Genomic DNA, 113462 nt, shown 5'->3' on the forward strand with positions numbered 1-113462 from the left:
GGTAGAGCAACGGTGTCTGACTGAATCAAAATCTGAAAGAGGAATGCAGCTTGTTATGCCGCGGAGTGGGCTTAGAGGAATATTCCGCGGAACTGCCCCAGTTCGGTGATTCACTAAACCCGCATCCTGCAGCGTGCCGAGTCCTCAAAAATGGCACGTACATAATTAAAACAAAATTGAGATGCCACTCAAGCTTCTCCTCGTAGTAGACGTGAACAGCTTTTAACACCACCTTTTCATTCCGCGAATGCTTTTACTTTTTTTTTTATTGCCCAAGTTCGCCCTTCGGCATAAGGGTTTAAATATATTGTTACGAAGGGGGTAAGACGTCGGAGCGCTGAACAACAAGACGATAGGGTCGGGGGCTCAGCTGGTCAACGGCCGCGCGTCCGGCACGAGAGTCCTTTTTCAACGTCTTTCTCCTTCACTTGTCTTCTAAACTTCATCTTCTTCCGTACTGTTACATTTTCCCCCTTTGCAGACGAAGCCCCCCGGGCGAGGTAGTTATTCGTTTCCACGAGAGTGACACGGCTTCATCCGGGCGACATGGGCAACTTCGGTTCTGACTGAACGACGACCACTTGCTGTCATACGTGCTATTTGGTAGTTCACTTCACTGACGCGTTCAAGCACAACGTAAGGGCCAGCGTAATGCGCCAACATTTTCTGCGCTAAACCACGCTTTCGGAGAGGTCGCCAAAGCCACACTAAATCTCCAGGGGCGTAAGACACATGGCTATGCCGACTGTCGTACCGAGCTTTTGAACGCTCTTGAGAAGCGAGAATTCGCAAACGGGCGAGACGGCGAGCTTCTTCGGCTCGACAAAGAGTTTCCGCAATGCACGGTTCATCATGGACGGAGTAAGGAAGAATGGTATCTAGACAATACCGAGGAGGACGGGCATATAGCAGGAAGAACGGGCTGTAGCCTGTAGTCTCATGGGTTGCGGTGTTGAATGCAAACGTTATAAATGGCAGTATAGTATCCCAATTCTTGTGGTCAGATGCGATGTACATAGATAGCATGTTTGTGAGTGTGCGGTTTGTGCGCTCCGTCAAGCCGTTGGTTTGAGGGTGATATGGTGTGGAATGCCTAAAATGCGACGCACACAAACGAAGAAGCTCTTCCACAACATCTGCCATAAACTGGCGACCTCGGTCACTGATGATCACTCGCGGAGGTCCATGGCGGAGGATCACAGAACGGAGCAAGAACAGGGACACGTGGTGAGCGGTGGCTGAAGGAAGAGCTGCCGTTTCGCAGTAGCGGGTGAGGTAGTCGGCACAAACCACGATCCAACGATTTCCGTCGGATGACTTCGGGAAGGGACCCATAAGGTCGATTCCGATTTTCTCAAATGCGCCACGTGGTGGAGTCACAGGATGCAGCAGGCCCTGTGGCGTGGACGTAGGGCGTTTGTGTCGTTGGCACTCAGTGCAGCTCGCCACATATCGCTCAGTCGTCTGGCGCATCTTTGGCCAATAAAACCGGTCGCGGGCACGATGGAGCGTTCTTGCAGAGCCCAGGTGACCGGAAGTGGGGTCGTCGTGCATGGCGCGTAAGATGCACGAGCGGTAGCTCTCGGGAACCACAAGCAGAAAATTCGTACCGGTGCTTGAGTAAGCCTTTTTGTACAAAAGGCCATCACGGAGACAAAATGGGCTGGAAGCAGTGGAATCCCGCGCCTCCGCAAGCAGGGGCTCGAGGCTTATGTCGGTCTCTTGCGCAGTCCGCAAAGCCGAGGCGTCGGGAAACTCGGGCACGACGGAGGCGATGTAATGATCGAAATCACCAGAGTCACATTCGGTCGTAGGGAGAGGAAGGCGTGAAAGACAGTCTGCATCGGCATGTTTGCGGCCACTCTTGTACGAAACAGTGAAGTCGTACTCTTGCAGACGAAGGGCCCAGCGTGCCAGACGACCAGATGGATCACGAAGGTTGACAAGCCAACACAGGGCATGATGGTCCGTCACAACCGTGAAATGGCGTCCATATAGGTAGCACCGAAACCGCTGAACAGCGAAAACTACAGCGAGACACTCCTGCTCCGTAACAGTGTAGTTACGCTCAGGTTTGCTGAGGGAACGGCTTGCATACGCAATTACATGCTCGCCTGTTGTCGAACGTTGCACAAGCACAGCGCCAACACCAATCCCACTTGCATCAGTGTGGACTTCAGTCGGAGCGGAGGGGTTGAAGTGCCGTAGTATGGGATGTGACGTTAGCAGAAACTTTAGTTGGCGGAAAGACGCGTCGCAATCTGAGGTCCAGTCGAAAGGGACGTCCTTTTGTAGAAGGGATGTCAGAGGGTAGGCGACGTCGGCAAACCTTGGAATGAATCGTCGAAAGTAGGAACACAGGCCCAGAAAACTGCGGAGCTCCTTTTGAGTCTGTGGTCGTTGGAATGCTGCAACTGCTGCAGTCTTCTGTGGATCTGGCCGAACTCCATCGCGGTCGACGAGATGACCGAGTACCAGCGCTTCACGTTCACCAAAACGGCACTTTTTAGAATTCAGGACAAGGCCAGCCTTCTGTAGGCAATCTAACACAACAGCGAGTCGCGTGTTATGTTCAGTAAAAGTCCGGCCAAAAATAACAACATCGTCTAAATAGCACATGCAGATTTCCCACTTGAGGCCACGAAGTATTGTGTCCATAAATCTTTCAAATGTGGCCGGCGCATTACATAGGCCGAAGGGCATCACGTTAAATTCAAATAGGCCGTCCGGGGTAACAAATGCAGTTTTTTCCTTGTCAGCAGGATCCATCGGAATCTGCCAATAACCCGATCGCAAATCAACTGAAGAGAAATAAGACGCGGAAAAAAGGCAATCTATGGCATCGTCGATGCGTGGTAGAGGATACACATCATTTTTAGTGATGGAGTTGAGGCGACGATAGTCAATGCAGAACCTCCATGTTCCGTCTTTTTTCTTCACCAATATCACGGGAGCAGCCCAAGGACTTGAGGATTCCTGTATTACGCCCCTGTTCAACATGTCTTGGACTTGCTCGGTGATGATCTTACGCTCTGATGGTGACACACGGTACGGCTTTTGACGGATCGGATGGGCAGATCCCGTGTCAATCCTGTGGCGTGCGCGCGACAGGGGAAAACGTTGCGAGCCGTCGGACTGCGTGAAATCAAAGACGGATAGGTGCTGGGACAAGAGGTTCTTCAATATCTGTCGTTGTGATGTGTTCAACGATGCACTGATCATCGGAAGAAGCTTTTCGTCAGCAGGTGAGTTAGTAGCGGGGTTGTCTAGGGCAGGAGTAACGACAGCTACACAATTCGGGAGAGTTGCGCTACATGAAGCTAGTTTGGAACCCGCTGGAAAAACAACTGGTTCCGAAGAGCAATTTATAGTCCACAGTCCGGTACGGCCCTCTTTCACGCGAACCAAACAATGAGGCACTAACGCATTTTTCTTTACGCACTGTAAATTAAGAGGCGCCACAGTAGCCTCAAAAGAGTCGTTAATAGGACGGGAGCAGGACACCTGGACACACACTGCTGAATGTGGCGGTATGACGACTTCATCACACACACACAAAACGTCTTCATAATTTGATGTCTCTTCCAAAAGTTCACGAGGAAGAGAACCACTAACACTTAGCTCTCCCGTTCGACAGTCAACTGTAGCGCCGCACATACGCAGGAAGTCAATTCCCAAGATTACGTCGTGCGTAGATCGGGGCAGTACTGCAAACTCCGCCGGAAATACCGTGCCCCCCAAGGAAACTTTAACGCTGCATACCCCAACCGATACAATAACTCTCCACTTACTCCATAAAAATTTGCAGTTTTGTCCCAAACAAACATAACTTTGTTCTTCAAAAGGTTCTTAAAATTTAAACTCATCACTGAAACTGTAGCACCAGTGTCTACCAACGCCATCGTTGGCAAACCATCAACAATCACATTGACCTTGTTCTTTAACATGAACACAGACGGAGGAATAATAGGTAGCAGCGCACATTGTCCAGCGACCTCACCTCCATTGGCCGCGCTGGCTAGTTTTCCTGCGTTGGTGGTGGAGATCGGCGCCGTGGAGACGGGGAGCGGCGCACACGAAATGACGGAGGTGGTGTGACACTACGGTCAGACGCTGGCGAATGGCTGCGGTGCCCTTCGTTTTGAAAACGGCCCCTCCGGGAAGGATGTTCTGGCCGATAGTTGTCGATGTAGGGCTGGACGATGCGTCGGTTCGGTGCCGTCGGGGGATTCCGGAACGATGTGCGCCGATTGCAGTAGCGGGAAATGTGACCCGCGGCCCCACACCGGTAGCACACCGGAAGAGGTCGCTCAAAAAGTGGCGTGTCAGCTGGTTCCTGCATGGTAGGCCGCGACGAATATCCGGATGGTGGTTCCGGGACGATGTAGTTGTCCGGCGGTCGGCGCGATGTGCGACTGGAGTAAGAGCGAGGATCTCTACGCTGATGGCAAGAGAATTGTTGGAAATTGTCTTCAGGCCTTGGTCGCGGAGGGTATAGGTCTTCGCGGCAGACAAAGTCGGTGACATTCGTGGACATCGGCGGGCACGCACCCCCATAAGTTGGACGAGCATATACGTCCCCTCCGAAGCCATTTGGCCGGACAAGCTGCTCACGTCGTGACATCTCATCTCGAACAATCTCACGGATCGCGCACAGGAGGCTTGGAGATGGCGATTCTTCAATGCTAGCCACTGTAGTCACATTTGCGAGCCGTCCAAATTTCGGTGTAATACGGCGAGTCTTTAGGGCCTCGAATGTTCGGCAGTGCCGGATAACGTCAGATACCGAACTCAAGTTTTCCTTGGCAATGAGGAAGTGGTAGACATCTTCCGCAATGCCCTTGAGCAGATGGCCTACCTTATCATCTTCAGTCATCCTGCTGTCGACGGTCTTGCACAACTTGAGTATGGCCTCTATGTAGGTGGTGCAAGTTTCGCCGGCTGCCTGGGCCCTCTGAGCAAGTGTCTGCTCTGCCTGTTTCTTCTTTGCAGCTAGGTCGCCGAAACATTCCTTGATAGCTTCGACAAAACTTTCCCAAGTTGTCAGGGAGTCCTCGTGGTTCTCATACCACATCAAGGCGGTTTGCGTCAAAAAAAAGACTACATTGGCTAGTTTAGCCACTGAATCCCAGTGGTTATAGCGGCTCACACGTTCATAATGAGTGAGCCAGTCATCAACATCTTCCCCTGCTTGGCCGGCAAAGGAACGAGGCTCGCGAAACGGTAGCGTCGCATTCGTGGTGGTCGGCGGCGCATCGCGAGACGGGGGTAGAGGATCCCGTGTTGATGTTCGGGGCTGCTCGGTAGTCTGCTGCATTCTTGTTGGAAAGGGCGCGAGACCAGCGAGGCGACGGCTCCGACGAAGCTCCAGCGATTGAGGATGCGTCTTGAGGGTAGTCGTACCCAGCACCTGACCACCAATTTGTTACGAAGGGGGTAAAACGTCGGAGCGCTGAACAACAAGACGATAGGGTCGGGGGCTCAGCTGGTCAACGGCCGCGCGTCCGGCACGAGAGTCCTTTTTCAACGTCTTTCTCCTTCACTTGTCTTCTAAACTTCATCTTCTTCCGTACTGTTACAATATTGATACAGGCCTGTGGCAGCAATGAATGCCAACAGCTCTCGGTGGTGTGGGCCATGTGTCCATACCCCTGTGTCGGGCGGTTTGGCAGGGTGGTAAGAGTGGCTTCTAAGGTGTGCCTTGCGGGCCACGCTAAGACCAGGACAAGTTTATAGGAAGTGGTCCCGTGTGGCCTCCGTAGCAGGGGCTGGGCAGAAAGGGCAGTTCATGAGAGCAGAATGCTTTTACATTTTTTTTGTGCTTGTAAGTTGTTAGTTATAGGGAAAGGAGGACGCAGTGTCTGTGTCGGCACCTTTATCACCTCCTTTTTATCCTGCGGATAGATTTATTTTTTTCGCTTAACTTGGTCTTTATGATAGCGAAGGCACAATATCTCCCTTCTCAGTAGACACCTACACATGTCATATATGCATAAGTCGTCGCATGGAATCCTTATCGCAAACAACGCTCCAACTTGCCGAGGCGATTGATGCTAGACGGGAAGTGAAATGATATGATACCACAGTTGCACTGCAGTGAGGGCGGTAGCGTTGAAAGTTTAATATAAAACCACGTGCAGATTTCCTCGTCACATTTTTCTCAATGAGGTTATGGCGAGAGCGACGGCTTTTCGACCGAACCAGCTCTATACGCTTGCTGTAATATATCCGAGAGTTGTTTTAGAGCGCAGCTCCTTGGCGCCCGTTCCCAGGTTTCGCGTCGGTGTCGGTGTCGGCTTCGTAACCAGCTCCGCCCCACTTTCAGCCCCCCAGCTCAGCCCCCTCTTTCTGCGTGGCGCCGACCGCTCGTGTTATCTGATTGCTGCGCGCGTTCCCCCGTTCGCCACTGATTATACCCCCTCCCCCTCTTTCTGCCTGGCGGCGAGGGGGCTTTCCGGTTGCAGAAAAGCGGCTCGCTATCAGCGGATCACGATGCGTGCATCCCAAGCCGAAACGCAGAGGCGGGTAATTAGACTTATTACAGAGCACTTACTGTCGATGTCTGATTCGAAAACAATCTGCTTCTTTAATGTGATATGCTAGGCATTTAAGCGCAGATATTAGGCAAACTGAGCCTAACAAGCTCGACTAGGCTTAGGAAGAGGCTTAATTTTGGCACTGTGTGTGCAGGCACGTTCAGACTACATTTCTTGATCTGTGCTTCAGCCATGTTCAACTAGGTATAGTAAGGCCTAATTAGCTTTTGCCTTGACCTTGAGTTTAGTCAAAGTCATGGACACTCAAAGCAACTGGTAGTAGGTACTATGTATAGCAAAGCTAGGCTCGGCCGTTGCTGTAAATATTGAATAAGCCGGACGGACTTGGGACCTTGATAGGCAAAACCCATCTAGCCACTCTATAGATGTGTTCTTGAACTAACCGCCTCGAGCTATAAAGAGACACTGTATTGACGGAATAATGTTATGACACACATCGTTTTTGTGCACAGAAGGCACACAGGCTGTTCAGTACGTGTTTTGCAGGGCAAGAGAAAGGTGCCGTTTTGAGTAACAAACCGTTGCTTTGTCGTGCCTAGGAAGGTAGGGGAGATTGGGAGAAAAAGTAATAAGTAAATGGCAGGGTGTACATATCAGCTCATATTTTTAATAAACTTAGATCTTTAACTGAAACTATATCACGCTATAAAAAGATAATTGAAACTGGTTTGCGAAAAATTTACCGATTTCGCGGATAGAAATGTATGCAGAGCAGTTGATTTTACGCGCTTCTGTTTGGACGGTGTTTTTTTTTTTTTTCAATCATATACTGAAAAATAGAAACGCCTCACCAAACAGTAGGGTCTTATTTTCAAGTGCACCAAGTTGGAAGCGAAATGCAATGTAACAAACTTGAAGCTGGGCTCTCATGAACAAGAAACTTGCTACAAAGTAAGAACAGTTTTTTCATTTGTGAAAGCCTTAGCGCATTGAAATCGGTGCTTTATAATGTCGTTATTGCTCTATCGGACTACCGCCTTATGGCATTTGTCCATAAGTACATAACTTGCATTATGCAGGGGAAGATTGCTGCGAAAGTATTAAACGAAACGTTTTGACGTCGTGCGCTTCAAAGTCGGCCTTTCTACGTGTGTGCAGAGGCCTGGCGTTGTTGTGGTGTGTAATGGTTTATGTTTGCTTCTATAGCACATGATATGTCCCAATACCACAACTGATGCAGATTTGTGACAAGACAAGCCAAGGAAGATTTCGAGTACAATGGCATTAAATTCAAAGCCGGAACCAACTTCATGGTGTCGCAGTACCACCTTCAAAGGGACCCACGCTACTGGCATGACGCCAATGAGTTCATTCCGGAAAGGTGCGTCGCCGAAGAAAATCAGTGTTTGTCTTTTTTGTTCTTTTTGCTACAAACGCGCACTGGCAGCAGTGCACCGCCGCTAGCTTGTGCATTTAGTTAGGGTTGTTTTCACTCGCGAAAACACTTCCCTTTTTATCGACAAATCACTTCAGGCGTATGACTGAGACAGTAACTAAACTTGTAGCCTCAGTTTAAACGCTCAAGGAATCCGTTTTTCAATCGGCAATGCAGCTGCTGTGAACACTTCTCATCAACTAATCGAATTCTAATAAGAAATGTTTTGCGTTGACACCACTGACAAGATATATAAAAAAAAGAATATTTCAAGAAATCGCATTGTCCTTGCCACTTCCTCATTTATTTTTTCATCCATTTCACAATAATCTCAGATTTATTCCAGTCAAGAGGTTGTAATGTTTTCTTTGTAACTAAGAAGCATCTGAATAGCAGTATAACTCATGTGTCCCGTGTATAAAAGAGCAACGTGATTTTCTTGGCTTATATCAATGAAACACAAAGGAATATATTACAGCACCAACTAGCAAACTACAGTTCATTGTCATGTGTTTTTATAGAAAGTAGTGGCAGTGCTAAAAATTCGTTTCCTGTTTGCAGGTTTGCAGCGGAAAATGAAGCCTCGCTGAAAAAGACTGCCAATGCAGCATTCGGAATAGGACCACGGAACTGTGTGGGAATGAGGCTCGGGTTACTGAACCTGAAGTACACGATTGCCAGATTATTACAGAAGTACCGCCTAGAGCTGGGAAAATCACAAATGGTGAGTGATATTGCAGCAGATAGGAAAGAAAAAACATGTGGCAAACATGTGGTCAGCAAGGCCAGCTGCGGACTAAAGGGCATGACGTTGAGTGAAATGTAAGCTTCAACAAAGGTTTTTTGACTTCGATAGAATTAACCAGCCATAAGGAGAACGAGGGTTAAGAAAGTAAACTGAATACGTGAAGCAGGCGTAAGTCTGTATACTCTACTTATATGGGGAAGGGCTAAAGGAAACTTGAGAAAGAGAAAAAAGAAAGAAAAAAAGAAACGAAAGGAAGTGAGAGACCAGTTGTTAATATCAGTCCTCTGAAATATCGCGAAGCTTTTTACTAGCTTTTAAAGGCTGACTGAATATGAAACGTGAGACTTGAAACCTTCGTTTCCATGAAGGCAAAAATGCATAGGTTCAATACTGCGACACCTAGGAGAGCTCGGTTTGCATTTTATCTTCAATTGCTTTCGCTGCGTGTGAGAGGTTATCGTATATAGTACTAACTAGCGCTATAAGAGCGGCCAAATGAAATGTTTCATTTTCTGCTAGACGATGAAATAAAAAATAATTGTTCATTTTTTAATTTTACCCAGCCCCCAGTAAAACCAATGAATTACGTCATTCCAAGACAACCAGATAAAAGGATATGTGTTGTTATTGTTCCAATTTAGTGCGTAAATACCTCTTCAAATTTTTAAGTTATTCCAAAATCTACATTTCTTAAAATGCGTGCTGCATGTCGAAATTTATTGGCCCGCAGGCCAAGGCGCGCCATTAGCTTCAGTTAATTATTTCTCTCTGCAATATGACTAAATACATTACCGTATTTATTGGAGGCATTTAAAGACACATGCACTGGCGTCTTTTGACCTGCAGTAATATTACACTCTGTCGGAGAAGCATCAAAAGCAGGGTATATTGGAAGGTTTGTCAATACTCGGCTGAATTGCGTGCTTGAGGAAAGGAAAAAAATGGGTGGAATCGCCCTCTAACATGAATCAAGTGCAATTAAAGTTTCATTGCCTTATCGGATGCTAGATCGGGCTTTACGAGAGGAACACAATTTAGTTCCAGGGGCCATGACTGCAATGTCATAACAATCAATATTTGGCTGAAAACATGGTATTTTGCGGCGCTGAACATCTTAAAATGCATTTTTGGTGTGGTTGAAATTTCTTCAATCATTCCCACACCGACAAATCAGTTTTCATTTCAGAGATCAGGCTTTTACAGCCATCATGCTGCAATAGAAATTTCTTGGCAGGCACCCCATGTGTGCTTTTTAACCTGCCTCTGCTTTCGCTCAGGTGTTCCGTTATGAAATGAATAAACAACGGCAGCTTTCGGCCTCCAAAAAAATTTCATATATAATAAAACGATCGAAAAAAAAAAAAGTTCTCAAACGGTAATTGAGATCCATGCAGCATAAAAGCGTCAGCATGCTAGAGGATTAGGTTGTCACTATGTATAGAAATGGGATAGATTTCTTTTTTATCCTTTATTGGGTTGGGCAATTCCACGCGACGGAAAGTTGCATCTCAATAATATAGTGCCCCTGCCATGCCACCTATGAACTTTTACTGCTAGAGGCGTGCTCGGGAGGTTCCGAGGCTGCGAGGCCTGAAACGCCCGGTGCAAGGGTCCTGGTGTGTGTTCAAGTTTTCCTTCACTCTTCCAAATGAAAAGTGCTGCTCGACCTAGAAGCTTTTTCTGGAAGCTTCTCCCTACTCTTCCATGTCATCTTGCTCGTCACGTCACGCAGCCCGTCGACCTGTCAGTGCCCTGCCGTGCCACCTTCTAACTGCCACTTGCCAGATATATTTTCGGGATTTTTCGTAGCTGCAAAGCTTCAAATGAGAGTTCAAAAGTTTCAGCGCTTTTTTTTTTCCAATTGCCTACTACTAGCGCCTATGACAAGGATGCTAGAGATTACATACGTCCTCGAACAAATTCCCTCAAGCGATAGTCTGCCAGAGCGTGGCGATGTTTAGAGGGGGCGAGGCTCTAAACGGTCGATGGCGAAGCCGCCTAAGGCAACGGCGGACAGTTTTTCGGACATGGATGAACTAATCGCGTTAAATAGATGGAACTTTCGCGTTAATGCAAAATGTGTCTGTGAGCAGCACAATCTGTTATGTTTGCGTTTGATTAGTTATTCTTCACAGCTGAAGAAGCAGCATTGTTGATTTCATTCAAGTCAAATGGGTTTATTTGTTTCAGGGCTCTATGGAAATCACCGCATATGGTATGGTTTCAGCTCCTGGAAGAGGTCCCTGGGTGACACTGCATCGGGTATGAAGAACCCTGTATGCGTAGACAAGGAGAAAATGCAAAAATGTGCTAACTGCGATGCCCAGTAGAGCGACAAAGATTTTTTGAACTGAAGTCTCGACTGGCACCCCTTACTTTATGCTCCGAACTTGGCCTGTAAGGTATTTTGAATAGAAAATGACACATTAACAACAACGCTACCTTCCAATAAATGTTTTCATCTGTTTTTAGCAAGGGTTTGTTTCACTTCGTAACCAGCGACTACTAACTGATACTCTAGATCGGGCTACCACACACAGCTGCGTCTGACGTCTGTTTATGACTAATATATAAGGATGGAACTCGCTGCCTTGAGAACAGCAGATGAAAACATCAGAAGGAAAAAATAGACTTTCGACCAAATTTCCACGTAAGCAACTATTAGCCTTCATTCTAGAACCTCCACTCTTCCAAAGGGCACACTCTTCGGACCAATTGACAAAGGCAAGTATGAAGAACGTCTGAACGTTTTATTCAGCAGCAGCAGCAGCAGCAGCAGCATTGCTATCGCTGCATGTGCTCAGTGCTCGACCTGACTGACCACAGGTCGCTGCTCTTTTTGTCCTAGTACGTTTGAATGATCCTACGTACAGTAAGATTCATTTACTGGTTCATCAGCATGTCAGCAGAAAGGCTGATGTATGCGCATGATCGACAACGCCTCACTTCCGTCACTCATCTTGTTATTACGGGTACGTAAAGCGGTGCCTTATTTGCATTTTCCGCTAATGGGTGCCACTATTATAATGCTACTATCAATACAACGAAGGCGAAGCTCTAAACTTAACAAACCTGCTCACTAAAGCGAGAAATGTTTAAAAAATAAGAGTAGAGCCAGACTGCGTAGACAAGCCAACTGTAAGGCCACTATGACGTACTAGAGGGAGTCAGAAAAGCCCCCTAGTTGTTTAGTTGTATGTCGACAAACCTGACTGACCACAGGTCGCTGCTGTTTTTGTCCTAGTACGTTTGTATGAACCCGCGTACAGTAATATTCATTTGCGTATTCCTCAGCGTGTCAGCAGAATGGCTGATGTGTGCGCAAGATCGACAATGCCTCTCTGTGCAACTGTTTTCTGTACAGGCGGAATTCAGAGACCGACAAAATCAATGGACAAGAAATCAGGTTGGAAATAGATGGTACACCCCCTAAATAACTACATAAGGTTCAACTTATCTTTGCCCGGCTCGGCAGAAATATCTGCTCAGACTCCGCTGCATTCCTTGGAATATCCCCCACAGGAGGTAGAGGAGAAACATGTTCACGAAGATTTTTCGCCCAATCCTTCCTCCTCTCTAAATAAATACTTTTTGTCATCAGAACCGTTATAAGAAAGGTGCGACGCAGTTAACGGGCGTGAACTCTCTTTTTTTTTTTTTTTAGAGAATGAGAGAAAGAGAAAGAAAAAGCGGATAGGTTGACCGGCGGTAAGAAGACCCTGTCCCGCTGCTCGACACTAGGAAGCGTAAAAAATATAAAATAGGATGGGAATGAGAGTTGACGATGTCTTAGTACAGTGAAATTCCTTGTGGTGGTCAGATTTGAAAGGGAGTGTTGCGCACATTTGATGACAATCGTCTCGCCTAACAAGCAGCACATGTCTTCTACACGCAACAGTTGTCACTCCTAACACACACCGGCGCAGTTGCAGAAAAGAACTGTGCACTCTCCTGTGGCGCCACAAACCCGTAAACACACGCACCACGCACAGCACCGGTAAAAGCTCAAAATACACAGACACATGTTCCGGCTGAAACATGTATTCACGTATGGTACGCACTGTAAACGATGTACTCTCGTACAGCTGAGCACACGCAACTGTCAAATGCGGGAATCAAGGCTTGTATGCAGCTAAGAGCTCGCAGAAAAAGTTCGTCGCACCTCAGTTAAGTTAGCTTCGTCCTTTCACTTAGAGATGCTTTTTCATAGAGAGGGAGACTCTCCAATTACTCGAGAGTTGTTTCCAAGGCCCTTCTCGCGTCATTGTAATGGAGGCGCCGTTAAATAACAAGATAAATTGTCTCTTGAATTCGCAGTTATAGTTATAGCAGTTTGGGCTGGATTCACTTCTGATTTTGGGGAATAGCATTTGGTGTACGCGACGCCAAACTGGAACCCATGCAACCGAGTTCCCTGAGTTTGTGAAATATTTATATGGTAGGTGAAGGCTGAACCTGGATCATACCAATAGATACAGCCCTAATGATGGCTCACACCGTTTCAGTGAACTGCATGGCATCATGGATTGAACGAACCAGTAAACACGCAATGCAACTTCTCAAAAAACAGATTTCTGTGGCAGCATGAATGGCATAATCCAGCTTAATTGGTGCTATAAATGCTGTTGAAGAGGCTGTCGTCACTGACAAATATAGAAAAATTATCACTGCGTCACGCATGATAGTGCCAACTACTTCAATAGCACCGCTGCCATGCGCAACCGGTTTGGCATACCAGCAATATTTTCCCATATGCTTGGTTTTGGAATTATCTATAATGGCGCATCCACAATTTGGTGGGGTATGCAATTTGAAGGTATCACATTGAGCTGTGGCGGGATGGCGCTAAAACAGGCTGCGTCTAGACTCTAGAGGCGCACTACTAATATTGACCATAGGATGGTGGTGATACCTGGTTAAGTGTCGCAAGCGCACCAGTAAAGGCACCTGCTGGAATCAGTGCGAGGTGGACAGAAGTGGTTCTCACAAAATATGTCCAGCATCGAAGACTTGCAGAGTGAGCCCAAGCGCGCTTTTAAAGCACTAGCCTGATCACCTTGCAGGGTTCGCAGGATAGGCAGTGATATCCCAGAAAAGACCACCACACTGAATCAGAGACAACCTACAACCAACGTATGGTGCAACTGAAGCCAGCTATATACCTAAAATTTGTTACCTTACAACTGCACAGCTTTTGCCTTCTCATAAAGACATGCTTTGTGCAGAGCAGGTTGTGGTATATAGTGGCCGCTAAGAATTTATAGCACTATTTATTGAAGGCATTGACCCAGAATTACGAAAGGTTATCGCGCCATCAACCTGTGTGTAAAAACTAAAATGACGTATTTGGCGCGTGATAGTTCAAGCAGCTGACGACGCAAGTACGCAGATGCAGTAAGCACCCAACTTTGAATTTTCGCTTGAACTTAGGGGACGTGTGACACTTCATGTTCATATGCCTATATTATCTACGTACACGGATACCGAAAGTGCATACGGTAGTTCTTTGAATAGACCGATGAGCACAAATTTAATAACGTTGGACTAAGCACTCTTTCCTGAGGGACGCCACGTGGAACAGGAAGATCTTTTGTGTAACATTTGTCATTTACCATGTACAGAGCCCGGTTCCTCAAATAACCTGCAATCCATTCTTTCATATGTCCACCAATTCCAAATGCCTCGTAGGTGTCTAAGACTGCATTGTGCGAGCATTGTCAAATGAGATGAGGTGCTAGCAGAGACACTCTGGAGTGGGCTTAGGAACACGAGCGTGGCGAGCATGCCTTTTGCAGTACAGGAGACAAACCACTTCAGCATGTAATGAAGAAATGCACTGCGATTCATTTTCAAGACGTCATCATATCTATACGTGCTGCTTTTAGTTTTAGAAACATTTTTAACCAACATACGTTGGAAGCGACAAATCACCGCCAGGAACAAAGGTGGTGTGTTGGAGGAACGAGGAGGTTCTCGTCTCTTTGCAAGCAAGAGTTCATAAGGTACCATTAGTAAGATAAACGTAATTTTATGAAACATCGTAGACAACCTTGTATTACTTTTTGTTTTGACCATGCCGTTAAACCTGAGGTGCACCGGTTACAAATGGTTCAACCACTGTCAACACTGTCAGTATAGACAGAAGAGCCAAGGACGTTCTGACTGACTTTCAGTTAGTCCTATCTCTGCGGTATTTACCCCCCTGTTGCTTTTGTGCCGTTAAGTATCAAGCCTCGTAACAAACGCTGCTTCCAGCCGTTGCTATAAGACGCCCTTTCTTTACCTTTCAGTCCGGCGCTCTGCTCTACTCTAAGCTCTTTTATGTTATCCATTTGCATCACTTGACACAAGTTCATCTGCGGTTCTACAAATTTCTTTATGTAGTGAAAGAGGCATTGCTCACCAAAGGGCAAATGACTGTCATGCTTACATTTAACTATCAAGTTTGAAATTATGACGATGCTAGAGGGAAAAAATTTCGAAAATGCTTTTTTTTTTTTTGTAATGATTTGAACTAATTTACGGTCGCATGACGTACGTGTCCTCTGTTCTTCACTGTTGGGCACAAAATATGTATAGCGCATGCACGTTCCAGTGTTCGAAATAGCTGCGGCAGATCACTCTTTGATTTGACAGCGAATTCCAGGCATTTGGTGCAGGTGTATGCCTGCAGGCGTCGGCTGCAAAACGACACACGTTTAGCGGAACATGCCGGGAACGTGTTTTTAACTTATGCTAAAGTGTTGTGGAGGCAGTAAAATTGCCAGGAGATTTTGAGGCAAGTTGCGCAGCACGTACAGCCTTTATCATAAATTTACAGCCCAGGGGTCTACTTTTGAGCGATACTATGTGGCTCGTAATACATTCCCAGGTTTCCATACTTGCTGAAGGCAAGAAGATTTTTTGACCTACCCTCTTCAAGGGCTAGGACTTCAACGATTATTACAGAAGTCATATTATAAGGCTTAAAAGCAAACCCTCTGGGCTGTAAACTTTTGATAAAGGCTGTACATGTGCAAGTGTGCAGGAGGAAAAAAGCATCACATTAACACTGTAACAAAGCTCTCACAAATATCACAGCTATATATCTCGATCTTCAGCAAGGCTTTGAAGACATTGTTGACATATATTAAGATAAATAATTATAGACTGGCCATGATATATTTACACGGCTGCCGTTTTAGATTTAAACATCTAATACGGGTTTTATGAACCTTAGGGTCCCAGAGACTGTGAATATCAGAGCTTTAGATAACTTAAATCTCTTGATGAAATTCATTAACTTGATCTGACGTCGCAAACTAAACAGGCGCTTTCCGTTTCGCTTCCATCATAGTAGTCAAGCGCCGTAACTAGTAAGCAACCCCAGCGAGGTGCATAAATACCTATCATATCGCCGAGTCAAAGCTCAAGAACTTACATTTAACATTGGGTACTGAAAAGTAAGACTCCGCCATCCCACGCTTTGCAGACGTTACTACGCGGCAACCTTTCTTTTCCCCTTCTTGAGGTTATCAACCCTCAAAATACCTTTCATGGCAACCTCCAGCTTTTCCGCCGAATACTACTAACATTGCGGCGAGACCCAGGAACGGGCACTTAACTGACGGTCGGTGAAAAATACTTTTACTTGCTGATGCCAGAATGCGCGTCATCAATTTGAGCTTGGCTGGCCTAATGTTTTCGCCTATAGTTCAGATTATCAACATCAATAATAGCCTAGTAATACACTCTGCGGGGCTAGTAGGTGCATGGTCTCAAAACAAAGACGCGCAAAGCAGACAACAACAGAAGGAAGGACAAAGGACGGTAGTCGCCATCGTTCTACTTCCTTCTGTGTTGTCTGTTTTGTGCTTCTTCTTTTTTTAAACATCAACATTGTCGGTTTAAAACTACATCCGCTCTAGAACAAGAAGCCTCCAGCACTATCTTGCCATCGATCTTGCCTTGTGCCTGGTGTGACCACCTTATTCCCCTAGTCTTCCCAGTTTTCTCCGCCCACATAACTTTCCACCGCTTCCTGCTACCTTTCGTTCAATGCTTACTGTTACCTACAGCTACTATAGCTCACCTTACCATTGCGCTCATTGCCATGGCCATGCCCATTTCTTCCTTATTTCGGCTACAAAGTAGTGCACCCGCGATTCCTCCTCAATCCGCTCAGCTCTCTTCCTGCCAGTAATGCTACACCACTTATTCTTCTAGCTCGCTCCGTTGTCCACAATCAGATCACTGCGTTGTAAGAGAACGCGCAATGAAAATCAAACGTCGCACGTTTTAGCCACACAAACTCAAACACGCCATACGCAAGGAAACTACGAACTGACCAGTGTGCAACAGAGGCGGCGTATGCGATACGCTTTTCGAGCGGAAACTCTACTTCTCTCGTGCCAAACCTGAGGGTCACGTTGTTTCAAGAAATGCATCAGGTGCAGCAAGAGGAGCTGTAGCCGCTCTCTTCTCTTTCGTCTTCACACGTTCAGCGCGCAGAGCCGGCGGTATACTCGCTTCTTCTTCTACTTCGCGCACCTGCTTCTTCTTCACACACATAGCCAAACATCATTCTCACCGGTACATATCTCCGCAAATATACAACATTGGCTGCCCCAATACCATGCAGCCTTCCTGCCCCTGCATACCGTTTCCCTCCACCGTCGCCGTTGCTTATTTGGCTCGCCTCCTGGGACCTCGCCCTTCAAAGTGGTCTCAACCTTTTCGTCTCGTCTGAACCCGGCTGCGTTTCCTTGAGGTTCAGAGACCGCCCTGGAGGAGGTAAACCACAGCAAACTGTGTCTGACTATGCTTAATTGAGCTTCCACTCTGTAAGTTAGGTTCAACTGTATTGAACCCCAGCCATATTTTTTTTTAGTTTCTTATGACGCCTTTCTTTCACATTTTCATACTTGCGTGTTGGTCTTAAGCGCCAAAATATTTCTAAGGAGCCACTATAGGGCGCTATCAGCACTATAGAATAAGCTTGAATGAAACACTAAACCAAGACAAATGACCTGAAGCCGCAAGTGTAGCTTGTATACACCGGCTGTAAACAACAAAATGCCTCTTTGGACGTTTTGCTGATGCTTTTGAGAAATTTATGGCAGTGTAAGCTCTGTAAGACGAGAGAAAAAATACATAAATTGATTAAAACATAAATCCAAAAATGTGCGGTTTGCTTTTTGCCAAGCCTAGATTTTTCCACTCTAGGAATATATGAATGTAGTGCTATTTTATCTTTATGTGCCACACTAGTCATGGAACAAATATTTTTTAGCTTGCTTCGTTACGTCAGCAGTCGATATATCTCCACGTATCATCAGCGGAGACGAAGAGTCTAACTCCTGTCTATGTAGACCGATCGCTTAGTCTTCTGATGCGAGAATGTGTTTTCCTCTGGCTTTCTTTTTTTTTTTACGTGGAAAAATTATTTCCAATATATAAAAGCCGGCTGCGTTGCGCACACGAGGTGGACAGCAAAATGGATGACTCCATGAGGCAGTACACAGGTAGACAAAGACCTGCGAGCCATATGTTGCGTAAGAAGAAATATGATACGTCACCGCAGCGAAGTCAAGACACTGGGTGATGTCATTGAGCAGCCATATGACGCCGCCAGCAAGCCGAGCAACCACGGTTCAGCAATGAATGCATTTAAACCTATGCACGTCAGAGGTCACTGCATTTCAGACAATCCTATACAAGTTGATCGTTCACATATTCGCCACTGGCAACCCTCTATGTGGCGTCATTAATCCCTTCATTCGTATCATAACACGTACTGACGTAATTTTTCGTCGTACAGTATACTTTTACTGCATGAACGAGCACTGAGCAAGGGTTGACGGAAAGCATCAGTTCGCAGGCAGAGCCTTTGTTTCGACACCCCTTCAATCCTTGCTCACAGCTTTTCCTTACTGCGCAGCCATACTTTCACTCGTTCTACACTGTTTTGACTGCTGTCATTCGATTCTTCGTTTCAAGTATAATACATGAGCTAATCAACTGGAAATCTAGTTCACGACAGAGATCCAAATTTACGGCGTATGAGCCTTCGCTACATGCTTTCAAAATAGGGTTTCGGCGAATACGGCCTTCAGGCGCCGCGTGAAGCATGGCATTCTACATGGAGTACGGAAACACACAAATAGAATACCGGCAGAAATGTCCTAAATACGTGCCGGAATTATTACTCGAAACATTTCATCCGTTGGGCAGGAATGATTTCGCACTATTACTCGCAAGCAGTCTCCTGTTTTTTTTGAGTCCAGCGTTTCAAGTGAGGCCACTAGCCGGATAGAGGAAATAGGGCTCCATCGTATAAATGAGCGCAGACGCCTAATGTGGGCTACGAGACTTTCGAACACACAGACAATCCCTAACAGAGTGAATGAATGCGGCACTAAATACATGTGTGGGCGCTAAAGAGCACGTGCGAGGGAGACTGTAAGCTATGTGGTGTTATCAGCTATAATATATGGTACATTCTGCTATATCTGCTATATATCTGCTATATCTGTCTGTTATGTTATCTGTGGTATGCTGGGATATTATCTGCTATAACACTACAGACCACGCATAATTAACTAAGGAATACTCCGCACGTTACCTAACAAAGTTTAATATACAGGCTAAATATTTGGTATCTGACCTCCAAGTTGGTAAAAACAAATGATTGATTGTCACGCTACCTAACACGCTTCGAATACATGCTCGCCTCGTGCCGTCAATTGTCCAATAGTTGGTGTGCGTCAAGAGGGAGAGTGATCGATACAAAGATACTTTGTTGGGCGAGTTGGTACTTATTCATTAATAATATAAACATCGTTTATCTTGTCCTTTGTCTTCGTGTTTGCACTGTTTATATTAATAATGATCGATACAAACTGTTTGGCTTAAGATCTTCCCGCATAAAGGCTGCACGGTGATGGTGGCTCGGGCCCTGACATCTCCCTTCTAACCGTTAATCCCCTGTCTAAAAATATGCATCTCGAACACCACCCCTCCCGCCCGAAGGCCACCCGCAGCACTGCTATATAATATCGTTTATTTTTGTCCTTTATAATCAAAGCTTTTTGCCACGGCCACTTGTGGTGGACACGATTTATTTCTTTTCAATAAATTCATGAGGTGACGCTAAGGTGACACCCTGTGTACACAGCTTCTAGCGGCAGGCACTACACTCGCTTCACAAATGAAGCAAGAAAGGCTTTCGCCTTAAAAAGAGTGCGAGCAACTGTTTGGCGGGGCTTATTCAATTTTCCACATCTGGCTGTCCACGGGATGTCCGCCGGATCACCAGAGCATGGAGCCAGCTGTTATTTTTGTTCTCAGGTCGCTCCGGCTACTTCCAGTTGCTACTAGAACGCGTTCCTTTTTCTCTGGCTGGGCTATGCTGCCCGCTGGCTGCCAGACTCGCAAGGACGATTTTGTGCTGGCAGGCTCAGCACTGCACTGCGCTCGGACAGCTAGACGGCGATGGAGAGGTGTGTGATACGGAAGTGGGGAGAGTGTGCCGCCATCTTTATATGTGGGCCAGAAAGACCACGGTGCTTTATGCGACGTTTTGTTCAATCTCGAAGGCAGCGAAGATGTTCGTTTCTGCTGGTCCGCGGTACCCATAATCTCCGACGTCTTTTTAACAGTCATCATCATCATCATAATTCATTTACCCTTGAAGAGCCTTAGTTTAGGCTGTTGTATAACGGCTGCGAGCGGCAAGCAGACGCTACATGATACAACTGTCAGCAATATCAAGCAGAAATGAAATTGCGGTGCGGGACTCATGTTAAAATAATAAATAAAAAATGTCAAATCAATTTACCGACATTACGAAAGGAAGAGTGGCTCAAGAACAACTTGGAAAGAAGAAAAAAAAAACAAGACAACACACATACACACTTCAGAAACGCGGCAAATGAGTCAGCACTTTAAACAAATCCCCCATGCGTGTATAAAAGAGAAAATCATTACAGTGTGAACCATATCGTGCATGCGCGCCAACACGCAAAGCTGGATTCTTGCCGCACTTGTTCGTGCGGCAGGTGGTAAATAGGTTCACGTTTCTCCATAACATCAAAGATCCTTTTTGTCACGCTTCGGGGTGCTTGCCCGATTTTGTTATCGCGATGGTGTAAATTACAGGAATCATTTACGGTTTTTTTTAAGTAGTGGTTTTCGGTGTCAGATTTCTGATTCCCAGGCATTCAATGGAAAACGTAAGCAATGTTAAGCGACAAACATTGTACAGAGAATTATGTGACATTCTGCTTCTGGAGCTCATGTACAGGGCCTTATATTCTGGAGGCTCAGGCAGCAATGTTTTAAAGAGGGTTAGAAAGATGCAGGATCCACTGGGAACAAAATATTTCTTTTTCAAACTGCATACTGGAACATTGTCTGTAAAGTGTTTCTAAGAACAAAATGGTTTTTTCGTACCATGGGATCTAACTGCCTCATCTCTAGAAACTCAAAACAATAGGTCAAGTATTTTTGCACTGTTGGAAGGGGGTTTATTTCTTGGACGTGCTACAAAGGGCTATTAAAAAAGAATTACCGCTCATCTCGTATGGAATTAGATTTTTATCTACAGGTAATAAAGATAGTTGTCCCCTTGATTTAGTTATGTTCGTGGGCCTTAATGTACATGGCACTCCAGAATGGCCGAGTATCAGTATGATATTGATGCCCTGCCAGCACGCATGTACTTTCGTGAAGTTATGCACAAGTTTATTGATGTTTTGAAATCAAAAACATGTGCTCCGAACTGATTACTAAGACTAGGGCCCTTGGTTGCGCTTAGAAAATGTTAGTGTGTCAAATCCATACTCGTAGTAGTTGGCGGAGTTTTTCTTCTGCAATGTATTGACGTATATGTTAAAGCCTAGCAGCAAATAAGAAAATGCCGCGGTGGCTATTAGAAAAAAATTCATATTTCTATGAAAAGCTTAGCAGTCACTTTGCAACTAAATATATAGTCACAAAGCCACTGAGCCTACATATTGGCTTATACGCTCGCAATAACGAAATACGAAATTGCAGTACACACTTTGAGCATAAAAAGGTGCACAGAACGCTAACCACACGCTACCAGGAGCTTTTGCACAACGGGCCTCACCAACAATGCCTTCTCTATTAGCATTGCTTTTGACTTCCGCTTTGCTTTTTCAATCCTCAAGCTTCTTTAAGGGGAAGTTCGTGTGCTCTAATTACTCCGCACTCTTACCTCTCTGTCATAATTAACAGAAATTGCAGATTTAACTTGAGCTGAGTATGGCTGCTGTGGCTCTTCACCCTTGGGTGACATGGCGATGAGGGTCCTAAGAAACAGGAAGTTGGACACGCCACATTGTTCCATGCCGGCCGCTGACGTGGATGTTCATTTCCTGCTGTGAGCGGGTCTCCGCAAAAATTACAATACTGCACATAGCTTCGCTTAGGATTTTAATGAAGAAAGCATTTCCTTCTCCTTCCTCTCTTCTACCTCTTCTGTCTACCTCTTTTCTTCTACCTCTACCTTGCGTGTTTAAATACTTGTTATAATTACATTTCACGTATTTCTTTTGTTTGGCATCGTCGCCAGCGACATCGGTCTATTAGGACCCCTCTCCTCGAAATGCGAGAATGAAGGCTTCACTACAGTAAAGGCTAAATTATGTCGACGTCCCAGCCTATAGTGATGTCCTGACCGGGGAAATAGTATCGATGTCGGAACCTACTGTAATATCTCGGATGCACATGTCGCGGAATATCGCGAACGCATCTCGACAAAGCAAGATTTTCACCGGGAGCCTCGAAAGACGTTGAAAAAAAAAAAGAAAGTCTGTAGAAATAACTTCTTGGGAAGAAGGCTTCACAGTATGGCTAACGGAAAAAACTATAAGCATGAGCTTGCACAAGGGACTTGGAAAAATAGCGTCTACGTCCACATACGTGTTTCGTACGACTCTTGTATTAAAGAAACGACTTTCACTACCAGGTAGTATATTTCAAATACTAAGCTTTTCACTGTGATGTATAAAGTGTTCCTTCGATTATCTGTCTCCAGTAGTAGTAGGAGTATAACAAATACGTATGTGCATACAGCGCCCCTCCGCGGTGGCTCAGTGTTACTGGGCTCAACTGCTCAACCCAAAGGACGCGCTATCGAAGCAAGACAGCAAAGAGCAAGACGGCCGTGTGCTGTCTAATGTCAGTACATGTTCAAGAATCTCAGGTGCCCAAAATTCCCAGAGTACCACAACAACGGCGTCTCTCATAGCCTGAGTGGCTTTAAGATGTTAAACCCGATAAAGCAAACCAGACAGAATCGAGTGGCTTAGAGGATCCGCCATTTGCCGGGCACCACTTAAAGCCCACATGCCCGATTTCGTTTCGTCGATAATGTTCTATATTCACTCATGTGCATTGTAGCTGTCCACCGCCCCTAACAGTGACAGCTTGTTCAATAAAATCGGAGCATTTCGTTTGTCTGTTTATGTTACATGGAAAGCCGGGAAATATTTATTAGCAACGTGTTTCAACAGGCGATGATTAAAAAAGAAATGACCATTTGCAACACATCTTCTTCCGATTGTTTTTTAAATTGCAGACAGGATGAGACAATGGGCGATATGAGCATGTAAAGCTGTAACAGACACTGTCATCAGTGTGTCAGTAGAAGCAGCGGGTAGTATTCTTCTCAAGCTTCTACCAACTCATGCTCAGTTTAGACTGGAGAATATTTTCTGTTTGGGCAAAAGCATTCATTTATCTTCTGTTGTGGAGCAGGTGCGCCGAACCGAGTTGAATATCACCGGGATAGGTATAACATAAACAGCGACGTCACACGTCACATCTGACATCCGTAGGAACGCTGGATGTAATTACTCCCGGTCCGTTCACCTGAATATAATCCTGAGACCAGCTGCAGTCTAGATATAGCTCGCTACGAAGCTACATCCGATATCCCAGACTACTACGCTGCCCTGAAGCAGCCATGTCGGCCACGGTGGTTTTGCTCTTTCTCATCGTTCTGCTCCTGGCGGTGTTGTTTATGTAAGTAGCGATTTTGTAACAGCCTTCAAATTCAATTTATGTGGTGCCTGAGATTCATACATTTCTGGCTTGGCTTCCTTTTTAGCGTTCAGTGGAGGCGTAAGAAATGATTACCGCTGCCCGTTGTTAACTTTGTAATATCTGCAGCGTTACTATCAGCGTTCTACAGAGGTGCGAAATGCAAAACGGTGCCTCAAATAGCAAGAAATACAAGCACGAAAGGGTGAAGGTTTAGGGAAAGGGGTAATGTACTTGATATTACATAGCCCAGCATACAAAGGGACAAGGCTCAAAGGCTAACTTCCACTAATGGTTTTATTTGGCGTTCACAGGGTGAGAAGTATAAGCATATAAAGTGATAACACAATGGTCTATGAAGTGTAACATCAAATGCCACAATCTAAAGATAAAATAAAGAAAACGCAAAACACCTAAAAATTTGAGCTTGTGTATGCCTTAGAAAAAGGCGTCTGTTTAATGCAACCTTAAATAGGAATATTTTGATGCAGTGCCAGGAAGTCTATATCAATTTCCGAAGCCATCTTAGCATCACTCAATGTTAGCATGAAATTTCGAGCAGCTAGACAAGGAGGCTATAATGACCACGAAAAAAAAAGGAAAGCTCATTAACTTCAGAGGGCTTTATCATTCGGCCTTATATCGCCCAGAGTAGCTAAATTTATAACTAAATAGCTAAATGCTATAATCAGAGATCTTCGCGTTTTAGCGGTCGGGATTCTCCTTCCGTAACGCTATGGGTGAACTTCATATGCCGCGTTGTGGAGCCACTGCACTGAGCACTAAACTTCATCATTCGATGAGAGGGCGCTGTCGCGTGCAGGCAGGCTACTGCTCCATTGCACCCATTTCGAGGTGCCACCGACTGCACCGAGCGCTGATTTCGGCACGTCTCTGATCATCTTCATAGTGCAATAAGGACAACAACAGAAAAGGCGTTAGCGATGTGTCTGCTAAAAATATCGGCTGACGGTAATCAGTGGCCACGCCTCTAACATGTCGATGATGTGCTTGGTGTTGAACGAAGACTGCGGTAACATTTTCGATTGTGTGCTATACATTCTGGGGTCGAAGACAGTAGAGTGTAACCACGAGACAAACATACGGTGTTGCTACTCTTCTAATGGGTGCTAATTGTGCCCTTTCAACGGTGTAAGCTTCAATCCAAGCAGGTTTTACTAATCAAAATGCTGCATAGCTAGTTTCATGCTTAAATCTTCTGCAGTGAGGCATTCGGCCAACATAGTTTTGTCCTAGTCTCTAATGCAGTTTTCTAATAGAGGGCACTTCCTAACGCCACAAAATATGAGATTCGCAAGAGATTCTGAAAGTTCAGATGCAAATGCAGTTTGGAAAACGTCTAGGAGCCACTTATAAGACCCCCAGTCCTGTATTACTGTTAACTTTTGTATTTTAAACTATGTACCATTGTTCCTTTTGATACACTGTAACCCCTCCCCCTCACACAATGTTCCATGTTTGGAACCTGTGAGGTATTTGTATAAATAAATAAATAAATAAAAACAACATCTGTTTCGAAAGCCTTTTAGGCTAGTTCTACGGTAGTGGTGTAATATTATTACTGTAGTGGTTATTGGGCTAGCTCTACAGTAATACAGGGCAGGAGAGCGGCTTCTTCTCTGCTGGATTAGAGGTCACTAGCTCCATTTTGCGGCGATGGCGGGTGCTCGTTGCGCCGTTTGGTCTTTATTACTGCAGGCAGATGGCGTGTGGCGGTGTTCAACGCACGGCTATGGTCAGCCACGTTCCTTCCTGGGGATGGCGATGAAGTCATTGTCATCAGGCACCACGTTGCCATAGAGCGGCAGGAAAGCTAGACAAAGAGAAATAATTTGCGCTTCTCACTTGCCCGGGTTACCGCAGCCTCGATCGGCTGGTCTCAGAGGGGTAGGAGTTCATTCCCAATAAAAAAAAACATTCATTTTCTTAAAGCCTAATGAATTTACTGGATTAGCTTCGGATTGGATAATGGACTCTTTTCTGGACTGGGTAAAGTCCTAATAAATTGGATTGTGGACTGCTTGGTTGTTCGCTGGATTCTGGTCTGGCTTGTTATATGCATGTGAATTTTGTTGATTCGGTTTTACAGCTACCTCGTCAAACGCATATCACTAATAAGCTAGGCTTTCGCCGTAATTTGAAGACGGCCGAGTGCTCCTACGGGGCTCGATGCTTTCAGCAAAGTTACGGGAACATTACCCTTTACTACACACCTGCGCCTGTAGCGTCCAGCGCTGACCCAATATATGAAACTCCCGAGGGAGTTTCGGGCCCAGAGAAAGCTTAGAAGGATTTTACTAGAACAAGAGAAACGGTACATCAGCTGCGTGATAAAGTAGCGCTGTTTAACTGATTCACTGCGTCAATATTTTCGCTCTGTAAAAGGACTTTTCTTGCAAGTTTCATTTCCAGTTCTTGTAAAAGGATTTCATGTTTATTATGCACAGTGAACTGCTGCTTCACAATTCGCGCAGTGCAAGAATGCGTTTGTGAGTTTCGCTGAATGCTTGAAGATCTGCACAGATAGTGGTGAACAAGGGACCAACTGGTCATATCCAATTGGGTCTAAATAATTACTCACTGCGACCGGACAATACCAAGAATAATCGGGAGAAGATGTTTTCTACATCTAAAATTAATTAATCTGTTTCCTCCTGATACCTAAAAAACAACCTTATCCGAATGCTTTCTTTTGAAATAAGCCGCGAATAATTCAACATTATTAAAAAATTTATTGCCGCCATGTACGAAGTTGACTGTGCATAACATTCTTGTGATGAAGAAAAAACGTTGCATTAGGCAGATGCGCTCGCGAATCCAAAAGCGGTAAATTCAGAGCTTTTTAAAAAAGAGAACATATTTATTTATTTATTTCTCAAAGGTCTCTGATGAGACATTACATGAGGGAGTGGGCGTTACAGAGCAAATAAGTATAACAAAAATCATAATGAGATGTTTTCGATGAGCCGCTTGAAAATTTTGGGGTCGATGATCAAAATGAGATGTTTTCGACGAGCCTCTTGAATATTTTGGGGTCGATGATTGTAGCGACTTCGGTGGGCAGGCCATTCCAGTCCTGTGCGGTGCGCAGGAAAAATGACTGCTGAAAAGTAGTAGTGTGCGCCTGAGGGGACGCACTTATTAGGGCACATTATTATTAGGACATTATTATTAGGACATATTGAGCAACCGTTATCTAGGCGTCACAGCTGCTCCTTAATTTCAAAAATATTAGAAACAATTTGAGACAACCGTTCATTTGGGGTAGTGATTGACATTTAGTCTCTAATTTACAATCCAAGGCCTAACTCTTCACCTTCTAAAATGTATTTGCTCGACAGGGTTGGAGTGAGGGTTGCTAGTTCTGATATTCTCTTGTCATAATAAAGAGCAAAGTAATTGACCCTCGCCCTTTTCTACTTTTCCACCAGCGCAACGGGGACGAGTGTTATAATTAGCAGCTGCAAGGCCTTAGAATATCGTTCCACTAGATTTATAGTGGCTGATACTTTAAAATAATAAAACATAATGCACGTGGTTAAAGAACAAGAAAGACGAAAAGAAATGAATGCAAACAGCAAATGTGATGCAGCACACTACAGGAGGTAGGAACTGCTCTTAGGTAATTTATCACGAACAACTCAAAACACATAGAGCATTCGGCAGTTCGTCACTGTTGCTTTCAGCAAAATTAGGCGTAAACAAATAAAAAAAAGCAAATAAAATCTCAGGTATTCTTATCACAAACCCACAAGAAAAGTTTACTGATCAAAGAAGCAAAAAGAAAACAGAGGATACTTAAGCAGCACCTTAACCTGTACGACGCGACGTCTTTAAGAAAGCCCTTTAGCCGTTCCCCTTCATTTTTGGCTTTTTTATTGCTGTCTAAAAGCAGCCCAGGCTCAGGCTTAGAGGCGCCGTAGTGAGGCGCTCCTGAAATTTTGGCCACACAAGTTTTTTTTTTTAAAGTACGCTGACATAGCAATATACACGGGCACCTTGCTTTTCATTTCCATCGAAAACCAGCCGCCACGGCTGTGATCGAACCCGCATCCTTGGGCACAGCAGTCGAGTGCCATAACCACGGAGCTACGTACTACAGCAGGGCGGCTTCATTTGTGTATCATCATTCGCATAGTTCCATTTTGCTACTCGCCAATCAGTAATCCCTTATAATGTATGCCACCATAACCACACGTACACGTAATTGCACACATTCGTGCACTACCACGTTACGTGAAAGACCACCCCACATAACAATAAAGTACCCATTTACCCAGCTTCGCTAACGGTGAATGTGGGTCCTAGAAATGGCGTGCCCGAGTGTGAATAGTAGGATCCAGGTGGGTTCAATCTCAAAGTAGCTACCTAAGCTGCCAACGCTTCTAGGCTTGTTAATTGCATATGGTTTTTGACGTTATACAGCTGCTTGGCCAGTCAGTTTCTCTCCTTGCAACCTGAAAGATACGCGCTCTTGATTTTTCGCTCACAACAGCTACAACGATATATTTGCTAGAGAACCAGACCTTGTCGCTTTATTATGTCAGGGACAAAGAAACATGGACTAGAAGATAAAACAACAAGAATCCGAAAACAAACCCAAAATGATATAACTCGGAACAGCTCTGCTCTGAGCATTGGTCAATGCCCCTCATTGCTTATATCGCTAAACGCGTTCAGCCAGTCAGAACGTTGTTGTGTAAACAGAAACCATTATATGCAATATCATTAAAATGCCACACCGGAGAAATAATAAGGCATCCTGCTGCGAATTCTGCAGTGATACGCCCTGATGGGTCGAAAGCCCCCACCGTTGTAAAAGAAAAATAAAACCGCATAACCTCTAGGGGGATTCGTACAGGTATCCGCTGCAATATTCGCTACGCCAACACAGAAACCTAAAAACACTGTCACAAACTGCCAGCCTCTCGCGCTGTGCTTTGGACGTTTATATCAGCTCTCACGCGTGTATGCTAGTCAGTTCAAAGTTAAATCCGACATCCACAGACGCGTGATTGTTTGTTCTGAGGACGCGCGATAGCATTGAGCATCAACCTCCACATCTCGCCTTTTGGCTGGTCTGACAGCATTTCAAACGTAGATATTTGTTGTAAAACAGCTTAGAATGCAACCTAAAATGCGATGTATATTTAGATAGGAAAGTTCGATAATTTTTGCACAGGAATAAGTTCTTAAAATGGTAAAAAAGAAAAAAAAATGAGTTACAAACGCATTAAGAAGTTGTCGCTTAGCCGCCAGCTGCAACCCGAAATCATCAGGCAATGCAAGTTGAAAGGGTTGGATTTAAATAATTTTCTCGTAGTTATTGCTTTGTTAAAACAAAAACGCCCGAAAACGTAGCAGCAAAAAATAACGCAGGTTTTAACCGTACTTAAACCTGTGTTATGAGGAGTGAGAGGTTTGTTGTTTCTGACGCTCGCTTCTATATGATGGAGGTCTCAAAGACGTTCGGGTGCAATCTCCTTCCATGGCCAATCTGAACGCAATCCCGCACACACTTGAGCTTTTATGCATGCACCGTATTACGTGATAAACCTGCATGGTGCTCTGTGCAATGCCAAGTGCACATTAGAGATTCCCAGGGGGTCTAAATTGTTCCAAAGCCATCTACTACGGCACCTCTCTCTTCTTCTTTCACTCTAACCTTACCACCTTCCTTTTCTGCGCGGTTCAGGTGTCCACCCCGAAGTATGACAGATACTGTACCATTTATTTTCTATAAATCAATTTAAATTTAAATACATTATCAGCATTGGTTATGGTTTGCTTGACCTTTGCTTGGCTTCAAAGTTACTCAGACGGAGCCAGATAGAACTCAGGGTTGTAAATTGAGATATAGCTTTCGCTTATAAAATGAATTGTATCCGTTGTCAACCGCATTCAGAAACAAATTGCCAATCGATTGCGCCACAGGAGTAACAGAGCCAGCAGATGTTATAGATTCCCTACATGTTGCTAAAGAACGTACTCCTGGGTAACCTCGGTCAAAATAAAAAGCGGCTGGTGTACATGCGATTCCAAGTTCGAATGCGTGGCGAGAGACAAGAGACGTATAGAATCATTATCATGAGAGAATGCAGGAACTCACACAAAATGACGGGAGATGGAAAACACAAACCCACTTCAGTCATCATTTCTGCGAACAAACTTAGAGAAAAGACTAACTTCTATCCCATTGCCAACGACCATCATAAATAGGCGACTTCCATTTCTCGTGTACAACTTGTTGAAAGCATGTTTGTAAATACGCCTCCGTTGTCTGAATTTTGTCAGTATATATTTTTCTCCTCGCTTAAACAACTAAACATCTCGGTAACTTTCTCCCTTTGCTACTTTCCCCTTAAATATTCCTCAACAAAATGAGAACAGAGGAAATTTTTCATGTGCGAATCATTCCTGGAACGCTGAGCATGTTGCTCTCGGCTGAGGTCAAGCGGGCGACACAGCACACCTATAATGGCTCTCGTGGGGACACCAGTATGCTACTGAGGCCCTGAATCTCCAAGCATTCCCCGGAGTGCGACCTTGGATGCAAGATGGTGCAGTGGATCAGCGTCAGGTTCTCATTCCACCAGTTCTTCTGCAGTTGTGGCTCTAAAACTATCTCTGATTGAAAGCAAAAATGGAGAAACCGAAAATGCGAGTTTTATGAGATGCTTACCCGTCCGCACAAATATTCTCTCATTATGTCCATGCGCAGTAACAAGGCTCGCGTGCCATCGAATATCTGGGTGTGAAACCCTGAAACACTGGAGCCACGCCGCCGTTGTTATAGTGTGACGGCACGCACCACGTGATGTGCACATAATAAATAAAACACATAGCAAAAATGTAGCATACAGCCGCAAGCATGGTTTGATCCCACAACTAAGAGCTGTATTAGACGCACAAAGTCATCGCCGCTGCTGTGTCTGATGTTCTGTTCTTAAACGGCCACATTCCTGCGCTTTGTGTCACCGTCTTGAACAATTTTCTTTAATGCGCATGTCGTGAAGAAAAACCATGCAAGCAAATGCACGTGCAAGCCTAAGTTCGAACCAGTAGCCGCATTGACATTGGGCAGCTGGGCGGAGCCACAGGCGCTAGCCACTTTCCGTAGTGCTCAAGCTGCTTCGTTCGTTTGGAACGACAGGGAAGGGAGAACAAATTTATGTCTGCTGTCTACGCTGTCGGCTGAGAGCCAGGACCCTCTGCCACTCCGCATATTTCGACGGCAAAGTTCAATGCTCTCACGCTGATTTACGCTGTAAGCTGGTAAACTGAGCTATATAAGTTTTTTTCTTCTCTCAAGCTTGCGAAAATAAAGACGTCTGGGTGCTCCGCTGACGAAGTGCAAGGGGCACAGTCGGCATAAGGTTAATGTTGGTCAATTTAAAACATGGCATCTTCGATAAAGTTAGAGAATCTTTTCCCACACGCCCTCCCCCAAGTAAAACACATCATTACCGACTCCAAGGGGGCCTGTCGGAATTATGAGCTGGGTTGAATACCTCCTCTAGCCAAGCGCATCCTACAAAATTGCTGTCGGTCCAGCGACCCTCAAAAATGGAATCTCATCTGGGCTCCCGGCCATCAGGGACTCCTGGGCAGGCGGGCCGCGCGCTCTCTCCCCGGGCACTCTAACTTGCTCGAGAAGTCTACTCCAATGCCACGCAATGTCTTATTACATTCAAAGAAATTACCACATATTATAAGGATAGCCACAACCGCTTTCCGGGACCTTGTAAAGGTCTCCGGAGAGCGGACTAAGGGCTCCCTCTCAAAATTTTTACAAATACAATGCTGTGCCCGGCAGTCTTGAAGCACTTCAATACAGACTTTGATGGGGGCTGCAGCCTCTGTGGAGCGACCTTCTCGGGCGTTTCCCACATAGTCTGGACCTGTCCATCCAATCCCCACCGTTCCCAATCCTTCATTACCCACTTTTCTAGGGAGGCCTGGGAGGCGGCGCTGCAAAGCTGCCACGACCTACAGTCCCAGCGGACCTTGGTCGCCAGGGCGCGAGCGGCGTTAGACGCCATTGGGGCTCCGGAATAGAAGCTCCACCCAGATTTGTGAAGGCCTGGGCCAATAGGGGCTCGGTCCAAACACCTCCTTGTAGAAGGAGTATATGAATAATTGTCACCACCACCTAACACCCACCCCCTCATCCCTCTTAAAAAAATAAAATATATAAAACTAATATTTTCTTTTTATATACGTTTACCTTGCGCTTTACGACTGCAAGAGGTAATAAAATGTGTGACATTGCTTGGCTACTTTGTATGGGAAATGTGTACCGCCATTTTCTTCGGAGCATGAAGGACAGCCTTAGCAAAAAGAAAGAAAAGTGAGCTAAACGAGGCTGTCGCCTACTTAAGCAACCGGTGTAAGACTGAAGTACAGCGGTAATGGCGATGGCGGGAGCCCCGCGCTAACGCTTTCTACATTGTCGCTCCAGCGCGGCTGGTCTAGCCCGAGCTACTCCTCCGATCGGCTACTCTCTATTCGAGCTGCGGGCTCAAATTTGTTTCGTATATACTGAATTTGGTCTTCCCAGTTGTGAAGAGCATATTCACGTAACACGTAGTACTACAATGCAGCAGCTGCGGTGCCATTCGCGTGCGTTCGTTTTCTGTTTTTTTTTTTTCTTTTTTTTTGTTTCTTGCAGAGAGAACCTGGTCTGAGCTAACTGTATGTTGCGGAGCGCTTTCATTTCTTTCTTCCTCTTATTGCCACCCATTTCCATTCTCTTCTCTTATTTCTCTTCATTTCCTCCCCGCTTCAATCGCTGGCCAAGCATGTATGTACTGCCGCCCCACGATGAACTAGAATGTGCTCTATTTAATGAATCACCCCGCATAAATTATTTTTAAATACGCAGCGCGCGAACAACTTGAAACTGAACCCAACTATGCCTCTGGCTTCTCGAACAGAAGAAAACTGTACAGCTACAATGACTGTTTCCCGTGGCATGTGAAGAACTCTGGACAGCTGGGTTTTGTGATTAAAGTGACAGCAGGTTTTGAACGATGTGCTTTTGCCGGCTGTTAAATAAAATCGCCCCTTCCCCACCGCAATAGGGAGAAGATCAGGCAGTCTAAGGACAGCCGGTGCAGCGGGGAGTGTGCAGTACGATCCCAGCGTAAATTAACGATTTATTGACAATGTGCCTTGAAGATACTGTCCACAGCGAAGGAGCGACATTGCTCCGAACAATGACAATCATCAAGAAAAAAAAAGGACAATGTTTCGTAATGATGTACTGGCTTCGGTGAACCACAGTTCCGGCCGCTAGAAGTTGCGCTGTGCACCTTTCTGTTCGCTCACAGCAGCATCCATTGCAGCCGCTTATAAGAGTGTGGTGACGCGGGCCCTAATTATAAACTTGTGGCCCTAAAACGATCTTAATTCGGATTATTTTGAATTGCGTTGAAATTTCTTTATCAGCCATTTTTTTTCCTTCCCATTGTGTTACAGATGGCGGTGGAGACATTTTTCATACTTCAAGAGGCTGGGTATCCCTGGTCCCAAGCCGAACCTGATATGGGGGAACCTCATGGAGTACCATGCTACGGTCAGAACTGGAATTTGATCTACTGTAACCCGTATTCACTAGAGTTTGACGCGGCATAGTTAAAGGTCCTGCTCTCGAGAAAATGCGGTTATGTCGGTTTTGTGGGTGAAAAGCACGGATATAGCTCTGGCAAGTCATAGTTGGAAGGTGGCACAGTCGGATACTGATCGATCGGTGGGATATATATAGTCAAGAAGGCGGTCATAACTACATGACTCCCCGTGACGTCATGCGCTTAGTACTGCATGATGATTACCATCAGTGGTATAAGAAACTTGAATTTAAGGCGTTAGTTATTAGGCGAGTATTAAAGTGCACCTACGTAAAAGAGGACATGGAAAGAACACGCAGACGGATTCATGTCATATCCTCAAAGGCAGAGCATACCTTAAGGGCACACATTTTTTATTTTTTTTGCTGTTTCAACATCAAAAATTTTAAGGATAGAAAAAGACATTTAAAAACATTTATTATGCGCAAAATTCTTGGTTTTTAGGGAGGGATAACAGCAAAAAGGAGATGAGGGTAAATAACCATTCTGGATGAAGAAAATGTATTTAGTTATCCCCGATACGGCTATAAACCTTTGAAAACTGGCTGAAGCAATCTATACTGTGTCATTTTTTCATTTGCATTCCTTAACAGTAAAAGTGAGGCTTACCATTTATCATCTTTTCTACAGCACTTGTACGAGGCGGTCGGTCGGTGGATGGAAAAGTATGGTGACACATTTGGGTGAGTCTTGGCGATGTTCATAAACCTTTTCTTTTGCAGGCTAGCAAAATCAATAGTAACTGTACGTTTCTAGAACTTGCTTAATGTATTGCTTCTGGGGTCCGGGACGCGAATGACTGGGGATTCTTCTCTTGCCCAGTTTCTTCAATGGAGATGTTCCGTTCGTGGTAACAAAGGACTTGGAACTGATTGAGCTTGTTTTCGTGCGAAAATTTCAGAACTTTATGAATAGAGGCGTAAGTACTACCTTTATACTATAACATACGAGTGCAATCTGTGGCCACCGCATTACTGAACGGTTCTTTTGACGAATTATGGCTGTCCTGTCCGTCATGGGAGAGTGGTCAGAGAAGTCGGCACTTGGACAAAAAGCCTCCTGCCTCCCCCCCTCCTCGCCATTTTCGTGTCCAGACAGGACTCAGCAGTGGCAAATAAGCGAACAATTAGCTGCAGCAAGCTAACTTTTGCTGTTGTGATAGTAATGGCCTAATTGAGAAGCAATGAGAAGTAGAGATCGAATGAAGAAACGTTAGAAAACATTGCCGACAATTTCCAACTCTCAAGCATATAAAATGTATGGGGAAATAAAAGAATATAGAGTAATTCTGTCAATATGTAATACTTTTCGCTAGGTTTCTTAACACCTTCGTAGAAGAAGAAGGAAAAGGAAAACCTAAATTAACGTCATTGAGACTTTCTCTTCAGTGCTTGAAAGTTAGCAGGTTTACTGAGTCAGAGAACACCTTCGTTGCTGTCGGTCGCGTAGCCCACAGATTACTTATCTCATATGAAGACAGCATATTAGCTGAATATTAGCTTAGACAAACAAGCTTGCGCCTTGGTTTGTGTCATCTCGAAGTAGTTCGATATATTTTCGTCGCGAGCCCTGTCATGCTAGGCAGAATAATGATGGTTAACTACGTTTCATTTTTTTGTTTTTCGTAGTTAACCGTCAAGTTTTGAACACTGCGCGTTACAGCTAACACATTGCTGCGAAGTCTTTTGCAACAACTAACCATACTATTATTCTGTTTTCAGCTAACGATGATGACCGATCAGATGCACCCATACCTCGGCAAGTCTATCATACACGTGAATGCTCCTATGTGGAAGAGCATTCGAAACTCGGTCGCTTACGGTTTCAGTGCATCAAAATTGAAACAGGTAAGAAAACATCAAGGCTAGACTGCGTCATGACCTGCATGATGTAGTATTCCGATTGTGAAGAGTTTCAGCAGTTTTGAAGAAAGGCACGTGCGCCTCCCACCGGCGACAGAAGGCATGCTCCGAACATTTCATAACATGCTGAAGATGAGAAAAGTATAAATGAACCAACCTAAAAAAAAAAATGGCAACCAGAAAATGATAAATGGAGCTTTACGTTTAAATCGAGACTGATTGAAATATGTTCTTCAAAATGTCCTTCTAGAATATATTCTATGACCTCGTCGCTGGTGTCACCTTTCAAGCTTGGAGGCGTTGTCGCGGAGCTGAAACAGTCGGCATATGACATACAAAATAATACACAAGCTGAAAAGTACACCAGCGGACACAGGGTATGTCTAAATGGCACAGAATTATATACACTGCCTACAATTCAGGCAAGAATGTAATGTTAGTTTTTAAAAACAATAAATTACCAATCTCAGTTGATACTGGGTAATGGAAGGAAGAAAGAAAGAAAGAAAGAAAGAAAGAAAGAAAGAAAGAAAGAAAGAAAGAAAGAAAGAAAGAAAAAAAGAAAGAAAGAAAGAAAGAAAGAAAGAAAGAAAGAAAGAAAGAAAGAAAGAAAGAAAGAAAGAAAGAAAGAAAGAAAGAAAGAAAGAAAGAGGGAAAGAAAGAAAGTAGGTTCTAGTTCTCTGTCATTCGGAGATTCAATTATTTGGTGTTTTCGAGGGCTTTTAAGCTGGGATTCTTTCATAAATTTATTATACGTTACGCAATTTTCACCATTTAAACCATTTATGATTCCGTTGTTACACAGTAAATGCTACTTCTAAACCAATCTGGCTCAAGGAAACCGCCACTTCCATTACAACGCGAATTAACAGTGCCTTCCACACAGCGCTTACATGCATATATATAAAGGATGTTGACCTCTACGGCCTTGCTTTTTTTTTTTTTTTGCTCCTGGATGCATAGATGGTGCCATTTTTCGAAGAAGACGTCGACTTCCTGCTATCATCTCTAGACAAGAGCGCCGACACAGGTGAAGAAGTTCAGATGATGCGCAAGTACGAGCAGCTCTCCATGGACTTCGTAGCGCGCGGCTGTTTTGGCATCGATGAGCGTTTCCAAGGGAAGCCCGAGCATCCGCTTTTCGACATGACCCGAACAGCTTGCTGCAAACTGATGACCGGACCATTTCACATGATCGCACGTGAGCTAAGTACTTCCTTCTCGCATTAGGCGAGCCGCAATTGCGATGACGACAAAGCTCATTTTAGCAAACCAAAATCATCTAGCAGCACACATCTTAAGTACGGACAGGTAGACAAGTGGGTTTTGCGCGAAATTAATGAATTGTAAATATATTTCCTCTTAAATGTAAGTTTCTGCAATATGCAAAAGAAACTACGAATACTGCACAGATGATAGCATGGCACTTTCGAGTAATTGAACGAGTAAATCTGCGCGAAAAGGCTGGACGTAAGAAACACACAGGCACAAACAAGGCGTAGACTTCCAACCAGTTTTATTCACGAAACAGCTGGCTTATATAGTCTCTCAACAAAACAAAAACACTATCGAGAAAAAAACGCTCGACGGTTACAACAGCACATTATAGCAGAATCAAAGCGACTGTGGAACCCGAACATTCCCTTCCAGATAATCTGTCTCATGTCTTGATAGTGATACTGACGGTGAACTGATGCAATCGTTACCTTTTTTGGCGATTAGCAAGGCTTCGATGACCTCCCTTTCAGATTTGTCCCTTGCCCTACCGAGGAAGGTGGTTCTATCCAGGTTCTATTCTAGTTGGAAGTCTGCGCCTTGTTTGTGCCTCTGTGTTTCTTACGTCCCGTCTTTTTCGCGCAGTTTTACCCGTTTAATTAATATAAACCAACTAGCCCTTCAGAGTGTATTACTTTCCAGTAACACAGTGCATCGCATTAGAAATTCTAGAGCATTTGTTTAAATGTGATATATAACCTTTATTCAAACTGAAATGTTATACCAAATTTATATGCATAATATGAAGAGGAAACAAAGGTTTGATTAAGTCCTTCGTTAAAACAAATTACCTTATGTATTTTCTTATTCACAATTTTGAGGTAATTGTAAAAATATATAAATACAATAAATGAAAACGCATCCCTGGAAAGGTCAAGTAGCTTAAAAGAGCTTGCCGTCAACTTAGCTGCGTGCACTCATCACACCGTATTAGGATGGAAGCGCCGATAGGCAATGCACAAAAACCCACTGTTTAGTAAGCTCGTATAAATAAAATATTGCTTTAAGAAAATCAAGGTAATTACTAAAAGGTGCTATGCAAACAAAGGGGAGATCGTGACAAGAGATGGAGTCCAACGAATTGTGACGCTTAGAGAAACAATGATAGCAGCCAAGTCACGAAACCTTATTTCATTCGCAAATGGCCTCCGATACGTTTTTGGTGGAGTTGCTTCGAATTAAACACGTGGTTGCACAATGCACACAGCATTCTTTATCTTCACGCAAACGGTTACTAGACACCAGCTTTGCTCCCGCTCAAGCTGCCAGGCGTACCTTTTGGAGCATACATGCTACATGCCCGTCGCTTTATGTTATCAGGATGCACATAACGTGTGTGGCTAGTGCTGCTAGAAAAGGCCGCGGATCGCATCAGTTTTCGCGCGCCGGATAACTGCAACTTAAATTTCATGTCTCTTTTTAGACGGGTCTACAAAAACGGGTCATAAATTTCCTCGCAAATCGTATCCGCTCCGCCCTGCGCCATAAGCGGTCCCTATCTTCGGCATCTGTAACTCGCGCAGGTGCAGTCATGGTCTGTGCTTTGTTAACTAAAGTCCTAGTGCACTGGTTGAAGGGAAGAGACTGTTTTCGCAGAGGAGCATAAAACATTCATGTGCTCAAAACGACAGGTCGATGGGCGACTAGGTGGCATTGCAGAGCGCCCATTTCAATTTTTCACCGTTTTCAGAGGTGTCTTTATTGCCGTTTGTGCCCTCGTCTGATTGGTAGAAAAGCTGGAAGTGGAAGTGGGGGCAACAGAACTGACATCCAGTTCCGATTTTTTCACCAATCAGGTGACTCGAATTGACAAAGAAAACGACATTACTGAAAACCACGCAACACGAAATGCTGACCAGGGTCAGTAATGCAGTTGAAACCTTCGTGATCTTTCTTGAATTCCTCAGGAGAGGCACCTCAAAGAGTTAGTTCTGGAGTTTCAAGAGTTATCATTCCAAGTACCTCATGAAAAATTGATGGAAGCAGATTAGTGATTTCAGAATAAAGAGTGCCAAATTGGCGCGTGCATTTGATGCATGCGGCATGGTCAATCAAAACAGAGCCGCAGCCAGGGAAAGCTTACGTTCGCCGGCTCCTGAAGTAAGCAATATAACATTTATATTATTTGAAACACGCGTAGTTTGGGCTTTCAGTTTGGCCTTTGCAAGTAGCAGTGCAAAGTTCACTAGAAAGCAAGTGCCCTTAAGGGCTGTCATTTTCTTTGTTTTAAAAGCCCACATATTTTAAAACAGTAATAAAAAATATTCTGTCATTATTTTTCTGCAGAGAGCACCACAAGCCTGGGTCCGATCATGAATCTCGTCTGTCGGCTTTCACTTTATATGGGAGACTTTGTCTTTGACACAGTGACAGCGCACACGGCAAAAATTATTGAAATGAGGAAAAAAGACCCTTCGGTAAGAATTCAAGTTTTGATTTGCCCTTTATTGCTCTGGTAATAAGCAAAACAGAACACGTGTGACTTGTGTTGCATACCGCATGCTTACTTGACTCCTGGATGAAATGAGTCCATCTATATTACTCCTAATTAGCTAACTCCTAATGACTGCATGTACGTGACGTGTGGATGACGAGGCGGCTGCCTTTGGTAACTGTGCTGGAATTCCTCGCTCTGGTGCTCTTCGATAGCAGCGAAATGAAAATGAACCTAAATTGAGTACTACATCTTCATTCATTGTGCCGTTTGAAACGTTCTTGCATTCTGTGTCGTGCACAGTAACAATTTTATAGAATTTATAAAATGTATTCAGTGTAGCCTGAAAAAGTCGAAAATAGATGCAAAGAGTTGTAGGAAAGGTTTTTGCCTAACCGTACTTAGGAGAGTGAACTTTTCCTGACCTTCCGACAGTGATGAAGGCAATCAAACATCGCTGCACAGAGCGGTTTTTACACAATACTCGAAACCCTCGAACTTAGCTTAGTGAAGCACTGTTTCATGACAAGCCAGCTATCACATTTGGCATTTTGCGTTCGCCACAACTATGTGCCACTTCGTAGGAAAGCGCATGGTGCAGGAACCGTTTTTAAACCGGTTTTTAACATTTTACTGATGTGACTCTGAAGTAGCGTCCGGAAACAGGCTTATTACTGCACATTTATTTAACATTCTCTTTCAAATAACGTGATAGAGTTAAAAGCCTCGTTCTCACTAAACTACATTATCGTTGTCGGTGCAGCGTGGTGGGCGTCGGCACTGTCGTCGTGTTCGAAAATAACGCGCAATAGTCTGACATGTACCACTCGCCAGGTGACATGGACATGTACGTTCGGAGGACTGTTTAATTATGTCAGGTGGCCTTTAACGCAACGGGGAGTCTCACTGCTCTACACTAATGAGTATGTGTAGGATAAGAGAAGCACAATTTAAAGATGGCTGAATTAGTGAGAAAATTAATGGACAGGAAGCGGGATCAACTAAGAAAACCTGCAAATGGGAGTCGGACGGTATGCTGTCCCGTCAATTTTTGTGCAGTTGACTTCTTGCTTTGCTGCATTTAAGACAGTCCGGCAACTTTGTGTGGAGTGTTTGTTTTTGCACGCGAAATGCCTAGTACGAATATAGAAGCTTGATGTACACGTGGCAGTATTATATTCCAATCTGCCACTTTGCATAGGCAGTGAAGCAAGCGAGGAATTATTTCTGCGGTTATCTGATGAATTTTACAATACTGAGTAGATGTTATATACGCCATCAAATGATTGCTACAGTGGAGTGGAAGGCACGAGCATGATGTGAAGCCTTTTGCTAAGCTACTCAGACAGGCCAGAATTCTTTACCTTGGGACAATAGCTTCCACTTTATTCCATAAACTTCTGAGGTGGGCTGTGGTAACTTCGAAACTTGAACATGATGAAATCTTTTTGGGGGATCCACAGCTTCGAAGACCTGACATCCTGCAAAACCTTCTAGACGCAGAATATATCGAGGGCGAAACTGACGCATCGGCAGCACAAGGCGATAATGGTGAGGCTGATTTTTTTTTTTTTTCACGTAGATAGATATGCAGCATAGCAATACCAATTGAGCCAAGGCAATTTCTGCTCTTTCTGCGAGCTTGGAAAAGCAAAAAGAGAACGGCGCAGAGCAAAAAACGAAAATACAAATGCGCAAAACATAACTTAAGATAGATAATACCGACATGATTTTACCTGCAAGGGAAGTTGATATTTCAAGAGTCAAGTTGAAAACCAGAGGATGATACACCGCAACATTTCCGCATATTCTCAATGACTGAAATATAGTAAATTGATATTTCAACATCTGCATGCAGTGCAAAATATAAAACCGGGCTTAGCTTTTTTTTGTTTTTCATAGAGTAAAAATTAGTATTTTTGTCAACTAAATGCATCGCGATACTTTTGAGACCCGGCTCTAAAACGTTTGACTAATTCGACAACAATGCCGCAGGTGCAGAATCCATGGAAGGGGATATAGAGCCGTTAAAATCTTGTGCCTAGCTAATTTTACGACGTGTACCACAGTTTAGTGAGTGTAATCCAAGTCGCATCACTTCCCCCTCTTTATGAGCTTTAATAAGGTGACAATGTGAACAAACTCGATTTAATGTGGTGGGCATCTGCCAATGGTTTCTTGTACGCGTAATAATGATGAGCAATAAACCCGGCAACGGCGGAGCGTTTCGGGGACGAAGTTCTAGACGCTCGCGTACTATGCGTTGACAGCATACGTTAAATAACTTTCCGGAGCAGTCCAATACCCCAGTGTTATCCCCGTTGTTATCCCCCGTTGTTATCCAGTGGGTTGGTCTGGGATGATAAACCACATATACCGTACATCATAATATAAAGGCGGCTAGCTTTGAGCGAAGAATCTCTTACTTCATTAAGTCTTGCAGAAATGTCATAATCGTCTCTGTACAGACCAGGAGCCCCATTATCGACACACATGGCCGCCGTTCGGCGCCATTGTTTTCTCTGATTGGTTCTCAGAACAGTCACGTGTTTCAAATTTGTGGCACGAAATTTCGGTGTGTCAAAAGGACCTTTCGCGGTGACGAAAAAATGACGTGAGCGTAGAAAAGATTTTTTATCAGCGGTATTCATGATGCATGGAGGGTATATATAAAAAACTGCGGAGGGAAAACAGAGGTATACATGATAGAAAGAGAAGCCCAATGTCAAGAGCCGACTCCTGAAATTTGGTTGGCTGACGTTGTGTGGCGGTAAATACCGCATTCATAAACATTTAATGATGACTTCAAAATGACGTTTCATTACTCAGAGGACGTTCTGCCATTACTGCAAGTGAGCAAAGTTGGGCGCCGCATTTTGAACCACTTGATGCGGCCGCGATAACTACATAGCGAATTCACGTGCAGTGTAGGCGGCTGTTAACTCACCGCAATTTGGTAGAGCGTTTGGTGGGTGGTGAAGTAAGCTGACACATCTTGTAATTGCATAAAGCACTGAAACGACGTAATAAGAGAACTTTTCAGATGCGTCATCTTTGAGAGGATTAATAATGAAGACGCAGATTTAGAGCTGCATGAGGGTCGTAGAAAACCTCCCGTTGCAAATGCTTTGCTCTCATAGAGAGATACCATCGATCCACGCTGTCGTTGCCAAGCGCAGCAATGCGGCGCGCTAACTCAAGCGGTTGATCTGCGCGAGACGAGGCATTTCAGAGAGCAACAGAAGGGGAAATTTTTGGGCGAGTTGTAGGTTGTTCATGATGATTTTGTGGGCGCTCTTTAACACAGAGACAAAGGAAAGAAGATAAATAAAGGCACCAGTCCCGTGGTTTCTTCTCTTTGTCTCTGTGTTAAACAGCGGCCACCAAACCATGAATTTCAGAGAGCACCGCCATGCTTTCTAATTATCTGTTTGATCGGTTCGTGAGTACAAACTGCATGAGGGGCCACATGATTCAATGCTTGTGCAAGAACTTCGCGTGACAGGCAGCGGGGGATCAACAAAGACTTTCTTAAACGTCAGCCCTAAACACTGCCTTTTTTGCCTTGCACTATGCACTGCAATGTTAATGAATTGAACAGCCTTTCCACGATCGGCAAAACAAGCAAAAATACTCGCAGCTTCTATTTTAATAAAGGAATGTATATTTCATGTACATGGCAAATGTTTGCTTGCCACATGTGATGTGTTTCATATATAAAGTTTTCGTTTAATATGCAAGAGGGCTCAACATTTGCTTATTTTTTAGAAAAACAAATACGTACTCCGGAGCCCGTTATGACGGTACAGTCTAATCATATGATGTAGTGGCATTTTGTGTTGATTCCTTTTTTTTAATACAGCCTGAAAATAATCTCCCTTTATTGATTTGCATTTTACCGTTTCGACAGTAAGGAGTACGCGCGCGCGGCGCCGCCCTAGCTTCATACCATGATTTCCTCAGTCATCTTTCGCTTTCTTTCCATATTGTCCGTTTATCCCCCGCTGCACGTGTACGGTAATCTGAGAATCACTTAATTAACCTTCCTGCTATTCTGTTCTTCTGTTTCCTTTTCTTTCTCGGATATCTTTTGCGTTTCGCAAGAGCTTATCGCACGCCAGCGCATGAAAATTTAACCGACAAGGCGTAAGGCCCAGCGTATGCCTTCCATTTTGTGTATGTGTGTGTGTGGAAGACTGTCTCTCTCTCTCCTTCCACCTCTCTCTCTGCGCTGCTTTCCGCGCTCTACACAACTTAAGCCAATACAATATGTTAGAAACTTAAGAAGACTTGGTGACGTGACGGTAGCAGGTCATAATGCGGCTTTTCAAAAAAGGTGAGTCGATCAGCCAGTGTCTAACAGTAATTGATATTTTGAGGCTGCCAGCGTCGTCCTTAGAGATGGATATTACCGGCTGCGCCGTCTCCTCTTCGTCAGTGCTGGAGCTACATTAGAATCTGTCGATTCCTTCTGTTTACGACCAAGTCCTTAAACGTTTTAGTTCCTGCATTTAAAAGCCGCTGATACGTGAACGTGAGAGGTCATCGGCGCTTATGAACAGCAATGCTACTTTCCGCTTTCATTTTACACCAAGCCACTGCGAATATTCCATTGCCGTTGTTGCTCTTCAGATGAAACTCGCGCAGCCTTTCCGTGCGTATCTGAAGCCAAATGTTCGACCACACGTATGCCATGGCACACTAATACCACAACGCCACAACAAACTTCACTCGCCTCACTGCAATCCGAGGCTTCCGAATCACGGAATGCACCGCAGGGTATCGGTTCTAGCAGGAGCACAGTCTTTTTTTTATACTTGGAGCCAATGAACCTTTGCGTCGGGTGAGGAGGTTGTCGAAACGCCTCCTTTCTGGACTGTTGTAAACCGGTTCCGCTGCAGCCTCCACCGTGTTGATGTCAAGCGCAGACAACAGCCCAGCGAGCAATATGGTGATGCCCAGGAGGCCCTAGTTGCAAAGGTCTATATAAAGTAGTAGACGACAGCGCGGTTTTTTCTGTCACTTTATTTCTCTTTATATTTTGAATGCGTAACATGATTGTGTGCTTACGTAACCTGGCACCGTCCTGATGCACACGTCACGCGTGCGTCACAATTTGAAAAATATGGCGAATTGTCTAGAATAGAGCCCCAGCAATATTCGTGGATTGAGCAAGATACGGCGGCGCTGAGGTCGCCTGCTGAGCCTAAAAGGTGTGGTAGTATGCCTTATCAATACATCAAAATGAAAGTTTCCAAACTAGCTTTTTGTTTTAGTTTTCTTTTCAACTGCATCTATGATTATTTCCAATAGCGAGGAAAAGTAGAGTGCAGCAAGGTGAACTACATTTAAAACATCATAAAACGCGCTCAAACGACTGTATATTTTGAGTACCAGGAGGATATACTGTGAAAAATGAAGAAGCGAATCACGGTGGTTATTTGAATGCGGCTATTTCTAATTCCTTGTGTTACATTTTTATTTCCATTTTCTTTTTTGTGCAGGTGTCGTGAAATCAAGAGCTCTGACAACTGAAGAAGTAACAACCAGCGCTGCTACTCTGTTTATTGCTGGGTAAGGAAAATCGCACTCACTCTTTAAAAAACATCTCTTTAAATAGCTTAACGCTACGTTACAGACAAATTGCATGAGAGAAGGGAGCATAAAATACCTCTGTAGCTTCGAGCGGTGGTTGTGTTAGACGTGAGGACAATAAGACATGCGCGCGACAATGAACAGAAACAAACTGCTGTTACGGAGAGCATACCTCACGTGTGTGTGTGTGTGTGTGTGTGTGTGTGTGTGTGTGTGTGTGTGTGTGTGTGTGTGTGTGTGTGTGTGTGTGTGTGTGTGTGTGTGTGTGTGTGTGTGTGTGTGTGTGTGTGTGTGTGTGTGTGTGTGTGTGTGTGTGTGTGTGTGTGTGTGTGTGTGTGTGTGTGTGTGTGTGTGTGTGTGTGTGTGTGTGTGTGTGTGTGTGTAAGCTTGTGCGTGCCTGCGCAAGTTTTGAGTGCTGCATGCTTTCTGTTGAAAAGTACACACAGCCTTTGGATGTGACAAAAAAAAAGAATAAGGGGGGGGGGGTGAGGGGGTAGCGACCCAAGTTTAATGAAAGACCGAGAATTATGGTTTAGGGCACCGTGTACAAGGAGGTCGCAGAAAAAGATCGCCGAAGTTAGCCCATCTGGCTGGCTAGGGAAAAATGACAAAAAATGGTTGTGCTTCCTGCCCAAGAAAGCGAGAACAGCTAGCGAAAACTTTGCAGCACGCACAAGCGCCGCATTTCAGTGTATGACAGAACAGTGGTAATGACAATTCACGGTTGAGAGCAGGGCAATCGTGGTGCTTTAATGCGCTACTCATGGGAAAGTTTTCCTAATTATCGGGCTTTCTTTGGAGCTCGGAAAAAATATATACATGTGAGGCTTTCTTTGTGGCAAATAAATGGAATGGAGTTTCTGAAGGTCCTTTCCAAATTTGCAAATAACATTCATTGTCTAAAGTCAATAGTAAGCAAACTATAAAAATGAACCTAATTAAGTAATGATTTTATCCGAAGCAAAAAAAGAATGCTTGTGATGTGCAATATGGCTGGCAGCTGTATGCAACTGTTTTCTGTAGTCTGTCTCAAAACTTGAATTTTTTTCTGAAAGAATATATATAATAGCTAAAAGTTAATATAGGGAGCTCATCTGCGACAGACCTGGAAGGCGCTCAAACCGCCCGGGCTAGCGCCTCTCGAACGCTTATGGCTGCATCGTCGTGTTTGCGAATTGAAGCGGCGCTTTCACTCAGTTTGGCTCATCGGTTCATTTGCTGCTGTAGAATCGCACTTAGAAGTGTTATTTTAAAAAGCAAGACTACGGCACTAGGCCAAGTACATATCATGAATCCATGGCTTCTTCAGCTTCTTGGCTCGAAGCGGAGATTACTTAGGGTTTGTACAACTTCATGTATGGGAGACGGCTGGTCGGAATGAGCCGCAGTCAGCAGCGAAAATTCGCGTGCTAATTAGCATGCCCAGCAGCGTCTACAGAGATAAAATAGTGCCGCCCGTCCGACGTCACGGTCATTGGCTGCGCTTCTAATTCAAATCAGACATCCCCGCAAGATGATTGCGGCATATATTTGGTATTACTGCAGATCTTGCGGAGAAGAATCTAGGTTCCGTGCCCCTTAGCCCGTGACCTGTTTGAAAATGAAGCGGCGGCCTTCGGGCGAGTTCACTGAATTTCAAGGAAAGTTAAGACTATGCGAATAGGATGAGGATAAACGGCAAAGAAGTGATTAAAACATCAAGAGCACTGGCACCGTGGCTTTGTATTCGTTTATTTGTTTCATTGTATTGCGTTCTCGTCCAATCCCTCGTCCAAGAGTTAATTTCCCACAAAGCAAGAAAACTAGACTACAGGAGCGTTCTACTTAACTGTTATATAAAATATATTTGGTTTAGTTGGTGCTGTGACATAATCAATGAAGCGCTCGTCTTGTTTGCTTCTTTGCTCTTCGTCCTCGTCTTTAGCGTTGTTTATTCGTTATGCTAGTTCACTGGATTGCTTGTGTTAAGCAGTAGTGTAGCTGACGTAGTAATATTACAGCAGCAGCAGTTAAGTTCCCGTTCATGGATTTGGCGTCGATGTAATAGTAGTAGTCGGTATAACAGGGCGCTGATCACTGCCAGAGCCACTGGCACGGTGGTTATACGTGGAAGGAGGCGTGTACGATGAGCCGCGCAATGCATTAAAGGAGGGTGGTTAGCGTGGAAGGAGGAGCAGTAGTCTAAAGCAGAGAATATTAGTAATGAGAAGAGTGCTGTTGTCTTACAAGCAGGAGAATGTGGGCGTAAACGATGGAATACAGCAACAAGAAAGGTGTCGCGACGGTAAATGTTTTTATGTTGGTTGCAGCAGGAAAAAGCAGGTATCGAGAGAGCGCACGAATCCACAACTGGAGAGCAGTTACCGTGGAAATGAGAGAGTAAATCTAGTGCGTAAGAAGCCATAAGAGGACGGTTTTCGAGGTAACGAACCGAAGGAAGTCACCTTCGAATGACAAGGGCACAGGGAGGAGTGCAATCATTGAGCCCTTCAGAGGTGACGATGAGTGGCGGTGGCGCCGCCCTCTTTCAGCGTCGGATAGACAGCACCCGGGAAAGCTAAAAATAAAGCAATTTAAAGATATATATATATATGTTATATACAAGTGTGCAGAAATTAATCACTAAGTTAAAAACAGACCAGTATATTTATTTCCGTTTAGATCACGGACGGATCTTTGTGAAGAGTTAATGTGCTCTTCCCGCTTCTGAAAATAGCTCTTCTCGCAGAGGTCGCATTTGTGTGGACGCTCGCCCATATGGGAGTCAATGTGTCGCATAAGACTTTCTTTTCTTGGAAAGCTCTTCGTGCAGTGGTCACAATTGTACGGACGCTCACCTGTGTAGGTGCGACGGAGTGCTGTCAGGTGCATCTTCTGTACAAAGCTGTTACCACAAATGTTACACTTGTCAGTATGGGTGCGATGGTGCTCCTTCAGGGTGTTCTTTCTAGTGAAGCACCTTTTGCAAAAGCCACACTGGTGGCTATTGCAACCCACACTTGTATGAGTGTGAAGGTGAGCCACACAAGTCACAAATGTGTGGATATTCACCCATGTGAGAGCGAAGGAGTAGCATAAGGCTTTCCCTTCTTGAAAAGCTTTTTTCACAGTGATCTCATTTGTGTGGAAGTTCAGCCGCATGGATGCGAAGGTGCAACAGCAGGGTGCCCTTTCGTGGAAAGCTCTTCCTGCAGTAGTTGCAGTGGTGTGGATGGAGACCAGTGGGGGTGCGAAGATACGCAATCAAGAAGAAGTAACACATGTCCTTTTAAAGCAACTGCTCACAGAGAGAGTGGAAAAAAGAAGGAAATGGGCGATAAGAGATGTTGCCGGCCGTGGCGCGTACAAACCGAACACCCATGCGTAAGAATGAAAGAAAAAAGAGTGGGGAGGCACGGAGCACCCATCCTAGCTTGTTAAAGAGAGAGAAAAAAAGAGAAAAAGCGGAAAAGGAGGTGAAAAGAAAACACAAAAAAGGGCAAAAAAGAGGAAAAAGGACGGGAGCATGAGTTGAGTGGCCCAGAACAAGAGAAGGGCGGAGGCGCCATTTGTGAGATCCCAAGAGAAGCGTACAAAGGGTAAACGCAAACCAATGCGACTCCAGGCACCGCCACACGCGATGCACGAATCAAACGAGGTTCAAAGATTAATGCCTTGTGATAAGGCTCGTTATACACGGAGATACCGCGACAAAAAAGAGGCAAAAGTAAGCGTGCCGCTGTTACAGAACATGCTGCAAAAGCCTCAAAGGGCAGAAAACCAATCAAAGCAAGCAGAACATAGTTGTTAATAGTGTCGTGACGCTGGGGCTATGTCGAACCGGCCTTCACTTGGTAGCGTGCAGAGACTCCGGGTTGAAGAAGGATTGAATCTTCGAAGTTGGTGAAATATGTACAAGCAGGTTTAAGAGAAAACTTATTTACAAGCTTATTTACAAGAAAAAGAAGGGTACATCAGCAAAATGGCAAGCGTTAAGAGTTCATAGTGAGAAGCTTCTGGATGAGCCGTTTACCCAGGGCTCAGAGCGTCTTTTCGTGCTCTGCAATGTCCTTAAAACCCCCTATGTCCAGCCCCCCTCTGAAGATGCTGACCAACCAGTTCCAGGGCACGCCCCTCAGATATCGTCATCCAATCGAACACATCACTGCACTGATGGTCTGAGGCACTGACTGGTCCGGCATTGATTCGTTGGGCGTGATCACTAGTTGGCGGGAAAAGCTTGGGAACGGCGAGGAGAGGAGGTACATTTCTATCCTTCAGCAAAGAAACGATAGGCTGGTTCCGGCAAGTGGATTTCCTTCTCAGAAACCCAAGCACGTGCGCGCCACATACTGCTCCCAGGACTGTCCCTTTTCGACAATTGCAAATCTTTCCTTCATTCCCGGGAAATCATTTAATGGCCGTATGCGTCATGCTCCTTTCTTGTCCTGCACATCAGCGGACGTGTCACTCTGTCGTCTCCTTTGGACAGTAGGCATTCCTCACTGGACGATAGGGCTTCTCGACGGGAAGGATGAACAATTGAACCAAAGCACTTCCGGCTATTTCCCGCAGGGGGACATTTCTTTGTGTTTTTCTAGACGTTCTCTTGACAGGGTCAATTTGGCATTTGCAGGGTGTCCACAAAGCAAAACAGTCTTACACAAAAGGATTCCTGGAAACAGGCTCACTTAGCGCCCTTGTACCAACAGCACATATCCACAGCACTTATCCATGCCCACAGGCGAACAATAGAGCGCGCAAGTGCGGATGATGCACGGTCGTAACAATAGTCATAAAAATGAAAAACAAAATGAACAAAATAGAGGCACACGATGCATATAAAACACTATAATATCACGCAGTGAAGTAGTAGTCAGCCATATCACATGACATCAATCTAAAATGGACATACAAATATCGAGATTGCTGTTAACAACAACGCTAATAACAACAACAGCATAAAAGAAACTGCTGTAATAAACAGGGCCAGAGAGGAAAGCCGTAGCCTTAGAAACTGCGACTTAAAAAAAGACATCTACCGTGGCACACGCATGAACAACCGCATAAGGCTGGAAATAAAGGCAAGTCACAAAAGAAAATGTAGGAACACAACATCTCACATTGTCTCTTTGGTTACCTTTCATGTCGTGACAAGGTTCAACTAATTTTGTGTCTATTATCGTTCGTGATTCGGGTTCGTGATTTCTAACCTTTAATGTCTTTTGACTCTGCAAGTAAATTGCTAGTTTGTGCTAAGGTGATGAGAAGTAGCCAGTCGTGAAGCAATTTGTAAAACTCATTTTTATGTTTGAGCGCTATGCATGACGATCACTAAAGTAAATTATTTGTCGTGTTTAACAATAACCAGTTACACAAGGCATTGACATCAAGGTGCAAGGCAAATCCGCTGAATATATTCGCTATGCCAACCCTTAATAGGATCTGAACAACTTTAGACGGCAATAAACCAAAGGACGAGGCATGCTACCGTAAATGTGTAAATTCTACTTGATAATACATTATAATAATGCTGTCAGCTAGGTTATAAAAAAATGATTTGAATACAAATATACGCACAGTTCAAAGATTAGGCGAAAGCAGTTGATTCAATTCAACCCTCAGCAGTCATAGTTCACGTGAGCAATATTGAAAGTACTGGAAGATAAATATAGTAGCTGCCCAGCAGCCATATATATGCTCACGAAAAAGAAAGTAATAAAGTTCTCATAAAAAGGGTGTTTGGCCAAAACACACGATCACACGAAAGGTACTCACCACTTGCTTGCTTATAACTATTAAAAGACGCCTATTATGAACAGTTAAAGCAAGTATTAATGGAGAATAACTCAGGAATTCGCTATTCCCTGATTGCCTTGCTTTGCTAAGTAAAGGTACGCATTATGAAGGATTGCTAACGACCTACTCAAACAGGATAGAATGGTGGGCATCAAATTAATACGCAGAAGGATAAACTAATGTTTAACATTATATGAAAGGAACAGCAGTTTACTATAGGTTGCGAGGTACTGAGCATGCTAAGGGAGAACACCTCTTTAGGTCAAGTAGTGTCCGTTGACCCAGACCGTGAAAATGCAATAACTACGAGGATGAAACTGTGGTGAAGAGTAATTTGCAAGTACTCAAGATGCAGCCTACTTGCATCTCCTAATACTAAACTATATAGCAAGTGTAACTGACCAGTACTCACCTGTGGTGCAGAAACGTGGAAGCTAATGAAAGGACAGATATTGAAATTCAGGGCAGCGCAACGATATGTGAAACGAGGAACGATAGGTGCAGCATTTAAACACAGAAGTTGAAAAGAGAGGGTAAGTGAAAATAGAAAATTTAGGTTGCTAACATTCTCCAAAGTCGAAATCACGTAAATGGGCAGGACAAGAAGGGAGTGTAACAGATGGATAAAGATAACAGACTGGATTATAATGGAAAGAAATAGTTACATGGGGCGGAGGAATCAGGTGGGCGATGAGATTACGAAGTTAGCGGGGATTATGTGGATGCAGCTGTCACTAAAACGGGTTAATAAAACGAATAAAGGGACGGCTTTCGCCTGGTAGTGGGTGTGGTATGGTTTGGTTTGGTTTGGTGGGGTTTAACGTCCCAAAGCAACTCAGGCTATGAGAGACGCCGTAGTGGAGGACTCCGGAAATTTCGACCACCTGGGGTTCTTTACCGTGCACTGACATCGCACAGCACACGGGCGCCTTGCTTTGTAGGTGCTGGAGGCCACGGTGATGATGAGAATGAGTTGCACAAAACAGTTTTATCATCAACAACTTTGTTGCTGTTTTTTTTATGCAGGTACGAAACAGTAGTGACATCGCTTAGTTATTTAACCTTCGTTCTTGCCATGTACCCGGATATCCAAGAAAAAGTCCGCCAAGAAATTGAGGATTGCGTCTCCAAAGATGTAAGTGGCCATTTTTGCATTTTTTTTGCATCCTTTCGACCCATGAAGTTGTCAGCAAGCACATTACCTCATCAACACATTAAATCATTTTTGCAACGTTTTTCAAGCACATGCTTCATTGCAAGTCTTGGAACAGTTGAAACCTGCATTACTTCTAGAGAAGAAAAATAAATTTACCTGTACAAAAATGCTCACGTAGTGTTTCAGTAGATTCCGAACTTCTACAGAAGGGCTGTAAAATATACTTCGGTGCACTAGATATACTGGTACTAAAGTGTGCTTCTTTAAATAACTAATGTATGCAACTGACCGAAAATTATGCATACACATTCAATATTTATCGCCTTCTCATATACTGTATCATCTAAAGAGGAATGACTACTTTCAAATATATATCAGCATATTCTCGTGACACTAATATTATTTGGATATTGTACATTTATCTTCATTTTAAGTAAATAGCAGTGTAAGTATAAGAATATAGTGGGCGCCCCAAGTTCTGGCCTTAGGTTAGTAGCGAACGATACAGGGGATCATCAATTTGCCTTTCTTGTTATTGTTTTTCTCCTATGCGAATTTATATAAATGTGTTCGCCCCCAGCATTTAGTCTGGATTAGTTTAAGCTGGTTGTGCTATAAGCAGTGGGGGAGGGGAAATTAAATTTTAATTTTGGCGGTAGTTGTTTGTAATGATGCCTTTAATACCCCTGAGTGTTTCGCTATCAAATCCAGTGACTGCGGTTGTTGGTCGGAAATTCCTTTACGGTTGAGGACGAAATACGGGTGGATTGAGCGCAGTTTTCGGAGCTCTTTTCTATATCAGGTAATTGGAGCCATTTTTGTGCCAGAATACACTTCTGCCGCTGCCACTGATCTCAATACTAAAATGCTGCTAGAGCCTTAGAAAAGATTTGTTTTGGTCAATATCTGTCCAAGTTGCAGGCAGAAGCAATCAATCTTTGGTAGAAATTAGCATATGCTTCAAAAGAAGATATTATACTGACATGACAATTCTGTTTCTTTCTAAGCGCTGATAAATAAATGCAAGCGTTGTTTTTAACAGCAGATACACATACGTAGGTTCGCAACATTGTATGCATTTACAGAAACTGTTACTTAGGTACTTCAGTGCCAAATTTTACGCAGTCTTCACTAGGTGTGGTAAAATTTCAGTTTAATCTAGCATAGCATTTTTAATCTTTAAAATCCTCACATAAATGTAGCTGCACTAATAATTAGTACAATTAAAGGCTGGGAGGAGAAATGCAAATGAAATTTTTCTTTATGACTTGAGAATATTGCGTACTAGGCATTCACAGAACACCGAGTGGCTTTTTTATTTTTCCTGTTGCATCTCACAAAGTTGTGTTGCATGAAGAAAGATGCTTGGTCCCTTGCAAGACACGCGGTCTCTATTCTAACACTCACAAGAAATCTCAGTCTTTTAATTCAAACTGTACTTTTTTAATTTAGTCGCACTGACATCTCCTGGACATTTTGTATTAACGTAAATAAGGCCTCCGAATTTGTCGGAAAAAGTACAGTAGAGGTTTTGGGATAAATAAGCTATGGGGCACAATTCTTCGCTAAAACTAATGCTCGTATATAGGTTGCTCATGTGAACATACCTGAACACAATTGTTTAGGTTTTCTCACGTGTATTGTGCAGACAATAAATGCTTCTAACGTTTACGAAATACAAAATACTTTTTTTCTGCTACTCGCCCAGGGAAAGTTGGATTACGACACTGTAATGAAGAAGCTAACTTACTTGGAACAAGTCATGAATGAAACATACCGCCTTTATCCTCCAGGATTAACGTAAGTTGGGCTCCCATACGTCACTGGTAACAAAATGTAATGGTCATCTACTGACACCTACTCATAGTTTGATCCGGAAACAAACAGGGCACGATAACTTTCTGTTTCAATTTCATATGGCTCCATGACAGCTAATCTAAATGCTAGTCTCTCAATCTCGTAAGCAGAAAACAATGAAAATTGGAGGTGCTTTGGTTTTCCAAGAACGTTGTAAAACTTAGTCAGATACTGCAAGGCCGCAAGATAGTAACCACGTTTGGTATTTAAATTGAATTCACCTATCGAAATACAAGCAGTAACTGTCGACAAGAGCTTCAGTTTTACCAAAATGACTAAGAATAGATATAAAAATGTGTAATCGGCGTATTACATTCTATTCCAAAAAGAAAGTTTGGCTGAAGGTCACTGCACTTAGCTCGCTGTCTTAAACCGAACGCTGCTAAGCTTGTGAATGTCTTGCCATAATTTCTTGTTATAACCCACCATATAAAATCATGGAGGTTTTGATTGTTTCCTGGCAGAATTTTGCTGCATTTCAGGTCTTGATATACTCCGATTTTTGAGTTCTTAAAAGGCCACAGGAACGTCAGGTTGGATGAAAAGAGTTCCTATATCCGGTGCAAGCATCGTATAGGTCTTGTGATAAAATTGCAAACGTGTATATTCAGAGTCACGGTCATTTCTAGATCACTCGAATGTAAAAGGCAACCTGCGCACTGTATCCAGCTTTAATTGTCTTCATTTTTTTTCAACACGAGTGCGGGCTGCTTTTCTTAAGAGCATGCATGTTATTGTAGTTAAGAGCTCTTTTGGGCTCTGCTAGCTTCTGAGTTTGCCTTGATCTATTCACATGTGTCAGGTTTGTGACACGGCAAGCCAAAGAAGACTTCGAGTACAAGGGACTGAAATTCAAGGCCGGAACTTGCTTTATGGTTCCACAGTTCCAGATCCAGAGAGACCCACGTTACTGGAAAAACCCCTTGGTGTTCAACCCCGACAGGTAAGAAGCAGATTTTTGTTGGAACTCCAGCATTAGGGTCTTTCTGTAACTTAAAGGGCGTTATTAAGGGCGCTCGAATATTACGTAAAGACAACTTTTACAAGCACCATGGCGTACAGGTGGACGTGGACCGCTGGGACCACATCGACACTCTCGAGATCACAGCTCGTTGATCATACCAGTCGACAAAATTATATTTGAGGGAAACATCTAGGTTAAAAAAGCAGTGGTTTAACCATAGCAAGCGCATATTTTACACTCTAAAGCTTGACATGCTTTCGAGTAAAATTGTCTCATCTTTATACATCAAGTTTACCTTAGTCTAATCCAGTCTAATTAGGTTAAAAACGGTGAAATTGGGGCCGATGTGTGCTTAGGAAAGCACGTGCCACTGTATCGTGACCACTGCGTAGGGCTAAGTCCATTAGGCTTAACTAACTATAATACGCCCAGTTAGCTCGGGTAGGCCTAATTGCGCCAATATTTGTTAAAACACGTGAATGGATGATTTCCAGGCCTGCGTTTCACACAGGTTTAATTAGTGTTAATTGGGTGTAACTAGCCTTGACGTTAGACTTGTTCTTAAAAAAACCACGTCTAAATAATGGGCTAAGTTATGAGTGCATGCTAAGGAGCATGCGTGAAATAATCTAGGCACAAATTAAAAAATAAATCATTAACCTAGCAGCAAACCATATGCACGCGAGCAAGGATCCACACTCTTAATCTGGTTCCACATATGTGTCAAAAAAGCTCCATGTTATAAGTGGAATTTTCACTCATATAAGTGGAAGTTTCACTTACAGCTGGAACTTTTTTAACGCGTATGTAGAACCAGATCAAGAATGCACAGGCGGAGTCTCGGGCGGTAGTCGTTAACGCTACTGCGTCGTAACAGTGGAGCTTAAACGTCACGAATTTCATATAATACAATCGCGTGCGAATAAGTACGTGCAGAAAATAGACACCCGAATTTTAAATAAATAATTTTGATACTAGCAAAGTGGTGTGCGTGAACGAAGATCGGCAAAGATATTTGCTAAGCTGTAGCCATTAACGCTTCGCATCATATTCTTAAGTAGGGCTTGAGTGTGTCCCGATTTTTCAGTTTTTCACACGATGGTATCCGTTGTGCAGAACGTCCCATGTTGCCATTTATTCCTTTCTTTTAAACGATAGTAACAGACCATTGTGCACAAAGTTCCGTGTTTCCGGCTTTCTAAGCGAGAGATTACAGACATAATTTAGGCAAGACGTATTTCACTGTGGACACGGCCATGCACTAATTGGCCGCCCGGGTGTGAAGTCGCAATACCATATTGCATGGGAGGACCTGCCAACTCGGGCAGCTCTGTTGAGACGGAAATCGAAACCACCGGGTCCCTTGGATCCCGATTCAGACAATGTGTACTTATGGCACATGCAGACATGTTCATACGGCTTGATCAAAGCGAAACTTTATACTTACACCGGATAGTAATTCTCAGAATATGGTAGCGTCCGAAAGTATGTTAATAGCTACTGTAGTGGTAATGAAGGCTCAAATTCAGAGGTTTAGGGATCAAGCAAGTAGCTCAAGGGGAGCCCCAGACGAGGGATCATAACCGCTGTCACGTCCCACCCTTCAGGCAGGAACTTGAGTGTCCTCCTAATCTTTAATACAGTTCTAAAACAGCATCTCAATAACGTAATTTATATAGTATTAAAATGGCTATTCTGCATTCTCAAATTAAACTCGTACAACATTTGCACGCTGCCATTCTCATCTATCTATTAGCAGCTTTGTGCATGCGCTCAGTGGTTCTTCATGGAGTGCTGAATCAAAGCATAGCATTGCAGGATTACTTTCAGCTGACGTCATGACAAAAAATAAGTTTTCCGGAGTATTTAGAGCCATTTTCCACTGGAAAATATTCAAAATTGTTTACTAAGCAACTCATAAGTTAAAATGAGTGGTCAGTTATCTTCGAGACACTTTCAGCCCATGTGATGATAATGATGACAGCTCGATAATTATGGGGTCACGAGCTTCTTTAATACCTAAAGCAGCAGAAAAATCCAGCAAGATAACAGTTACCGGCGTAACTGGTAACTAAAGCGGCTGTGTCAGCCTTCATGAAAAACAAATAGTTGTGGTTTAGCTGTCGTTAACCCTAGTTGAATTGTGAAAGCAACGGCGGAAGTTTCTTTTGCCTGCTACATTATTTCCCTACGTGCCTGCTTGTCGTAGGGATAACGAGAATGCAAACGGTTCTGGCAGGCTGATTCTGATATCACCCTCCCGTATGAAAGGAGTGACCTGAGCTCCTGCCCGTGGCATAGGAGTAGCGTTAATTCAAATGTCATGGCAGGCTGAGACCGCAGGTACGCCCCTTCACGGCCTAGCTGCGGCCACCCGAGGTCTCGCTTTGGCTGTCGTAGTATTGCTTCCGCAATAAAAAAAAAAAATGATGGGTCTAATCATCATCATCATCAGCAGCAGCAGCAGCAGCCTGACTCTACCCACTACAGGGCGAAGGCCTCTCCCATATCTCTCCACTTAACCCGGTTCTGTACTAGCTGCATCCACTTGACCCCTGCGAACTTCTTAATCTCATCCGCCCACCTAACTTTCTGCCGCCCCCTGCTACGCTTTCCTTCCCTTGGAATCCAGTTTGTTACTCTAAGCGACCATCGGTTATCCTCTCTTCGCACTAGATGTCCTGCCCATGTCCATTTCTTCTTCTTAATTTCCACTAGAATGTCGGTAACTTGAGTTATTTCTCTGACCCACTAATTGGGTCTAATACTAGGCCGCAACGCAGTATCTTAGATCAGAGAAGAGACTAAGTCGATACCTTCTATAGAATTGAGAAACGCCACTGGACTTTGAAAAAACTAGGTTCAGCTTCGGTGAAATTAATCACTTTCAAGAATCCAGTGGTTATTTATAAAACAAAAATAGGCGTCATGGTCATCAGAGTGCAAGGAGCAAGGCTGAAGCTCGGAAATTTTAACTTATAGGGTGGAAGTGGCTTCACCCCGCAACAGCTAATTGCAGGTTGAGATAACCTTACAATGGCGTTTATTTTGCAGTCCCTTGCTCGGATAAAAGTAGCACGCAGTGGCTCAGGTTCTTCTTTCCTGGACGAATTAGAAAAAATTAAGAATAATAACCAAATTAGTTGTAAGAATAATTAAGTACCCTAGATAACTTTACTGAGTGGAAGCCCTTACAACAACGCTTGCAGCAATGCTCACAACCATACAAGGAATTCGATCTATGTAACAGGAATTGTTTCTCAGCAATATATGCCCTCAGAAATCTAGAAATTTAACAAAGATCCGCTGAAGAGAAGAATGACACTATTTATTTAGTGCACGAAGCATTATTAAAAAGGCGTGAAAGAGAGGCCGTATCCTCTAGCGAGTGTTTTTACAAAAGAACTCATTTTTCTCAGGTGAAGACAAGCCAAGCCCTCTTGTAGAAACTTTGCTTTCAGGCAGAGGCTTTCCATTAATCCTCATTCAGTCTGCTTTGACAACCCAAGTGTTCCATTTTTTTCTTGGCTGTAGTTCTTGACTACGAATTTAACAGTTAAAAGCAGTAGGCCGCATAGCCTTCATTAGTGCTGCTTTCTTGCAGATTTTTCCCTGAAAATGAAGCCAACATAAAGAAAATGGCTTTTGTACCGTTTGGTGTTGGTCCACGAAACTGCGTCGGTCAGAGGATTGCAGTACTCCAGAATAAATACACTGTGGCAAGGCTGCTGCAGAAATACCGCTTGGAGATTGGTCCATCTCAACTGGTGAGTGCCACAGTCATTTGTTGCCCGTAGCAGTAGCTCAGTTGCGCTGCATCAGAAAAGCGGCTTTCTCGCTATGTCAGTGCGGCCAGTGAAATCTCCAGTTGGGAAGCGCACAATGGGTAACTGGTTTAAAGCAGTTGCCTTGATGGAATTCGGTAGTGGAGCTCTGAAGAACAGCTGAACATAAACACTTGTTTCCTTTAAAACACCATCTTTCGTAATTCGTGAATTAGCAAATGAATTGTAAGTAGCTGGTGACAACTCGTACCTATGGACAAGAGTATCTGCACCTGATGGAAAGCCAGAAGCAAGAATTGATCATAAATGTTCTCCGAAAGAGTACTTAGAATTCTTATTTTAGTTGGAATGTCTGTGGAGATCACCTACTTACTGTCCTAACCCCGCGAACTGAGCTATAGACATAAGCCACTGGAGTTTCAGAAAAGATATCCCTCAGTGCATATACAGCAACATTCCGTCTTCCACAGATGACTGCGTTATTTATACTAAAATAACCAATCTTGAAGATGATCTTAGTTTGCAGCGCGACTTCCATCGCTGTCGAAAACTGGTAGAAAAACGTTAAAGATGTCATTAAACACTCCTAAACGTAAGGCGATACACTTTCATAGACGTTAAAATTACCCTGCACATAGATACATTCTCGTTGGATCTCAGTTACTAGATATTAAAACATAAATCTAGGACTACACCTTTCTAACAGCCTTACTTGATCAACCCACATTAAGTACATCACTTCAGCATAGAGCCGATCTCTGGGCTATCGTGAATGTTTTATGAAGCTCGAACAGCACACGTCAAATTAGTAGCCCATACCACACCGTTTGTAACCCACATCAACAGTACCTTTTTGGCACTATGAAAGTATTCAGTAGCACTGATTCGTCTAAACCGACATTTCATCGTGCACTAGTGTAACCGAACTAGAGAACTGTGGCTGCTTACCTATAGTAAAGCGCCGACAAAATGTAGCCAATTTGGCTCTTCTTCATCAATTTTATTATTTACTGCCATCAAGCACCTAAGTAAAAAGACAGCCCCGTTTTCAGATCGTCAAAAAACAACAACAAAAGAAAAACGTCATACTCCGTTAAGGAGACGATTAGTACGGGCTTCCCAACATCGTTGTAACCATTAAGATTTCCCTCAATTTAAAGACATCCTAAAATCTATTTTTAGTTTACGTTATCTATCTCCTGAAACATTGATCTATCGTACTTTGCTTTCCATTTCCAGTTTTCTTTTTGTTTACCAATGGGTTAATCAGGTTCTCTTTCACTGCCCGTCGCATGTTTTTGTCTTCTTTGCTACCGGGTTCGTAACCGTTTTAGCGCTTTGTACTTTGCTATTGTAAGCTATATTATCTAAGTCAAATTACTATTTTGTCCCCATCTATAGGCGTTGTGCACATCATAGTCCCTTTTTGTTGATGTTTTAGTTTTGAATACCAACCCCTAATATAATGCTCCTTACTGGGGTCTTTAAGGTTACAAAAATAAATAAATTAATATGAATATTTCGTGGGCGAGAGCCGACATTATATACAAGAGCCATATTCATTCATTCCGTAGCTGCTTAGAACATTGTAGGGCAGGCTTTATCATCTGATGCGGTGCACACAGTGACAGGTTTGGTGCATACGCAGAATTCATAGCTTTTTGCAGTTCCATGTGACATTCGACTGGAGAGTGAGCACACCGGTGTTCTGAGTTCCCCTCCTTGAGCTTCCATTGGGCCTTTTTACTGCTGCATCTGATCCTGGTGGTGGAAACGTCTATCTCACAGCTTTTGCTGAAATGCAAACGGCACGGGCAGCCTTGATGCATTGGAGACCAAGTTCATAGATACGAATTTCTTATTACCTGATGAGTGAAATAACTTTTGCTGTGCATGAATATTGGACAAAATTATAAGCGCAAGGCGCTTTGTTGATGACAGTATATCATTCGGTAAGATTTATCCTTACCTTTTTTCAGGGAGCAATGAAGATGGGCTCACGCGCTATGGTGTCAATGCCAGCCAGGGGACCATGGATAAAGTTTCATAGCCTCAAGAAATCGGCCTAATACGGCTGGTTGTGTGATTCGTTGTAAACGTTTCCCTGTCGATTTACGATCGGCGAGAGTAAAAATTGTGAAGGAAATAGCGCTATAGAAATAGAACCTGTGTAAAAACAACGTGCGACGCTCTAGAAGCCAGCAGATATTAAAGTTACAGCTAGCAGAAGATGAACTGGAGAAAATGCGTATGCAGAAGTAGAAGAGGAATCGCGTAATATATTCTCGAAACTTTTGCTGCAGGTAAATGCAACCGTCCAATGGGAACATCGTGCAAATTTTGTGTAGGTCCCATTTCCAGGCACTATGAGGAAATCAGCAATTGATGACAAAATGACCTCTACCTTTCCTCATAAAACACAAGAGCTGATAAGATTCACTGGCGCTTTAGTGGATGTGTTGACATGATACAATGTGAGAGAAAAATCTCCTTTTGCATATTGGAGAAGAAGGCGCCCAGTTAACAACACTATATGTATTGGTAGCTCTAAAAAGATAATCTCTTTTTTTTTGCCTTCTGCTCGTCTTAAACGGAGATTTCGTTCGTACCTAGATGAATGTCGCCTGTGGCGACGAACCTAATCACTCAGCTATTGCAATATGCAGGAGAACACTGTTCAGACACATTGACTGACATTAATTAGAACCTATTTATTTTCGCACTCTTGTTCTGGCTTCAAATTGAGATTGGATATGAAGGAAGGATGCGTTGGAAATTAAAACGGTAGTGGTGGTGCTCCGCCAAAAAAAAAAAAAAAAAACAGCGCGTACTCCGTCACTGAAGTTCGCAGTTATGTCCTCATCGACTTGCCATTTGTTGACATTTGGCACGCTGTGAAGTCACTCTACGAAGGCGTGCTACATACTATGATGAGTTTTAAAAATAGCTGTGTCAAAATATACCCTGCCATTGATTTCAAGCTGCAGCTTGTGAGCTGCATGCATAACAGGACCGTAGTATACGCAGCATAACGGTGGTCTTTTACCCCCAATTTATATCATTACCTTTTTTTGTCAGAAATCACGTAAGAGCTGTAATAGTGTTGTTAAATGAATAGACAAGAATTGTGTCTCAGATGTACACTCGGTAACCTAATAGAGCACTTCCTTTTCTTAAGCGAAGAGAAGTGACAGGCTTGCACGTATTGAGTGATTTATTTGCGCTACACTTCTTTTCCAAAATTTTACACCTCGGCACATTTCTTGTAATCGCAATAAAAATGACAGAGTGCCACATATATATTTATGCTGCACAAATATATTAAAAAAGTGAATCCTCCCTTGATGTTACTAGGAAAGAGAAAGCAGCCTGTAGCCGAAAAGAACGTTATATAGTCACAGCACAGACTTGCTTTTAGCTGTTAATCCGCAAAGGTTGAAGTGGAAGCTGCAATAAAACACTGTGAATGATGAACGATGAACGGTGAACGAGTCTGCGAACTATGTGTTTGTATTTTAACCATGAAGCTTGCGCGCCGATATTGCGCACTTTCCAATTATTATTTCTTGAATTTTTCATATATTTTACTCATGATTCGATTGACTGCGTACTTCACTTTATAACTCTTTTTTTAGTATCTGTAGCGGTTTGGTTGGAAGTTTTCATACAGTCATATCATTGACGACAACTTACGGTGCGAAGTATGCTTTGTACTATATTTACAAGAGCGCGTGTTTTCATGCCATGTAATAAATAAGGCACAAATAAATAAATAGTCGCACAAAGTCTCTTGTCAAACTTCTTCGGCGCCACTAAGCTAGAAAACGGAAAAGAAGGAGCATTGACCGTTAAACAACACTGGCACCGTTAACTTCACCGCCGGCGTAGCATATAAGAAGACGAAGGTAGGTGTTTTTGCACGCCTAAGGCACACTGCCAAAAGCAAGGAAAACATGTATGAAACATGAAATTTTATTTTGCTTTAATTAGGTAGTCTTTCTGTTTTGGTTTCACAGCCGATTGAGAAACCACATAATTCATGCAAAGGCAGAGTACACAAATTCCAGAGATCGGTTAAAGCTCGAAAGTTTTTTTCACTTCTTCATAGACCGAAGAATAGCAGAAACGTAACTAAGCTAATGTAAACTGTTACCGTGAAAACGACTAAGGATGACAGGTGATCGAAAGCATGCGAAATCATTATTTCATAGCCATATTCATTCGCACAAAATTGAGGGGATCTTTAAGCTATGCCTCAAAGGCGACAGCATTGAGGAATCCCGGTGACCGGTTCCCCATTCAGATCCTCGTTTGCGTACGCAGGCTTTTCTACACGCTTAAGAAGTATCTTTTACCTTTTTATTCATTACGCTATTATTAATTATTATTATTATTATTATTATTATTATTATTATTATTATTATTATTATTATTATTATTATTATTATTATTATTGGGCACACATGTTCTTTAGCATGCGGCTGTAAAATATACCTTTATGTGGGAGACCACCTGATAAAGCTATAAATCTCCGCCTTAACCAAGCCTCAAGAACGTGCGCGCGAACTCAAGGGGCGACGTGTCTAAATCGATATTGTTACGCCCTTAGCCTTGGGTCGAAAGGCGCGCACACTTCTTCTTCTTCCTCTTCCTTGTTCCCTCCGCCGTGTTCTGCTTGAGAACAAGTCCGTAACAATGTCAAAATGCGTTGGAAGGCAGTATTCCCATCTTACCCCCCTCCCGATTCAGAGGGGAAACCCGAGTTGGCAACTGCTAGTTTAGCCAGGCCATGTGGTCTCGCAACGTCTCACAAAATTACGACCTGTCAGTCCGTTGCTAGGTCCGTTGCTGGACCCTTCAAAGTCATGCCCATGATATGACATCACAACGTCGACAAAGTGGACGGGCTTTCTGGAGACAAGGGTTTTTTCACGTTACCCTGCTAAAAGTAAAATAAACGGTTGGAATCTTGAGAAATAAAGAAATAGCCTTTCTAGGTCAGCCCATGCCGTCGTGCATCAGAGCGTAACAGACTTCTGGCCCAAAGTGCCTGACTCGTAAGCTCACAACTTAAAATAAAACTCCCTCAAGCTCCCTCTTTGTAGAGCATGGACATTTTTTATTGGCTCCTTGGAATTTGGAGCCTCAGTTCGGCTAATTAGAGGCTCTATGTCAAAGTTTCTTGTCGCAAAACACTGGTCCGGCCATCTAAGAATACCTTGACTGTTCCAGCCACTCACTACCACCTATTCCCCCAAAAAACGCATTGTCGCAGTTACAGGCCTCTGACTAAAGATGGCATAACAATGTGTCATGCGTCATCATTATGTTGTGTTCGTCGCTTTACAACTACAACCTTCTGAATAGGAATTATGGTCATATATACACCTCCGAAAGTTAATTTCTGTTTTCATCTGATTTCATGTGATATAAACTGATTTCATCGAGGCCGATTTAAGTCTTTAATACTGAACTCATCATTCAAAATTTCCAGGCTAACGACTGAAGAAGAACGTAATCCCTTATGATCATGCAACTGCTATTATGAGCTGCATTGAAAGCCGCTTCACGTGTTCGTTTTTTTCCCCCTTTATCTATAGGAGCCGTCACTAATGGCCCTGTTTCCTCGTCCGCGCACGCAATGTCTCGTGATCGCCGACAAAGTTCCATCTCACAATGAAAGCGAACTGAACAAGTAAACAAAGTTAATTATGAAGCATTTAATGACCAACGGCCAACCATTCATTAATCTGGAAAGCGAAATAATTTATTACCACCTCCACAGTGCGGAGCTTAAAGGCTTTGCTTTCCTTCAAGAGCTCACACGAGACGCAACAAACACGTTAATGGCCGCAGCCGTGACGACTGATTCTAGCCTTAGGAGAAGCGCATGTAACCCGTAAAGTTCACACGAAGTAAGAGTACTCTTAATCAGTAGTCAAAAAAGGATTCACTCCTGATCGCAGTTCGATGCAGGAGTTTGCCCCAGGGATTCGCTTCATGGGGCGTTATAACCACGTCAGCGCGAGTAAGGACTATATATACCTTATTATTATTTCTTTCTTTTTTTTTTTTTTTGATGGGTGAGAAACTTGCGAAGGCTTGCCTTTAAGACTACCGCTGGATAAATATGTGGAAGTGCATGTTCACGTAATGTGCTTTGCCCTCCTCGGTCCTGGCTTATGTGTAGTGTGCAGATTTCCTGCTACAAAGACGCATAAGCCAGATCCATTTTCATCCCACCGCTATACAGGTCACATTATTACGGCTAATCGCCAAAGTTCTTCAATTAACATGGGTTCTTGACTATAATATGAAACGGCGCCTTTTCCAAAATGTAAAATCCCTGATATGTCCAAAACACATTCTATGTTTCTGGTGAACATTAAAATAGCCCTCATGAGGCCCTTTTAAAGTTCACAGCTGCATATGGGGCAACGCTACGACTTGCAGCAGTGAGAGTTTAGCGAATACAAAATTGGCAGAATTTTAGTTAATGTTTAACTCAGTTAAACGTGCATTGCACGGCTCAATTTGGATTAGCTTTTCGGCAATATTTGGTTTGCTTTAAGCTTCAATTTCACTAAGCTCTATAATTTACACACATAAGACAACAAGTTCTCATTTACGGCATCTTCTCCCGCCGGGGTGGTGCAGTGGTAAGACGCCCGACTACTGTGCCGGAGTTCCCGGGATCAAATCCCGGCCTCGGCGGCTGCGTTTCGATGGAGGCGAAACGAAGTGGCGTCCGTGTGCTGTGCGATGTCAGCGCACGTTAAAGATCCCCAGGTGGTCGAAATTACTCCGTAGCCCTCCACTACGGCCCCCCTTTCTCTCTATCCACTTTCACTCCCACCTTCATCCCTTCCCTTACGGCGCGGTTCAGGTGTCCACAGAGCAAGTGTGACAGATATTGCGCCTTTCCCTTCCCATGAACCAACCAACCAACCAACCCCGTACCAACTTATCCCGCCGGACACGGCGCGCTGCTTCTGCCGAGACAGTAGAAGGACTCGGCTCACTCGCCATGCTGGTGTGGTCTGACGTGCCGTAACAATTGCGCGGTACACCCATTCAGGTAATCATGGCGCGCAGCAAGATGTCAGTCGCATCGCGTCGGGGCTATCGATTTCAGTCGTACTGATGACATGAACGCGAGTTCAAACTGCACCCGCTTTGGATCTCAGCAATGCCTTTATTAGTTTCTTAGGTGAACGTCACTGCTCAGTCATAACCTTAATTTCAAATCGTTCCGTCAGCTTGTTCAGCCATCAGGAGAGCACTTCGACGATAAAACCTTCGAATACGTTTCATTTGAGAATATTTCGCTGAAATCCTGCTGAATAAAACATCACATATCTGGGCTTGGGGGAGGGGCTTGGAAGAACAAAAAAAAAAAAAAAAAAAGGAAGGAATGGCGAAACAGTGACTAACTGAAGAAAACGAGAAAAAAAAACATGCAGAAAAGGATGAAGCAAGAAAGAAACGAAAAGAATGCCGAAGGAAGCAGGAAAAAAATTAAGAGAGACAAAAAAGAAAAGAAACAGCTTTGGCGCTTTATCCACAGTCTCTTGTGCAAACAGAGCTGTCTGCTGCATTGTGTAATGTAACAAGACGAGAAAAGCCTGCCAGTGATTGCAGCTGGCCACACGAAGTCGTCTTCCCTGAAAAAGTCCAAGGACACACTGCGTAAGCCCTCAAGTTCTGGCAAGCAGGAAAGAAAGTACTACATGCAACCTGAGACAACGAGCTTTGAAGAACGCAACGCACAATGCCACACCTACCGACATCAAGCGCAGTGCAAGGTGAAATAAACTTACAAATGTTTTTCACAATAATTACACTTTGAATTATCAAATTTTACATCCAAGAGGGACTTAGGTGATGGAAAACGCCGTTGCGGAGGGCACTGAAAATGTTTACCACGAGAGGTTCGTATGACGTGGAATGATGCAGGGCACAGGCGTCTTGCTTTTCGCCTCCATCGAAAAGCGACCGCACTGGCAGAAATTGAACCCTCTTCCCTGGGTTCAGGATTCGAGCGCCTTAACCACTTAGCACCACACCGGAGCTTTCGCACAGTGATAGTAAAAGAGGTTCAAACATAGAAAAGTTCTAGGAGTTAGACGTGTTACTTTCACAATATATTTCTATTTTAACAGTAACGACTGAAAGAAAAGAAATACCCTTCCTCAAGAACTTGACGCTAACAGAGCTGGTATTGGAAGGTCACAATCATAGACAAGCAATGAGAACCGAAACAGGGGAAATTTTAGTATGTACTACTTGGTTGTGGTGGCTGAGTGGCTAGAGCAGTGTACTGCAGAGCCCGACGACGCTGGTTTGATCACAGCAGTAGCGGCCACATTTTCATGGATGCGAAATACAAGAGGCCTTATACTTTGTCATGCTTGAGCACGGTAATAAATCTCAGACTGTCAAAATTACGTAGACCTACATTACGGCTTCATTCATTGTTCATGTCGTTTTTTGGGCGTAACACAGCATATGCTTTAACAAAGGAAGCAGTGACTCACACAAAGGTATACATTTCCCTTCTATTCGTGTGTTTTCATCGGCTTTTTTTATAAGCGACTCTATGATCAGACACCTGTATTAGTAATTTCCTAAAGATTCAAAACTGCGCAAGAAAGGCGGGACGAATAAAGAGACACGAGAACACACAGAGAGCACTGTCTGTGCGTGTATTGGTGTTTCTTTAGTTGTCCCGCCATCGTTTTTTTTTTTTTCACAGGTTTGAATTTTCTGGTCTGCAACTATGAAAACCGACTAGCCCAATTCCATGTCTTACTTGAGTGTTTGCTATCTCTGTCGCATGTTTTGCCGAACAATATACGCTTTTGACCAAATGCATGATAGTAGGGAATTCTTGTAACCATCCTTGTGCACAAATTCCAGCTGAAAATTGATTTTTTGTTAGATACCGCATTTTCCTGGGTGTACGTCGCACCTTTGTATAAGTGGAACATTCCTCCAAGGGCAATTTTTGCGACAAACACACACACACACACACACACACACACACACACACACACACACACACACACACACACACACACACACACACACACACACACACACACACACACACACACACACACACACACACACACACACACACACACACACACACACACACACACACACACACACACACACACACACACACACACACACACACACACACACACACACACACACACACACACACACACACACACAATATATATATATATATATATATATATATATATATATATATATATATATATATATATATATATCGCACTGGTGTAAAACGCACCCGTTCACTCTGTAGAAAACTCATTGAGGATCACGTTGTGAGAAAGTGCGACGAAACTATATGTTTGCAGCGGCTGCCGCGTTTGCCGGTATCGCCTGATGTGCTCACACAAGTGCACGTAGCGTCCAATGTCTGAACAGGACTTTTTCAGAAATGTTTTTTATATATACAGATGGGGCCCATATGCACTTAAAGATGGCATTTAGGCAAAACCAAGTTGGAGAAAAAAGAGGGAGAAGTAAAAGGAGAAGGGGCCGGTGTGGAGAGGGGAAATATGCAACGCCTGATCGTCATGGTTTATTGGTCATGGCCACACTCGCGGCTTTGTGCCAGTCCCGTACAATTTTTTCGCTAACCCCTAAATGTCTTCCTGCGGCCCAGTAGCCATGTTCCTCGCCAATTAAGCTGCACACAGCTTGTTTATTTTGCGTCGTAGTGTTTTCGGCTCGCGAGCGACGCCATGGTTAGCGAGAAATAAGAAAAGATGCGACATGTATGAAGCAAGCATAGAGACGGTGGTGGCAAAAAACTTCTTTATTGGTATGAAGCCCAAAAGTAAAGAACATTACTTAGCGTTGCGGGCGACCTTCGGGATACCGGTTTCGAGGTTTAGGCCGAGAAGCCGCTACAGCAACCAATACAATGAAGATTTCGTGGCGGACGGAAATGACGCGAACGGGAATGGCTCGAAAATTACAGCTCGTTACTAGCAAGCAACCATATTTAAAGGAACAACTCATTTTCCTTCCTTAGAAATAAACTGTCTATAAAAATGTATGATCTCCATTTAGTTTTTGCCAGACAATTTGATGCTCCTTTTGACTTCTTTTCAAATGCAGTTACTGCGCATGGCAAAAGATAGCGTGCAGCTGTGGCGCGTAAATTTCTGGCTCGTGTGCAAGCCCGCACGCCCTACCCGATATTTTGCAATGTAAAAATTGTAAATTGTTGGGCTTAACGTCCCGAAGTGACATATAGGCTATGAGCGACGTCGTAGTTGTGTGCTTCGGATTTATTTCGATGACCAGGATCTCTGAAATTACGGCAGCGCACAGCCATCTTTTCGGGCTTCGACCCAAGTGTGGGCCGCGCACGCTGATGAAATTTTTTACTGGACTCAAATCGTTTGCCTTGCTAAATATTTAAACATCACTTGTTCTACAATTGTACTGTCAATCTCCTGTGAGTGTTACCACTTTTCATTTTATATTTCACTTATTTCTCGTTTTGCGTCCTTTACTCTACCCCTCAAATCATTTTTTTATGCAAGTATGCCTAAAAAAAAATTCTCTGCTGCCCAATTCGTGGCCGCTCCCCCTCTGTGGGTATGTGCCATAAGTTATTTTGACAACAACAACAAGAACAACAACAACAACAACAACAACAACAACAACAACAACAACAACAACAACAACAACAACAACAACAACAACACGTCCCCTAGAAGTCAGCACCGATAAAGGCTGGTTATCGAGATGCAAAATTTTGTTAAATATTTAATTGCTTGAAAAAACGATATTTCTGGGATTATCGATGGACAGTCAGTGATTTCGGAAAATATGAAACGCATGGCTTAAAAATCAATATGGCGCAAAACTTGGGCGAGTTGGAAAGCATTTGAAATCATACTTACTAGCGCTTCTTTACCACACAAGGAACATATTACAAAGAAGGATCAGTCCTGTTTATATGTGTTCCTTCTTCTTTTTAATGTCCCTTGTGTGTTAAAGAAGCGCTAGCATATATGATTTCAAAACGCTTGAAAATCGTCGATTTAATTGCATAAACATTCGAGCATCAATAATGGCTACAGGTTTATGAGGATTCACAGTCAGGCTTGCGTCGTGAGCCACGTCCGCAATTCATGTCATATGGGCAAATTAGTTGTACCAGTATTAATTACTGCTTGTACGGTGCTGGTGTAGTACGTTACTAACGCCACTACCTTTTCGCTTCCGAGGATTTTAGTCACTACGCTTATCTCGCCAGCAACGCATACCTCAAGTTGACAATTTGCTTTTTTTTTTTTTTTTCAACTGGAATAACGCATTATAATTGATTCAGTAAGAAACGGGCGCAGTTCTTCGCCTCTGTAATTTACCGAGTCGACTATTTTGCTTATGGCTTTTACTGTTTGCTCCACTGACGTGCAGATTTCCTTCATGTCGAGTCAAAATTTCTTACAAGACTACAGATACTTTGTCAAATGTGTCGCTATAGAAAATTCATGCTCTGCTTCACAGTATTTGCTTGCTGCTCGTGTTTTTTTTTTTTTTTTTTTTTGCACCAGTGGCACCATCACAACACAAGGAAATGCTTCCAGAGCTTTAACAGCGGGCTAATTTTTCTCAATATTTGCAACATTACAGTACGCTATTCAACTGTAATGTACTCGAGTACCATTTTTATTTTATTTAATTGTAAACGTCCGCATCGGAATCGTAAACGTCCACATCGGAAACGTCCTCGAAAATTTGCGACATGGCAGCACAAATATACCCCGCTCGAAACTTTTGATAGCCTTCCCGAAAAGAAGAAATGCAGGACTCAATCAAGTCCCAAGAAAGCTTGTTATGCTATTTTGTTTGATCAGGTCTTGAGGTAAAGTACTAATTTTGATTCCTCGAGCACAACGTTGCTAATTTGTGTGACCAGCTTTCAGCCCACTTCTTTGAGGCGCGAATGGCTGAGAGATGCTGTCTTAACAGGCGATGACATATAGGCGCTCGGCTATAGAGCCTGGGGACCAAGGTTCAATTCCGGACTTTCGGCCGCATTTCGATGAAGGTTAGGTGCAAAGATCCAGCGTGCTGTCGGATATCAGTGCACGTTGAAGGCTTTTATGTATTTGAAATTAATCGGAGCTCTCCATTAAGACGCCCGATTTCTTTAATCGCTTGAAGACGGTAAACCCTATAAAAACTTAAAAGCAGGCGACGACGATTTTTTTTTTTTTTCACGGATAAAAAAGCTGAAGGACATTGAAGACGCCTACGGGGAAGCCAGCTCGCTGGAAGAGCCCTTTCTAATTTCAAGCAGAGCTTCGTGCATTTTAGGAGCATATAAACGTATGAATGCAATGAGGAGGCATGCGTTGAGAATCCTTAAGGCCTGGCTTGAAGATATTGGTGTGCGATCAAAATAAGGTGCACTAGGTTCACAGAATCACAAAGACATATTTTACTGACCTTCCGTTATCTTTGTAACACGGTTCATACAACTAACAGTCTATGCGACCCCTTTTTTGCTGTAAGTCACAGCAATTGTGTATCGAGGGCACAGACAGCGTGCCCAGTGTAGTGAATGCAATCACTGTCCTTGTGCACAAATCATACAAACGCAAAAGCACGTCAGAGATCAGCTGCACCGCACACGTCAGAAAAGACGCGAGCGGGGCATGTAGTCGCTTGTTGCTCCTACAGAGTGTCTTAATTATAGGGCGCCCTGATAGCCGGTTTTGTACCAAAACATCAAAGGTATGTTCCCGGCGCGGCTGCTCTTTGATTTGTTCAACATATGATTCAGTCATATCGATGAAGAGGTAAACAAAAAACACAGAACAATCTAGATAATGTCGCAAACAGCTACCAGAACGGGCTGGAACATTGTGGAAAGACACCCGAGTGGCCGGAACCTTCGAGACAGATCTCGGCGCATCTTGCGCTACAACGAAACTGATAAAGGTGTGACTCGCGACATCGAGCATTAACAAACAAAGATTACGGAACTGATACGCGGTCCAGAATCAGAGTGATAAGCCTGTATGCCGGCGGCTGTTAAAAAACAACAAATACAGTTTTGAAGATTTCGCCGCAATATACAAAGACGGGCTTACTGATTGTACCGATTTGCAAACTCCACATAGGACTAACGCAGCATAATCTGGACATCTGATTTTTTGCAACACGGTCGTTAACAGACTGCCTCGCCACTCTAATGGACTGTCAAGCCAGCAAAACAAGTCATCGATGGAGATGCTTGCGGGGCAACGCGGACAACCACACAGCGTACGTGCCATCTGCTAGCCGCAAGAAATCTGACACGTCTTATTAATGGGCTTGACGCCGAGTTTTATGAGTAAAAATACTGCGTGTCAAGGTCTTTCAACTCAAGGATATTTATAGTTTATTTAAGTCATGCGTTTCCGTGTTCCCTTGTGTGAAGTTGATGACTTTGCCCAAGGGGCGCAGCTTACGACTGTAACCTAATCTTATCAACCGATTAACGCTAGCTGTTGTCGGGCATTAGTGTGTGTTGCGACTACGACTGTAGAAATCTAATCCATGCAGTACCGAACTCTGCACTACACCAGGGCATGAGATGAATATCAACAAGATTGAAAACTGCGCATCACACAAGCATTCTTTGTATTTCGAAACACGACCACCACGGCAGCTGGTCTGATCTAACGACCTAGGGCGCAGCAGCCATCGCAGCGGGTAGCCGCTATGAATAATGAAGTTAACTTTAGCAAATGCTCTAAAGCTTGAAATCGTTTTTATTTTCTGGAAAAGTATACCAGAAATGGTTGACCAAATCCGAGTTCTGCACGTGTACATGTAGACTTCGCAATATGAAGATTGCCGCCTCCTCAGCACGCTTGTATTTCATTAGATAAAGAATAGGAAACGATGGCAACACTCGAGGTGTTGCAAGCGCATATTCGGCACAAGAGTGAACGTTCGTCGCGGAACAGATATGGCGGCGGCGCGTGGGGCAATCAGTGCCTTGCAAGGGCATCTTCCTCCTCACCTGGAGCGAATAAAACCAACGCCGCCGCTTGGCAAAGATTTTCGTTCGGCCGCGGGGACTCATTCGAACATGTTTGTCACCGGCGTGCTCCTGCTCCTCTCCACGGTACTGCTGGCGTCCCTGTTCATGTAAGTCAAGGGCAACCTGGCGGCGCTTTGGGTCGTTGTGCTGCGTAGAAAGAGACTGAAAGTTAGCAGTAAGATAAAATGCTTGCATTGAGGTCAGTGGCACGGATGTGTAGGATAGTGCGTCTGCATCGATGCGTTTCTAGCAGCGTTCCCCTCTTCTATAATCAACGAACTGTTCAGGAAAAGCCGAAAGAAGGAGTGAAAAATGTAAATGTGTTGTTACACCTGAAGTTTCAGCGAACAAAATTCTTGATGATAGAGATCTTACAGTACTCAAAAAAAAAAAAAAAGAAAAGGAGTTCAGGACAAAATTTTTGTCAGGGTGGACGTAAGGTTCTGTAAAAAATCTGAATAGAAAGCTTGCTTATTTAACACATTAGACGATAACTGCCAAAGGGGATTTCTTTGTCGTGGAAAAGATGATGCCAGACTAGTGTTTGAAGCAAAGAAAAGTAAATCTTCTATTTATAAACTCTTACAAGCTACGGGATCCGTTATTTTTGTTCGTAAAGAGCGGAACTGGGCGTTTAGACGCGCACGGAGCTCATTGGAAATGCAACGTTCGCTGAAGGCGTGTTACAGCCTTACGGCGACTATTGCGAACTGCATGCGTTCTTGTGCCGTGTCGCGTACAGTCCTCTACTGACCAGATTGGATCGTTTCGAGCCAGCTGTTATAAAGGATCGTCTACAACTTCTGAATTGAGCTATTGTTCTTGAATCTAATAATTAGTTAATAAGAAAGTATTTAGCGAAACATAGACACACACAAGAAAGAGAATACCATGAGCACTTGCTACAACAGTTAATTCAGGGGAAAGCAGCCTACGTATAAAGCCTCCTCGGCCGATGCCTGATGATATAAAAAAAACAGGTTTGAGCTGTGTCAGTGACACGTGGATTTTATTTTATGAGACTGAAAACAAATTTATCTCACTCTTACATTGATAAGATTGGAGCTGTTTTCATTTTGCCTTGTACGCGTGCGCATCATCAGCTTTGCATGTCGGTTGCTGCCCTTGAATAAACAGTTGTAGTGAGCACCCGTGGTGCCCTTCTTCTTGTGTGTGTCTGTGTTACGCTAAAAACCCTATTGTGTCTGAAAACCAAATATCTCTGCAGTAAACTCTCCTAAAATATTTAATATGTTGGGGAACTAGTCTTTTCAAATAGTTAAACTGTGGAGAGCGAGAATACTGCAGTAGAATAATACTTCCAAACGCATTCAGCTTGTTTCACTGGCTTGGCACCAGTCCGTATTTTTTAAAGAGATCGAGGATACAAGTATTTGGAACGCTTGGCATACTACACGTTTATTGCACACAGACATTACACGTAGGAATTCAGCAATAAATTGGATGGTCGTGGGCTGGCTTCCACTTGCGATATTTGGTGACGTAACGCATGTCAAGGGATTATAGAGTGAGCGAGCGAGTGAGTGAGGAAAGACATATCCCAAAATGGAACGGGGTAGTGGGGGAGTGAGGGAAGTCCTACGCTGGGTAGGCCTCCGCTACCTTCTAAAACCAATCCAAAAAAATGTTCTAAAGATCAGACGCTGGTCTGCTCAGGGCAACCTACCACTGCTCCTTTGAATGAATATGGAGCGATTTTGGTGGGGGCGGAAGGGAAAGCGGGCAAACACAAGCGCACATGATGTGGTCGAGGTTGAATCAGGTTGAAATTACAAGCACAAGAGATATTACAAGATATTACAATTACAAGCTCAAGCGAGCTGGGTCGATGAGACAGCGGAAGGCAAGAGTGGGAAGTGTTCGGGACTGAATCTAATTATATAACTTCTGGGTAACGAGAGGTTTTGCGGTGTGCAGATAGCTGCACAATGCGACCGAGGCGGCAATGACGTTCGGCGCAATCCATGGTCTGCGCCCCGACAGTGAGACCTCGGGCGCAGGCGTGAGCCACCTCGTTACCAGCTCGGCCTGCGTGTACAGGGGTGGAAAGAAAAGTGAACGATTGGGTTTAAGGTCGTTTCAGGAGGGGAACCAAGGCTGGGCGGAATATTTTATCCGCGCCTGTATTATCAAATGCTTATTTAGAATCGCTCACAATGGTGGTGATATCGGGAGTTGTCAGAACAAGACCGAGGGCCGTCTCTTCCGCGCCTCTTCTGAATAGTAAGCGAATATGGTGGCAGTCGTATTAAGACGGCTGCTGGAGTCAATGGATGAAAGGCATATGAAGGGTTGAAAGAATATTACTCGGCATCCACATAGAGCATGTCCGTGTCATTGGAAAGTTATTTTTGAAGGGCTTTCACCGTTTTTGACGTAGTTGTGGATGGTGGACAGGGGGCGTATGTTATTGCGTAAGTGGAATGTGTAGGTGATAGTGAATATGGTAGGAGATATTGCGTTCGGGTTGTAAAGATCTGCACATTTATCAGTAGGAAAACCATTTGAGTTTGTTTCCCCCTCTTGCCTTTTTGGACAAACCTGCATGCAACAAGGGCTTTTTGAGAGCTGTACGCCAGTGTATTACTTGCTAATATCATTTTGAACTCAAGATACGCAAGTAAACAAACTGCCAATGGTAAACCCCTCAACCGTGGAGAAAATAAGGAATGTTTCAAGCGTACGCATATTGCTGGTATATAACGGTTTTATGTACCGGTAATGAGTTCTTATGCTGGTTATTCACTAGCAAAAGGAGCGCTAAGTGGTACCACTCTCTGGTTTTGCTTTTCCTCTCTGTTCACGCTACACTTATGTTTGCTATAGTTCAGTTTCACTCACTTGCTTATCATTTTAATTTTAGTGCTCGCCTATCACTTCGCAGCAGGTCCGAAATATCCTGGGACCAGTTTGAACTGTAAGGGTTTTGTTATATGATAATGTACTGTTGTGCACATGTTAGTTGGGAAGGGTCTAAGTATGTGATGCGTTTACAGCGAGCAGTTAAAGCTGCCATAATTAAAAACTAAATGCAGGCGTTTTTTCAATTATTTTTGAGGCAACTGCAAAAGATTGTAAGACACATTTTAATGAACCTGATGATCAAAATGGCTTGTGCTTCCGATGAGCAGAGAAAGCTGGCGTCTGATTTTTATCCCGCGCTCACAATAAATTATAAGAAACATAGAAAACTAATTTGATCTGGTACTAAATAATTCCCAGTTGAAAAATATTTATCTAGAGAGCTGTGCAGAAATACGACTGGATATTGTGTTGTTTTACCTAAACAACTTACTTTTCTGCAGCTGTGTAGTCTTTTTTTAGGCTCTGTACCTTTGTTTCGGTAGAACTTTCTTCTAGTATGTAGTTCTATTGTACATGTCTGTGATAGGTACAAAAATTCTTCTGTTTTAATGCAGAAATATTTGTTGCATAAAAGCTCCGTGTCACAAACTGCCATTTTACGTGAACTAATCCGGTCATCAGAGAAAGATTACAAGCTCTGCAGCTGCCACTCATGACATCTTGGCATCTTCTTTCACATGGATGACTGCAATCGTCCAGGATGAGGTGCGCCTGGCAGCGCAGCCGAAACAAGTACCAAACTCCCGTCCGCTTGATGTGATACCTACGTACGCATCTCTCATCTTCAGGCATCCGGCTCGGATGTGAACACCACGACTCGAGCAGTACGACCGCTTAGTCTTGTCCGGGGGCCTGATTCTCCAGCCTATCGGCGGCTACGGAGGAGTGAAGTGTCGTGTGCACCCGGCCGCCATACCCTCTGCAACCGCTATACGTTAATCGGGTCATCTTTACATGGTGTGCTCGCACCGTTGAGCGCGGCCTGTGCGGCTTCGAGTCCAACGACTCTAGCCCTTACAACGACGAACGGCAACTTGAGATAGAATCTCAATCTGTCGGCCCGCTAGAACACTGTGATATACGATCGCCGCAATTCTCGATCTCCTTCTCTGCGCTTCCATTTCCCAAGCAATCTCTGAGCAGTCATCTATCGTGTTCGGCGTTCTCCCAGTTCAAGCAAGGAAAATTAATTCTAGCTGCCACTGGAAGTAAAGCCGCTGAAGTCAAGATAGCTGAGATTCCTCGCCGCTACTACGCAGATACGAATATGTTTCACAAAGGCAGAGTATGTAGCGAAGCGACATCATCCAAAGCGCTACCTCCGATTTGTGTTTGACAATTGACCGCGCTGACGCGATTGTTGATGCCTGTGCACGCTATTCAGTGATCAGCCCCACCCTCGCATAAGAGCTGAACAAAGGTTTGATGCTATGGTTGAGGCCTATTATTCGTACGGCTAGAAATCACCTGATTACCTCAGCGGGAAGGTGCTCAGCGTGAATCGGCATTCGTGGATTCAATACGTCGAGGAATTTGTAGTCTTGTGCGAGTGTTGCGACGGTTCGAGAGATTTGATCCTGGGCCTCGGCATTCTGCAGGCGAACAGCACGGGTCACATTTTAGAGGAAACAAATCGTGGCGCGCACTAACAGAGAAGATCCAGGAATCAATACTCTACCGATTGTCGATGCGTACGGTGAGCCAGCTAAGAACGATGCAGGAGAAGAAGAAGAGTTACTCACACAATACAACTTCTTGTTCTGCGTCTTTCTTTGCTGGTTCATATCTGTATGCATTATGAACCAACTTACCCATCAATTTGCGCTCCTTAGCGTATGGTCGAACAACGACCACATGATTTCATCTCGGCCAAGTATCTAGATTCTAGTGCGGAACAAGTTTGTCTGAGACTAAGAAGGTATCGCTGATACTTTTCGCAGCTGATCGAGAAGAGAGTAGCTGTGGCATGTTGTCCTGCCCAACTGCATGACAGCTGTACGACTGTTTTTCTGACGAATTTCACCAATGAGATTCAGCACCTTGGCAAGAGAACGGCTGTCGCTATTCTCCGCTATGTGGATTGATTGCCGAATTTGTGCTCAGTGGAGACGAATCCTCCCTACGAGGCTGCACCACCCCGCACCCTTCATAAGGTCAAAATCAACCCGGGCTTATATTTTGTTCTGAAAAATCTTTCTTCTCTGCTAACTGATTTTAAAGATTGCTTTTGACCACATCGAAGGTTGTACATGCTCCTGTAGTCAATCATCGCATCATCACCGACACTGCCACGCCATCCGTTTTCCAGCGTCCATGCCGCGTATCGCGTAAAGAACATAAGGACATTAAAACGCAGGTGCACGAAATTCTTGCACCCAGCCGTCCAGAGGGTCGTGGGTGGGCCGGTGATCCTTGTTAAAGATAACACAGTGCTTTTGTGTTCATTGCAGAAAACTGAAAAACTTTAGCTATGCTAATGGTCTGGTTAGTTCACACAAACTGTCGATCAATCGTTGGCCAATGTGTCATCTGCCAACCGCCATCTGCCAGCAGCATGCTTGTGATTTCGCGCTCATGTCGCCGACAACAGCGACGCGAGATTACCTGCAGAATAAGCCTATAAAACTTTCGCTTTAACTTATTTAGAATGCCCTAGCGAATTCTTGGAAACTTGAAAAGGATAGCCAATCCGCCTTACGAAGGCATTACTAGTGCAATGTTGTGGAGAATCTCCCTTGCCAGGTTAGCAAGTTAGGATACGACCGTTCAATAATTGAAACGATAATCTGAGTATTTAGTCCCTAATTCTTGCTTTAATTATTTTGTAAAGTGCTAGTTTCAGTCATTTTCTTTGAAATCACTCAAGCGCAGTTTAGCTTTTAAGCATTTTATGTAGCCCGTGTTCCTTGCAAAAATTAGCGCATGTTAAACTCCACTCAAACCAATTAAGATGCGCGAAGCACTGTTTGGTATAATTTTACATGGTTTTGTTTGGCGGTTTAGCACTGAGAAACTGACAATTATTTGAAAAAATGTGCCTACCCTGGAATTTTTTCAGGAAATGAAAGGTGCATTGTCTGTCTGACTTATCGGTGGGCACCTCGTACAATTAACGGCGTAAAGTTCTAAGTAATATCTCTGTAAAAAGTTTAGAGCCCCGGATAATTGCTTCTGGACCGTGTGGTGACAATCTTTTAGTATTAGTAGAAGTCAGTTCCATTAAAAACTGTTAGACGCAAAATCATCCTATGTTTAGGATATTTGTACCACTTTGAATACATTACGAACCATCCGATGTCGCTCCGAAGCAAACCCCTGGGCTCTAAACTCTTGGCAAAGCCTCTACATACGTATTCCGTTCAAATACCTATAGCAAACTAACTTCCAACATGGCAGATGGATGCAAAATGGGATGTGGGGTGGTATTGCACCACCCTCAACACTGTCCTCCAAAACAGAGTTTTCCGCCATCGAAGATTGATATAGAGCGTTACCTCAGGGTGCTCTGCCGTTGATGGCAAGATAATGTGCATTAGATGCATCTTCGTTATAAAGGAGGTTACATGTTCCTCGTATCCGATATTACGTGGTATGCATTCATCTTCTTTATAACTGAGGTTGCGTGTTTGTTATATGCGTGATCACATGGCATGCATGTTCGTTATAACCCAGGTTGCATGTTCGGTATATCCGAGATCATGCGTGCATATTTATTACAACAAATTTCACATGCTGGTATGTCCTTGGTCACGTGGTACGTGTGCATCTTCGTTCTATCCCAGGTCGTGTATTCGTTATATCCGAGGTCAAAGGTCGATCCAGGAATGACACGGAACTCGCAAAGAAACGCAGTACAGTTAACGCTCTAAAGCGGTTGCGTCACACTTTTTATGCTACATTACGTGATACCAAGCAAAGCAGCAATGTGGACTTGTTGGTTTACAATTTCAAGACTTTTCGCGCTACGTTATACACAGACGCCCAAGAAAGCAGGAACCACGTACACAAGACAAGTGCGATTGGAATTGGAATTACGTGATATGTTTGGTATCACAGCGCCCGTCAATCATAGGATAATTAAGGCGTTTGAGATGTGAAGCCGCGCTGAGCAGCCAGGTGAAGGAAAGCTATAGCCCTCCAGCTAAAAATAACGGCTGATTGTGGATTCACATTTCGAGAACACCCACAACAAGAGCGGCCGAAGATGCGACATGTTAAGCAGCCAGTAAACGTGGCCGACACTTGTTTGTGGATAAGTTCCTCTGTGAGGCGTCCCATAAGGGTCTATACCTTGTCAACAAAGTGTTTTGCGCTAAAATTTACTGTTTTTTACTTTTCTGGTCAGTCAATTTCTTTTTTGCTGCAGTGGTTCGGGGGACGAGGTTTGACTTAAAGAGTTCGGGCTAGTTTACAATCTCTTGTGCACACTACAAGCGTTCCTGACATGCAGCTCCAGCTTTTACTGTGTTATACCACGAAGTGAAGAAATTTTTTTCGTCGCCATTGGCATAGCGTCGATTTAAAAAGCTAGTTCTCATTGCTACGGTTTCTCTCTCGTCGGTGCGGTTGACTGCCCTCCCTGCATTAGTGGGAAGTTTGATAAGACACCTTCAGTGCGTGGTCTGTATTTATAGCTTGAAGATACATTTAACAGTCTGCTCTCGGGACCTTCCTGGTGTTCGCCCGATAGCGCAGTGCAAATTCTCGGGTGGCGACCGTAGCGGTCGTTACCTCGGAGTGGCTATCAGGCATAGTCGCCTTCTTTGAAGATGTACTGCAACGCCTGATAAGATGCGACCTCACCAAACGAAAGTTACTTATGCTGCATTCAGACCTTGGGAGCTTCTCTTTCAGTTTTCCTGTTTAATGCTGCATCTCCTTTTCCTCCACCCTGTCTCGCAGACGAAGAGTAATCTGTTTCAGTTTATGGAAGAAGTGCGTTTTATTTTTGTGCAATCTGCACGAGAGCTTGGGGGGGTCGGTGTGGGTACTGAACGTGGAACATATGATAATACAACATGTACATGTAATACAACATATACAATACAACATGTATGATAGATAGTTTCTTTGATCGAATGCAGCAGTAGCTTGCACAGTGCTGCGACAGCCTGTGAAAGAGTTCATATATATGGTAGCCATAAATATTAAATATCCGTTCTAAACAGTATAGCACGCACTGATCTGTGTAATTTTCGGGGCTCGTTCCTTGACCAGAGTTTTTAGTTTTATCAATTTCACTATTCTGAAAGCCTTTACAGACTTTAATTCAAGCGTCAAAGCAGGAGTAAAAATAGGTAGCTGCGGCGTGCAATTAAACACAGCAGCGCAGCAGAAATGGTGTTCGCCAAAGAAACTGTTCGGGGCATGGTTTCCGGTTGCAGACTTGCTTCGGTTACATGTCTTGAGCGCCAGATGCAACTGTAAGCTGGATTGAGCGAGTTGTAGTGGTTTCATAGTTAGAATTCAGCTTAAAAAATCTAAGCCGGAAACATATTGCGTAGTATGTCATCTTCCCTTCTCAAGCTCGCAGTAAAGACCTCTTCAAAAGTCACGTGCATAGTCAGTTTGTGCTAAATTCTTACTTCAGAGCCGGATGGATACCTTGGCATACATTTACCCAAAACAAGCTTAAGTCAGTAGTTGAGGATTGTATGTGCATATATAGGTTTGATATACTGTAAATACAAATAAATGATGCGCATGACAACAAGGCAACGTACTTTGGCCAAAATAGCGCAATCAATCAAAAGTATTTTAGCACGCGATAAACGAAAAATACGGTGATAGAAGAAGCTAAAAAGGTTCCTACTACTATTCGTTCATATGACGCCTGATGCGCACTGCACTAGGCAATAATGATGATGTTTCTTAAATGTAATGTCACTGTACCAACGAAATTGCATAACAGAACTGAAAGCCGACTGACGCATGTAACCAGATAACACCTCGAAGCAACCTGAAAGCATGAGCACGAAAAACTCGCAAAATGACACTAAGTGAGCCTATATATTCAAACCCAAGGTCGCACTCAGAGTTTGCAGCGAGAAATATATGTGTTCTGCACTCGCTGGCGACTTAAAACCTTCAGCACAGAGTTAAGTAGGAAGCGAAAAGCTTTAAATATCGAGGCTGTAGAAAGTGTCTCTGTAAAGTAACAATTCTATTAATACGTTGTACGCTCGCGTAGCCTTTCCGATGAATAAAAGGGGAGTTGCTCAGCGGCAGATGACAAAAAGTAAGCTGCGTAGCTAAAACTAAAACAAAAACAACCCAACTTGTTGTCAGCTCCCTCTATTGGCCTTTAATGTCTTGATTCCTAGGCAACCCACTAGATGGCCTGGCTAAGCAGCGCGCGTTTAAACGAGATGCGCAGGAGCACTACAAACAGAGGATTATGGATAGAATTAAAGTTTGCGCAATAACGCAAAAAGAAAAAAAAAACACGCTCCAAGAAAAGGAAACTAAATGAATAAAAGCATGCCGCCGACTCTCAATCAACTCAAGTTTTGAGATGATTCACTATAATCACTGCGCGCCCGTCGCAATGAGAAAAACGCGTCGTTTGTTTGTAGCATCTGAGAAGAAATTCTCCGCCTTCCTCGTCCCAATAGACCTCCACTCTCCAGATGTTCTCAGATGCTACCTACCTTCTCACCTACCGCTTCCCAACACCGTCCACTTTTACGCTCCAGGAACTCTATGCACTGTGCAACGAGCCCACTCTCCCCTCTAAAGGCGAAACAGCCAGCCACCAATTTTAGCCCTCGAGAAGGCGTTCGCCCGGTAGAAGTTCAAACAGAAACAAAACCGAAAAATCGACTGCGATATCAAATTTACCGAAGTAGAACAAATTCAGCTGCTTATTTGTTCATTGCACGTGTTTTTTGTTTTGTGTATTCCTCAAGTGAAAATTTCAGGATAGCTTAGCAATCAACCATTAAACGCATAAATTTAATTGTCGTTTCTAGGGTTATTGTACAACATCTTCCGTAAGATGCTGTACGTTGTAATTAATTAAAAAACAATAAGAGATTTTGGTCACATAAACGAGCAGAGTTCGTCCATGGATACGCGTCTTTATATTGAGAACGGGTTTTGCACTGCTATATATAGGAACTGCTTAGTTCGACTTCACAGCAAATATGAATTAGTCGTCTCTTCATCCGATATATGAGAATCCACTGGAATTGATGCAAATAAGTGAAAGAGGTCACTGAAGGTTATAGGTCCCTTTTCCTATTGGCTGATTTAACGTCAGTTGGTCATTAATCCTAATAGATTGGCGGTCCTTAGTCCGACAGAATACACTCGCAAGCGTCGAAATTGAAATCATTTTAAGAACACCTTCTTATACATGAAAGTGATAGAAGCGCATCGAGTAAGACTGAGACTATGGGCAGGTCAAAGTGAACAATGGTTGAAAGTTTCCTGTATATATACCTCTGACCAACCTATTTACATGTGAACGCTCGTTACTTTTATAGTGGCTTGATGAAAGGACAATGGACCCCCTCATGTTTGCATAAGAAACGTATAGCGCAGAAAAGCTTCCCCCCGTGTCTTATTCTAAATATAGTGACGTTACGCCGTCTTTCGCTCGCGAAGCACGGTGAGGCCTGCTAGAGCCACACGCCGAAAAGTATCAAAATGCAAAATATCCCAATAAGACTTTTTATAGACTTTTTTTATTGCCTCAGGGCGGACAGGAATTTGCAAAAAGTAAAACAAAAAGTAAAGGGGGACGGGGGCGGAGGAATAGTTCTGCCCTGAAAGCTAAGTTGGGAACGCCCATCTTTCCCTTTTAACCACGCCTTTAACTAATCGAATGTTTTCTTATTTTATTTTTTCTCACGGTCTAATATTTTTTCATTCCCGTTTATTCCCTTAATAGAAAATGAGAGTCACCACCACGTCATAAACAATTCTCATTGTGCGTTTGCGCCATACAGACGCCAAGGAAGGAGAAACAACTTCTTTCACGGGGCATCCCAGGAGGCACAAACCGTCGGCCCAATATTTTTACTATATTGGCACCGCACTTCTTTTATGTTGGGCCGAACATTGCCAACACAGTACCAATATTCAGAGTACCATTGGTTCGTACCACGTGCACCTCGTTTATCTAGCAAGGGACCAAGACTGTATCTCTCCGGCGCTGTGACTTGGAGATTATTCATATGGGCGACACGTAAGACTCCGCCGTGGACAGCTCCGATTGCAACAGAAAAGTAGCCCGTACGTGCCCGCCTTCGATCAGGTTTCGATCAACGCGACCTCGACCATAAGCTGTTCACATATGCCAGCCGGACTGCATGCTTCGTTCGTATAGCGTCTCGTTTTGCTACTAGGGGATCAAATCTCAAGCTACTTTAGAGAACTCCGCAAATGAAAGGGGAACACTTCTTTTCTGTGCCTCAAGCCATTTGCAGCAGTTTCTCGCATTGCTTCTCTGCCCACGAACTATTCATCTTAAAACATCAGTCATTTCAAGTCATAAGAAGTTGAAGTATCTGAAATTGGAACTAAATGTGGTTTCTCGCCCCTGATTTCGCGCCTATATGAGCTAGGTATTGACATTTGAACGAGTGCAGCAAAACAAAACATCGAGAAGAGCAGAGAAAGCTTGAGAAGGCGGCGTCCAAGATCATGGCGCCATGCCACAGTCTTGGAGGCGCTTCAACACAGAACAGATTTTGATTTCGTCTCTCTCTTTCCTCTATAACAGGATTCTTTTGCTCATTGCGCTTGCATGTTCCGCGCCCACATGATGAGAAGAACCAACCCCTTTTGCAGGCGAGTTAACACGAGTTGCTGTGCCACGTTTTTAGCGCGACCTGATAGTGTTTACTTGGGATCGGTACGACTGTGTAGTTCTTGCTCTTTTTTCCTGAGGGAAACTCTTTACTCAAGTGCGTTAAAGTTCGTGTACACGCCACATGTAGAGTGAACGCAGTCTACTTTTTGTCTACTTGTAATGCGCACCAGAAAAGTTGTTTAGTTAATAAATGACAGGGCTGCGTTTAAGGTATCATTCTCAACAAAAAGCCGGAGTCTGCTTTACTGGCTTTGGCGACGGCGCTGGGAGCGAAATTCGCGGGAAAGCCTCTGGCAGGTAGTATCTGACAGGTGCCATCACCGGGTACTCACTTATGGTTGGTTATGTGACATCACAAACCATGGATGAATTAAGGGGAGAAGTTGGCTAGACAGTATGAAAGAGAAACGAACAGTGGTTAAGGGACAGCCTCAATTCGCAAGCCAAGCCAATGGTTTGACAAGGGGTACACGTCTTTGTCTGCACACAGCGATCGTCACTGGCAGGGTTTATATACGCATTTGCTTCAGAAGGAAAGTGAGGGATGAGGGAGGGAAAGGAACAGTACAAGGATAAAAAAAAATTGATATGAAAGTATGTTCTTCCATTCCTTCATTATTTTACTTCTTGCCCTGCTCCTTTTGTACCCACACCCTATCTCTCCTTTGTTCTTCTGAAGCAAAAGCATATATAAACCCTGAAAGTGGTGATCGCGGTGACCACACAAGTCTTTTTTTTTTTTTTTTGTTGAAACTTAAGCTTGGTTTGCGAATTGAGGCTCCCTCTCGAGCATTGTTTGAAAGTTCTTCTTCCGCATCACAAGACCATAGGACCTGGCGTAGTTAAATGATTCCATGTCCAGGAGCTCATTCAAGATGGTGATCGAGCCCTTCATCGCCCACAGAGGCATGTTTGTTCGGCTTCAATAAAGTGTGGATTTATGTCAATATCATGTGATCCTTCACATAAAGTTGTAGCTTACGACTTTATGTTAATGACTATGTGAAAGATAATAAAGGCACAGTTAGAAGATTAGTGATAAAGCGGTAATGTGCATGATGAAAACAAGGGAAAGTGATGCATTTATTATAAAAAGGAGCTTTATTGCAATGTCGGTACGAAATGACTCTGGTACGCTGCTGCAGTTGGCTGATGTCATGGCATTTGCATACGGTATTCAACGGCTTAACAAAAACACCTCTTGAAGGCCTTACAGAGACTGTCTTCAAATATACCAAATATCTGTTCGCTCGAAACAATTTCCCCTCTTCGACATGGGAAACGGTTTGCAAGTAAGCTGGATGGGATGTAACTGAGGATGTTGCATAATTCCTTCTATATTGAATCAACCAATCAGATGGCCCTTCCTATATTGTCTCCTTCAGTTTTATAAACTTTATTATTTAGTGAATAATGTATTTGTTATAAACACTGGTCTTCATTTCTAGTCCCAAGCAGGAGTGAAAAACTTACCTATGAAATGTAAGGATGAAAACATACAATATTCAACAGCATACAAAACACAAATTCAATTTGTAAAGGAGTGTTCCAGTTCGCCGACGAAGTCTTCAGACTGACACACATATTTTGCAGGGAATTCCAACAATCGATCGCTTTAGGTAAGAAACAATATTTAAATGTGTTTGTTCTGGAAGAGATATGTGCAAGTGAGTGTTCGAGAAGATTACAAGTTCTCCTTACGAAAGAAGGTTTAATGCACCATTGAAGTCTGAGTTTGATTCTACCTGCCAAGCTGTTGTAGAAACATTTTAGTCGTTTCAGGTTCCTACGTGTTTCACGTGTCTCAATGTTATTTTTTATACATTAACTGTCATGGAGAGTCGTATCCTTTATATATTTCATTCATACACATTACAGCTTTCCTGTTCAATCTTTCAACCTTCAACATACCTTTCAAACGGGTCCCGCACTGGTGCAACATATTCGAGTAATGGTCATATGAAAGTTCCACAAGCCTATGTCTTTAGGTTTACTGGAACACATTTTTTTTTTGTAAAACCCATAATAACGCTCTGAACAAGGCTTCAAGATTCTCTGGTGAACATGTCTGTGGTACCGATAAAATTAGAAACTAAATGAAAAAAGAAAAAGGAAATCTTGTTATGCGGCGTTTTGTCGATATCATGACACCAAGCTGTCAAAACGTCTTGCTGACGTCTCCACGGCTGGGGTCGCGAAGAACTATTTGGGAGTGAAGTTGAAGAAAAGCAGCAGCAAAGGCTCCTGAAATTTCGGTTCGCGAACAGGTGCCAAGACGTCAACAAAATCTTTTTCATCAGCCAGTGTTTCATATTTATCTCAATTTGCATCATTGACCAGGCGCATTTGTATCATTCTCGACTTCATCATTTTAGCATGTTTGTTTACTCTACACTTATCGGCTACCTGAATTTAATCTGTGATGTTTGTCCATGCTATCTGAAAAAAAAAGCATGTGTTCTCTCTCCGTGTAATTAGCTCATATAAAGAGTTACACAGCCTAAAATAAGACTTTTCTTTGATAGATGGCGTCGCCGGCATTACTCCTACTTCGAGAGACTTGGCATTCCTGGGCCAAAGCCAAACCTAATCTGGGGAAATCTCCGCGAATACCACTCCAAGGTAAGCGTTAAGTTTAATAGTTTCTTAGACGCTTTCGAATCATTTCTATAACGATCAATATTTATTGCAACAAATTCAGGCTTTTATATTTCCCTTAATCTGTACTCTTGAACAAAAATTATCTTAGGCTAATTCCTTAATGCTATTTTATACTTCATATATATTGGACGAGTAGGCAAATTATGACCCTGCTTTCTTAAGTTTCTGTCTACTTTCACATCTGCGCCGAACCACGACGGCACCGAACCATACAGTATTTGCGGACAAAGCACACCTCGATTGATGTCTCTTGAAGAAGCCAAAGCCAAGAATCATACCTAAAAATATGCAAACAGCCATTCATGGAGAGGAATGTATGGAGAAATTCATTTGTACTCTTATATATATGGAACGATTTGCCTCCTCAGACCAATTTGTCTTCTGTTCGCGATTGCCGACTTTGAGTTTGGTGTACTATGCCCGGTGAGCTTGAGAATGGCAGAGGAGATCGGGACGCTAGTTTGAAGCCTTTTTTTTTTATCAGGTTCCAAAAAAGAGTAGGTTTCAAGAGAAGGAAGCACTGAGCAATGAAGGCAGTAAAAGTAGGCGGAGGCGTGCTGGAATTGAGAAAACAAACAATATTTATGGAGATGTCACCTACTAGCTACGTATGCTTCCCCTTATCAGCCCGCCGCCTACGCTTCCTCCAATCGATGGACAAATTTTGCGGAAACCATCGCTTTAGCAAATGGCCATGCTGAGCGAGACACAGTCAGCCGCTCGAGCACACTGAAATGCTAGTTTCGTAACCTCACACCGAGGACAGGAATGAATCACGGCAGCAATGAATTACATGTGCATAATTAACTAAAGTTCTAGGAGAAGATCGTTTGTCCATTACAGCGAGCCCACAGAATTGAACAATATTTCAACACGATTGTGAGATATTGAATCAGTAATTGGAAGGTAACATGATAATTTCCACGTGAGCAGTCTTCCCGGAATAAAAATGTCGTGATCAGAAATTTTTATAACGCCTCCTGTGTTCATTGTCAGCTTTCCTCAGAAAATGGCAAATTGACACTCTACGCGTCATCGGGTGAGTACACGTTCAATGGTAGGTATCAAAACTCTGTTCCTTTATTCTCTTCCTTTTACCCCTCGAACAATAGCATAAAACGGATTGAGGGCAGAGTTATTTGCTATACTTGCTTCCGTCAAGCTCACAAATAACGAGACTCTATAGAGGGCGGTTAATACGCAGGATCTGAATTGATGGTTTCTCATACAGGCGACCAGGTAGCGAGCAAATATCTGGAATTACGAATACTCTGGGACGACTACTGCGGCTTTAGAACAAAACGGGCTCCAGTAGTTCACTACTGTGCATAAATTATGCATTCATAAAATACTGATGATTAGGTCGTCATTATAGTGAATAAAACATGAAACCATTTGTCGTAAAGTAATCTTGACATCATAACAAGACAATTCGGAGCTTGGCAATGCGCTAGCAGAGCTTATTCAGCTTCTCCGAGTGCTTCCTAAATCAACCCAGAGTGCATACTTAAAGGAAGCCAAGCCCTCCAATCAATGAGATGGAGTGATTGCCGCGGCATTGATTTTATTGCATTTTCATAGAGCCAACTATTTGCTTCGGCGATGTCATGCTGGAGGAAATAACCACGACTTTCATGAGGAATGCTTTCATGAGGAATGCTTTCTGCTTCCTTCTTGTGTTATAGGTTACAGTAGTATAAGCATTTTCTCGAAAATACGCTGTAGGCAGGCATCCCACTTTTTCACTTGCTCATTTAGCGCGTACTATATACATAGGTGAGTGAGCTGTAGCCCATAAACATGTTCAAATGTCGGTCAAGCAGGCACCGTATTAAGAGAACAGCATCTAAAAGACGTCCATTTTTTCGTAGCAGAAGATGCATTTTAGATGAAAGGAACAAAATTAAAATCAGGGTTTGAGGCGCAATCTACTGCATGGAATCTGCCACAAGCGCATTTGCTATATCGTAGAGCAGATGGCAGCAGCATCCAATTAAGCCACCGTCACCCTCGTTGAAGCAATGAGAGAAAAGGAACATTTTAAACTCACTTAGAGAAATGCTCTTCATATCAGGCATGACATGACGTTCAGTCTAAATTGAAACAACTGAAAAGTGCCCTGCGAATTATTTTTCCCTCATATTTCATTACCTACCCGTGAATAATATTTCATATCCGTAATATTTCTAGTAAAACGTGACTAGCTTTGGCTACTGTTAACGAAGTTTCCGCTATTGTTCTTGAATTTTGTCCATTTCTTTACAGTGACCAGAGTTGAACTTTTGTCCTCAGTTTTTTGTCCTTTTTGCTCTGTATTGCTGTATATTCCAATATATTTGTTGTATTGCCCCTCCTGCTTGGGCCAACATATTGGCCTGCAGTATGATTAAAGAAATAAATATTGTTACATACATTTCTTGCCCTGTAGATAATGCTCACTTCGACTTTTCGCTCCGTTACTCAAAAAAAAAAAAAAAAACACAACTGTATTCACATAAAAAGGTCTACGATCCTCCTTTTCAACCTGTGTTATTCCTAATGGACATTTTTCTATAGCTGTATGCTGTTTTAGGAGATGCTTTCCTCAAATCCGCATTTGCTATGCGAAGCGCAAGCGGTTGTAGCAATTCTAAATTAGTGTGCAAGAATCCCTTCAGTTTCCTTTGGGGTGCTACTGGGAGCAGTGCGTTTTTTGGACACCCATAACTAGGACAATCTGTGGACGCGCCTGCCACTTCTTACATTGTTAGAGATTTAATAAACACACTTAGCGCTTTGGAGCCAGGCTGCTTACTCTTGGTTCCTGGAAACGTAGGCACGACGACCGCATTTGCATGTGCTTAGAAGATGCCGACACTACACCACTTTTTTTGCCTCTCTCGCATTCTCGTCTTGGGTTGAGAACGCACCATTCACGGTAAAACTTGTGCACAGCAAATAGGAAAGCCGTTCTTTTGCGTAAGCCTAACCGGAAACAGCCGCGAGAAGGCTATGCGCACGCGAAATCCCAAGAAGGTCTTGCTTTCTAGATGCAGCAAGCGTGTTACCAGAATACAAATAATACAAATACTTCAAAAAAGTAGTGTGCATAGTACAGTATACATCCAGGTGACTCACTGAATTAAACGAGTCATTCTACAATTCGGCCATGTCTTGCAAGTTATGGCCGGTAAACACAGGGCGCGACAAGAGGTAACACTTGTACAACCAGCTCGGTTTTCCAATGAAACACTGCATTCTGATGCCTTAGAATAAAAGACCGCGTAGAATTAGCCAGCTTAGAGCGCATAAATACAACACCTGTGCGTTTATTGCGGCTCATTTAAATTTGAAAATAAAGATACTGCAATTCAACATCTTTCCTTAGGTTTAAAAATGCAGACACACTCCCAAATACTTCAGGATACCACATGTAACCATTAGTTGTTTGGGAAAGAACAGGCTGCCTATTATTGGATTTGTAATTGTTTGGAAGCGCGCCCTAAATTATCCTCTTCAATCCAGAATATTCTACCTACTTATATGCAAAAACATGATTCCTGAGTAAATATTCAAGCCTGTCATGAAGTTTGGGAAAGAGGCGCCGAGTTCTGAACTGATCTTGTGTAAAATTTATTTAATTTTTTATGTTATGTTACCGTATTATTGCTCTTTTCTTTTCTCTTCCAACAGGAAGCCTATAAAGCAATAACAAAATGGTTAGATCAATATGGAGACGTTTTTGGGTATGTTTCTTGTCTGTTTCTTTATTGCAATTAAGTAAAATGTCTGTCTATTTTTACAGCCCTACATAAGCGAAAGTAGACTCGGATGTGATTTTCACTTTTTTTTCTCTTAAATCAAATGATCCTCAATTTTCCACTTCCAGGTTCTACAACGGTGACGTCCCTTTTGTGGTGCTCAGAGACCTCAACTTCATAAAATACGTCTTCGTCAGTAACTTTCAGAACTTTGTGAACCGTGGCGTAAGTATTATCAGATGTGTTAAAACTTGCGTCAAGATGAAAAACTGTGTGGTGCACTTGTGGCAGCGTATGACAGCAAATGCTCCGGCGTGCTATACTTAGTTCAGCTTCTCAGAACCAATGAGTGGATCTAACCGGCAGACTGCCTAAAAGAGCAGTTGCTTTCTATGCTTACTGTATCATAATTCGGTATATGGTAAAAAAAAAAAAACTGACAAAGCGCCTTTGTTATCCACACCGAAAATGACCCAGCGAGGAACCAATGCAGCCATGTGAAGTTTTGTGGGTTTACAAAGTGCACAGGTGCAACGTATGATTACTAGCAGCGTGTCTTAACCAGCGTAATACAGTAGATTGGGTATAACTCATATCATTCACATTTTGCACAATTTAAAAGTCTTGACCGCAGCTAGTTAGCTGATTAATACAGGGCTCTATTTTAGGTCACAAATACAACTATTAGTAAACGAACTAAATTCATGGATTGCTGGGCAACGATTGCGAAGAAAAAAAAAGAGAACATTTATTTTTGCTTACATTTTTTTTTTTCCTGCAGTAAATGGGAAATGACAAGACAAAACAACGCACGTCTATATTAATATGCATAATCTTGTGTTTCTCTCCCAGTTAACCATGATGACGGACCAAATGCATCCCATTTTGAAAAAGTCCATCATGCACGTAGGTGGGTCCCAATGGAAGAGCATTCGAACGTGCGTAGTGCAGGGTATGACTGCCGCCAAATTGAAACAGGTAAGAACTTTTCATTTTAGCTCAGTCATTGTTTGTTGCGCAAATAAACGTTGAGGTGCCCCCTTTAATGCATTGGCTATCATTGTCGGCATTGCACGATCGACGAGTTTTTACATCTGGTAAACATGTAATGGCTCACGTACATAGTTTTTCTATGACGACAAAGCCGTTCACATCAGTGTGTGGAGCGTGTTCAATGCAGCGAAATGCGTTGTTCTGGCGCTACGCTGACACGTTATGGACCATCTCTTTCTTCGGTTTGAATAGGTTGTACCATTTCAAAGCAACCATTCAAAATCTAGGCTGTGAATGAAGGCTGTGGACGATGAAACGTATGATATATTCAACATAATACATCAACCATCTCGTCTAGTTCATACTCACCATCAGAAATATCAGAATAAAAGCTTATCTGAAATTTCTGAATTCGTGTCTATGCTGCGCTCGTCAGGGTCATAACCAAACTGCTTTATTTATTTATCTCGTCTTTGCACATAACTCTCACTTTTATGGGTGTGACAACATGCAAAATTTTATTACCTTGTTTCTGCCCTTACTGCATGCGCAGTGCTACCTGTAATACATCATTATCTCTGAAGGAGATTTTTATTTTATTAAAAACGACAACTTTCACATGCTTTCAGTGCATAAAGTCTGACCGGTGCAAATGTGACCAATCATCATTGTTAGTGAATTTTCCGCACATTAAGGGGAGTCCGGAACTCTGCCTATTTCAGAACGCGACATGCTCTCGGACACATTTTTAGAAACGGACGTTTGTTCTCCGCAGAGCGTGCTACCGTTCGAAGTAATCTTAGCTGTAATCAAGTTAGCAAAATAGACTTCATTGTCATGAGCCCATCATACTGAAAACACATGGTGCATGCACTGCTAGACAAGAGAGAAAGCAAGCTTTGGTCAGTCTTCCCAACTGCAGCTTCTACTTGTGTTCGTAGATAAGTGTTTCTATATCGGTCGGAAGCCCGGACACTCCTTGTGCAGCTGCTGGTAGGTTTCATAACATCGCAGGGGTATTTTTTCCTGGTTGCCTAAATGTGCTCATAACTTTCCTGCTTTTGTTTTAAGCTCCGCAAGTAGCCTCTAAACGTTTGTAGTTAGCAGTAAGGTCAGTCGTTTCCAGACAAACCGTGCTATATAAACGCTGTGATGACATTATTAACAACGATTTTCCAAAGATCAGGCTGCAATATAATCGGTAAAAAAAAATAAGAAAGAAGTGCGTATTTAGAGCCTCGTCGGGAGTATCTATTCTTTTCGCTTTCTTAGTGGAAGCTCTTCACTATCGAATGTGCTTTTTGTACTTTATTGTTCCTGCGACATCCAGCAGTTTATTCACCTTGGAGCTTATCACGTTTTCTCGGCTTATAGCAGCACCTGCCAAGCGTCTATCGCAATGATTGTGCTATGGCATAGGAGTGTTGCCGCCAAATGATAGCACTCAGCTGATAACATCCGCGTACTTGGTACACACCCCGTCCCTACAAACTGCGGGTTTACTTCTGTTTTTAGGTACACGAACGAATTACGACAACAATCAGCAGCTGGATGCATGAAGTATAGTTTGCTTCCAAATCGGCTGTGCATTGTATCGACGCCCATGGGGTGTTGTGCATAAATTACGAGAGGTTATTTACAGCGAAAACATATTAACTCTTGCTTGCTTTGGAGATTAGCTTTTTATAAAGAGCCAAATTTCTGCAAGGAACGTGTTGCGTGCAATTTCTCCGGAGCTAGATGATGCAACGTTCTTCTAAATTCAGAATGTAGATAACATAAGGGTAGGGCACATGGCACTCAAGTAGTACTAAGTGTGGGCATGCCCACATTATCCAGCTACCACGTGCACCTAGCCCTGTGCTGCAATTTTTTGCTTTCTTGCATATCGTGTTTGCTATGGAGTGTGTAGCTAACTGGAGGCTTTATTTTTTGTTTTTAAGTTACGTAAAAGAAAATACTGCAGAAGAACTGTCCCCTTCAATGCCACCTTTGACAATGACAAAGATCTAGATAAAGCTTCTCGTGAATACTTAGCCTGGAATGGAACCGTCGAGAATACCGCTCGGCAGTACGTAATAAATACCTACGTATGTTGAGCAGATTTAAAGACTTCCCTTCTTTCAGCAAAGCGCCTAATACAAAATCACCTCATGCTATGCAATCTAGATGATGCCCCATATCGAAGAAGACGCAGGCATCTTCATAAAATCTCTCGAAGAGTATGCTGACAGCGGAAAAGAGGTGCACATGCTTCGCAAGCTGGAGGAGCTCTCTATGGACTACGTAGCTCGGGGATCATTCGGCATCGACGAGCATTTCCAGGGAAAGCCTGACCACCCTTTCATGGTTATCGCGAAGAGCACTGTCAGGGGTCTCATGACCGGCCCCTTTCACATGATCGCACGTAAGTCACGCTTACTTGTCTCGAAAACTGCGACGAGATTGGCTTTAATTCAGTGTGTGGCCTTAATATGAGCCATCTGTCAAGGCAAAGGCAATACCGGGCTATGATTCACTATGGTTTCTGCACTATATTTCATGTCGGGCGCGTTATTGCGAAAGAGAAGTTAAAATAAAAATCTACATGTGTTTTGATTCTTGGGAAGATCAAAGTACCTCAGATGATCTAAATTGTTCTCGAGAGCCCCTGCTTTCCTTCCGTCTCATGAGAACTAATTGTAGCTCAATACCCGAAGGACGACTGACCACGGCAGGATGGAAGAGGGAGCGCTAGCTTACAGTGAAAATACCTTTATGTGCACATGTGTACATACTACCTATACTATGTCTCCGTTTGTCGCCTTAGCAGCAGCTTTAGCACGTCAAAAGATGTTCATTCTATCAATAATTAGTTGCGGGTAATAACGTGTGCGTGGACAGTTTATAGCGAGCTTTTACATGTCAATTTCTGACAAGTAAAAGCTGTTGCATACATATGCAATTTCGAAAAGAAAACCAAGTGTTACATGAGCGGTCACAACTTCCCATGGGTGCATGTAAAATAAAATGAGTAGCTGTCACCCGTTAATAATTATGAGGGGGTATTATTAACGATGCGCCCTTAAGGGTGCGCACACTCCCAGACACCCTTAGAGTGAGTGGGGGTAGCTGTTCCGGTCGCAAAGGAGATGCCCTCGACTTGCGTGGCAAGCTCGGCCGGAATTCATCTACCTTGTAGTGACAGAAGGGGGTGGTCGTTTGGTGCCCAGCGGTCGCCGGTTCAAACCAGAGTAAGGGTCGGAGCCAGAAGTAACAAACAAAACACAATTTATGTAGAGCAAGAGACGATACAATGAATACACAAGATCACGTGAAATACAACAGACGAGAGGTTCACAGAATAACAAACGCTAAGCATGCAATTACAGAACGATTCAATAAAACAGAGGCTTTCCAACAAATCAGATACGAGAGAGTTACATAAACAAACACCAAATTGTTCACCGGGCACTGTTGCAGTCCGACGCCTCAAGAGTCACGATGTGGCCGCCATACGAGACGAGCGCCGCTCCCTTGAAGGTCCGTGGGCTTGCCAGCAGCGGGTGATCCCCGGGAGTCCAGCCGAAGCACAAGCGAGCACGTCGCAAAACACTGACGAACTAACTGACTGACTGACTGACTGAACAAGCGGCGCGGTCGCTTTAAATAGAGCGCGCCGCGTCTCTTTGTTAACATGCGCCAAAGCTAGCGCGCACACACACATAGCTTCGCTGGTTATAGCTCCCACTTCTCCTCCCGTCGAGCCGCGCGTCGTCATTGGCTAGGTCCCATAGAAGATGCTGGAATTTTCTGGCTGATTCCAGACCGATGAACCACCGTCCTCCCCGGGCAATGGGAAAGAGGGTGACGGCAACGCGTACAAAGCTACGCGCTCTCCCGCGTAGGGAAGGGGGCTTTTCTCTACATTCTTTTTACGCGACGCCGCGCGGGCCTCGCGCCGTGCCGGCTTGATGAAAATGTGCGCCGATTTCGTGACAGTAGCCATATGATCGTATAGCACGCTTAAAATGAAAAACGCCTATAAATTTTAAGTATATATAGCTAAGGAAGATGAGCGAGTGTTTTCTACGAATATATTGTTTTGAAGGTGTAATGAAAGCAAAGCCCTATCGAAAGACCTCTTTGTTGTGACAATGTTTATTTACTGAAAGCAAAGGCAAACCACATTTTTTCCCCTACTAAAATATGAGTTTCCTGAATATGTTATGGTGAGGCATCCCAAAAAATGTTGGTTAGTTTATGGGGTTTAACATCCCAAAATGGTCCAGGATATGAGAGAGGCCGTAATGGAGGGCTCCAGAATTTTTGATCACCTCAGGTTCTTTAACGTGGATTGACATCGCACAGCACACGGGCGCCTTGCTTTTTGGCTCCACCGAAATACGCCCTCAGCAGCCAGGATTCAATCCCGCATTCTTATAAACAGCCGTCGAGCGCCCTAACTACTACGCCAGTCATACATACAGTCGTGAGCAGATGAAATGCCATCGAAATGCCATCTAGCGAGAGCGACAACGGCACATGCATGTCGATAAATTGGATCACAGCAGCGATTGTCTTGATCCCAGAAAGCTGTTGCTAGATGGCTTTGAAAGGAACTTTTCCCGAGCTCCACCACCGGCTGCGTGTTGGACACCATTTTTGCTCGCGACTGTAGAACTATTGGAATTCAAGGCAACTCTGATATTCTGTCAGAGGCTGAAAAAGGAATACTGAATTGGGCGATGCTTTAGTTGTTGGATGACGTCATAGTAGGTCTTCTGTCTGTCGTGCCTGCGGGTTCGCGGGCTCGCGTAATAGAATTGATGATTTGAGCGATCAGCCCAAATCAGAGATGAGAAGAAGCGTGCTGGAATGGCTGAAAGCGCCGTCACGAAAAACGAGGCTAAGGGATGAAATGAAAATGCGCAGATGATATGGTCGCAAGTGCAAGTTGCATAGTCTAACGAATGTGTATCAGTTCTCTCCTCCGCACCACGCGGTCAGGCCCGGTGGAGCACTGCTGGGGGAAGCCTTCGACTGCGACGAGAGTCACCCTTACTTGCCCCCGTTTTTGCCTTCACACTTCGTTTCTTCTACTCTCGGTCTCGTTGTTTCACCATTTTCGTCTCCTCTGTCACTGAGTTTGTCTTAGCCGGTCGCGTCTACTACGACGAGAAGGGGTCGCTTATACTGCCTATTGCTCTCTCTGTTAAGTGTGCGGGGACGGCCAGATCAAGAGAGGTATATATATATATATATATATATATATATATATATATATATATATATATATATATATATATATATATATATAGAGAGAGAGAGAGAGAGAGAGAGAGAGAGCTTAGAGTGTTCACCAGCGCCACCCTCAACCATAGCGGCGGACGTGGAACGTCCTTTGTTACCGCCAGCGTCACGTAGAACGTGATCAAGAGCGAAGGCGAAAGCTGTGCTAGAACCCTCTTACGCTACCTATGGCTTCAAGACTGCCAGAATCGAGAGTCCCGTAAGCTACAAGCAGATCAATTAAGGGGAAATGAGGGTGATCGTTATAATACATGAAGGAAAGAAGCCAACAGTCGGCGAGGCCAAGGAAAGCGTTTGGGATGGTACTTTGTATTTTCTTTTTTTTTATTGTTTACTTGGATAATCACAGAAATTAGTAATGTAATCTGTTTAGGGGAAAGATAATTAAACACAAATTAGAAGAAAAAACAACATGCCGATGGTGGGAACCGAACCAACTCTCAAGGTTCGTATACAGACAACATAAATACCCAGGCAAGTAGCAGGGGGGACAGCGGCCGATGTAGCTCATTTGGAAGAGCACCGGACGCGATATTCGGAGGCCGCGGGTTCGGTTCCCACCATCGGCACGTTGTTTTTTTCTTCTACTTTGTGTTTAATTATCTTTCCCCTAAACAGATTACATTACTAATTTCTGTGATTATCCAAGTAAACAATAAAAAAAAAGACAAAGTACCATCCCCAACGCTTTCCTTGGCCTCGCCGACTGTTGGCTTCTTTCCTTCATGTATTATAACGAGCACCATCATTTCCCCTAATTGATCTGCTTGTAGCTTACGGGGGTCTCGGTTCTGGCAGTCTTGAAGCCATAGGTAGCGTAAGAGGGTTCTAGCACAGCTTTCGCCCTCGCTCTTGATCACGTTCTACATGACGCTGGCGGTAACAAAAGACGTTCCACGTCCGCCACTATGGTTGAGGGTGGCGCTGGTGAACACTCTCAAGGTTCGTATACAGACAACATAAATACCCAGGCAAGTAGCAGGGGGGACAGCAGCCGATGTAGCTCGGTTGGAAGAGCACCGGACGCGATATTCGGAGGTCGTGGGTTCGGTTCCCACCATCGGCACGTTGTTTTTTCTTCTACTTTGTGTTTAATTATCTTTCCCCTAAACAGACTGCATTACTAATTTCTGTGATTATCAGAGTAAACAGCAAAAAAAAAAGACATAAAGTACCATCCCCAACGCTTTCCTTGGCCTCGCCGACTGTTGGCTTCTTTCCTTCATGTATTATAACGAGCACCCTCATTTCCCCCTATATATATATATATATATATATATATATATTGTGTGTGTGTGTCTGTGTTTGTATGTGTGCGTGGAAGAAGGAAGAGAGCAACGTTACATTTAGCGATGCTTGTAATGGATTTTTTCTCCTGTTGACTTAATTAATAAAGTAATAGTAATGTTTTACCAATTAAAGATATTGAAAAACTTGGCTTGTTAGCGCGCTTGACTGCTGAACCGAAGGACGCAACAGCAAATTCCGGTGGCGGCAGCTGCCCCTTTAAAGGCAGTCAAAAAGCAAGGAGCCGCTGTACTGTGCGATTTCATCGCTCGTTAACGCACGTCAATGGGTCAAAATATCCGTTGCTCTTCACTACGGAATCTTTCGTAGCCTGAATCGCTTTGGGACGTTACACCCTATGAAGCAAGCCTAATAGGTGGTTAGCAGCTAGTGCTAATAAAAAATAGGTTGAAATAGGCTCGCGTGAAAACGAATGGTTACATATTTTTCGTTTTTTCAATAAGCTGAACTCTGGGAAACATTTTCCAGGCGCTAGCGGTTACTTGAAAGCAATGCAAAGAAGTAATAACATATGACTTCATATTCGTGTTTCCCTTAGAATGTACCACAACACTTGGGATGCTTATGAAGCCCTTTTACTGGCTCTCACTTGTCCTTGGAGAATATACGTTTGAGGACTTGAATTTGCAAACAGAAAAAGTTGTTCAGCTGAGAAAAAATGACCCAACGGTAAGTGCGACGTTCTGTTATATGTACGTGCATTCACGAAAGTAGGGACATGCATAATTCAATCAATATTTGGGAAGCAAGACGCCTCAAGACTTTCTATGACGCGAGGCATAAAGCAGGCCTAACATGCCAGAAACACTCGGGCCTGAAGCATGCATAATCGTAAAACATCGCGCTTGCCAAATGAATGCATGAATTTGATTAATAACACTTTCCAACGGCATATTCGGGGCAGATTTGAACCAACATCTCCTCTGCCCACTTTTCAGCGGAAGCTAGCGCAATGAGAAATAAGGCGGACTGCAGCTATATTTGGAGTGCATGTTCAATACAAAAAGTCCAATGGCACTAAGAAAGAAAATTAAATTTGTCTCTTTTTATCACAGTTACGGAAACCTGACATTTTGCAAAACCTCATTGACGCTGAGTACGTCGAGGCTGAAAACGATGGAGGCGACAAGGAGGCATCGAATGGTAAACATTGTTTTATATTCAATGTTAAAACCCTTTACGTTTTCTTTCTTCTAAAACATCAAGTGGGGATATATAAACGAAAAATAAGTTAAAGAGTTTGCAGAGCACTAATAGCATTCACCATGCACCCCTTTTCAAATAGATACTGAGGGTAACGAAATTTATTCTGGCCCCAGCAGCTCAATGCAGTCTGTACTGAGGATTGTCCCATCAAGTCTTTGATCAGTTGTTGGCATATAATTGCTGAATCATATGCCACTTATTAATGACACTTAAATAAATTTATCAAATTATCAGGGAGAAGGAACTAAAAGCACATTTATGTTTACAATTGGTAAATAACTTCGCATTAAGGTAAACTTTTTTTTGGAGTTTGGAAATCGGAAACGAATTGGAGCGATAAGTCACATCCCAATGTGGCATGAACGTGAGGACAAATTATTCATACCGTCGTCTTCGTAGTTGTTAAGGCGAAAGCCTTTATAGGCTCATAAGGGTCCGTCAGTGCGTGCCTGCGTCCGCGAGAAGTGTCATAATTCTTCGCGAGATTGTGACGTCATCGACAATGACCGGACATGACGTCATTACCGGCTGTGACGTCATCGTGATGTCACGTCCGGTCATGATTATACGTTCGGTAATCGATAGCTTCACCATGGCAATTCACGCATATACAATGCTGACCTCACCAGGAATTCGACCCTGGCATCCGTGCTGCCCCTTTCATTTGGTTCTTCCTCCAAAGGCTGCATGCACAGCATACAGAAGCAGGTAAAGTAAAGCAGGAACCATCGGCGTTTCAAACCAAAGGCTTTCGCCTCATTGCACTTTAGTGGTCCAAAGTGTCCCCTAGAATTTTTTTCTTGCCAAAAATATCTCTCGGCTACACGCTTTAACCGTGCTCTATCGACAGTTAGTGAGGACAGTCTGACCCTTCCTAAATCCGTGCATGCGATCCCAATGACGGCTTACAACGAACATTGTTCTGTACGTCTGAGTAATGCAACTAGGCTGCCACGTACTACGCGTGTTGTGGCGGGGTGAAAAGTGGGTGGTCACAAGTGGCTCGTAAATTTTCCAAAACGAATCGGGGAATTATGGCACATCAAATAGAGCGGGCTAGCATGGACATACGACTTTTTACCGCAATAGTTTTTTTAGAAAATTTCAGCCTCAGAGCACACACCGCCTCATCTATCTAGCTAAGTGACCGCACACTTCGCTGAATGCTCTCAATCTTGTGCTTGAAAGAAATCTGCAACTTTTCTACTGCATGAATAACTTGGTGCGATGACTGTACATGGGATCTGTAACGACTCTGCATGTACCCTTTTTCTTATATGGTAGTGACAATTTAGTTAAAGCCGCCGCTTCATCCGGTACTTTGTTTCGTGCGTAGCGTTTTTAGAATACGAGAAAACTCTACTGGGTGCATATGTTGGCGAAACAGCAACCGTCGCTGTCCCTCTGACGATGTAGTTGTTGAGTCAGGCTTCCCTTCATCCCTGAATTAAACATGCGGGGAGCCGTAGGCAGTCATTAGCTTCCAAATGGTGAAGCGACACCTTGTACGATGGCATACACAAGAGATACTCCTGTGGCAGGGCCACTTTCTTTTCCCTTTCTCTTATTTCCTTGTCGCCTATGGCGCGCCGTTCTCTTGTAAGACGTTCGTACATCCATTGGTGCCAGGCTTCCCAGCCAGCGTTCGGGCTGGTGTTATACAGTTCCGCTGCATAATTGGCCTACGTATGCTAGTATAGTTTGCGATAGAGATTTTAGCCTAGAAATTTACTTCCATTTGTATGCACTAATTACCTCACTGCGCCACGTTACCTAACGTAGCACGCGTTTTCAGAGGTAAAGAAGTGTAGTATCCGTCGTCAGAGAATTAGAAATAGTAAAGACACTATTGCGCTATCGGTCGCGTGGTGGCAGTGCCACAGGAATCATCTTGATAGTCAAATGTCGCTACACGAGTGACCTTCACATGCGTAGGTGGTCATAATCTATTTCTGATGAATGTTTACTTACACACAAAATGTAATAAAAAATGAAGATTTGCTTTCCAGGACATGAGAAATCATCTTGGGTATCGTAGCGAAATTTAGGTAGCGTTCGCGGCACTTGAGTACTCCTCAAATGCTGGAAATATTTAGAGCTTAAGTGCTGCTATAGAAGACAAGGTAATTTGGAAACAAGCTGCCCAGAATAACTGCCGAATGAGGAGGGCTTTGATCGCTTCACTGCGGCTGACGAAACATGAAACATTGCACACCTGAACTGTTCCAAGAGCCTAACTAACATGATACAACTCTCGCAAGCTTTTACTCAACGTCCAGAAAATACATCAGCAGGAAATGAGGGTTAACGAGCTCTAAAATAAAAAATCCCATTGCCTACTCAGTTCATGCTTCTTGATTCAGCTATCATCCAGGAATAGTGATTTATATTTTTCTTAGCATTGTAGCAACCGTCAATCACTATCAAACGTTCTTAACTAGTATCAAGTACGACACAAATGATGTACACTTTATCAGCCATAACAAAATATCTACTAGTAAACACATACAATAGCCAACTGTGCATTCTTCGGCAGCACATATTCTGCAGAGCATAACTTTCAATGGCTCTTTGCTGTCAAAACGGTCATAAAGTTTGTGAAATTTGTCATGTATCATAATAGAAAAAATATGTGAAAGATTTCGTTCGTAGGTGCTTTCAAGTTTATTATATGCATTTAGGACAGGATAAAGTTAAACTGTGGATTTAAGAGCAGGGAGAGCTAGGCTCAGATCTCCCAAGAAGCGATGTACTGGCTCTTTTCTGTCAAAACGGTCATAAAGTTTGTGAAATTTGCCATGTAGCATAATAGAAAAAATATGTGAAAGATTTCGTTCGTAGGTGCTTTCAAGTTTATTATATGCATTTAGGACAGGATAAAGTTAAACTGTGGATTTAAGAGCAGGGAGAGCTAGGCTCAGATCTCCCAAGAAGCGATGTACTGGCTCTTTTCTGTCAAAACGGTCATAAAGTTTGTGAAATTTGCCATGTAGCATAATACGAAAAATATGTGAAAGATATCGTTCGTAGGTGCTTTCAAGTTTATTATATTCATTTAAGACAGGATAAAGTTAAACTATGGATTTAAGAGCAGGGAGAGCTAGGCTCAGATCTCCCAAGAAGCAATGTACTTCATCCATAGGAGACAAAGCTCTCAGACAAGAAAAACAATTCTCGTTCGCCGAGCGGCTCATAAAACCAATACACACTGAAACAGGGGTGTAAAGCAATTCAAAGCATCCCAAATCTTGGTGCTTTACTATTTTACAGAAGGTCTGAAGCGCAGGGCTCTCACCGTTGAAGAAGTGATCACTAGTGCTTCTGTACTTTTCGTTGCCGGGTAAGCACTACGACTCTTTATTACCCCAGCAGTAACGCTGCGTAATATTCTTGTGGAGTTATGTTTACTTACACTAGTTTTCTACACCATTTTACAATAAGCATCTTGTCGAATGCTTTCTGAGACTGGTGTCTTTAAACAAGTGCTTTCTCCTAGATTAAAATCGGGCCACTCTAGACTCATCCTAAATAAATATCATACGCACTATGAACTTAAAGCCCTTTTCGTGAGCATTTTGTCGAGATTTAGCAAAAACAAGGTCATCTAAGTGGCAGAGAGATAAATAACTCATCTAGACATGCCTCGCTTACATCTACAAGGAAACAAATGCTCTACTAGGATGAATGCAGATACAAGTAGAGCAGATTTGCTTGATAAAGCGCTGTCCACATTTGCAAGGAGACGGAGGGACAAAAAGCAACGTAGTCTCACTAACCCTCACGTCCATTACGCGTCTAGAGTCTCCATTTTCATGTGATTTCAATTCCTATATTGCGTTCTGTCGTTATCGCTTATCCAGGGTTTTCCAAAAGCAAGCTCTACTTTGATAAAACGTTACCAAGGCCGACGTTTCTTCGGCTTGCCGAAGCTGACAGTGTAAAAAGAAAAATGTTTGCATGAAGAACACGTGTGCCTTAAAGCCAAGTAACGTTAGAAACTGAATGCAGGTTTGAGACGACAGCAACAGGACTGAGCTACGTTTTTTTCGCACTGGCGAAACATCCTGATATACAAGAAAAAGTTCGACAAGAAGTCATTGACACCGTCGGAGTCAGCGTAAGTGCTTTGTGTTTCAAGCCAAGTGGATCAAAATGCTATCTCTTTAGCCCCCGGATGTTTCTATAAGCACAAAGTTCGTTGTGGTAAACAGGACCCTAACACTTTAGCTTTTCTAGAGCTATGCTACTTTGGAAGTAAAAAGAAAAGTGCTCATATCAGGGTTCAGCTCATCGAGATATCCACCGGCCGACGTCCTGGCTATGAGAGCAAAGAACCTTTCGGTTACACGCATCGTGATGAGCGCAATTTTCTCCAAGTTGCTCAGCGAGAGTGCTAACATGTATATATATATATATATATATATATATATATATATATATATATATATATATATATATATATATATATATATATATGTCCGTTTAGGGTGCGTAAGATGAGCTGCACGTGTGTATTGATGGGTATTTTTAAAGAAGAAGCATGCTGCTCTGGGTTATACATACCTAAGCATGCCCTTCGTCGGCTGTGTTCTTGCTGATATGATGCTCCTTTTTAACAAATCTAACCTGAAAAAAATTAAACGTGTAACCCGTCTTGCAAGGAAGCCCACCAATAATTGATAATATTAATTGAAATATGGAAGCGGCTTAAGATGCTCACTTTTAATAGTACTTGCTGGATCAGCAAGCAGCAGTGAGCACCACAGTGCAGGCGGCGAAAGGAACAGTGGTGAGGCACTGGAGCCATTGACTGACCGCGTTGTAAGTGGGGCTTAGAGCGCGGAATTTTTGAAAGCGCGCATCGTTTGGTGAGAAATGGTCAAAAGTTTTGAGCCTCAGCATTGAGGGTAATTGCGATTTGGAAGTCTTAAACGCCGACATGATCACTGCTAATGGCCTCCTGCAAATCTACGTTTGCAGCTTGTGGCTTTACGATAACAGTTGAAAATTTAATTATCATAAATTCGGTAACCAATTTACTATCTAACATTATTGCCCTGTTATTTTTATTGTTGACCGCCAACTCTGGTGTCATTATACTCCAGAAGCATTCTTCCTAACACAAGAAGCCTATTTTAATTAGCGAAGCTCTTGCTTTATACAGGTAGTGCAGTAATTAGAAATAGCAATATATGAGTCTGGAACATAAACTTGTCGATATATGTGGTTTAAGGATATTTCGTTCTTAACACGGAATAAACTCTGCTTTGCTGTAAGCTGACTTAATATTTCTTGATTTTCTACATAATATCGTTCATCTTCACCTTGCACGTTATAGATGAGTGCTTTTGTGCTTATCCTACACTTGCGCGAGGGTCGGAGCATTTTCGATTCAGTTTATCATCTTCTCTAGCACTGAAAAGTTCAGCAAAATTATCCAGCTTTTGTGTTTAGCTTTTTGGAATCATGAAGCGAGAAATCATTAACAGTATTCTCTTCAGGGCTCCTTAGACTACGAAACTGTGATGAAGAAGCTGAAGTATCTGCACTGTGTAGTGGACGAGGCACTGCGCCTATATCCGCCGGGCCTCACGTGAGTACTCAAAGGCAGCCTGCGACCATTATGACTTCAGTGCTAGCTTTAAGAATATGCTATAGTCCAAATCAGTGACGTCGTGACTCAAGTTCAGCATACAGCGCTATGTGGGCGGGTAATATTAGGTGTTGAGGAATTTAAAAACAAAGCAAGCAGATACATTGCACCTGTAGAATCCAGGTCTAAGATATTAAACATGGCCTACCGTTATAGCTCTCGTAGTAACAATTGTTCATCTTGTCTGAGGAGACGAATTCATCAAAACTAATTTCAAAGAATCTGCTTTAGCGTTTGCAACAAATTGCCGGCTCTGAAATTACGTAGTGCACTGAATTACAAAGACATGGCGCTTTCTGAAGCACATAATGTTAGAAAAATAGCTGCAGCAACAAGCCGCTCTATAATAGAATGTGGAAACAGTGCGCCAGTGGAGAAACAATCGCAATGGCTTTCTCCTGTGTCGGAGAAACTGGGTCATGGCGCAGATCACTGTATTAATTTGGAAATAAATGATATGAATGAATTATTCGTTGCTGTGCAAGTCCTGATGTGACAATGGGTAAAACTGTTCGCAGAAGCCTCGCTCGTAGCGTTTTAAATAGTTTGGCCTGGATTTATAACTCGTATACAAAGCACGCTATTAGGCCCCAAGCTTACAGCCATACGTGCCTGTCGTTCCTAAAATGTTCAGCGTAGTATTATTATTATAGAATTTTGTAATCATTTAACCCATATGTCATGACTCCTTTAAAATGTGTCAGGATCGAAAAAGTGCAGTTTATTCCAAGAGCAAGAGGTTGGAGATGCACATGTAGGAAGAATATTTGAAAGAATATTCGAAGTTTTGAAGTAAAACGTAACACGAGTCATGATGAGTCATCTTTCAGAATTAGACGAATAATGTCAGTTTGGTTTCTTTGGGGTTGCGAATATTTGAGTGTGTTTGTGCGAGCAATCAGAAAGTAAGCGGTAAAAAAATCAGGTCAAATAAGTTATTGGTGTCTACATATGCAGCATTATATAGGTTATGTTTATCCGCCGTCGTAAACATAAAGTTTTTTCTTACGTGCCGCGCAAATTGACAGTTATGTTTGCATTGCATAAACAGAGGGCTGAGCCCGAGTTCTTTTTTTTTTTTACGCCAGGGAGGTCCAGTGGTGTAGCAAAAAATTATTTTCTACCGACATGTCGTCAACACTTTTCTCCTTAAATATTTTACACTTCATAGGTTTGTGACGCGCCAGGCCAAGGAAGACTTCGAGTACAATGGCACAAAGTTCAAGGCCGGGACTTGCTTCATGGCCGCCCAGTACCAGACGCAGATAGACCCTAGATATTGGACGAAGCCTCTTGATTTCAACCCTGACAGGTGAGGCGTGAACAAGAATTTCGGCTGGAAAACAGAATAGAGCCCGATGCCCTAAATTTGCAGCAATGGTCCCATAGTTTACAAATTACCTTCAAAACTATCGTCCGCACGCCCCGTGGTGATCTCTGGGAATGTCTCTCGCGCGAATTTTGTCTTGCAAAGATATCTGCCGCTTTCATGTCAGTGTTAAGGTTGTTGCCATTGACTTGGCAGAAGTCCTTAAGAAATTTCATGGGCTAAGAGGCGGTGGCATGACCAGCTGGAGATAGCATCATCACGCTGATGCCTCCTACTCTTTCCTCTCGGCGCCTCTACAGGTAGATTGAATAGCTCAAAAACAAAGAAGGGGCAACAATCCGGTCAATGGGTCTTTGCTGGTTCGCGTCTGGCAATATTTATTTCTATCTCTTGCCCGGTGTGTGTGTTGAGGGTGAACAGGAAAGGTACTATTTTTAATCACTGATAGTCAGAGATCAGGATAACCTAAATCTACAATTTTGTGGCATAATGATGGATCATTCTATAGAACTAATCATTTAGCTTTTCTTATCCTAGTATAAGGCTGTTTCATATGTTATTAAAGGAAGACGCCCACTGCAAGCCCGTAACCTTCAGAACGCAGATAAAAGTGGCAGCTTCATACTGCAAGAATGTGAGAATGACTACGCTTGCTTAGAGAAACACTTATTTCGCAAATATGGGACGTACTAGGAAAGGAAGCAAAGAAATTCAATTGGAAAATGAAAGTGGACAGGGACGAGCACTAAGCCAGTAGCACAAAATTAATGCAGTGGCTTAGAAGAAACATGAGAAATACACGGCGTCCCATCTAAATGTAAGCAAGTTTTTAATTAATACTTAATGTGCCACCTCCCTGGACTATATGGGTGATGTTGAGAGTCGCTTTACCTAGCTCGTAAAACTTTGTTCACTGTCCAAAGATAGATAATTTGTAAAGTCAATAAACAATCTATTTAATGATTATGTCGGCTTGAATTAAAGTGTTTAACGTTCGAAGGCGACTCAGGCTACCAGGGACATCATAGCGGTCGGCTAGGATATTTCAACCAACTGGGTTCATCGGCCTCACCGAAAATCGCACCGTGCACGGGCATCTTGCTTTTAGTTTCCATGAAAAACAGCTTCCGTGACGATGATCAAACCTGCGTCCTCGGGATCAACTGTGTAGCACCATAACCACTCAGCCACCACGGCGGGGTCTTTAACGATGAACACCAGGAACACTTTCTTAATTCAGATGTTATAGATCATCTTGAAAAACACATCACTTAATTGTTTGCATCAAACAGCTGTTTGTGTGCATAGTTTTCTTATTGACATAAAATGATTTGCGGAATAAAAAAGCTTCTTTGTAAGAGACATCCTACCTTTGCGTCCCAGGACGCGTCACAAGGAAAAAGTTCACTTTTATGTGAAGTTCTCTTCACTATAGGGCGTTGTGTGCACTCTGGGCAAGCGATAAGCGACAACAACTCAGTGAGGTAGCTTTCTTTTAATGCCAGTACATACATTTGTGTGAATATAGCAGCTACGCAGCTAGTCTAACACTGGAGCCATCTGTTTTTAACACCATCTATAACTTTTATTTTCCACTTAGTTTTCTAACCCAATAATAAATTTTATCTAATTAGTTTTCCAAATTTATTCCTTTGCGCTACTCTAAAAATCATCTACAGCTCTATCGAGAGTTCTCATTTAGTTTCACTGGATCGAGCTTCGCCTCATCTTCTTTTTTGAAACCTTGGTTGCGTTTGCTTGGAAAGCTTCGTATATTTGTTCTGATAAATAGGTGCCACATAACGTTTCCCGCCATCGGATCTTTCTGGAACGCTGATGGTATACCATCCACGCAGGTTCACACCTGAAAACAAAACGCCAGAGACTAAGGCAGCAAATATCCCATTCGGCGTGGGTCCCCGAAACTGCGTAGGGAAGCGACTGGCACTACTGAAGATCAGGTACACCGTGGCAAGACTGCTGCAGAAGTACCGCTTGGAATTGGGTCCGTCTCAGATGGTAAGGCTCCTTCGAATGTGCAGTACATGTAGGCGTATAGAGAGTGACACAGCACACTCCCTGTTCTTTCTCCACCAATGAAACTCAACACAGCGTAATCTGTTCTTATTGACCACTGCAACAACTATAGCGGCGATGGACTGCCGTGTGTCTGTAGTCAATTGAACCAACACAATGTTCAGCGCTGAACAATACTGCTATGGCAACCTTGTGCATTTTGGATAACTGCAGTGATAATTTTGTTGCTGTCATGTAAAAATGATCAATGCTATAAAATTTGCACATGTCGCAAATGGTCCTCTCATTTAGTTTTAATATTAATACACAAAAAAGAGTTAAAACAGTGCGAAGGAGATGAGTGTCATAAAAATGAAATCTGAGCTTATAGATGCTATCTGCCTAAAAATAACGACATCTACAGTCCAGCTATTATCAAAATAGTCTTTATTATAGCCGAGTCGTTGCTTTTATCTGCTGTGACTTTCGAATTTCGCCTGTGCTAGTAAGCTGAGGATTGCTCAGCGCTCCCCGGTTTTCACAGAGACCTGGTCTAGCGACTATTGAGCTCCATGTTCAGCGTTGACTTGGAGGAATGTGTTTTGTTTTCAGCGGTGTGATTTTTCGAAAAGTGGTGGTTAAATGACTAACAGTAGCTCTAATAAGCTTAGACTTGTCATGCAAGAATCCCGAACCTTTTCGAATTAAACTATGGGATCTAGAATCTTGTTACGAAAAACTATTTTTTCTACGACGTACACGGGTTCACCAGCACGTAAAGGTATCAGTAGCATGTGGCCGGACTGCATTGCTGCTTTAGTGAAGGACTAACGAAAACAGACTTCAATGTTAATATTCCTGGTTTTTTTTAAAGAAATCATCGGTTATAAACTGAACTTGTGGTATTCCCATAATTGCTGCTACTTGATGGCATCAAATTCAAAGAAATGGCAAGTGGTTTGCCAAAAATTTATTCTGTGACGGCCTTACGCATAACATTTGTTGAAAATAAAAAAAACTTAACTAAGAGGTAGGAAAGTAGGAATGTGGTCATTGGTTTACGCTGTTCTTTATCGTTGTTAACACTTCTTCGGCTGAACAAAAGAATTGATGGGTTGCCGTTTTTTGCTTATTTCTAGGGATCCATGGAAATGAGCCAGTATGCAATGGTGTCGACGCCTTCGAGGGGCCCCTGGATTTTGATTAACAGTTTAGCAGAAGAATGCCGTGGAAGTTGATAGGCAAGTTTTACTGTGTAAATAGGGCGATGAATAAGTATTGTACATTGAAACGTCCTCCGGCATGTGGGGCTACATCTTGTGTTCATCGACGTGTGTAAGATATTGTGTAATAAAAATTCGATCACAACAATTTAATTCTGCTTTTTTTCATTTCCTCTAAGGTCGAGGGGCTGTTAAAGAATGAATTAAGGGATGTAACAAAAGAAGAGCAAGTTATATACAGCTGGTTTGAGAAAGCTGCAAATTGACAAAGAGGTCGTTATTGCATCACTATGCAAGGCATTGTGTAGCTATTAAAGCGCATAATAAGCAAAGCGACGAGAAGAGAAACGAAAGCCGGGAAGCAATTTTAATGCCATTTCGCGAGAATATTTACACTTAGGGCAGGTATGAGTGCCAATTCGCATCAACCAGAAGAAAATAGGAACACAAATTGATTTTTAAGAACTGCATTTCTTGCTCGTCGAGTGTAACGAACAGCAAGATGATGTTTTCTTTTTTTCTGACAAAAAAACAAAAACAAATTACTAATTCCCTGATACCGAAAGAGTTGCAAATATATGTTCTCGCTCAACTGAGGTCTTAAATACTTTAGGAACTGGTGGACTGCTAAAGTGTGCTAAGCGGCAGTCAGCATTGTAAACGTATCTCGTAATGATGGATTGTGAGACGAGTTCATGTATGACACAAGTGAACGGCGGTATCAGCAACGACAGCACAAATGAGTGATGTCACATACGCGCAAAAGGGAATCGTGTCTACGCCAGAACTCGATCCATCATCCTAGCCATCCACAACGGATCACGTTAACCTCTACTCTTCTTATATGCTGCAGCTGTTCTCCGGTAACTTGTCAGTTATCACATGGACAGGCTGCTCCGCAAATATGCAAGGTGAAGCGTGAGCTGCTCTCTTAAAATAAATAACGGCATAATGTTTTGCAAAAGTTTTCAGGTCTGTATACCGACCGCCTTTCAAACAATGTCTCATGATTTTTGGAGCAATACTTGCAATTCTTTATCGCTATAGCTCGTGAGTGATAATGAAATTTCTCCCCGATAATTCTTATTTTATAACTAATTGAAACAGGCATTCCATCGTCGTACGACCATGCGCTCACTGGTTTCTCCTTGTGGCAACGTCTGTACTATATATCTGCATTAATTTACAAAAGATGGCTAGATTACATGGATTTGAGGGGAAAAACATTATTACTATGCTGTCACGTTACAATTTGAGATGCTATTTTTCCAACAGATGCAGGTCACCTATTTGTTAGCGCTTTCAGAATTTTCAGTCAGCTGGCTTCCCCGAAGACCACAGCAACTGTTATCTTTCATGAACGCACACCTCAGACCATACATGCTCAATTACGACTATAGAGGCGCAAGTAGAACGCATTACTCGTGCCCGGTTGTGAACTAAGCGCCCTCATAATTTCAGGAACACTTCATGCTTAAGAGTGTTGTTCTGTGGTCAAGAGTCTATATGTCATGGCGTCTGAACTTTGGCAGTATCGATTCACTTCGAATAATTGTTAAGTAAGAGACAATTTCAGTACCCTTATGTCAGAATGAGATAGATAGCCCCGAAGGCAGGTCCGAAGAAGAGCTTTCAGTTACAATGAGCATCAGAGTATATATGATTGGCCCACAATTAATGGGACACCGTTAAGAAACCCGTATCGCAGTAAATAAAGCTTAGGCGTGGTCTGCCTTTAGCAAAATGTTTTGGTCGGTCTAGCGAATAATGACGTAGCAGACATTCTCTTGCAGGCATTTTACACGTCCGCAACGCACATCTTAAACGTGACGGTACGTGTGAAATGAATGTTAGTAAAACACGACATCTAATGCTAATGAAAGGTGACGATATGTCTGTCATGACTTTGCTTTACTAAGGAATTCATTTCTTTCAGAAAAAATTCCAGAACTTTAGGCAGGATTCAAACGCAGGACCTATATGTTAAGCGCTCGATAAGCTAATAATTAGGTCAAGCAAGGCCGTTTTTTTTTTAAGAAGGCATTTATTACACCAAATTTGTGCTATAAATATAAGACCTATTTAATTAGGTTTTATGAAACGCTACAAAAGTCGCTTCAAAATGCTGGGTAAGAGAGCACTATATGGGACGTAAGGCATAACACCAAGAGAGAATGCCACCGCGGGTAAAATTCACGCAGGACACGTTTGTATGTCTTAGGAACAGGCGAATGTTTATGTGTGTGTCGCGTGGTCTTTCACGTAAAGGGGCCTCTTACGAGTTTATTTCAAGAAGCGCGTGCGCAATTAGAAGAGGCACAATTCCTGAAGTGGTAATTAACGAATGCAAACGCCCACATTTAGTTTGGTTCTGTTTCTGGAGCTTAATTAACGTTCCAAATCAACACAGGTGGTAAACGACGCCGCAGTTGACGGCTTCGGAAAATTTTACATATATCCCTGGGACCCTTTATTGTTCACTGATAACGTACAGTGCATGTGTGCCTTCTCTTTATTCACTATCGAAACGCTTCTGCCGTGTCCCATAGGTCCTCCGGCACATTATTAACCAGCCCTAATTTCTGAGCCGCCACTACAGCCCCACAATGCACGTAGGTGCTTCATAAGCTCTTTTCTTGACGTAACAAAGAAGCTGTGGCATGACGAGGCCACACCGACCCCCGCGATCAGACGTGCCCCGCTGGCCCAACTGATGACGCGCGAGCCGTACAAATTGTATGTTGCCTTTGATTCATTTTCTTGTACTTACCCTAAGTCCGTATGCCACCTAATTTTCTGGCTTTAATGTTCTGTTTTTGTATGCGAGCTTCACGGAATAAACTGTGCGTCTTCGTTTCATTTTCAGAGTGGAAGCACCTTAGATGACTACAGGTCGCTATCTCGTCATACGCTTACAATGAAGCATAAGTGATTGCCTTATTATTTTTTTTAATCCGGAAATGAAACTGCCCTGTTAAACGACGCTATTCCTGAAACCATAATGACAGGTTCTTTTCACAAAGTCGTTACTCTGAGTGATCACAAGAAACAAACGTTTAGGCTATTGTAAAATTAATGCTTACTTAAGCAGAATGAAGGTACCGCTGTTTGTTCCCTGATTGTGAAAGGTGACATATAGCGGCAATAGCGAATTCAGTGCACGACAGGCATCCGAACGATACCGATATTGCCTTCGGTTCCGATGAAAACCTCGCAAAAATTCAGTGCGTCCGCAATCCACTTATGTTACATGTAGTGAGATTGGTTTGGTTTGTGGGGCGTAAAGTCCCAAAGCGACTCAGGCTATGAGAGACGCCGTAGTGGAGGGCTCCGGAAATTTCGACCACCTGGGGTTCTTTAACGTGCACTGATATCGCGCATGTAGTGAGATGTAAATTTCATAATACAAACCACTGTTTTATTGTGCCCAACATATTTTGTGAGCTCGTCAGGTACCCGGTACAGGATGATTAGCATCGAGAGCTCGGACGAGAGTTAGTACACGCTTATGTGAGTGCTTTTGTAGCCTGTAATCGCCGATGGAAACACATCTATAGTGGATGCATTTCTGCGTACCTACCTGGTAACTAACCCCTCAGATTAGAGAAACAAAATCTCACTTTGATTGTCATCGCTTAAGTGACAAGCGACTCCTTTAATTCATGTATCTTAATGACTTCAAGCATTGCCATTTTTCTAAAATACCAATAAGGGTATTTTAGAAAAGGCTTTATTAACATGATATCTATTCTGCTCCTTTTTTCATTCTTTCATTGCGGACATTTTTTCTTTGCAGAAATTGTCATTTCCATTCGCGGCCACTCTTAAGAGCATGTTTTTCAGTCGCAGCCGATTCTGATTAAACTACTGTGTAGATCCATGTAGTGCACGAGAAACACATTGGTATATACCTATCACTGTTAGACTGCCTTCAAGAAAGAGCAGAATTAAGAACTAATTTAAAACATAGCTTTTTTCCTTGGCATAATCACTCTTGCTTTCAACGGCGAAGGAGGGAAACAGACATTAGAATTCACTTTCTTGGTGGTGGCTAAATCCCACATATCATTCATGTACAAGAAACTTCGTTTGTAAAATATAATTACGTTTCAAGCCTAAAGGCGTGTAGTCACGTTATAACTCCGCTGGTCGCC

General features: G+C 43.3%; 2 protein-coding genes and 1 pseudogene across 5 annotated transcripts in view; all 3 read left to right on the forward strand.

Annotated features, from left to right (window-relative positions):
• LOC146190934 (cytochrome P450 3A4-like) overlaps window positions 1-11108 on the forward strand; it is a 39963-nt pseudogene extending 28855 nt beyond the window's left edge. The window contains exons 12-14 of the transcript XR_014706342.1: window positions 7738-7878; window positions 8494-8656; window positions 10871-11108. The product of XR_014706342.1 is annotated as a cytochrome P450 3A4-like (transcript). The remainder of the gene's footprint in view (window positions 1-7737; window positions 7879-8493; window positions 8657-10870) is intronic.
• A 12505-nt stretch (window positions 11109-23613) lies between these two features.
• Window positions 23614-61860, forward strand: LOC146190935 (cytochrome P450 3A14-like). The gene is made up of 14 exons (XM_084601334.1): window positions 23614-23710; window positions 33230-33326; window positions 34009-34061; window positions 34201-34297; window positions 35100-35225; window positions 36204-36441; window positions 38802-38932; window positions 40413-40500; window positions 44454-44523; window positions 51349-51457; window positions 53187-53278; window positions 54138-54278; window positions 57904-58066; window positions 60064-61860. Exons 1-14 carry the CDS (start codon window positions 23652-23654, stop codon window positions 60151-60153), a joined length of 1554 nt encoding a protein of 517 aa, XP_084457460.1. The 5' UTR covers window positions 23614-23651; the 3' UTR covers window positions 60154-61860.
• A 10357-nt stretch (window positions 61861-72217) lies between these two features.
• Window positions 72218-109442, forward strand: LOC146190936 (cytochrome P450 3A14-like). Of its 3 annotated transcripts, none has more exons than XM_084599866.1 (14): window positions 72218-72289; window positions 86412-86508; window positions 90220-90272; window positions 90416-90512; window positions 91140-91265; window positions 93450-93687; window positions 98419-98549; window positions 98936-99023; window positions 102357-102426; window positions 103095-103203; window positions 104588-104679; window positions 105911-106051; window positions 107926-108088; window positions 109225-109442. In XM_084599866.1, exons 1-14 carry the CDS (start codon window positions 72231-72233, stop codon window positions 109321-109323), a joined length of 1563 nt encoding a protein of 520 aa, XP_084455992.1. In that variant the 5' UTR covers window positions 72218-72230; the 3' UTR covers window positions 109324-109442. The 3 variants fall into 3 exon arrangements, with proteins under 3 accessions (XP_084455992.1, XP_084455993.1, XP_084455994.1); XM_084599867.1 differs by having other exon boundaries at window positions 102360-102426; XM_084599868.1 differs by lacking the exons at window positions 72218-72289; window positions 86412-86508 and adding an exon at window positions 87543-87604.
• The last annotated feature ends 4020 nt before the right edge of the window (window positions 109443-113462 follow it).

Source organism: Amblyomma maculatum, chromosome 4, assembly GCF_055883805.1.
Source record: "Amblyomma maculatum isolate TAMU_Amacu chromosome 4, ASM5588380v1, whole genome shotgun sequence".
In the NCBI taxonomy this organism is placed as follows: Eukaryota; Metazoa; Arthropoda; class Arachnida; order Ixodida; family Ixodidae; genus Amblyomma; species Amblyomma maculatum.

Bases quoted from the DNA above. Each gene is read 5' to 3' on its own strand.
- LOC146190935 (XM_084601334.1), top strand. From the start codon at position 23,652: ATGTCGGCCACGGTGGTTTTGCTCTTTCTCATCGTTCTGCTCCTGGCG. The intron at 33,327-34,008 runs GTCAGAACTGGA...TCTTTTCTACAG, and splicing joins TCATGGAGTACCATGCTACG to CACTTGTACGAGGCGGTCGG. The intron at 53,279-54,137 runs GTAAGTTGGGCT...CACATGTGTCAG, and splicing joins CTTTATCCTCCAGGATTAAC to GTTTGTGACACGGCAAGCCA.
- LOC146190936 (XM_084599866.1), top strand. From the start codon at position 72,231: ATGTTTGTCACCGGCGTGCTCCTGCTCCTCTCCACGGTACTGCTGGCG. The intron at 91,266-93,449 runs GTAAGAACTTTT...TATGCAATCTAG, and splicing joins CTGCCGCCAAATTGAAACAG to ATGATGCCCCATATCGAAGA. The intron at 93,688-98,418 runs GTAAGTCACGCT...TGTTTCCCTTAG, and splicing joins CCCCTTTCACATGATCGCAC to AATGTACCACAACACTTGGG.